The sequence below is a fragment of the Aethalodelphis obliquidens genome, unplaced genomic scaffold, assembly GCF_003676395.1.
Source record: "Aethalodelphis obliquidens isolate GAN/ISIS:26980383/991018 unplaced genomic scaffold, ASM367639v1 scaffold1, whole genome shotgun sequence".
Taxonomy (NCBI): Eukaryota; Metazoa; Chordata; class Mammalia; order Artiodactyla; family Delphinidae; genus Aethalodelphis; species Aethalodelphis obliquidens.
The window spans coordinates 73,635,199-73,777,988 of NW_020837945.1; the positions used below are offsets into that span (position 1 = coordinate 73,635,199).

General features: G+C 46.5%; 3 protein-coding genes and 1 long non-coding RNA gene across 8 annotated transcripts; 2 read left to right on the plus strand and 2 right to left on the minus strand.

Annotated features, from left to right (window-relative positions):
* Positions 1–15,541: 15,541 nt before the first annotated feature.
* On the minus strand, positions 15,542–22,196 carry FAM43A (family with sequence similarity 43 member A). The gene is made up of 3 exons (XM_027108423.1): positions 22,186–22,196; positions 21,169–21,170; positions 15,542–18,429 (listed from the first exon to the last, which is right to left on the minus strand). Exon 3 carries the CDS (start codon positions 17,739–17,741, stop codon positions 16,455–16,457), a length of 1,287 nt encoding a protein of 428 aa, XP_026964224.1. The 5' UTR covers positions 17,742–18,429; positions 21,169–21,170; positions 22,186–22,196; the 3' UTR covers positions 15,542–16,454.
* An 8,281-nt stretch (positions 22,197–30,477) lies between these two features.
* Positions 30,478–55,208, plus strand: LSG1 (large 60S subunit nuclear export GTPase 1). Its single transcript, XM_027108437.1, has 14 exons — positions 30,478–30,635; positions 32,308–32,434; positions 36,380–36,500; positions 36,680–36,766; positions 37,300–37,386; positions 42,344–42,404; positions 43,542–43,718; positions 47,023–47,418; positions 47,843–47,944; positions 48,094–48,237; positions 48,908–49,031; positions 51,421–51,500; positions 53,035–53,208; positions 54,730–55,208. The coding sequence occupies exons 1-14, from the start codon at positions 30,537–30,539 to the stop codon at positions 54,910–54,912; spliced, it is 1,962 nt and encodes a 653-aa protein (XP_026964238.1). The 5' UTR covers positions 30,478–30,536; the 3' UTR covers positions 54,913–55,208.
* Positions 55,209–67,120: 11,912 nt separating this feature from the next.
* TMEM44 (transmembrane protein 44) lies at positions 67,121–105,118 on the plus strand. 5 transcript variants are annotated; one of them, XM_027108462.1, is made up of 11 exons: positions 67,122–67,425; positions 70,279–70,405; positions 72,119–72,212; positions 73,311–73,477; positions 73,689–73,775; positions 78,501–78,671; positions 81,523–81,663; positions 83,262–83,366; positions 88,763–88,921; positions 99,212–99,241; positions 102,079–105,118. In XM_027108462.1, the coding sequence occupies exons 1-11, from the start codon at positions 67,289–67,291 to the stop codon at positions 102,187–102,189; spliced, it is 1,329 nt and encodes a 442-aa protein (XP_026964263.1). In that variant the 5' UTR covers positions 67,122–67,288; the 3' UTR covers positions 102,190–105,118. The 5 variants fall into 5 exon arrangements, with proteins under 5 accessions (XP_026964283.1, XP_026964263.1, XP_026964253.1 ...); XM_027108452.1 differs by having other exon boundaries at positions 99,209–99,241; positions 102,079–102,988; XM_027108482.1 differs by lacking the exons at positions 99,212–99,241; positions 102,079–105,118 and adding an exon at positions 91,545–96,111 and having other exon boundaries at positions 67,121–67,425.
* On the minus strand, positions 71,205–88,955 carry LOC113621558 (uncharacterized). Its single transcript, XR_003433224.1, has 4 exons — positions 88,844–88,955; positions 79,198–79,293; positions 75,524–75,669; positions 71,205–73,062 (listed from the first exon to the last, which is right to left on the minus strand). It is a non-coding gene; the product is annotated as an uncharacterized LOC113621558 (long non-coding RNA).
* Positions 105,119–142,790: the final 37,672 nt, after the last annotated feature.

Genomic DNA, 142,790 nt, shown 5'->3' on the forward strand with positions numbered 1-142,790 from the left:
GGATTTCAGGTGCTTTCCTTAAAATAATTGTGAGAAAACACCCTTGGCAAGTTATCTCTGCTCCAATTACTAAGAGACTCGGCAAGTCTCTTCCCTCCAGCTGGTTTTTCCATCTGAAAAAGAAAGTCAGTGACCAGCTGATCACTAATATCTCTGCTGCTACGATTCTAAGCCAGTTCCTGCTCGTCGTGCCTTAATCGCCTCATCTATAAAATGGTCATAATATCTACCCATCTCAGAGGGCTAGTGAAAATCAAAAGAGATAATGGACATAAAAATACTCTTGTATGCTATAACTATATTAGTTATTATTATTTTTGAAATTTAATGAGGGCACTAAAGTCTTCTATAAACATTCCTGGGTGATTTAAATAGATTTTAACATGATGGTAGTCATCATGGTGACTGTGAATTTAGGAGAAAAGTGAGAGTACATTAAAGGCAAGACTTCCTAAATGGGGACTCTTCACATAATTGGGCAAACTCATAGGTCAGACATCTCCCAGGTGAACTATGGACAGTTACAGGCCAGGCCTGTAACAGTAGTTTTCATTATGGCTTTTCTTATTCCACAGGATCTACACAAAGGACTGGCCATTACAGTCTGTGCATGCCAGGTTATACTAAGGCTTGACCTGAATGTTCAGTCAGCCTTTTAACAGATGAGCTGAAGAGAATTAAAGTAACTCCTGCCTGTTCGCCTTTCCCAGGTGGAGTGTAGCTAGGTCACTATAGTATTTCAAAACATCTTCATTCCATCTTTTTTATTATCATTATTATGATTCAGCCCTTCAAAACCAAGGTCAAGATTCAGAAGTAAGCCATGTCTTACTCTGATCTTCAAGATCATGGGCACACTCTGCTCAGCAGCCTACATACCCGTGTCTCCAAGCACAGTAAAAGCCTAATTAGGAAATCTTTATATAGTGTCCTTGAGAATTGGGACTCCAGAGGTGATTGAGGCCAGGGACAACAAGAGGAGTCCACGTCACTACACAGCTTTTGCTTGAAAATGATGGCTGACCGCTCTTCCAAGCCCCCAACCAAAGAATGACACTCTTCTTTTGCTCGGTAGATTAGTAGAGAAGTACTTGTTGGTAAACACCTGTGAGTGAATAGCCATTGACCCAGGCCTCCCTGCGGTCCTCCTGTTTGTGTCACCCTGGCCACCCTGGCCACCCAGGCCCTCCCTCTGTACCCCGTGCCACACACGTGATATTGGGAGTGTAGTTTCTGTTCAGTGGTTCCAACTGATGCTTAGAATAAAAGGTTGACTCCTAAGCAACCCACTTTTTCATCAATATACAGTTACCTGATCTACAAAGGTGGACAGATACAGGTGGCCTACCCACAGGTGACCATCTATCTTGCAACAATGTAAATGTATCTTACTGATGGAAGACACTGAGGAAGAAAGAAAAACTTACTCTCCCCACCACCCTAAAAGCAAGAGTTAACCAAGGCTCCCAGTCCACTGACCAGCCAATCAGAAACATCCTCTTGGGACTTCCCTCATGGTGCAGTGGATAAGAATCCATCTGCCAATGCAGGGGACACAGGTTCGAGCCCTGGTCCGGGAAGATCCCATGTGCCGCGGAGCAACTAAGCCCACGTGCCACAACTACTGAGCCTGTGCTCTAGAGCCCGCAAGCCACAACTACTGAGTCCACATGCCACAACTACTGAAGCCCCCGTGCCTAGAGCCCATGCTTCTCCACAAGTGAAGCCACCGCAATGAGAAACCCGCGCACCAAAACGAAAAGTAGACCCCGCTTATCGCAACTAGAGGAAGAGTGCACGCAGCAACAAAGACCCAACACAGCCAAAAATAAATAAATTAGTTAATTTCTTAAAAAAAGAAAGTGAAATTCAAACATAATTATGGTTCTTTATAAAAAAAAAAAAGAAAAGAAAAGAAACATCTTCTTGGTATCTGAAAGGCAGCCCATTAGAAAATAGGCATGAGAGCAAAGTCCAATAGTGCTATTATGAAGGGACTAAATGTCATTTTATTATTAATAAAATATTATTATTATTATAAAATATTTGATACTCATAAATTACTTTACAGATTAAAAAAGTACTTTTCTCATGATTGATATTCTGCTAGTACAGTCATATTGATTGGTAAAACACTGAATTATTTCCATATCTATTGGTAAATAGCCACTGACCCAAGCCTCCCTGCAGTAGTGCTTCTTGGGTCACCCTGACCACCGGGCCCTTCCTCTGGACCCCCTCCCCCACCCCAACACACACACGCACACACACGCACACACACACACCTGTCCAAGATCCAGCAATCAAAGAGTTAGCACCTGGCCAAACAGAGGTCCCTAAGACCCGTGCTAGGCCAGTGCTACAGCCAGTGTCCATTCAGTTGGGTAGGTGAACACGCCGCGCTGGTTGTTGCCTATTTTAATTCCTCCCTGCCTAGCTGCACTGAGGACTTTAGGGTGGAACAGCCTGCAGGGTTCCTGTACTCTGCACCCCACACTCTGCTCTCTGGCTCTGTGGCAGCCCCATTGTGGGAACACAAGTCAGGTGGCTTCAGAAAGCCACAGGGCAAACGCTGAGTGCCTAGGCAGACCCTTCCTTAACTGTGAGGGAGGAGAGAGAAACGTCCTCAGTGACTAGCACTTAAATGTGGCCTCCTTCCCTTTGGCAGTACCCCAGAGCCCCAGGTTAGGTGCCTCTTAAAAACCAGAAATAATAACACACAACAGTCACATGGGCAAGTCCGCAACCTGCCATCTGCATCAATTTCCCTCTGTTCAGTCCAATGGAGAGAGATAATAACCTATCTTAGGCTTAATTAACATCTGGGCTCTGCTGCTGTATCTGCATGTCTCCCTGTAATTGCAAACCTTTATTTATTTGGGCACTTTGATGACAGCCACATAATGGGAACTATGGCCCAGACCCCATCCATAGCCTCATACCTGGCAGCAGCTGCCAACCTCCCCTCCGCACCCCGACCTGCCCCTCTCTATTACTCTCCTGCCTGTCTACCCAGCCATCTCCCAGTATTCCTTGCTCATAATCCCCCTGCCTTGTGCCATTCTGTGCTTGTAGAGCACTTGGAATCTGGAAGCCTGGACCGCAGTACCAGATCTACCCGTTACTTACTCCACCACCATGAGATGCATGCACTTGAAGCGCCCAGCGCTTTGCCTTGCATACAGTAGGTGCTAAACACTTGCGGTGGCTTTCCTTTCTACTCCATTCCATTCTTTAAACCCCTAGGTCTCTCACCTGAAACCTGAGTTATTTATGCTGCCCAGAATGCCTCCCTTGAGTGGTTATGAGCATCAGAAGAGAAAATGGCTAAGAGCATCCTTTGTAAAGTATGCTACACAGAAGGGTGGTCTCCTCAGAAGGAGGCAGGGTTGGAGTGCCAGAGGGATCACTGACCAGAAGAACCTCCCAGTGGGGAGAGTCCCTTGGACAGACCCCAATCTAGGGTCTATCCTTTAGTAATGCAGGTCTCTAGGAAATAGGTATCCATCCTCAAGAAGTTTTCGGGGAAGTGGAACTCCCAGGAAGCAGCTAGAGAAGGATAGAGCAGGCTTGGCCACCACATGGCCAGAATCTCTCCAGGACATGCTTCCCGATCCGCCTGAGACCCAACTGTCAGCAAGGAAAATTCTCACATTTGTGTCATGCTTTTCCATAAGAGGTGGCTTATATATGTGATTTCCTTTGAATTGCACAATGCCATAAGGAAGCATAATGACCCTGTTTACAAATTTAGCAGACCTAGGAGAAATGCACCTCTTTCTGCAACATCACACAGGGAGCCTTGTAGAATGGGGTGCAAACCCAGGTCTCTGAGTTAGAATCCTGTGCTTCTCCCCCTGTGGTGGTTACCTCTGGAAGAGGCACAGCTTGTTGCCTTTGTTTTCTTTTTTTTCCCCTCCCTTCCTTCCTTTCTTCTTTTCTTTTTTCTCGATAATGATGCATTTATTTAAACTATTTGCTAGTTTATCTCTAAACTTATCAAAGAATAATAATGAATAAAGTAATGCCATATTCCATTAACACCCACACCAGTACATTTCCCAGTTAATCCTGTTAGGTACCCTAAGCCTTTTAAAAAATACTATTTTGAATTAAAATATTTCTAAAATGCACTATACAATGTTTTTTTAAAATTAGATTAGTTTATTATAAATGTAGCATGCTAATAAAATAAAAATTCAGCCAGTCTAGTATCATATAAAGTATAAAATCCCCCTCTCCTGCCCTCCCCCGGGTCAGTATGCAGATTGAGCATTTAGTAGAGGCATTTCTTTTTATATATATATAAATTTATTTATTTTATTTATTTATATTTGGCTGTGTTGGGTCTTCGTTGCTGTGCACGGGCTTTCTCTAGTTGCAGCGAGTGGGGGCTACTCTTCGTTGCGGTGCGCTGGCTTCTCACTGCAATGGCTTCTCTTGTTGCGGAGCACGGGCTCTAGGCGCGCAGGCTTCAGTAGTTGTGGCACGAGGGCTCAGTAGTTGTGGCTCATGGGCTTAGTCACTCCATGGCATGTGGGATCTTCCTGGACCAGCGCTCGAGCCCGTGTCCGCTGCATTGGCAGGCAGATTCTTAACCACTGCACCACCAGGGAAGCCCAGTAGAGGCATTTCTGACATGGGACAGTGGGACCTCTCTCAGACCTCTGGGGGACAGTGCAATTCACTTAGGGCCTTCCCAGAACTTTCAGTGACCACTCACGCATCTATCCAGGTCTCCCTTTCACTGGAAAAGCAGAGCCGTCCTCTCCCCAGGTGTCTGGGTCCCTGGTGGGAGAAGCTGAGGCCTTTCTAGGAGAGAAGAACCCAGGCATCTCCCTGCAGGCGGCTGGGTCTGACCAAGGAAGAAGTCGCTGACTTGTTCTCTGCAGCCTCACAGGGCAGTGTGACAAATCTTAGAAGAACTTTTCAAGAATCAGAACTGTCATCCAGGGGCTGGGTTGTCTCAGGAGAAAGAGAGATCTGCTCCCAAAGGCCGTAGGAATTCACAGAGCCCCCAGAGAGGGGACAGTTTCCCTCAAAAATCCTTCTAGTGTTGGGCTAATGTTTGCAGCAACTGTTTCTGAAAAGTTACTGGAACTCTGGGTCCTGAGCTCTTCAAAGCAGCCCTTAGGACCAAGTGCAGACTGAATGATGACTGTCTTCACAAACTTTTTTTTTTTTTTTTTTGCGGTACGCGGGCCTCTCACTGTTGTGGCCTCTCCTCATTGCGGAGCACAGGCTCCGGATGCGCAGGCTCAGCGGCCATGGCTCACAGGCCCAGCCGCTCTGCAGCATGTGGGATCTTCCCAGACCGGGGCACAAACCCGTGTCCCCTGCATCGGCAGGCGTACTCTCAACCACTGCGCCACCAGGGAAGCCCCCACAAACTTTTATAAATAACAGTTTTTCTCTGATCCTCCTAAAGTCTCAGCTCATCTAAACCTGGGCCTGTGGTCATAAGATGAAGAGTTTCTGTTGCAGAGACTATGTATCTCTTCCCCAAGTCCATTTCCATTTCCTTATGAGCATACTGTTGGACTACATTTCCCAGCTGGCCTTGCAGTTACATGTAACCACAAACTGAATTCTGGCCAATGGAACATGGTGAGAAGTTGTGTGTGTCACTTCTAGGCCTGCCCATTAAAACCTCCAAATGGTCATGCACACTTTTTCTCTGTCCACTGGAAGACATTCTCTGGCTGGAAGCAGGTGACCCAGAGAGAATTTTGAGGTACTAGGATAGAGGTCAGCAAATTTTTTCTCTAAAGGACCAGATGGCAAATATTTTAGGCTTGTGGGCTATACAGACTGTTGTAATTACTCAAGTCTGTTGCCATAGTGCAAAGCAGTCATAGACAATGTGTGAATGGATGAGCATGACTGTGTTCCAATTAAACTTCAAATACAAAAAACAGCCAGCAAGTCCAACTTGGCCCATGTCTCCTGCTCTAGAAGATGGTGGAGCCACAATGTAGAAGGAACCTGGGTCCCTAAATGACTGCTTGACAACCACAAGTATTCATACTGAATATTGCATAGGTGAGAAATAAGCTCTCCTTATGTTAATCCAGTAAGATTATGGGATTTGTTAAAGCAGTTAACATTCTTTACCCTATTTAATTATACCCAACATATTCTATTCCTTCTGGTTGCCAAGTTCATGGATCAGGAAATGGACCAATGAGGAAGAAAACCCAAATATTCTTCTAAAATGGCCTTTAGAAGTACAGGGCTGGAGAGAGGTTGCAGGTAGGAAATTTTCAAAAGCATCCTCCAATCTCACCCTTTAAAAAAAAAAAAAATGTTCTGGAGGATTATACTTCCCCCAGAACCTAGATGAGGCAAAGTTTTAACTCAGTCATAGTCTTTGAGAAGACCATCTTGATGGTTGAAAAGGATAACTATCTCTTTTGTGAAGCCCTCTATGATCATCCCTCCCTCACTTGGCTGGGTAGCGGTGGGTTGGCTGCTTGTCCTGTGTTCCCTCAATACTTTACACACTGACTGCCCATACTTCTTTTTAGGTTGTACAGGTATTACATGTTTTGGTCTCTTCCACTGGATTACAAGCTCCATTAGAGCAGGGATATCTTCTTGTTTCCCTAGGTGCACCCCATCCCCCACCTCAGACTAACCCACCTCACCCCACAGCCAGCACAGTGCTTGGCACACAGTAGGTGCATTATAAATGTTTCTCCAGTGAAGAAGAGAACTGGAATGCATGGATAAAGACATGCACAGATTAAGTCAAAATTATCTAGGTAATAGGTAGGGAAACATGTAATTTATCATCCAAACTAGGACCCTTTTGAGAGTGAAATGTGGCTCTACTATAATTATGTGAGGACATCAGGCATAAATGGGGACTGTCCTGAGCAAACCAGGATCTGTGGTCATCCTAGCAGAGGCCCCTGTGGATCGTGGTCTCCCATGATATAGAGCATTCCTCAAGCAAATTGGTAATTTCTATTAGTTTTAGGATCCTTTACGATTAAAAACAAGCCAAAAAGAAGACTCAGAGTACAATGGAAAGGAAAGGGTGACGTGATTTGAAGTTTTTCTTGGCCGAAATCTCGGAGGAACAGCATAGCTCTCTCATTGCGCTGTGAGTTTTCACTGATCATTTCACACTTATGCCAAGCACAACATCTTGAGTTTACAGTACAGCTCAGCTGCGTCCTAGAGCACAGTCCCAGGCACACCCACAGGAACTTGCACATGTGCGCGCGCACACACACACACAAGATCACAGTCCCAGGCACACCCACAGGAACTTGCACATGTGTGCGCACACACACACACACACACACAAGAGCACGGTCCCAGGCATACCCACAGGAACTTGCACATGTGCGCGCACACACACAAGAGCACAGTCCCAGGCACACCCACAGGAACTTGCACATGTGCACACACACACACAAGAGCACAGTCCCAGGCACACCCACAGGAACTTGCACATGTGCGCGCACACACACAAGAGCACAGTCCCAGGCACACCCACAGGAACTTGCACATGTGCGTGTGCACACACACACACACACACACCAGTTCCATCAGAACAAGAGGATCCTAATTATTCCTGTGTGTACTCTATCTACATAGCATGTCTCCAAGGAACACCTCAGAACTTCCACATTTCTAGAAAATAGTCTAAAGAATTACTCTAAGAGAACCGTGTCCATTTCAGGGACATCCATTTGAGAAGTAAATGAAATCATGATTGTGAATATTTGTGGAAAGTTTCGGGAAGTAGTGCGTGTGTGTGTCTGTCTGTCTGTCAGTCTGAGTGTAGAACAGTAATCACACTAGACATACTGATCTGGCTGATCATCAAATTACAGAGAACAAATAAAACTCTAGCCAGAGAACACAGGCAGTTGCTCTCCCGCCACAGCCGATGGAAGAGATTGGGCTGGAGGTGGAGCCGCATAGCTCAGGTGGCTATCTAGAGCTTCAGATGGAAAATTGGCCCATAATCTTTCCACATAAAGCATGCCATTTGAACGCCCACCTACTGTTTCCTATTCTTAATAGATTACTTCCTTGTGTTTGCCTGTTTTCCCTCCTTGGGTCCCTGGAATATGTTTCATGGAAAATGTCCCTGCCCAGCTATACATTCCCTCCGTGGAGGAGCCCCACTGTGGCTCACTCATGTCGACTGTGTTATTTCAATCTGAATATTCCAGCAGCCACCACTCCTTTCCTGGCCTGCTCTTTACCGAGAGCACTGACTTATCCAACGTTTAAATTTTGAGCCTCAAAGCAACCTGAGAGATCGTTTGGTTAGCTATTACTACCTCCATTTCACAAAAAGAAACTTGCCCAAGGTCAAAGAGCTGATATACGGGAAAACCAAGGCTAGAACCAGGTCTCAAGTCCAATTCTCTTTTGGCTCTACCCACAGTCTCATCCCCCACCCCACCCCAGCCCCCCAGTTATTTCAGTTGTCAGTTAATATTGGACATTTGCTAAGACCTGGGTCAAAGAAATGAAGTGGCAGAGATACTACGTAACTAAAACCTCTTTGGACTTCATCAACGTGAACACCTCCAGAAGGGTCTGACCAGCCATGGGCTCTGTGAGCTTCCTTCATCAGCAACAACTGCTACAGATATGAGAGGAAGGGTCCCACACACCTTGGTGTGGCTCTGCATCTCCTTCGGGTAAGTAGTGTGGTTTGGTGTGGGCACAAACAGGGCCACCTGATCTCATGGTGCTCCTTTAAAGAGATGAGCTCCTCTACTGGAAATCAGGTAGTGTGAGCATTTTCCCTGGGAATTGAGGACATAGAGGATGAGTTAGCCTGCAAAGGCTAAGACAGGTTTACCTGCAGAGGAAGCCTTGGTGGAGGACAGACAGCAGCTGTGGACAAGGAACTGCTGATGGTTTTGTAGATCTTTAGATGGTGCCTGGAAATCATTTGCAAGCCCTGATCTGGCACACAGAACTGATAGTAGGACCCAGTGGCCCTACCCACCCTCCCTCCTTGAACTCACGAGACCTTGGAAACATCACTTTCTCTGTGTATGAGTTCAGCTGCAAGAGTGTGACCTTTAGGAACGTGGCTTATGACGCTAGAACATCAGTAATGTTAGGAGAGGTATTCCCTGCACTAAAACATTTTTTCCTGCCTACTCTGGCCGCCTACATCATGGCGCCTGAAATTCTCTTATTATGGGGTTTTATATCTCAAAGGCTTTTAATATCCAAGAATACCCTATTAAAATGTCAGTTCCCTGAAAAGGCCACTTAGGTAAGAGTTTGGGACACACTGTAGGCTTTGGGAACAATAGCCTAAGGATGCAAAAGTGTGAACATTACCACTTAGGGAAGGGAGGGAGGCAGGCCCTGTGCTTCACACACACACACTTGGCCCATGTCACCAAGGCAGTGAGGGGAGAAATGAGAAGCCTGAGTTCTAATCGTGGCTCCACTGTCAGCTCCCTGCAACACCTGAACGAGTCCTTTCCCTTCTCTGAGCTTAGTGTCCTCATCTATAAAAGGAAGGGACTGGTCTGGAAGTGCGCTGAGGTTGTCTGGCTCTCAGGCTCTCAGGGAGAGTAGATGATCTTGGAGTGAGCTGGTGACCTCTTGAGCCATTCATTGTTGGCCAATCCTGGAACAGAGGGGAGGGAGAATCCCTGACAGGCAGCAAAGAATAAATTCCCCTAGGAGAGGGATCCAGGATTGGGATGGGTTCTGGAGTAGGGAGGAGCAAGAGGGTGGGGAAGATGCCCCGGGATGCCTACTCCCTCTTTTTTTTGCGGTACGCGGGCCTCTCGCCGTTGTGACCTCTCCCATTGCTGAGCACAGGCTCCAGACGCACAGGCTCAGCGGCCATGGCTCACGGGCCCAGCTGCTCCGCGGCATGTGGGATCTTCCCAGACCGGGGCACGAACCCGTGTCCCCTGCATCGGCAGGCGGACTCTCAATCACTGCCCCACCAGGGAAGCCCCCTACTCCCTCTTACCCCCAGACTTGTTGCCGGTGGGTCCTGGTCTCCCTTATTAGGAAAACAAAACACCGTGCTACCAGGTGCCCTTATGGTCTTTGATCAGATGCCTGGGCTCTGCCAAGTCTCCTTGGAGAGTGGCTGGGTTGCTTTCAAACTACCTTATCCCAACGAAAAAAATACAGAGAAAAAGAGGGTAGGACTTGGAGTTAGGAGACCTGACTTCTAGCCCCAACTTTCTGAGTGATCTTAGGGCAAGTTATTTTATGTTTCCTAACCTGGCCCTTAGATACAGTATCAGTCTGCATTTTAGGACACAGCATGGCCTCCAGGTTTTGAGGTAGTGAAAGGGATGTCTAGCAGGCAACTCCTGCTCTGGCTTGGCCAAGAGAATATCACCTCCAAATTAGACTCTGGTGAGGGTCCAGGCCACAGTGAGTCCTAAAGATGTCCCCAGAGCCCCAGACAGTTTCTAGCCACAGTCAGAGGTTTCTTCTGTTCTCATCCACTAGGGGATGGAGGAAGGCAGAAACACACTTGACCTTAACCTTTGCTCCTTCTTTGATTCAGAACACTAGTTTTGCTATTATCTAATGCAACCCATCCATTTTACCTATGAGGATCCCAAGGGTAGAGAGGGGAAGTGACTTGACTGGGTCAGTGCAGACAGAGTCCGGATCACTTCAAGGCCTGGATTCAAGGCTCTTCCTTCAGGCTTCTGCCATGCCACGTTTTGTGAGCCTTCATTTGGCTCAAATTACAGGGAGGGATATGGGCAATAACTTTGGTGACTACAATTCCATTAAAGCTAATTCCAAGTAAACCATCCTTCTCCGAACCAGAACCATCCCTTCCCTAAGAAGGTCGGGGAAGTTCCAAGGAAAATCTTGAGAACTGAATCTACCTGATGTGGAGTGGAGGAGTCAATTGAATCCCAGTCTTCCCTCCCTTCCAAACATAATATCCTTAAAAGCTTGGCTCCTCCATCTGGGTGATGACCTTGAACTTTATCAGCCCTATTCTCATAGCATGAAGTGGAATCACCCCCTTTACTTACTCCCTCCTTAGCATTTCCTGAGCACCTACTAGGTGTTGGGCTCTATGCTTAGTCTGGTGAATCAGAGATGCCTAAAGTCACATGCCTGTCCTGGGAGAACTCAGCCAACCAGCAGGGATACAGATGATTAATAAATATGGTGCAAGGGAAAGAGCTCCCCCACGCTCAAACTACACCTGCTCTTCTAGGGCAAGACCTTGCCAGACCAGACCTCAGGGGTGGAAATAAGAGGAGACCAAGTTTCTCTGGGGGTGGCCACCCCACCCACCAGCAGCATTCTTGCCAGGAAGACAGACACCTGGCCCCTCTACCTGCGGCATCATGCAGCTAGTAGACACTCATGTGCACTTGTTGGTGGGAGTGGCACGTTGAAGAATGGCACACAAGTTTATCATCCAGCATCTACCATGTGTAAAATGTAGGGGTACATAAGAAAGGGGGAAACAGGGCTTCCCTGGTGGCGCAGTGGTTGAGAGTCTGCCTGCCGATGCAGGGGACATGGGTTCGTGCCCCGGTCTGGGAGGATCCCACATGCGGCGGAGCGGCTGGGCCCGTGAGCCATAGCCGCTGAGCCTGCGCATCCGGAGCCTGTGCTCCGCAACAGGAGAGGCCACAACAGTGAGAGGCCCGCGTACCGGAAAAAAAAAAAAAAAAAAAAGGAGGGAAACAAAGAACAATTCAACTGCCAGTTTCTGCCATCCCAAAGCTAAACATCTAGTTATAAGCCATAAAAACTGGAGGAATATGAAAAGAGCATGGGTTTAGGAGTTTGAACCCCTGGGTCTTGGTGTTTCCTTGTATAACTTTGGGCAGGACATCACCCCTCTGTACCTCATTTGTTCATTTCTAAGTGGGGGGTGGGCAGGGCCAAAGCATGCCCTGGAGTTGCAGGATTGGTGCTGATGGATGACTGTGTGCTTGGTTTGTTTTTCCTTTAAAGTTTGGGCTTTCTTTTCTTCCATGTGATTAAAGTCTGAACTAGGTTTGTGGGAAGAAGAAAGAATGAAGCCAGGATCAGGTGGGAAGCTGGGTAATAGGAGAAGCCCAAGGGGAACGATGTGTTACAGGAGGAAGTGGGGTGGGAGATAGATGAAGAAGAGAACCAGGAAAGGAGGTGGTTGGAAGGGCTGCTCTCCCTCGGGGTTAGAAACAAGGGCCTTTGCTGGTGCCACTGAACAGCCCTAGAGCAGTGAAGGAATTAGTGCCAAGCTGCAGGGCCACCTAGCCATTCAAACCACCAAAATGATGGTTAGTCAAGGCTGTTCAGATTGGGTCACTCCAGAGCTGGCGGGGGGGCGAGGGCCGGAAGTGGGGCTGGTCCCAGGCACATTGTGAACATGGATGAGCTAGCAGGAGCAGGAAAGGCCCCAGCTAACCATAAAGCCAGATCCAGATGGGGCCGAGCACATGGAACATTCTCCAGGGTAGATCACATGCTGGGTCACAAAGCAAGCCTCAGTAGATTTCAGAAAACTGAAATCATAACAAGCATCTTTTGCAACTACAACACTATGAGGCTAGAAATCAACTATAAGAAAAAAACTGAAAGAAACACAAACATGTGGAAGCTAAACAATATGCTACTAAACAACCAATGGATCACTGAAGAAATCAAAGAGGAGATCAAAAAATACCTAGAGACAGATGTGGCCAAGTACAGAAAAACCTGGTGGCAAGAGTATAGAGCACCCTGGCCCTAGGGGCCTCCTGCCCGCCTGGAGCCCTGAGTAGTTTCCCACGTGTTAGGCGAGGCTCCTAGCACCAACAGTCTACGCACATTGCTAGCTCTGTCACGCAACACTTACCAGCAGATGCTAAGGCTACAGTTGCATACCACACAGAGGAAAGAGTTCTTCTTATTACATTACTAAACCCTTTAGAAATGAGGGCAACGAGCTCCTAATAGAATTGTTACGTTTCTCATGGTTCTTGGTGACTCCCATGCGGTTTTCTAATCTCCAGTGTGGTGCTAGGGGTGGACTTTACCAGCCATTTCTTTCTCCTTTCACAAGCAGAACCCTTAAAAGCAACGCTGTCCCTGGGAGGGCATTGTGCTTTCTCAGTATAACAGAGCCTTTCTAATTTGTTTAAAATCTACTCTTCTGCTGACTGCGGGGCAGTGAGGGGGAAGGTTTTCTTTAAGGGGGGAGCATGCGTGTGTGTAGAGTGGGTGTTGTCTGACGCTGTAATAGTTGAGAGGCTATGTAATACCATTGTTTATTTTACTCTGCCCTACTCCTCTCTCCTTCTGCCTCAACACACACAAAAATTGTACAAACAGGGGATGTTTGTGCCCAGAGAGGTGGAGAAACACCTCCTCCGTGGACGCATGCGGCCACCCCTGCAACCATCTCTCTTTCAGCCGTAAGTCACTCCGTGTTTCGTGCAGTCAAGGCTGCAGTGCTGGACACCGAGGATTACTTAGGCTGGGGAAGACCGTGGCAAGAGTCTCACTGCATTTAAAGTACCATCGGGTAGTAAAGGAGAAACGTGAGCCTCACCTTGCGAGACGGAAAAGCTAAATTTGATGAATAAACCAGACCTCAGGTGCTTTCTGGAACGTGTATTTCCACTACTTCGCTGTGCTTTTGTCACACCACGCTTTTCCTTCGGAGCGTCAAGAGTAAATCGGCTTTCCGGTTTTGTTTTGTTTTTTCATTTAAAACATCTCTCCTTACGCTAGTGATGTCATCCCTGGAAGACTGAGATGTAAGAAGAGGTGAATCATGTATCACCTTCGCATCTCTTCTAGAATTACATCAGCCAGAGCCCTGGGGTGCAGTGGGGATAAAAGCCAAAAAGTAGAGGGGAGGAAAGAGGGAAAGGGAGGGTGCCGGTGGGGGGAGGGAAAGAGAGAGCCGGTTCTTTTGCAGTCCGCTTATTTTCTTCTTTCTCCTTCCTCAACCCCTAAACACCCCTTCCCTATTTATAAATCAGATAACAGGAAAAATCAGACTTTAAAGAGACAGTTGCCTTATATTTATTGATGGTGTTGGTGTAAATGTCACTTGTCTGAACTTTCTGACCAATCACCATACCCCCATCAGTCACAGATGAAAGCCACCTTGGCATTCTCATTGGACACATCAATTGGATTAAGAAGGAAGACATGAAGACCCTGCCCCACCCCCAAGTATTCATCAAATGATCTTCACGGTGATGAATGTTCTCATCAGTTTCAAACAGCAAAGAAACTGGCAGTGCATGGAAATAACCTGAAATATGAAATTACTGAAATGTGAAATCGAACCATGCAAACTAGCGATGACCCCACAGCTGACCTTCCTGCCCTCTCTCTACCTGAGGGTTTGAAAACATCATCCAATAATGTGTAGCTGAGGTATTCAGCAAAAGGGATAGGGACTCTCAACCAAACCAAAATATAATAGAAGAGAAATATAAGCTAGGCCTTGTTCTAATGCCCTCAGAAAGTGACTCTGAATATTTTTCAATTTCCCACACACCCACCCAACCTTTGCTTTTCTAAAGATCATCTTATGCCTGAACCACTCCTGTTAATTAGGGAGAAAATCTACCACCCCGCTTCCTCTATGGCTCCAGTGAATTCCAGACTCCCTAGGATCACTGGGTCTAGCTGCTCGGAACACATTTACCATGAAAACAAAACCAAGGGCCTCAGGACGCTACAGGGAAGGCCAGGAGAGCGATCAATTTCTGCAACATAGGAAAAGGGGCCCATAGGGGCAAAGGAAAAAATAGTTTGCAGAATGCACAGTTTGGGCAGAATCTTATTACAGCTTCCAGCTGATCGGGTGTAGCCAAACTAGAGACATCTGTTTGGAGTTTACAACAGAAACAAACACACGGAAAGCATGAAAATGCTAAGACACACACACAGACCAAGCTCTAGCAGTTCTTCTCCGCCTTGACCTCCAAACCATTCTCCCACTGGGTCATGCTGGGTTGCAGAAGGAAAGGAAATAGGCTCTTCCACCTGCCCCTGCCCCGACCCCACCCCACGTGCACCATGACTCATTCAAGCCATGACTGGAACCTCTCCACTTTCCTCTCTCCTTGACTTTCCTCCCAGGAAAAACAGAGATGCTCCCACTCCTGAGAGCATCATGGGGACTTTCCTTAGTTCTCTGATTCACACCTTTAAAGCTCCTTGAGCTGTCTGGAAAGGAAAAGGTGAACCACAGAAGAAGGTGGTAAAACCTCAGAAGACCTTGAAAGTCACCCCTCCCTAAATAACCTCACAGGTCTGGCAATGAGGAACAGAACTCAACCGGCATCGCCAAGAACTGCCTCAAAGAAGTCAGAAAAATCCTACGCTCACACAGCTAATCATAAGTGAAGAACACGGCCCTAGCTGCAGCACACAGAGTTGCAGAGGACCAGAAAGGCCCCAGGCTACGCATAAAGTGGGTTCCCCTTCCCTAATTACCTCCAAGCCCCGCAAAGGACAATGACTGTCCTCCCACTCCATCCCAGCCATGGTCACACCCTCTGCCGCCCAGCCCCACGGCCAAGCATTTTCTGAAGCAGGTCTAGACACTCACCTGTTCTGTTAAATTTTCCTCTTTATTCTCTCCCCACTGGCGGGCAAACAGAACCAGAGCAGTGCTACTCTTTAAAAATAACAAAATGTTTTATACACATTTCTGTATATACAACTGAACAACATTTTACATGTCCCTTTTGCACAGCAAAAGATATAAACATTGGACTCTGACAACAGTTATGTACAAAAAAAAATGTCAAAAATACTTCACAACAGTGCAAAAATATTTTACACAGCATCATGGAGTGAGATCTTTTGAGCGGAAGCAAGGTGTGTGTGTTTCTAAAGGAAAACTCCTTTTTTAGATATTAGATGTCTTTAACTGTAAACAAAACGCAACTTTCTTTCTCCCCCCCTCCCTTCCCCACCAGTTATTTGAGGAATTTGGCAGAATTTCAAGGGTCTGAGTCTGAGGTAAACAACCCAAGCTCTCGCACCAAAAAGACTGGGGGCAAGGAGGTGGCACTAAAGCCTCAAACGTTGAGAGCAAATCCTTTTTTTTTTTTTTAATGACATGTCAGTGACAGCGCCAGGCCGCTCCCAGCTGGGGGCTGGTGGAGGAAGTTAACCCCTCCTCCTCAGGCCCCAGCTGCCCACAAACAGGAAACTGGCCAGCAGGCACCTCACGCCTGCGGGGCTTTGCTAACACCAGCTGCCCTTCCCCTCCCCAGACCCCAGAGGGCTGCCTCTCTCCCCTTCCTTGTAGGGTTTCCCTCCCCCATATCTCCACGTGCAATCTGAGCCCTGCTTCAAACAGAGCCAAACGTACGGGGGTGGGGGAGGGTCTGGGCTTCAAGTGTCCCCTTTCCCCTTTCTTGGGGGGGGGGGGTCGGGAAGGTAAGCAAGTGGTGGAGAGACGGGGGTGGGGTGTCACGATGCGGCAACAGGGGCGCGCACAGGACATTGCTGGGAGCTCAGCCCGAGTGGGGCTCGTCTGGTCTGGCGCAGTCGGCGGGGTCCGACTGGTCCCCGGCGGTGGTAGTGGTAGCTTCCGGGCCCCCTCCTTCGATGGAGCTCTCGCTACCCGTGCTCTCACCCGACAGCAGGCGCGTCACCCGCAAGTCGGCCTGCAGGCTGCGCACGTCGTTGCCGAAGCTGAGCTCTCCCAGATCATTAATAAGCTGGGACAGCTCGGCCTTCATGTCGGAGGTGCTGCCCAGCAGCAGAGACGGCGACCCAGCCTCAGGGCCCGGCGAGACCCCGCCGCCCCCCAGCACCTCTTCGCGGCCACTCTCCAGCGTGTCCAGCAAGTCCCCGCATTCGAAGTGCATGGCCACCACCAGCGCCCGCTGCGCCTCGGCCTCTTGCTCTGCCGGGTCTCCCTCCCCGGCTCGGTCCTCCTCCTCATCCCCCTCCTCCTCCTCCGGGCAGCCCTCCGTGTGCACCCCTCTCTCCTCCTCCTGCAGCTCCTGCTCCTGCTGTTCGCCGAGCAGATCCTCGGTGATGGGGCCGAGCTTGGGCGCGCTGCGGCTGCGCTCCACCGGCGGCTTGTAGCAGCAGGGTCCGTGCAGGAGCAGCTTGCGCAGGGGCACCAGCGGGATGGTGTGCGCGCCCACCAGCTCCTGCTGTTGGTGACGCGCGTCGTCCCGCCGCTTGAGCCGTTTAAATTCCGCCAGAGCGTTGGCTGACGTCTGGTAGAGCAGCAGGGCCATGGCCTGCGCCTTCTCGGGCTTGGACACCAGCACCGCGTGGCAGCGCAGCATTACCGCCTTGTGTTTGAGCTCGTGCCGGTACACCCAGGCGAAGACCTTGGGCAGTCGCGCGTCCGCCACGCAGTAGGTAACGCGGTGCAGCAGGTAGAGGTGGCCCGGGCGGCGCAGCGCACGCTCCTCGGCGTGCACCATGCGGATACCCTGCGCACTCACAGTCAGCTTCATCTTGGTGCCCTGACGGCCCGCCTCGCTCTTGCTCCAGATCTTGCCCACCGCTAGGTCGGTGCAGCCGTCGCCGCGCGCCTGGATGGTGGTGGCATTGCCCAAGTAGAGCACGGTGTAAGTTGGGTCCTCGCTGGTGATGTGCAGCTTCTTGCGCTTGGAGCGGAACATGCTGCCCACCCGGCTGAGCGCGCCTTCGGGGCACGCCCGTGCCAGAGAGCTGAGCGCCGAGTAGTGCAGGCTCACCGCGTAGCCCTTGGGTTTGGACGCCTGCCGTGGCGGCGCCTCGGCCAGCAGCTCGAACTTGTGCTTCTTCCACGGCAGCATCTCCGGAGGGCGCCCCAGCGCAGCTGGGCGGCGGCGGCGGAGCGCCGATTGAGAGCCCGGCTGAGCCACCCGCCCCGGCCGGGCCCGGCCGGGGCAAGACCGAAAAATAAAACTCTGCTGGGAGTGGCCCAGTCGGAGGGAGTGGGGGCGGGGGAGATGTTCGAGAACCCCGCCGAAAGAGGTAGGGGTAGAATTTTTTTAAAGAGGATTTAACTGCAAGGAGAGGGGGTGGGTAGGAGCACACAGATTTACCCCAGCCTGGGCAGGACCAGGGCAAAGAGTCTTGGGCAAGCAAAATGAGAGAAAGCACGAGAGTGGAGCAGAAAATGTCTTTAGGAAAAAGGGATGCGTGCGTGCAGCAAAAGCAGCCGGGATGGTGCGAGAATACGCAGGAACTCCTCGGCGAAGGTGAAAAGGGGCCCCCTCGGACACACACACAGTCCCCAGGGCTAGGGCCAGAAACCGCGGAAACTCAACCGCGAGTGTGCCCAGGGGTCGGTGCTCCCCACCCCCAAGGGGTGCTGTAGGCAGAGAGCCCCTCGGCTGAGCGGGTCCCAGAATCAGCTGCTTGCCCCGAGTGCGCTCAGATGGTGGGTCCAGCTGGCCGCGGCGGGCCCAGCGCAGCAGTCCCGCCGTGGCTCACTGCATTTTCTCTCCCGCAGGACGCCGGGGACTCTGGCTTCGCCGGCTCACTGTCCGGGCTGGCTCCGCCAGGGCAACGCCGGCCTCCGAGGGCGGGGCGTGCGCATGGTCGGCTCCGGGGATGGTCGCTACCTCATTTCTTCTCTCCGGAGGGTGTCCGACTGCGCTCCCGGGATCCCCTGGCTCGGCTGCCCGCCTTTGCAGCGCGCCCCCTCCGGTGTCGCGAGCGGTAGCTGCCTCGCCAGCCTCATATCCTTGCCGTCTGGGAGGAAGATCTCGGGTAAATATAGGCCGGCGCGAACCATTCGCCGCGCGGGGACAGGGGAGGAGCAGAGAAGAGGATCTGTTTCGGGCTTGGAAGGCCGGCGGGTTCCTGGTCTCTTAAAGGGACCTGGTTGCAGCCATTGGTTGAGGGAAAGGGGAGAACGGTCCAACCTGGCAATTAAATCCCAAGTTTACCAGCAGAAATTCTGTAGAATTTATCTACAAAAATCGCCAAGACCTTTGGTTACCCCGCAAGAAAAGCAACTTGAATTCTGACACTCCACCCCCAGCCTGAATTGCAACTCACTGATGTGTGTCTCCATCGGAACTTCTGGGGGAGGTGGTGGAGGGTGGGATTTACACTATAAAATACAAAAAGGTTGGGGAAATAGTGATTCTTTCCGTGTGTAATAGCTTTCTGAAATTGACTGGGTGCTGCTTAATTTTTTTTTTCCAAAATTTTATTCTATTAAAGAAAATAAAGAGGGGCAAAGAAAACGCTGAGACTTATCTTTCACTATCTTGGAGCCCTTTCTCCACAGGCAAAGAGCAGATAGTGAAAAGAGAGATGAGTGGTAATGGGATGATTAGCGTGAACACTATAGTATGTGTTTGCTAAATAAGGTGCTTCCAGCTTCTAACCCCCAGCAGTGCCCCCTCCTTCTGTCAGGCCTCAGAGTAGAGCAGTTTTCTGAGATATATTCAATTTCTAAGTGATGCTTGTGTGTGGTTAGAACTCAGTTTATAATTTGGCAGGCCAGTCATTCAGTTTTATTACATCATTGTCACATTATGGATGAGAATTCCTAGTAAAAATTCAAATGATGTTTTTTATTTGTGTCAAATAATGCCCGGCCACCCTCCACAGAGAATGATTAACATTAATCATTCTTTTCTCTTGTGCCAGCTGGATAATGTCACTTTAATCATCTGGCCGGCTTGACCCTTGGCTAGTAACTCATTTCTGGGCCCTCGAAACAACGGGCTTGCCTCTACGGTCTGCTCAATCAAAGCAAAACCACTTCTAGCTGGAATGTGCACGTGACCCTGCATCAAACTCCCAAGCTCATCCCAGAGGAGGAGAGTAGGCCCTCCCACTCCCCAGGCCCAGTCTACTGGGGATCTAGATGTCTCTGGCTTCCATACCAGGTTCTGATTTCAAAACAACTGTAACTTCTCATGGAAATTCTCTGGCCCTCTACCTTTACTAACTTTTAACCTTTCTTTGAACTCTAACCCAATTTTCTAGAGTCACTGGTGCTGCGTTTCAATTTAACTAACTTTCCTGAGTACCTTTTGGTACCAGGCCCTGAGCTGGGAACAGACCTAATTCCTGTCTCCAAGAAGCTCCCAGTCCAATGAAGGATGTAAACTTCACCCACCTCTGGGCTTCTTCCGGAATGTAAGTTCTGTGAGAGCACCCTATCTCCCTCCAGTGCCTGACACTACTTAATTGTTGAATGAATGAATGACGTATGCATGTAAACAAGAAGACAGAGGGAACTAAATGCCCTGAGACAAGACCCAAAGTACTCTGAGAAGCTGGAAGAAAAGGTTCTTTGTGACTAGGAAAATCAGAAAAGGTTCCATGGAGGTGGTGAAGTGTGAAATATGGACAGGATTTTGCCACGGAGGGAAGAATTAAAGGGCTTTCCAGATATAGAGAACAGCAAAATTATAGAACATAAAAATGCGTGCACATGTGTAGTTGAGGATGGCATTTGACAATTGTGACAATGAAAGAAGAAAATTTCCCGATCAAACAAGGATGTCTCCTGATCATGCCCTCCTAGTCTCTGAGGGAAGGAATGGCATTTTCATGGCTGGCTGGTCCCAGAATGTCATTAGACCAAAGCTCTAATGCCTTACTCCTCAGCTGCACTGATGGGTTAATGGAGGTACGGTGTTGGAATGAGCTGGTTAGGACTATAAGAAGCCATTTAAACCGAGGTTAATTCCTCTTCTGCTCACGTTTCTGGAATATCTTGCAGTGGCAATGGAGTAGATGGTATGTGCTCCCAACAAAAAATTCCGATAAAAAACCCACCAAATTAACCTGTGCTAAGTGACCTTTAGCTGGTCCATAATCTCGAAGTCTAGACTCTACAAAAGCAGGCATCATATTCAAGCAGTTAACATTTCCAAATTACTCAGAGGTCCAGGGACCAGAAGTGTTTGAGCAGGAAGAGAAGGGACCAGTGGTGGGAGCTAAGGCTGGTCTCAGCCTCCGCGAGAGGCACCTCTTTGGGCTTCATGCGGTGGCAGGGAAACCAGTGGACCACAGCAGCAGGGAGGACTCCACTGGCGGGCCAGGCTTTCCAGTGGAGCCAGAGTGTCAGACCCAGATGCACAGGCCCACAGAGCTGCTCCTGGGCTGTCTTCTTAATAAGCCTGTTTTCAACCTGGGGAGGACAGAGAAGTTCTAGGCAAATGTCAACACTCTGACATGTGAGTCCCGCTCTGTGCAGATTTGAGACACAGAGCAGTTCCAGAAGAGACCTCAGCAAAGTCAGCCGGAAACGGCTTAGAAACTGCATAGGACCGCAGACTGCACTTGTTTTTTATGACACTGCCCCATCTACTGGTGCCAGGCAGAAGTGACACTTGATGAGGTGGTTTCTCATAGAACTGGATAAGCCAGTGGTTGAATCAATACACAGCCAAGTCACAGCTGGAAAGAAACCCAGCCTCTAACGTAACATGTAAGAGTCAGCCTTTTAGCGCACAGGAAGCTTTCAGGCTGGTTTTCTCCCACCTTATTTCTTGCATAACGCTCCTGCCTCTTGGTCCCCCTCCCGCTACACCCCACTGAATGAACACCCCGCTTCAGAGACGATAAATGACGTACCTGGGATCTTCAAAGTCATTCAACAAATATTTGTGGATGTGATTTGTGGATATACTGTGGATGTGATGTTGTTGCTGGGGATACTGCCCCAAAGCAGACAGACGGGTCTCTGCCCTCATGGGATTTATGTCCTATGGGGAGGCAGATAATCAGCAAACAAATAACTAATAAAGTATCAGTTAGTGATAAGTTTCCGAGGAAAAGAAAACAGTGTTAGGAGTAGGAAGTAGCTGGCTTAGACAGCAGAGCCAGGGAAGGCATCTCTGGGCAGAGACCTGGATGGGATGGAGCCAGCCAGGCAAAGATATGGAGGGAGAACATTCCAACCCGTGTTGGCCAAAGTGGTAGTCACTGGCCACGTGTGGCTAATGAACACTTGACATGTACTTGGTCCAAATTGAGATGTGATGCCAACATGAAATACACTCTGGATTTTAAAGACTTAGTAAGATAAGAAGGATGTAAATTATCTCAATGATTTGATAGTAATTATATATCGAATGATAATATTTTGGCTATTTTGAGTTAATGGAATATACTATTCAAATTAATTTTGCCTGTTTCCTTTTACTTCTTTAATGTGGCTGCTAGAACATTTAAAACTATACATACGGACAGCTTTGTGCTAGGCAAAGGGCACACCCAGTACGAAGTCCCCAAGGTGGGAATGATTCCAGTGGGTTCAAGGACTCTCTGGCTTCAAAAGCCCACTGTGTGCTCACAGCCTCTTACCCTTCCAGCCCTCTTCATTCCTCACTCTATCACATCAGTTCTTTAACCTTCTCAAGACCTCCAGGATCTACATCAGGCCCACAGAGCTGCATCAGAATTCCCTGGGACAAGTCCTGGATCCCACCCTTAAATGGGAATTTCTGGAGTTAGGGGCCTGTATTAAACTCTTCCACGACAGAACAGTTACTCAAGTTTAGTGAGCCCTGTCCTAGCCCACTTCATTTTTCCCACTATCAACTCCTTCCTAACCTCTTATCCTTGCCTTCCTCCCCATCCAAGACCTTCCGGATGAGCATCGGGTCCACAGTTTCTGTGCACTGCATCCACCCCATCCCTGGACCACTGCCACAATCTCTATGCTCTGCTTCTGGAGCTATAATGCTGAGTAGAACCCCTCAGCTGTTTGGGCAGTGCCTCAAGCCATTCTGACCCCTCCTATGGTAGGCAGAATAATGACCCCCCCCCCAAAGATGTCTATGTCCTAATCTCCAGAACTTGTGAATATGTTACAGTACATGACAAAGGGGAAGGAAGATTCTACAATTAAGGTAGAATAGGTAGGTAGAAAGGTAGATAGAATTAAGGTTGCTAACTAGCTGACCTTAAAAAGGGAGAATAATCTGAATTATGCAGATGGGCTCAATGTAATCACCAGGGTCCTTAAAAGTGAAAGTGGAGACCTCAAAAACATTATGCTAAAGTGAAAGAAGACACAAAAGGTCACATACTGGGCTTCCCTGGTGGCGCAGTGGTTGAGAGTCCACCTGTCGATGCAGGGGATGCGGGTTCGTGCCCCGGTCCGGGAAGATCCCGCGTGCCGCAGAGCGGCTGGGCCCGTGAGCCATGGCCGCTGAGCCTGCGCGTCGGGAGCCTGTGCTCCGCAACGGGAGAGGCCACAACAGTGAGAGGCCCGCGTACTGGAAAAAAAAAAAAAAAGAGAGAGATAAGGACATACTGTATAGCACAGGGAATTACAACCATTATCTTGTAATAACCTAAAATGGAGTATAATCTACAAAAACACTGAATCACTAGGCTGTACACCTGAAATTAATATAATATTGTAAATCAACTATACTTGAATTAAAAAAAAAAGAAAAGAAACCTGCCAAAGATTTCCAAAGCCTATGCTCTTTTTATTTTAAAATTTATTTTATTCTAGTAGAGTTGATTTACAATGTTGTGTTAGTTTCTGCTGTACAGCAAAGTGATTCAGTTATACATATATATATATGCATTCTTCTTCATATTTTTTCCATTACGGTTTATCACAGGATATTGAATATAGTTCCCTGTGCCATATAGTAGGACTTTGTTGTTTATACATTCTATATATACTAGTTTGCATCTGCTAATCCCAAACTCCCAAGCCATCCCTCCTCCATCCCTCCTCCCCGTTGGCAACCACGTCTGTTCTCTATATCTTTGAGTCTGTTTCTGTTTCATAGATAAGTTTATTTGTGTCATATTTTAGATTCCACATACAAGGGATGTCATATGATATTTGTCTTTCTCTTTCTGACTTACTTCACTTAGTATGATAGTCTCTAGGTCCATCCATGTTGCTGCAAATGGCATTATTTCATTCTTTTTCATGACTGAGTAGTATTCCATTGTATATATGTACCACATCTTCTTTATCCATTCATCTGTTGATTGTTTCCATGTCTTGGCTATTGTGAATAGTGATGCTATGAACATAAGAGTACGTGTATCTTTCTGAATTATAGTTTTGTCTGGATATACGCACAGGAGTAGGATTGCTGGATCATATGGTAATTCTATTTTTAGTTTTTTGAGGCTCCTCCATACTGTTTTCCAGAGTGGCTGCACCAATTTACATTCCCACCAACAGTGTAGGAGGGTTCCCTTTTCTCCACACCCTCTCCAGCATTTGTTATTTGTAAACTTTTTAATGACGGACATTCTGACCAGTGTGAGGTGGTACCTCATTATAGTTTTTTTTTTTTTTTTTTTCGGTATGCAGGCCTCTCACTGTTGTGGCCTCTCCCGCTGCGGAGCACAGGCTCCGGACGCGCAGGCTCAGCGGCCATGGCTCACGGGCCCAGCCGCTCCGCAGCATGTGGGATCCTCCCAAACCGGGACACGAACCCGTGTCCCCCGCATTGGCAGGCAGACTCTCAACCACTGCGCCACCAGGGAAGCCCTCATTGTAGTTTTGATTTGCATTTCTCTAATAATTAGCTATGTTGAGCATCTTCTCATGTGCCTGTTGGCCATCTGTATGTCTTCTTTGGAGAAATGTCTATTTAGGTCTTCTGTCCATTTTTCAATTGGGTTGTTTGGTTTTTTGTTATTGAGTTTTATGAGCTGCTTGTATATTTTGGAAATTAAGCTCTTGTCAGTTACATCATTTGCAAGTCTTTTCTCCCAGTCCATACAAAGCCTATGCTCTTTGTGTTGAGTCAAGTCAGGCCTGACTCTGGAGGACCTTGAATAGCAGGTGGAGGTATCTCACAAACTGGGTGAGTCATTGGAGGCATTTGAGTAGGGACGTGCCTTGATCAGAGCCGGAGCTCAGACACCCACATCCCAGCTCCCACTCAGTGAGGGTTCCAGAGTAAGATGTTGCCCCTTTCTGGCCCTCACCTTCCTGCTTGTGAGCTGAGCGAACTCCCCTCTGGTTCTAAGATCATAGGAGGCTGTGTTGGTTTTCTAGGGCTGCCATAACAAATTACCATAAACAGGGTGGCTTCAGACAATAGACGTTTTTTCTCTCCCAGGTCCTGAGGCTGGAAGAGGAAAGCATCCTTCCTTGCCTCTTCCTGTTTCCACAATCCTTGGCGTTCCTTGGCTTGTAGACATATCGTTCCAATCTCTATCTCCATCCTCTGATGGTGTTCACCCCCTGTGTCTTTTCTGTGTGTGCCCAAATTTGTGTCTTCTTATAAGGACATCATTACAGTAGGGCCCACTCTAATCACATATGACCTCGTCTTCACTTGATTACATCTACAAAGATCTTATTTCCAAATAACATCACATCCAGGTTAAGAGTGGAAGCTCTCTTTTTTTTTTTTTTTTTTTGGAACCTCTGTTTTTGAGAGACACCATTCAACTCAAAGCAGAGGCCATGATAGGAAATTGAAGGGGTGAGAGAAGAAAATAGACAAGTTAGATGTCTATAAACTCTGAAGGTCACCCTGTGTCTGAAGCCCCCAGAGATGTTCTCACCATGACCTTGTTTGCCCTGAAGCCCCTCCTTTCATGCGCTGCTTGCTTGGAATATTTACCACCTGGACAAGGGCCAGGCAGAAATGCAAAGGCATAAGGAGGCAATCGAGAAGAACGATGAGCCTTGCAAGTGAGCCTTTCTCATCAGTGCCACCAGAGGCGAGGAAGGCCAAGTTTGTCCCCTCCAAAAGCAGAGGGCAGCGAAATTGCTATGCCTGCCTGGTTCCCTTTAAAACTGAAACCTTGTATCTTCACTTTTCCGTTTGTGCTAACCGTACTTTAACTAATGATGACCGCATTTGCTAGATGGTTGGTTCATGGTGCCCTCAACCCTCACATGACAAACAGGGTGCAATGTTGTCTTTTCCCTGGGTTATAGGGTGAAGGAACCGCCCTGCTATTGACAGCCTGGGCACCTTTTCTGAGACCGTCATTGTGCCCCTGTTATTTCAGGGACTGGGGTGAAACAAAGGGTAGCGTGAAGCAGAAGGGAACCCATTGAGGTAAGGAGTCTGTTAAGCACCTTAGTGATTATGTATTCCAACACCCACTTTGAAGTATGAACCTACTTGAGAACATCCTGATGCCTGGTTATTTAGCCTTTGCTTAAACACCTCCAGTGGCAGAGAGCTCACTCCCTTTCAAAGGTATCCATTCCATCTTTGAACCATTCCAATTGTAAGTAGGTGGAAACAGATGGCAGTGGCAACTCTGTAGCTTCTCCCTATTTGTTCTAGTTCTACTTGCCTCATGTCTACTCAGAACACTCTTCTCTCCTGTCCTAGGGTAGTCCTTCACATAAAGAGAAATGGCCCATTATACCTTCTCCTGAGACTAGCCATACATCCTCCACCTTTTCCTCATTCCTCACCATGCAAGTGTACCTGCTAACATTATCAATGTATCTATTAAACTATTAAAGTGACTTAGGGGAGGGCCCACAGTTAGACACAAAAAGTAAAATCCCAGTAGTCAGAAGACTTTCCCAGTGGATTAGGGTCTACCTGGTGGTATAGTTCGTGGCTCCACCAGCGACTTGAGCTATTTAACCTTGGATGAGTCCCTCTGTCAGGCTGATCACCACTAAAATACAAGCTCATAGGGGCAAGGAGTTTGTCCAATGCTGAATCCCCAGAGCCTAGAGATGAATGAATGAATGAATGAACGAACAAGAGAAACCTGGCACTTTCCATCCGCAGATTTTAGAGTTGGTGATTATTTTTCTTTTTTTTATTTTTCTTTTTTTTTTTTTTTTTTTGCGGTACGTGGGCCTCTCACTGTTGTGGCCTCTCCTGTTGCGGAGCACAGGCTCCAGACGCGCAGGCTCAGCGGCCATGGCTCACAGGCCCAGCCGCTCCGCGGCATGCAGGATCTTCCCTGACCGGGACACAAACCCGTGTCCCCTGCATCGGAAGGCGGGCTCTCAACCACTGCACCACCAGGGAAGCCCTAGAGTTGGTGATTATTCATTCTACTTGGAGCCTTCTTTACTTTGTATTACTTCACTGAACTTTACTGGGTCTCAATTTCTACAACTAAAAGTTCAGAAAAACAACAGTGCCCTTTCTCACCTGACTGTTGTGAGGGAAAAAAGAATGACAAAGTCATCTGTGAATAAAAGACCCCAGAAATTCCACATGTAACTACAAGAGTTGGGAAAAAAATCCACAGGTTCAAATACAGTACACGTAGGATCTTGTAGCCTGCACACCAAAACAAGAGGTCATTTACACGTTTTGTTGCACACACAATGACTTGCACAAGCAGGAAATCGATGTTTGAAGTGACTCAAATTAATCATTTATAATAACCACAAAGGGTTGCTGAACTACTGAAACTTGATAATGTGTAAGAATCCACTCATTTTCAACAGGGATAAATTGAGAATCGCGGATAACCGAAGGGAGTTTCCCTACTGATTCAGTGACTCTGCAGAGACTGCCAGACTTCTATTTTCACAACTCTCAGCCTTATGCAAACTGCTTTAATGTCCTTGTGGAAGTAGCTGGTGTAGAGAATGGGAGAGAGGGAGGGGCAGGGTTGCAAGCTTGCCTGGGAACAATTTTTCTACCAGTGACACATTGTTGGCCAAGGGGTGAAAAGAAAACCAAAACAGAAACCCACCTACTCACCCCTCTCCATTCCCAGAGAGAGGTGGAGCCCAGAGGCAGAACAGTGCAGAGTTGGAGAGCAGAAAGCTACTCCCAAGGTTTGTTCCTGGGTGTGGGTTTGCGGGGCTTGGAACTACATTTGTTGAACCACAGTAACTCAAGTAGTATGCAACATCATGAATGAGGAACACTCCGTATTGCTATTTGGAAAATGGATACGAGGCTTCCAGTCTCAAAATCAATGCAACTTTCTCCAAGGGTCAGCTATTCAGAAAGTCTTGGCTTCAACAGAAGGTCTAAGCTATATGGGCATTCAGGAGGATCTGACCAGTCTTCCAGACAGAAACATTTCCACTGTCGTGACAAAGGGATGAGGGCAGTTTGGCTGGGTTGTGTTGTTCCCTGAAGTGTGTGGGTGGAATGGCTTCTGTAGTTAGAGGGCAGGGACCGGGCTGATTCATCTTTGCAACCCCCACACTCGGAAGCAGCAGCCAACACCTTCCCCACCCTTCACCACCACCATCATCACTCTCTCCTCATCTCACTTGGTTTCTCTGAATCTGGATCCCATAATCATGTCTCATCAGCATCCTCAGGTCCCCTCCCTCCTTGCCCTTCTCACTGAACTAGCCTCATAATCCCACAACATGGACCAATTATACATCTGGATTCTCACCTGCATTGTCCACTTCTGGGGAAAAAGTTGTTCAGTTGTGAAAATGGGTACCCCACAAAATACCAGGCAATGAACCTGCAGCATTATCTCATTTGCTACCTCTGCCGGACAGGAATTATTATTATCCCCATGAACCACATAAGAAAACTGAGGCTCGGTTAGTTCTTTTTCAATGGTAGATTTGAGGAGCATCTTGGGGCGATAGAATTATTTTTATTTTTGACTTACTTATTGGTCAGCCAGGAATAGTTGCTGCTATTTTAATTTTATAATGTCAGTGTCTTTTTGATGCCCCACCCATCTTGATTAAATTATCACTTTATTTGGTCAAGATTTTTTGGAGCCCATAAGAGGAATGACAATAGAACCAAAAGTGTTTGTTTTCCTTAAATCTCTGAAGGTGACAAAATCTGGAAGAGGAAATGAGGGTGAAGTCCCAAGTTTCTGATTGAGCTCTAGGAATGAGGTGGCAGGTTTCTTTATATCGTCTATTATTATTTTTAATATATTAGAGTATAATTGCTTTACAATGGTGTGTCAGTTTCTGCTTTATAACAAAGTGAATCGGTTATACATATGTTCCCGTATCCCTTCCCTCTTGCGTCTCCCTCCCTCCCACCCTCCCTATCCCACCCCTCTAGGTGGTCACAAAGCACTGAGCTGATCTCCCTGCGCTATGTGGCTGCTTCCCACTAGCTATCTATTTTACGTTTGGTATGTATATATGTCATATATTATTATTATTGTCACTAGAACATAAAGTTCATTGAATCTTACTGTATGAGTTAGTTTTACCTTTAACCACTCAGCTCCAAGAGAATGCCAGAAACTGCTAATTCTCTTCCATGGGTCTTCTCCATATCTTACTTCTGGAAATGATGTTCAGGTTTTTAAAGATACACTGTTTCTAAGTTGAGAAATGGGAGAAACCATGTTCTAATGTATTCCTTTACTGATCTGTGAGCACTGCCTTCCCAAAGCCTTGCCAGCTACTACATGGCTTGTCAGCAGCCCTTTGGGTATTTCCCAAAGTTCACTCCAATTCAGTAAGAGTCAGCAGTGAGGTGTAGCACACAACAGTCAGGGTCCCAGCTTTTCCTGACCCAAACTTGCTGTGACTGACTTTTAGCCAGTCCACTTCAGTATCTTCACTAGCAGGGAGTGGACTTCTCTTGCTACTCAGAGTGGCCTGTGGCCCAGACCAGCATCATCAGCATCTCCTGGAAGTACAGAGTGCCGGCCCCTCCAGACCTTATCAATCAGAATCTGCACGTTAACAAGATTCCCAGGGGGTTCACATGCACATCAAAGTTTGAGAACTGGATTCTGAAAGATACACTAACAACCGTCATTCTCCCCTTGCCCCAGGAACGAATAAAATAGTGAGGAGACCTGGGTTTGATGCCTGACTCCGAATATAGTTCATCTCTGACTTGGGCAAGCTGCTTCCTCTCCGGAGCATCACAACATTGAGGTGTTTCTCCTGATTAAGGAGAATGGAGCTTAAACGCCCAACACCCACACAACTCTGACCCGACTTTTCTAACGATAAAGTGAGAAACAAAATCCAGGCTGAAAAGAGTGGAGCGGGGTCACTGTTTTTCACTTCATTTTAATTTATAGGAAAATTTAAATACAATTCTAGGTGGAACTTTTAAACGTTTTTTAAAAAATTATTTGAAAACAAAAGCATTTAAGTCAGATCCATTTGGCTTTCCTTGCAACCTTGCCAAGCTCTTTCCATTCCCAACTACCATCAAGGCTGGGACTCTTCTCACCAATTCACAGCTCCAGAAGAACAAGTATACGAAAAGCTGTTTAGTTGCCGGGCGTGACAGCAGCGAGGCCACACCTTAGAACACCGGCGAAAACTAGCGCCAGGAAGCAACGCCACCTAGCGCTGCAGGAACACCCTTCACCCGGGTCTCCGCCTCCTTCTGACGAACGTAGCCGGGAGGCGGGGCTAGTATCCCTAATATGAACGGCCACGTTTTCCACGTCTCCTAGTTCTACACCGGACGCTAAAGACCGACGCACAAGTTTGGAAGGTACCATTCTTTTAATTTAATCAACTTATCAAAATTTGAGATATTCATAGGAAATATATTGAAAATTAAGTCCTCAGACCACTTTACATTTATTTCCCATCATAGTGGCAAATATGAGATATATAAGTGGTGATTTGAAACAATTATTGTGTTTCCCTTCAACTTCGGGCCTTAACTACTTGGGCTAGCTCATACGTCACTTCCGGAGATCAATGGCCTAACTATCCAAAAAACAGGAGCGGGTACGGCAAGGAAGGTTCGTGTGCAGACGGGGCAGATATGGGTCGGAGGAGAGCGCCGGAGGCTGGGACCCTCGGTCGGGCTCTTATCCGCCAGCAAGTTCAGCGGAGCCGTAGCCATCGTCACACCGACTCCTGGGTAAGACCTTGTCATCTTTCCCAGTCTGTCTAGTTATGAGAGTCTGAAAGCTGCGAAGCTTGGGGTAAGAGGTCACAGGGAAATTTTCCAGAGGAAATGATGCCAAAATAGGGTTTCTAAGGATGAGTACAGTCGTCCCCCGTTAACCGCGGGGATCGGTTTGGGACCCCCCAACTCCCCGCGGATACCACAATGCGCAAATGTTCGAGTCCCTTAGAGCCTACCAGGCAGATAAACAGGCCCTCCTTCTAGCAAGGCACAGGGCCCAGAGGTGGAGGCTAATGTGGTGATGAGGTTGCAGTGAGATCTTGAATGCCAGGATAAAAGTTTGGTCTTTGCCCTGTAAGCTATGGAAGCGTTTGGAAGTTTCTGCACAGGAAAGGCATAAAAACGACTTTTCGTATTCATTTGTTCAAAGAATTGACCCTCCAAGAGCCGCTGGTTGGTTCCAGAAGTACAAAATAACTCAGATTCCTGCTTCACCCTTTTTATTCCCTAATGGTTTCACTCAAAGATGAACAACTCATCTCCAAAGTTTGGCGGGCCTAATAATTCCCTGGGCCTGGGAACGACCATAATTTTTAGGATCCTTGAAAAGCGGATGACGTAGTTTGACTTGTGTTTGTCATTTTGACATTCATTCCCACATGTATTTGAGAACTCACGAAGTTCTCTGTAAGAATCTGTGCAAAGTCAAAGGTGTCTCTAATTATCCATGTGCACTTCACACCATCTAACTTCCACCTGTGTAATCTGCAGAGTAAACAGCATACAGAGCTCATCAATATTCATCAGGTCAGAGTTACTCTGGACATTAGATTACCAGTAATTTTAATTGATTTTGAAGCAACCTGTTTTTAATGTACCCATTAGGAAGTAGTGGGAAGATTCGATTATGAATTCTAAAGAACTGGATTCTAATCCTTATGCTGATTTTTGCTGATTCTGTGGCCTTGGGCAAACCACCTAGCCTTTTAACCTTTAATTTTTTCATTTACTTGCACCTGTACAGAGTGTAGAGCTTAGGATGGTGTTTATCTTATCAAACTGTGGGTTGTGTCTGGAAATCAGTTCAGTAACTCTCAACTAGCCAGGTTTTCCACCCTACAGAATAGAATTCAAGAAAATACCAGTCTGTGTGGCATGTAATAAAGTAACTTTGTTTCAGGATTCTTTTGTTTCCATTTTACTATACTGAATGGTACACAGTTGTATCACTAAGTTTCTCACAGCATTTGGGTCACTATGTGAAGTGTATTTCTTACTGTGGGTCTCCGTCAAAAAAATTTGACTAACAGTGGCTGCCAGGACCAGAGTATATGGTATATGGGTTCAGGTTCTTACCTCTACCACATATTAGCTTGCCACTATAGGCAAGTTGTTTTATCTAATTTAATCCTGTTTCCTCATCAGTAAAATAGAGATACAATAAAATTTATCTTAAAAGATTTTGAAAATAAAATGAGAAAATAAATGGAGAGTAACTATCCATCTGTAAGATGGATGAGAAAGTGAGGTAGGAAAGTGCTCTTTTAAATGTTAACTGTTATTAATATTGACTCTAAAGGGGCTGATACCACTCTCAAGACCATAGAATAGTTACTTGGGAGTTAGTTTGGATGTTAAGAACAGAAGAGAGCAGCTGTATTACCACCTTGTGTTTTATTCATAGTTGCACACAAGTGAACTCAATGATGGCTATGATTGGGGTCGTCTTAATCTTCAGTCCGTGACTGAACAGAGCTCCCTGGATGACTTCCTTGCCACTGCAGAACTTGCAGGAACAGAGTTTGTAGCTGGTAAGTTGTTGCTGAGTGCCTACAGCACATTTGTGTCTTTGCTGACTATATACAAATAAGTCTGCTCGGAAATGTTTTGCCAATCCTACCAAACTCATAAAGGAGCTGTCTTTGATCCAAAGGCAGATATCCCAGAAGTAGTGTGGGGAGGTCGAGATGAACTCAACTGGGAGGTACAGAATGTGCCACAGGTTTCAAATTCAGCTCTAAAAAACACTTCAGGTTATCCATCATCATATCAAATTCAAGAACCTCAGTCTCTCATAAGGAAAGAGACCAGTCAACATTACAGTGGACAATACCAGCATTTTCCAGAAAATGTTTTCTGATACCATTGTTAGAAGCAAAATCCTGGGCCTGCTGCTGTAACATAGGCAATTTGAATTGTATTTTAAAGCACTTGTTAACACATTATAGTGAATTTTTCCATGCATGTAATTTGTTTTAGTCACTGCTTTCCCTTTTTTTGTTTTTGTTTTTTCTAAGCACTTAGAAAACTACCTGGCACAGAGACAGCATTATAAACTACCATTTCTATTGCTCTTCTCTTATTATAAGTGTTATTATGTGGTTTAGCAAATTCATTCATTTGTTCAAAATGCTTTTATTGAGCCCCAGCTACTCTCAGGTATTGTACTGGCTCCTGAAAGTATGGTGTTGACTAAGACAAATTTTGTTTCTGCAGAATTTTGTCTAAGGTGCTATAAAAGAATTCTGTAGCAGAGAATAGGGTCATAAAAGATGGAGTTGGTGTTCATTTCTATCTGAAGGAAAACTAGGGCCAGTCAGGGCAAGCTTTACCCTGGGGCTGAGTCTTGAAAGATGAGTAGATGTTAGCAGGACAGGTGAGATGACACAGGACGTTATACACAGGCAGGCAGAGCACTTCAAGCTAAGATCTGAGCAGCTGTCTACTTTGTTCAGAAAACGGACTGAGTGAACTGATGAGGATGATTATAATTTTTGTGACTTTCTGTTTGATTAAAAACAAAATCCCCCCCCAAAAAATAAAACAAAACAAAAATAATAATGTGCAAATAAAATAAAATAACGTGCAAAAAGAAAAAAGAAAATGGTTAGGAGCTTCGCCCTGTTGGTGCTTAAAGTACATGGGGACGGGATGTGATGCACAAACACTAGGGAGGAGGGCCAGGGCCAGGAGAGAATAAGGGCTTGAAAGGAGTCTTTAGAGGGATGTAAGCAAGTAGGAAACATTTTTTGAAAGATCACTGGTGGATTTTGAGGAAGAAAGAGTAGTTAGGAAACTATTGCTTTAGTACAGCAAAAGAATCAGACTAGAACTGAAATAGTAGTAGTAGAAGAATGGAGAAAAGAATAGGAACAAGATTTTTAGCGAGCTAGGATAAACCAGACTTTATGGAGGGGGTGGAGTAAGTGAAGAGTGAGGAGTGTCTTTTTGCATTTTAATGAGGACCCCTAAATAGCTTCAGGATGGGGGTTGGTCTTGTGAGCAATGTAAGGATAATTAGAAGGTTGGAATTTTTAGCCCCACTGGGGAGAGGAGAGGAGCTGGAGATTAATCACTAATGACCAATGACTTGAGCAGTCATACCTACATGATGAAGTTTCCATAAGCCTTTCAAAAATCGGTAAGAATTCCTCATTGAAATTAATTTCATGCCTTTTTCCCTTTTCCTTAATAATGTAGAAGTGATAGAATTTTATCTCAACTCTCTATGGCCTTCAGACAGCACTTGTCTCCTGGACACACAGGGACAGGGATTTAACCTGGAGGCTACAAGTTTCAGCTGTGAGCCCCTCAGATTGCAGGCAAAATTGTACGTCTGTGTGTGTGTACATAGTGCGTTTTGAATCAGATTAGGTCCATGGTTTTTAAGCCAGTTCTCACATGGATCCCTGACCTTGCAAAGGAGAGCAAAACAATGAGAAATGCTAAGTGTTCACTGGGAACTCTTTACCTTTAAAAGATGGAACAGGCCGTACTCACTTCTTATGTTCAGCAAGTAAGAGGAAGATGTGATATTGTGATATAATAAGAAATACATTTATATTTGGTCTTCATCTCTGGTTCCTTGATACAAGAGCTTCTAAAACCCTTGTAATTTCTTGAGTGGTAGGGGTGAGAGGAGTGTCTTTTGTTGTTCATAATAAGCCCCTTGCAACCTTACTAGAGTTTATGCTAATGAGGTGACCGGTGGGCCCCTAGGTAACTTCTTTGTGGGGGCTGATTGCCACAGAAACCAACCCTGGGATTTGAGGGTTGGGACTTTCAGAAACTCCTCCCTCAACCACTGGGGAGCGGAGTCGTCCTGGAGATTGAGTTAATCACCAGTGGCCAATGATTTAATCTATGAGGCCTCCATAAAAATACATTCAGAGATTTGGCACCTGAAGTGGGGAAGTCACTTGATAATTAGTGTCAGAATAGAATTGAATTGTAGGACACCCAGTTGGTGTCTGGAGAGTTGGAGAACTGGTTGTTGGTGTGGGAAAACCCACACATTCGGTGTCAGAAGTTTTGGTAGTAAAAACAGTTCAGAGACGGGTGGCTGCATTATTGTGTGATTACCTCCAGCAGAACTCAGCATCGTTACTGAAATGAGAACGAGAATGGATAGTTGGCTCGGTGCAGTGGGCTAAGGAATTTGATGTTTGGTCGGAGAGGGGTGGAGTGGATGGACCATATGGTTTTAGCCAAATAGGGAAAGAAGTGAAGCTACAAGCTGGGTGGTACACTGGGAGAAGAGGAAAGAATCAAGGGGCTGGAGACGTTCACAGAGTTTGGCCCAAGCAAAGTGGGAACACTGGGTGGGAGATCACCATTGGAAGGAGGAATTAATGTGAAAGAATTATCCAGTATGGGGCTAAAGGGATGTGTATTCTGACTGTTGGTTGAGGATGACATGAATGAGAATGGTGACTGAATTGGCTGTACTCTAGGTCAGGGGTCCCCAACCTAGGTACCAGTCCACGGCCTGTTAGGAACCGGGCCGCACAGCAGGAGGTGAACGGTGGGCCAGTGAGCTAAGCTTCATCTGCCGCTCCCCATGGCTCACATTACCGCCTGAAGCATCCCACCCCACCCCCACCCCCCGCCAGTCCGTGGAAGAATTGTCTTCCATGAAACTGGTCCCTGGTGCCAGAAAGGCTGGGGACTGCTGCTCTAGGTGACTGGACCGTGCAGTATTGGTGGTCCAATGAGGGTAGCAGATTGCGGTCTTTGCTTAAAGGTTAAGAGGCACATTGCTGAAGATGTCCTGTTATCCTTGGATAGGACCTCCCCTTGGCATTTTGGTAAGAAGCTTAGCTGGCTTCTCAGGTGCTTATCTCAGTGGAGTCACCTGCCCAGGAGACTAGGTGGCCACGTGTGGTACAGTAGAGGGGCCTGGAGCAACTTGAGGGGGATGGAGCCCTAGAGCAGAGGTCTCTGGTTCATACATAGACTGGGCGTTTTTTTATTCCTTTGAATTCTTATATAGCTTAATTGTGGATGTTCATAAATATTTCATATAAATTATAGTTGTGTAGTAATTTACCAGTTCTAACTGGAGTGAGTCTCCTTGCTGAATCTTTGCTTCCCCCCTCACTCCCATTGGCTTACAATTATTCTCCACTTGTAAAATGAAGAGATTGGTTGTAATGAATGTTTACAATCCGTTCCCACTCTTATTGCTTCTGTTTCCATGAAATGCATTTAGCATGTGGAGTTTTATAAAATCAGTACTTGAAAAAGTGGTTGACCTTTTGAAAGTTTTAGTAAAGATCTGTTCTTGTATTCTTTTTTGTGGGGTGGCTAGAAAACTTCCTTTAGAAATTATGATTAATTCAAGGCTAGGGGAATCTATCTAAATTGAGAAAGCTTAAATTCTGTTTTAGGTTCTCCTATTTTTAGTTTTCTAAGTAATGACCAACATTCACTCTCTATACTTCCTCTTAAATAACAGTACTTTTGTTTTCCTACAGAGAAGCTTAATATTAAATTTGTGCCTCCTGAGGCTAGAACTGGACTACTGTCTTTTGAGGAGAACCAGAGAATTAAGAAACTCCATGAAGAAAACAAACAGTTCTTGTGTATCCCAAGGAGGTGAGTTGAATAAAGATATAGGACATTAAAAGGCATAACAAGGCAACTAAATATAAAATTTTTTATTTGGTGTTCACGTTTTTCTGCTTTCTTTTCTCAGCTGCTATTATTAAATCCCAATCTCCTATATTATTTTGGTAACTCATGTGGAATTTTTTTTTCCTTTATGATTGTTGCAGACCAAAGTGGGACCAAAACACTAGTGCAGAAGAACTCAAACAGGCAGAGAAAGATAACTTTCTAGAATGGAGACGTCAGCTTGTCCGGTGAGTGTTAGTCTACAGGAAGATTTGCCTTGAAATTCTGAGTTAGGCATTTTAGTGTGCTTGCACTGCTATTTGCATTTTGAAGGCTTTGTTCTTTTAAAAGGGAAATGGTAGATTTCATCTTATAAGTGCAAATTGGTTTGTGTGTGCAAACCGCATTGCTTTGTGCACGTGTGTCCTTGCACAAAGATGGTGAGTTGATTGCTCCATTCCTGGCCTTTTCTCCTTTTCATACCCTTCTCTAGCCATTAGTAACCCTGGAGTTGATCCCTGCTCTCTGGAGCATTCTTCCAAGAAGAGATGTCTGGGGGAAATGTCACTTTGTGTGTTAAATAAACTTTCAGGGCTTAAAAAGCTTAAGTATAAAATTTGCATTTGATTTGCATATTGACTCAGCAGAAAGTATATAAAAATCATTTGGCAGTTAATCGTTGTGTACTTATTTTTTTAATGCAGTGAATTTGGGTGTTTATACTACTTGAACCCTACTATTATAATCTGACAGAGGTATAAACTTCTCATTCTAAAATCAGGTTGGAAGAGGAACAAAACCTGATATTGACTCCATTTGAAAGAAATTTGGATTTTTGGCGCCAGCTTTGGAGGGTGATTGAAAGAAGGTAGGTTACCGTTTTCTTTTTGTGTGAGGAGTATGTGGTGGTGGCGGTATATTAGATTGGGAAGTTATATACGTTTGTAGCCCAGGGAGGGGCTGAGGGGACAGGATCAAATTAGGCACAGGGCTACTGAGAATTATTATAAAAACTGAAAGTAGGATACTATATTTCTTTTTAAATATAAGGGGTTTTTGTTATTAGATAAACACATTGATAAACTTGGCAAGAGTGGTGACTATTTTCTGTAAGATGAGTTCTGAAGCACCTGTAATTACTTCAGCAAATGTATATGAGTTCCTACCGGTAATACGGAAAATATGGCTGGGAAAGGGGTAGGTGTCTGCTTGCAAAGAGCAAATATGTTATGGGGGAGGCCAAGCAAAGGGCCAAGCACCAGGGGCACACAGATGGATGAAACGCGATCGTTGCACTAAGGTATTAGTAAAATACAAACTGGAGTGTGATTCCTATTGTATTAGAGAGAGGGTAGTGGGCTGAGTCAGAGCAGAGGAAGGAGCAGTTAGTAGTATTGGGGGAAATTAAGGAGTGATTTGTTTTAATTGGACTTTGAAAAGAAGAGAATGCCTTTGATAAGTTGAGACTGGGAGATTTTTTAAGTCTTTTCCATATCCTGATAGCTAAAAGGTTTTTATTTTTGTCAAAGAGTGTATGAATTATTTATAAGGATTCCATAAATAAACCTTTTTTTTTAACATCTTTATTGGAGTATAATTGCTTTACAATGGTGTGTTAGTTTCTGCCTTATAACAAAGTGAATCAGTTATACATATACACATATCCCCATATCTCCTCCCTCTTACTTCTCCCTCCCACCCTCCCTATCACACCCCTCTAGGTGGTCACAAGGCACCAAGCTGATCTCCCTGTGCTATGTGGCTGCTTCCCACTAGCTATCTATTTTGCATTTGGTAGTGTATATATGTCCATGCCACTCTCTCACTTTGTCCCAGCTTACCCTTCCCCCTCCCTGTGTCCTCAAGTCCATTCTCTAGTAGGTCTGCGTCTTTATTCCCATCCTGCCCCTAGGTTCTTCATGACCTTTTTTTTAGATTCCATGTATATGTATTAGCATACGGTATCTGTCTTTCTCTTTCTGAATTCACTCTGTATGACAGACTCTAGGTCCATCCACCTCACTACAAATAACTCAATTTCGTTTCTTTTTATGGCTGAGTAATATTCCATTGTATATATGTGCCACATCTTCTTTATCCATTCGTCTGTTGATGGACACTTAGGTGGCTTCCATGTCCTGGCTATTGTAAATAGAGCTGCAATGAACATTGTGGTACATGACTCTTTTTGAATTATGGTTTTCTCAGGGTATATGCCCAGTAGTGGGATTGCTGGGTCATATGGTAGTTCTATATTTAGCTTTTTAAGGACCCTCCATACTGTTCTCCATAGTGGCTGTATCAATTTACATTCCCACCAACAGTGCAAGAGGGTTCCCTTTTCTCCACACCCTCGCCGGCATTTATTGTTTGTAGATTTTTTGATGATGGCCATTCTGACCAGTGTGAGATGATATCTCATTGTAGTTTTGATTTGCATTTCTCTAATGGTTAATGATGTTGAGCATTCTTTCATGTGTTTGTTGGTAATCTGTATATCTTCTTTGGAGAAATGTCTTTTTAGGTCGTCTGCCCATTTTTGGATTGGGTTGTTTGTTTTTTTGATATTGAGCTGCATGAGCAGCTTGTAAATTTTGGAGATCATAAATGAACCTTATATTTGAAATGATGCTTTTAACAAGGAGCCCTTAGGATGTGGGTTTGTTTGTTTAGTCCATAGAATATACCCAATAAGAACATTAGGAAACAGGGTGCTTTAACTGGGATTCTCAGGAAAGAATATTAGCGCGTTTAGCACCGTTACTAAGAAAAAGGACTTGGATTAAATTTGTAGAAGTTATTTACATTTCTTTTTAGAGTGATGAAAATGATCTGGAATTAGATAGTGGTGATGGTTGCACCACTTTGTGAATATACGAAAAACCACTGAACTGTACATTTTTTAAAAGATGGAACTTAATGATATGTGAATTATCTCTCTCTCTCTTTTTTTTAAGTCACTTATATACTCCCCCCCCACCCCCGCTTCTTGCTCCCTCAGGGGCAGAGAGGGCTGTTGGCCTGGGATGTGAAGAGGCCAGAGTAGCAAGGCAAATCTCTAAGCCTGAAGAAAGGGGAAGCTTGCTCCTGATCGCGGGCTCCATGCAGGCTTGAATGGGGCTTGGGAAGACCCAGTATGGTTCTCCCAGGGAACAGAGTGAGCTAATTTCTCCATCAGGGCCTCATTAGCATTTGGGATGTATACTGCTGAAAATGTCTGTTTTCTTATTTCCAAAGATAAATGGTAACAATGTGAAATATTGAAACCTCACCCTTGAGGGAATGCCCCCATTTGCACGCTTATAGTTTACTATTTAATTCTAGATTTTCTCCTACTTCCTTTATTGTCTGTCTTCCCTCTGCATTCTTTTTTTTTTTCCTACTTATTCTGGTTTCTGACTTTTATGTAAGAGGCCTTCCTCCAATGTCAAATGATGTTTGTTGTCTGTTCATATTTAAGAACAAAGCATTACAAAGCTGATTGACAGGATTTTGTTTGGGTGGAGTTTGCCCACTGGTGAACTTCACTGTACAGTAACTGAGCAGGGATCGATTTTATTTTACAGTATCTGTGGGTGTTTTCCCTGTGATCGGTCAGTTTCTTAAAGAGGAGGACTATCTCCTGCCAGGAGCAGGGCTAAAGGTGGTGGTGTAATACAAGGGAGCTGGGCATTTCCATCGTTTGGGGTGTAGACTTATGTTTAATCCTCCTTTCTTCAGTATAGCACCTCTTTCCCGCCTTCTCCTGTGCTTGAGGTCCCAGTTCAGGAGCCTCTCAGGTTCATTTTCTCCACAGGGGCTGTGGGGTGACGTGTGGCTGCCTGGCTGAATGGAACAGGGGCGTGGACCTAATTGCTCTCTGCTGAGAATGATTTTAGTCCTATACCTCACTCTTGCCATGAGAGCTAGACGTGATGCTTCTAATCCTGAGCTTTCTCGGAGCTCTGGGGCATGAACAGGCTCACTTCTCATTGGGCTGACATTTCTTAGTTGCTGTTCTTTCTTTCTCTTTGTTCTGATGAGTTCCAGTCTTTGCTTTCATGTTTTGCAGGCTTTGAGAGGGAACAGAGGTAGCCATATGTGTTCTTCCAGGTTCAGCAACAGCAAGGCCCTTCCCTTGCTTTTCATGCCCCTAAATAAGCAATTTGTTTCCCCAGAGTGAGCCTGTACTATTGAAACTTCTAGCTTCTATTGCATTACAGCATTACTTGCTCTTTTACTTTTCTGTGATATTTCTCTGTGTTTTTACAAGAGAGAACATGTTCCTGACTCAGGGAATATAGTTTATATCGCACAGAAGTGGATCTGAGTCACATAGAAACATCAATAAAGTGACTACTGCTGTGTCTTTTAATAGGAAATATTTATTGATATGTTCTGTACAGCAGATGTCTCCTGTTTGGTAACAGGCTAGCTACGCCATCTGCCTCTTTAATTTCAAGAGTAGTTATCAGAAAAGATTTGATGTATAATATGTCATTGAAATGGCGGAAACTGCCGAGGCACGGAGGGCAGAACGCCGTATTCCAGGAAGACAAGGCGCTTCCATTGTGTTGCATCAGCCTTCCCAGTACATAGCTGGCACTTTTCTAGGCATCCTAATTCAGCACACGAAGCAAGCTGCCTTAAACTTTTCTTCTTTTCTTACTGGTGTGTCTAAGCTGGTTATTCTTTCTACCTGTTTGGTAGGTAGACATAATGTGTGTGGACCTTGTAATTTTAGTTCATTAGGCTTTGTCCATTTTTTGCAGTCATTTTTGCATTTACTGTTAAATCCTCACAGTTGGAAAGTGGTAGATATTACCTTAAAGAAGGAAATACTAGGACCCACTTAACTAGAGAACTTAAAAGCAATTTGTCATAAATTAGCAGGTCTGTGAGTTTCTTTGACTCAAAAGATCATGCTGGAAATTTAACTCTTCTGAAGGAAAATGCACTTTGTCAAAAGCTCTGCCCTAAATGGTAACCTTGATCTAATACATTTCCTTCAGTCGCATAGGAGTTACCTGAGGAAAAGCTGACCAGATACGGATTTGTTTCCCTCCAGTGGCAGTCACAGCTGGCCCTTAAAGCAGCTTTCCTAGCCACAGGGTCTGAAGGGAGGGAGGATTCTGCCGGAGAAGTGCAGTATTTATTCTTACAGTGCTCAGCTGCTGTCGTCCCCACTACATTTGTGAGGGATTCGAGGGGCTTGCTGTCAGCCGCGGAAAGTTTTCATATTGCTACATCATCTTTCATGTGATGGAAGGCGTTGGACTCATCATTCCTGCTTCATTATGGCGACTTAAGTTGATATTTTGCTGTTTTGTATTTTTGCCATTTAAACACATTCTTGGAACTGGTGGGTGATGATTTGCTACATGTACACATGTCAGCCCTAGGTTTAAATAAGATATAGCCTTTGACAGTGGCAGCTGTGAGCAGGTGATATATTAGGGGGGTTTTGAGGCCTTACTTAACACAAGTGTAAACTAGGCACTGAGTATACAGTAGACCTCACCTTGGATTGAAGTCTTCGGAATACTCTTTGATCTCTCCAGGAGAGTTTACTAGAAGATACAGGTAAAAGTTTTAACAATGAAACATCATCAGAGACTACAAGCTCTGATCCAGAGTGCTTGCGTTCTCATTCCAGCTCCCTCACTTAGTAGCTGGTGACCTTGAACAAGCCACTTAGCTGTTCTAAACTTCAGTCTCTTCGTATATAAACTGGGGATAATTGCACCTTAAAAAGTTAAATATACCAGTGCTTAACATGTCGAAAGTGTTTGCTGCTATTTCCTTTCACTTCACAGTGATTGGTGTGTCTCACATTTGTTTTTCAGTGATATCGTGGTCCAGATAGTAGATGCTCGAAATCCACTCCTATTTAGGTGTGAGGATTTGGTAAGTAAAATGTGACATAATTCGAACTTTAAGTCCTTGGGCAGCAGTGGGAGGACAGCATCACCGATAGCAGTGAGCCTAGGCAGGCCTTTGCACCCTCCTCTAGCTTTGTTTAATCTGGCCTCCTGCTCCTCCCAAGGTCAGGAGTTTGCGTTTTGGGACTATTTAGATAGGTGTTTTCTTCAAACAGTTGTTTCCATCTGCAGGAAGGCACTTCCTACTTTTAGTTTCGAAGCTACTTTGTTAATAGGCATTTGCCAGTGTTTCTCATTTTTTAAGAGACTCTAGTTGAAATAGCATTTTGCTTACTTCAGCATATGCCTAGTCCCTTCACTTACCCATCCCACTAAGCTTTCTCTTCTCACACCGTACTTATTACCTCCTGTGGTATTTTACAAATGAACTAAGTTTGTAAAACACCACAGGGGGTAATCATTAAGGTGTGAGGATCACAAGAAATAATGTGATACAGGCTTTCAATTAATAAGACACTGAACACACATGAAGTATTCCTATTTTTGTTTGAGGACCAGAGTAGGAATAGTACTGATTATTTTAAAAGCCACTGGTGAATAACAGTCTTAATGGGGAAACTCTTATTAATTCAGCTTTCATACTTCTGGTCTGTTTCCTAATGGAGAGCTATGCTTGGGAATTAATTTAATCACTGGGTCTTGTTTTCCTTTTAGCCTTCAAAAATATTTTTTTATATTAATAGGTAAGATTATTATTAGCTGTCGTCACTTGGCTTGAAGATAGTCCCTGCTGGCCGACAAATCTAGTTATACAGTTCTTTAACTTTGCTTAAAAGAAAGAATTCAAGATTATTAAAGAGAGGAACTGTATAATTTAAAGAAATAAGAACCTGTTTTACTTAAACTGGGCAGGAAAGCATTTCTTTTTACCCTTTCCAGTTTCTCATGTGAAGAGTATTTTTTCTAAGTATAGATGACCTAACTTCTTTTCAGAGCTTGCTGAAAGGATCCATAGAATGTATCACGATTAAAAATCTTTAAATTAGGAATGATTTAAAACTGGAGGCGGTAAAAACTTTTAGTCATAGCTGGGGATCTTCAGTATAATTAGCCTAATTTTCCCCCTTTTGGAGAAATACCTAAATATCTTTATCTTGCATAGGAATGTTATGTGAAAACAGTTGATGACAACAAGGAGAATGTTATTCTGATAAATAAGGCTGACTTGATGACTGCCGAGCAGCGGAGTGCCTGGGCCGAGTTCTTCGAAAAGGAAAATGTGAAGGTCATTTTCTGGTCGGCTTTGTCTGAAGCCATTCAACTGATTGATGACTCTAAGGTAACCTGGGGGACTTTTTCAGGTTGGGTTTCAAGGAGAAGGATTTTGGCTTCTGTTAAGTGTGCTTTGTTTTTTTTTGTTTGTTTGTTTGTTTATTGTTGATGTGTGGGGTTTTATTTGTTTCTTTTTTCCCTAAGTGCTGAGATAGTCGGGTGATCTGTAGAAAAGTAAGCCACAAGGTTGCTTTCTCTGGTTTTTAAATCGTCTGCTATCCCAGGGGTCTATGATGCACACTGATAGTAGCTATAATTTTTAATTTTTAAAAATTTCAGGCAGAAAATTGTATAGGAAGTTTCATACTGCCCTTGTATGTAATTGCTTTTAAGAGAAGTCGGAACAAAAATCAGATACAACTGAATGTAGTAACTTCTCTGGACTTGATTAGATTCTCTTTTGACTTTGTTTTGAAAACAAAGAAATGAAGTAGTCCTAAATTAAGATATACCGTGTTACTTTCTGTATCTTTTAATCCACTTTTTACAGAAACAGTTTAGGAGTTATTTTCTAGTAAAAATTAATGGTAACCAACTATGAAAAGAAATTAGTAATAGAATCTTATTGCTGGAAGAGACTTAAGTCATATCTTTTCCTATCCACCTCCTTTCCTCTCGCCTCTATTTATCAACTATTTGCTGACTGGTTAGGGTGCTGTGAATACAACACCCTCCCTTGGTGAGCTCACAAGTTAGTGAGCTCTAACTCTGTGAAGGAGTTCTTCCCTTCACCTCCCTGGCAGTCACATGCTGTCTCTGTGACTCCTTTAAATGGCAGACACCAGGTGTCTCATTCCTTTTTATCTCCAAGGTTAGAAAGTTGTTTAGTCCAGTGAAGCTAAGTCAGCTTCCCTACCTTTGATCTGAGGCCTCTTCCTCTCTCCCCGTGTTCCCTCTTCTGCAGAAGAGACGTTGTCTGCTTTCCTGCTCCTTATATTGACATGACCTCCAGAGCACTCCTCACCCTGAGCGCCTGTCTGCCTGTGTCAGACGCCTAAAGTGGGTGGCAGCTGGTTGAGTACAGTATTCCAGGTGTACTCTTGCCCAGGACATGTACTCTTGTTTCTTGTGCTCAGGATACTCCCAGTAATTCAGAGTTTTTGTTAATTCACCCCCTTTCAAAGGAGCTTATGCTCTTGGCTCATTGAACCTGTGAACAGCCACATCCCTCACATGTTTAAAAGACAAGACTTACTAAGCAGATCTCATCCTGTCTTTACACGTGGGAAAAGGTTTTCATTTTGGTTTTAGCTCAGCTTAGGATCATGCTGTTCCTCTTAAATATTAGTGATTTGGTAACAAGGTAGAATTCATTTTGCATGTGTCATTTGCTTTTCTCTTCTTCCAGCTTTGAGTCATCTGCAGCTTTTGTATTGGCCCGTCTATATATTCTTTCTGGTCATTGATAACGCTGTTGAGTAGACCGGAGCCAAGGATAGAGCTCTGTGAACTTTTGTGGACTTAATAAGCGCTCAGTACCAAGCATTTTAGTGTGATGCATACAGATGTATTTGAAAGGCTATAACAATAGTTATTCTGTTATTACTGTTAATAAAAACTAACCCATAGAAAACTTATTCTTAGCCAGGCACTGCTATTCTGAGTACTTTATGTGTTTCATTTCATCTTTTGCATCTGTGGTATTCCCTGACCTATCAACCAAGGAGTAGATTGCAAAGGGAAGTGGGATTTGTTTGCACCATCTGTTCTCAGGGAACCGTTGTTGCCTCCCATTACTGTCAGGGGAGGAATTGTTTGGAGGAATTTCCTAACTTGAGGAATTGCTTCCCTGTCAGACTCTGGATTAACAGTGCATGATTTATGGAAGATATTCTTTCTTCCCTTTTAAAAGTTGAACCCTATTTATTCCTTCCAGGTCTTCTGAAATCTGTTATTCATGATTTTCCAAGTCAAGTAGCCAGCTACCATTGTGATATATCTAATCACATCTGTCATTTGAGTGTCAAACATGAACTTACTAAAAATAGATATTCACTGTTTTCTCACCTATCTGAAGTTTGGTTCTTTCTCTATGGTTGCTTAACCTTTCTTATTTTAAAAAAATAGGACATTTTTTTTAATTGAGTACTTTGGTTTTCTCTTGGCCATCTCTTAAATTGCACTGTGTTCCCCCAAAAGACTGACTTTTCCCTTCTTTCTCTCTATTTTTGATGTAACTACTGCAAAGTCCTTTTGTTGCCTTTATCATTTTTCCTGAACCAAAACTGCTCCTAGCCTTAGTTTTCCTAATGCACATTCATGCTCAGTTTACATTCTTGTGTCTGCAGAAGAGCACACAGTGACTTCTTTACATTTATTGCTCATTTATCATAGAAATTGCTTCCAATTCCATATTTCTTTTTGAGTTGCCAGGAATGACAATGAAATCATACCTTTTTTCCCTGACATTTTTTTTTAATATCTCTTTCCTAAAATATAGGATGCCTGTTTAACTGAGTTCATCATGCCCTCTCCTGCGGTGGCTACTCATTGTAATGCTAGACTGTTTGGAAATGATAGGTTTCCATCACTTCTGAATCTGAATCAATTCTCCCTTGTTGATACTGCTTGGTAATACTATAAATCTGCCATATTTCTGCTTTGCTACCCATAGGAATTCAGAAGGGTTAACACACCTGTGAATCGTAGATGACTTTTACCTTTCTCTTTCCAGAGGAAATCGTTGGTTGGTGAATAATTTCCATGTGCAGCGTTGAGTTTTGTTGCTCTCATACTTCACACACAGGGACCTATGCTCCATGGTGCTATGATTTATTAAAGGCAGTTATAAAAGAATAGCAGTTTCCTTAACTATGCAAACCAGTCTTTGAAAATGCAAATATACAGTGAAGCTCAGATTACAAATTATATACCCTTCTTGCTTTGTGCAGAGAAGAGAATGTTAAATGTTTTATCGTTCATGAGAAATGCTTTGTTTTATTCTACAGACCATTGCCAAAAAAAGTGTATTGCCAAGGAGTTCAGCTTGATACAGGTTTTTCTAAACCCTTGCTTTCTTTTAATAGGTAAAAGAGTTGTCTACTAGAAAAGTAATACATGTTATTTGTAAAGAGTTCAAATAATACAAAACTGTGTAAAGTGAAGGTCCACCACTCCAGAGGACACCACTGTTGATAGTTTGGTTATATCCTCATGCTGTCTTCTCCCTCTGTTCACCTTTCTCTTTCTCCTTCGTAACTTTCCTTGTCCTGTGTTCATCTTAGGTAACCAACTCTGAATGTTGTTCACCAGAGTGAAGAGTGCAGTTGTTACACACTTCTGAACTTTGGTGGTTTCTGTTATTTCATCAGGAAGAAGTAAATGGAGACAGTGCAGAAGCCATCACAGCTGAGTTTGAAAACTCCAGTTGTGACGAAGCTGAAACTCTACACAAAGAGACTGAACATCTTTCAGTTAATGAAGTTGCCAGGAGTGATGAAGATGACAGTGAGTATGAGGACTGCTGGCAGGAGGAGGAGGACTGGCAGACGTGTTCGGAAGAGGGCAGCGGCCCCGACGAGCAGGCCTGCGGCCAGGATTGGAAGGAGCGCTGTACTGTGCGTTCTGAGGCGCAAGGAAGGAAGACCCCCCAGCAGAGGCAGATACACAATTTTAGCCACCTGGTATCAAAGCAGGAATTACTGGAGATCTTTAAACAGCTACACTCTGGAAAGAAGGTGAAGAATGGACAACTTACTGTTGGACTGGTAAGATGAAATATATCATAAAATTGTTCTGTGAGGGTCTGTATTCCCCATCCTTTGGTAGCTACACTGGTACTCTAGAGCTCAGGCCCTGGCGTCATAGGGAACATTGATGCCCTCTTGTTGCCCACGGGCATCCTGGGAGCAGACTGGGTGACAGGCAAAGCCCAACTCAAAGAATGAACTTTCTCAAGGCTTATATTGGTTACACCACTGTTCATATTAATTATCTTCTACAGTCTCCCAGTTCATCCCTACCTGTCACGTCACTTACAAGAGATACTAGAATGAGAGCTTTCAGGGTTGTCTTCAGACTTCCAGTCCAACGTTCTTAGCTTTAGATAGGCTTTTTACATAGGGTAGGCTTTCGGCATCCTGTGATCCTTGCCAACTTATACTGTAAACATTCCTTCTGACACCCTTCTAGGTGGGCTACCCAAACGTTGGTAAGAGTTCAACAATCAACACCATCATGGGCAACAAGAAGGTGTCTGTGTCTGCCACGCCCGGTCACACCAAGCATTTTCAGGTATTTCTACAGCATCGGCCTCTGTATTTCCTTCTCTGCCAGTTCCTCCCTCTGGGTGTTTTCTGAAGTTCTTTGCCACTCGTGTGCTGCTGCCCTCCTTTCCCTTCCTTTGCTGTATGCCCAGCATAAACCTCTTACGTGTCTTTCAGACTCTCTATGTGGAACCTGGCCTCTGCTTATGTGACTGCCCAGGCCTGGTGATGCCGTCCTTTGTCTCTACCAAAGCTGAGATGATTTGCAGTGGAATCCTCCCGATTGACCAGATGAGAGATCACCTCCCACCTATATCACTAATATCCTCTATGCTGTGCCAAAATTTTGGTTGTTATGTGTATATTAGGGCTTAAGAAAAATCTGGGCAATAGACAGGGGAGGAAAAAATAATCACTCCTTACATAGTTGTAAGGATTAGAAACAAAGACTCGGTGCTTTATGTCTGAATTAGGGTCATCTCACAAATCTATAGTGTATTTACATAAAAATGTGTCATCTTTAAGGTCTGTTTTCAGAGATAATATTTTTAAAGGATACATTTGGAAGTGATCATTGTGCATAAGGCTTTGTTTAAAAGAGGGGAGAGGGGATTCCCTGGTGGCGCAGTGGTTGAGTCCGCCTGCTGATGCAGGGGACACGGGTTCGTGCTCCGGTCCGGGAAGATCCCACATGCCGCGGAGCAGCTGGGCCCGTGAGCCATGGCCGCTGAACCTGCGCGTCCGGAGCCTGTGCTCCGCAACAAGAAAGGCCACAACAGTGAGAGGCCCATGTACCGCAAAAAAAAAATAATAATAACACAAAATAAAAGAGGGAAGAAAAGTCTTTTAAATTAACGAATAATCGTACTTCTTCTTTGGAGAGGTGAAAAGTTTTTTTGTCACAGAGGTGCTGAAATACCATGTTCTTAGAAGACACCATGGGGAGGAGGAAGGGGTCAGTTCAAAGAAACGGATTCCTTGACAATCTTACATTTGCCAGAATATTCCAAGACATGTTTTAGAAGCTACGTATGGCATTGACATCATAAAACCTAGAGAAGATGAAGATCCCCAGCGACCTCCAACGTCAGAAGAGCTGTTGACGGCTTATGGATGTGAGTTGTGATTTATTTTAAAACATGAAAAAAAAATAATAGTATAGCTACTAAGAGGAATACTCTGCAAAGGTACAAGTTCAGAAGTTTTCCTTAGCATTTGTCATGTCACCTTTCAGGCTTGATATTTTTGTTGTCCTGTTGGTCTTGCCCACTAGGTGGCCTCCAGGTAGCTGACTTGGTCCAGCAGTAAAGGAGGGAGAGCCGGCCACTGCCTGAGTGGTATTTTACTTCAGTGTTAAGTGCTTTTTAGAGTTAGAGAAGGAGCTGCTCTGTATCCTTTGCCTCTTCCCCAGATCTTCATCATAGAAATCAAGTGCCTGGGAGACACATCTTCCCAGGCTCTCTCAGGCCCTTTCCTATGGGAGGCCTAGGACCCAAGTGTAGACACAGGGCTTCTGATCTAAGGCTATGTTGGCTTTTTCCTTTTCTGCATGGGAATTATCTTTGTCTGTCATTTCTCCAATTCATTGTGATTTATTTACCTTAAACACAAGCTTTAAAGGCAATCTGGAAAGACGCGTATCTACCTAAAGAAAAAGCGGTGTTAAAAAAATTTCCATGCATGTGTGGCTTGCCTTGTAAGGAATTGCCCCCAGCCGGGAAGGAGTTCAGGTTATTTGAGTATTTACTGGCAGAGAAAGGTGATTTGATATAAACCACACTTATATGGTTAAAATCAGACCTTGAATTTACTTTAGTTGAGCGACTTTAAAGAGGATGAATACTAAGCACTTGTTGCAAGACTGCCATAGTCACAACATCATAGGACAAGAAGGGGCCTTAAAGATTCCCCCACCTCTCATCCCCCTTTTCTTAAGTAATCTGAAATCAGATTTTCCTAAGTAATCTGAAATCAGAGCATGAAATGACTTGCCCAAGGTGGTGTCTGGTCAGTGGCATAGCCTCAGTGAGAACCCAGATTTCCTAATCTAGACCTCTCCAGTGTGCTAACCTGAAAGATGGGGAAAGGTAGACTTTGCACTAAACTTTGCATCTGGTTTGATTTCCAGATAAAACTGAAAGAAATGTGAGTCTTTTAAGATTTTTCATCTGATTCTCTCTGATGAAATCAAAGAGAGTGAGGACAAAACCAGTTTGTAAAAACAGATGACTGAACATTCTTAAAATATTAGTGAAATTCAACATCTGTCCATATATTTGTTAGCCATTTTGTCTTCTGAGAATCACTTTTTTCTATGCATCATTTGTTTTTGTCGTAATGATTTGTAGGAGTTCTTTGCTACCTGTGCTGCAAATGTTTTTCCCAGTGTCTATTTATGGTTTTTTTAGCCCTGTAGAAGTTAACGGCTTTAATAAACAATGTGGGGTTTTTTTGTTTTTTGGGGGCGTGTTTTTGGCTGCATTGGGTCTTTGCTGCTGCGCGCAGGCTTTTCTGTGGTTGAGGCGAGCGGGGGCTACTCTTCTTTGCAGTGCGCGGGCTTCTCGTTGCGGTGGCTTCTCTTGTGGAACACGGGCTCTAGGTGCATGGTCTTCAGTAGTTGCAGTGCGCGGGCTCAGTAGTTGTGGCTCGTGGGCTCTAGAGCGCAGGCTCAGTAGTTGTGGCGCACAGGCATAGTTGCTCTGCGGCATGTGGGATCTTCTGGGACCAGGGCTCAAACCCATGTACCCTGCATTGGCAGGTGGATTCTTAACCACTGTGCCACCAGGGAAGCCCAACAATGTTTTTCCTTCTTAGTTTTGTTGGGTTCGGTGTTTTACTTGGGAAAAACTATTTTACTGTAATCCTTTTTTTTTTTTTAATCTTTAGATTTTTTTTTCCTTTTCCTAAATGTTTTTTTGTGTACGGTTCTAAGTATTGATACTTTCTTCTAAACTGAAGGAGCCAACATACAGCTAGTATGGGAGGGAACTGAGTTTTGAACCTGTCAGCCAAAGCTGTGTTCTCACCTGCTGTGCTCTGCTACTCCCTTCTAATTGAATTAGTATTAAAGGGATCTTCGTTGCATGTTTGGGAAACTGAAAAAGGTGTAGACATATCATTAAATAAGAAAACTTGCTCTGTTGCTTTGGGGTTTGCTAATAATATTGACAACATAGCATTGTACAAGTAGCCTCCTTGAATCAATAATTAAAATCAGAGAGATAGAAATGACTGGAGTAGAGAGAGGTTGAATGTGTCACAGCATGTTGCTAGGTGGTTGTCAGAAGATCAGATGTAACAATATAGTCTGTTCTCCTGGATTATCAGATGTTTTTGTAATGCTTACCAAAATATCTTCTACATTATTAATTGATTTGGTTTTTTTTTAAGGTTAAGTAAGAATGCACAGTGTAATAACAGAAAAGGCTAGATTTCCATCACCTCAGTTGTCTTTGTTGTGATGTTTTCTAACTTAGGTTTTGCAAAATTCATTTCTCCTCACAGGTATGCGAGGATTCATGACAGCACATGGACAGCCAGACCAACCTCGATCTGCACGCTACATCCTGAAGGATTATGTCAATGTAAGTGAACCCTGCTTCTCGTTCCTCTGGAATAAGTAGGTCTTCTTTCTCCACAGCGTATGTTTAGGGTAATGGCAACCAGCTGGGTTATAAAGGAGATATCTTCTCATTGATATTGTGCCATAACTGGAATTATATTCTTGATCCAGGAGAGCTAGCATCATGTAAATCATAGAAGTGACTGACATAATATGAAAGAGACGAAGATCTCGGAATACCTGTTTGCAGTGAAGGTGATAAATTTATGTCCCCAGTTTTTCCATCTCCTCCAGCCCTTGGGTGTTTCTACTGCAGCTATATCACGGTATTCCTTGTAGTGTAGCTGTTTATATACCTGTCTTCCAACACTTGTCCAGGAAAAATAATAATCATAGCTAACATTTATTCAAAGCTAGCCCTGCTAGGAATAGTTCTAAATGTTTTACGTTTGTCATCTCATTAAAAATATGTAAGGGGCTTCCCTGGTGGCGCAGTGGTTGAGAGTCCGCCTGCCGATGCAGGGGACACGGGTTCGTGCCCCGGTCCGGGAAGATCCCACATGCCGCAGAGTGGCTGGGCCCGTGAGCCCAGAGCCTGTGCTGTGCAACGGGAGAGGCCACAACAGTGAGAGGCCCGCGTACTGAAAAAAAAAAAAAAAATGTAAGTCTGTGAGGTATTATTCTCCAATTACAAGTGAAGACATGCTAAGTTTTGGGTTTTCTTCATCAGTAAAATAGGAATTAATAGTACCTATCCCATGAGATTATTATGGGAAATAAATGAGAACAGTGTATGTATGTGGAGACATACACACACACACACACACGCACATCACTAAGCTCAGTGCCTGGCACTTAATTAGCCCCAATAGTTTTTATTTATTAAGCTACTTCTTTCCACAAAAAAGCATTCCAGGGGCTTAATTGGTTGTGAGGATTTCACTTTATTCCCTCCTCTTCTCAATACACCATCAGCGGAGCTTGGAGCATAGAAATAAAAGAGGGCAGCCATATTCTCTTTTTTTTTAATTCGGTAGGAAAACAGTTAATAGAATATTTGTATAGATGAATTATTCATTCATTTACCATTTGTAAAACTATGGAGGGTGGGGGAGATGAGTTAAAAACAACCACAGTTTTTAGAGTGTTTATGGTGGAAAGAGGAAACTTGGCACCCAGTGGACAACAGCAGCAGGCCCAGTGTCCCCATCAGTACAGCCACACTGTCCAACTACATCCTGGCTTTTGTTTTGGAAAATATTCTCTTAAGTATAATCATATACATGTACTGAAGAGTACGTTAAACAAGGTGAACGGGGGCACAGGGAAGATTTCGTTCTTGTGTGGGAGCTGTGGGAAGAGGTAGGCCTCTAGAACACTAAGGATCATCATCAGGGTGTAAGTTGGGACTCTCCAGTTGCAGTGACCAAAACTCAGCTCAGCTGTCAAATGGCCGAAAGTTCCATCAGAGTGTGCACCGTGGAGAGGCCTCCTCTGTGGACTCTCACACAGATGGCCTTGAGGATGTGCTGTTACCATGCATGTTGTCTTTGCAGGGTAAACTCCTGTACTGTCATCCTCCTCCTGGAAGAGATCCTCTGACCTTTCAGTATCAACACCAGCGACTCCTAGAGAAAAAAGCGAATGGTGGGGAAATAAAAATGCAGCCATGCAGAAATAAAAAAGCAAATCAGATTGAAAATGTAGTGGACAAAACTTTTTTCCATCAGGTAAGTTTTAAAGTTTTTTTTAACTTCTGATCCAGTACATTTTGTATAACAGCTTTATTGAAATAATATTCACATACCATAAAATTCACACTTCTAAAATATACGGTTCAGTAGGTTATAGGATATTTGCAGAGTTATGTAACCATCACCACTCACTCCGAAAAGAAACCCTGTACCCATTAGCATTCACTCTCCACTCCCCTCTTCCCCCCAGCCCCTGCCAACCGCTAAGCTACTTTCTCTATATAAAGATTTGTCTATTCTGGACGTTTCATGTAAATGGAATCATATGCTCTGTGGTCCTTTGTGACTGGCTTCTTTAGCCTAATGGCTGCAAGGTTCACCCATGTATCAGTACTGTATTCCTTTTTACTGCCAAATAATATTCCATTGAATGGATAGACCACATTTTGTTTATGCATTTATCAGTTGTTGGACATTTGGGTTGTTTCCACTTTTTGTCTATTATGAATAATGCTGCTGTGAACATTCATGTGCAAGTGTTTGTGTGGACATATATTTCATTTCTCTTGGGTATATACATTAGGAGTGGGATTGCTGGGTCATGTGGAAACTCTAAGTTTAACAGCTGAGGTACTGCCAAACTTCCCAAAAGTGGCTGCACCATCTTACATCCCCAGCAGCAATGTATGAGGTTTCTAATTTCTCCACATCCTTGCTAAACTACAGAAAAGAAGTGATATTTAAGCTGGACTTTGAGGAACAAATAAAAATGTGTCAGTTGGAAGAAGCGGTGAGGGCCAGATTTCCAGGAGTAGCATGGGCCAGATAGAAGGAGTAGCATGAACAAAGGCAAAAAGATGTGAGAGTGTGGATTTTTTCAGTAAAGAGCCCATGTTGTAGGTGGCCTTGTGTACCATGTGAGGGAATATGAACCTGATTCCCCAGACCACAGGCGGCCATCAGAGATCTGTGAGGACAGGACTAGAGAGATACAGAATAGAGCACTCTGATAGAAATGTGCACACTGGATTTGAGGAGTCTTGCAGTGAAAGTGAAAGTTCAGTGAAAGCTGATGAACACCTGGGTTAGAGCAGTGGGGATGGAGAAGAGGGGGAAAGATGAACAGAGTTCTTGAGAGTGGAATCCACAGAGCTTAGTGCCTGGCTGTGTGTGATAGATAAGGAAGACAGAGTGCGCCATCTTCAGGGCTGGGCAGATTCTTATACCACTGGCCGAAATGAAGAATGGAGAGTCAGCTTCTAACTAACTCTGGGTTGCGGCCGGTTGAAGTTTGGTATCAAGATAGAGATTTCCAGAAAATAGCTGGTATTGAGCCTAGTTATAGATGTTGTTTGAAGCCGTGGACTAAACAAAGTTGAAGACAAAGAGAATGGAGTGAAGACAAAACACTGAGAAACTTATTTAAGGAATGGGGAGAGAAAGAGGACCAGTGAGAGATGGAAGTCCACTCTCTTGGAGTTCTCCATAAGCAATCCTGTGCATATCCTGTAAAGGAGACTGCTGACATCGCCAATAATATTTTCTCTTATTTCCTAGGAAAATTTGAGAGCTTTGACCAAAGGAGTCCAGGCTGTGATGGGCTACAAGCCTGGGAGTGGCCTGGTGACGGCAGCTACTGTGAGCAGCTCTGAGAAGGGGGCTGGGAAGCCCTGGAAAAAACATGGCAACAGAAATAAAAAAGAGAAAAGTCGTAGACTCTATAAGCACCTGGATACGTGAACTTGGGCTGCAACAGAAGTAGCATCTGCACTGTGCATCTGTGGTGCTATAGGGTGGACCCTGCCCTTGTGATTCACACCCAACAGCTGATATCAAGACCGAGGGGCTCCTCAGAGCACCAACTCCAATTAACAGGGTCATCTTGGAGCCCCAGAAACCTGTTCCTGTAGGAGGCTGAATCTGAGATGGGGGAATGAACGATGTATGTTTATTTGTGTAAACATATATACAGATGCATAGTAATTTGTAATCTGGGAATTTTTTGAAGAGATATTAAAATTAAATTACCACATGGATTTTTTATTTGTTCGTGTAGCTACACTGCAATTTGGACATTTCACATTATTTAAACAATTTTAATCTGCTAAAACATGCTGGGATTTTAGATGGATTTTTGAGTACATTATGAGATTTGTGATTCTCCGTCTCACACACATACCCAACACACACCCCTAATATGGCAGAAGGCATATCACGTCTTGGAATAGGGGCTAGCACAGGTGATTTTTAAAAGCCCTTGAAGAGCATAATCCTCTGTTGAAAGTCGCCGTGAGTCTCTTCCCCAGAGGGGAGCATGGGTTTTTCTATAGCCAAACCCACAGCGAGTGAGGAAAGTGGCAGCTAAGCAGCTGGTTCTTGTTTTAGGTGTAGGGATCCTTGACGTCCTGAGCACTTAGGACCATCAGGAGTAGTTGACCAACAAGGGCAGTTGACCTTTTACAATCACCTTTGTAATACACTATGGCTGCTTCAGCCTCTCACTTCTTTACTTTTGTCTCTCTTTTTCTCTGAGCCTCATTAGTCCCTTAATTCAGATCCTTACCTTGTTCTGTGTCATAGATATTTTTGGAAATCTAATGGAAGTTATAAATGCTTTCTCCAGAAAAATGCACATTCCCACCTACACAATTTTGAAAAATGTATCAGAACATTCACAGGTCCCCAAAGTTCATGAATTCACTGTTAAGAAGCCTTGCCTTGGGGATTCCCTGGTGGTCCAGTGGTTAGGACTCTGCTTTCACTGCCAAGGGCCTGGGTTCTATTCCTGGTGGGGGAACTAAGATCCCGCAAGCCATGAGGTGTGGCCAAAAAAAACAGTGTTAAAAAACTTTTTTTTTTTTTTAAAAAGAAACCTTGCCTTTAACTGACCATAATGTATTTGGTATATTTAAAAATTGTTATATGTGGGAAATTAAAAATTTTTGTTCATTAATAAGTATTCATTGACCAAATTTTAATTTTGATGAAGTCCAAATTTATCTTTTTTTGCTGTGGTTGCTTGTGCTTTTGGTATTATAATTAAGAAAGGATTGGCAAATAAAAGTTTACTAAGATTTACTCCTGTGTTTTTTCCCAAGAGTTTTAGGGTTTTAGGTCTTAAATTTAGGTCTTTGGGCCAGAGTTGATTTTTGTATATGGTGTGAGGTAGGGGACAAGCCAACTTCATTCTTTTGCATGTGGATATCCAGTAGTCCCAACACCATTTGTTGAAAAGACTAGCCTTTCCCCATTGAATTATTTTGATACCCCTGTCAAAAGTCGAACGTAAATGTGAGGGCTTATTTCTTGATGTATGCCTTTGATATTTAATATTCATGGGTGTGTAACAATTGTGAAGAGTATCTGACTCAATTTCCTAGCATGTACTGCTGGTAAGAGATGATGTCTGTGCAGGTGCTCCACCCACTCCACATCCCTTAGCCTAATTGGAGTTCGCCTGCAGCCCCAATACACGGTTCCTGTGCAGGCTCACAGCTTTCCACAAGCCCTGTGTTTTCTGCTTTCCCACCTGAGGACTTTTCCTGCACCCCAGGAGCTTGCTCAGCCTGCACACAGGGCAGTCTAGAAGGGCTGGGGGCTCAACACTCCCTGGGGTAACCCCCAACCAGTAAGGAATGGGGGCCAGTTGGTAAGCACCCCAGCTTCCCTTTCACCCAGTGTGTACATTCTACATGTTCTTCCTCAGTGGAACTGAGCCCCACTTGCCCACGGCTAAAACCGTCTCATGAACTCACCTTTCCTTTTCTCCCTTCCTGGTCTCACTCTTCTCTTCCTCGTTTCTGCTTCACGGAAGTACCACCCAAATAAACTAACTGAACCTAAGTCTTTGCTTACGGTCTGAGGAACCCAAACTAGGACACCACGAAGAGGGAATTTCTACTTTCACCTTTGCTTCTGCCCAGAACATGTCTCGTTAAGCATCCTCACAATTTTTATTTTTAAGTATTCTCACCCTTGTTTTACAGGTTAGTACTTAAATTTATGAAGTGCAGTCATTATCACACTATCAAATTTTTTGTTTCGAAATTTTTTTCCAATATTTAATTACAAGGACTATGCCACCCTTTTCAAGTAGAACCTGCTATACATCTGCCATCTTTTACTTTTCAGGACATTAGTAGGAAGTGTGGTTTCTCTCAAGAAGCCAATAGCAGCATATGTTTTCTTGGTGGGGAACCAGGAAAAATTTGGCAGCAAGCCAGAAATCTACTTAACTCACACCTTGTTTTACCAGCCTTTTCCCATCTTCGGTCTTTGTGGAGAAGTGAGGAAAATCGTTTTAAATTTCCACGCCTAACAACCATTTGTCGTCTGTTGTGTTCAACGTACTGTATACCAGGTGAAGGCGAGAGGCCCTACAGAAAGGAAAAATGGTGCTTTCAAAAGTTTCCAGTATAGGGACTTCCCTGGTGGTCCAGTGGTTAAGAATCCGCCTTCCAATGCAGGGGACGCAGGTTTGATCCCTGTTCGGGGAACGAAGATCCCACATGCATGCCGCAGCTAAGCTTGCGTGCTCTAGAGCCCATGCGCTGCAACGATGCGGCCAAATAAATATAGTTTTTAAAAAGTCTCCAGTATAAAGAGGAAACAACCATTCTGAGCAATTTAAAAACAAAAGGCATTATGTTAGCAAAAAGTAGACCCTCAATAAAATTTTTAAATGTTTTATTGAAGTGCAATAGGTATACAGAAAGTGCACAATCATAAGTGTACAGATAGCTGGATTTCCACAAGCAACACACTGATGCAGCCAGCACCCTGATGCAGGCACAGAGCATGACCAGCACCCACCTAACCGCTGTTCTAACCTTTTCGCCTCACTTTATATTATATAGAAACAGAATCAACAGTGTGTACCCTTACGTATCTCACTTTTTTAATCAGGGTTTGTGAGATTCGTCCATATTCTCACGTGTAATCGTAAATCGTTCATTCTCATTGCCAAATAGTATTCTATGGTGTGAATATATCACAATTTATCAGTTTTATTATTGGTGGGCTTGTAGAGGTTTCTCAGGTTTGGGTTTTTTTTAATTTTTCAATTAATAAACTTTATTATTTAGACCAGTTTTAGGCTCACAGCAAAATTATGCAGAAAGTACAGAGAGTTCCCATTTATCCCCAGTCCCCCCACACACAGAGCCTCCCCTACTGTCAACACCCCATACCACAGTGGCTCGTTCGTTACAATGGATGAAGCTACAGTAACACATCCTTATCACCCAATGGGTTTTGGTTTTTTAAAATAGTGCTGCCATGGATGTGGTAATACAGTGCTCTTCAACAGAACTTTCTGCTATAATGGAAATGTTCTGTAATCGGTGCTCTCCAGTACGTAACTACAGCCATATGTGACTATTAAGCCCTTAAAATGTGGCTAGTGACATCTTCAGAAGTTAACTGCTAAAGGTAATGACTGTTAACTCCTGCCTGACCCAACAATCAAAGGTCAGTATGATGAGATTTTTTTCAGAGTTGGGGGAGAATAGGGGTAAATTTCACATTTATAATTTATACATCTTGTCTACTTCTAAAGTAGGCAACACACAGTATTAAAACACTTATAATCTTTTGGATTATAAACCATTGAGTTTTTCTAAAAAGGATTTTTGAATCCATAGTAATATTCAAAAAAGGGAGAGGAAGGGAACCTTTTTTACAAAAGAACCCCAGGGAGAAAACGTAGAAGGAATGATAGGATCATCATTTTGTAACCATCAACGAAATCAAGGATTCAGGCAAGATCACCAACGGATGCTGAAAGCACTGAGTGAAAGGTCGTCGTGGAACTGGATAGTCACACCCCTCTAAGTATCACCCACCCTTACTTATTAAATTCAAAGGGAAAGTGCTTTCTACAATGGAGCAACCTGGCAGCCACTACGTTAAACAAGTGATCAAACTCAGCATCACCCGTGGAACGCCACCCTGGCATTCTGCACCCCCGATGCAGTGTATTAGGGAGTACACGACATCACCTTGTACTGCTTTTGCAAAAGCACTTAACCTCAATATAATCACGAGGAAACAACTAGATGAATCCCACATTTGGGACAATCTATAAAACAAGGGACCTGGGCTAAAGAGACACACAGCTAAATGAGTCAATCCTAAATTGAAAAAAAAAAAAATCAACTACATTACTGGACATTATTGGAACAACTGAGCAAATTTTAATAAGGATTACATTTTTTTCTTCCAGTTTTATTGAGATATAATTGACATACAGCACTATGTAAGTTTAAGGTATACAGCATAATGATCTGATTTACATGCATCATGAAGTGGTTCTCACAGTAAGTTTAGTGAACATCCATCACCTCATATAGGTATAAAATTAAAGAAATAGAAAAAATTGTTTTCCTTGTGATGAGAATTCTTATGATTTACTCTTAACAATTTTCATATATAACATAGAGCAGTGTTCATTATATTCATCATGTTGTACGTCACACCCCTAGTACTTATGTATCTTATAACAGGAAGTTGGTACTTTGCGACCACCTTCATCCACTTCCCCTCCCCCACCCCATCCCCGGATTGCATATTAGATAAGATTATTGTATCAGTGCAATAGAAGTGTGGTTCTGAGGAGACTATCCTTGGAGAAACATGCTGATGCATATTAAGGGTAAAATGTCATGATACCTGCAATTTCAAATGGTTCCGAGTGGAGACAGAGAGACAAAACAAATGTGGCAAAATGTTAACAGTTGGTGAATCTAGGTAGGTATTCTTTCACCTTTCTGTAGTCTTGAAATTTTTCAAAATAAAAAATCGGGGAGTGAGGTGTTGTAAGAGTTGACAGTTAAATACCATAAGGGCTCAGGAGCCATTCAGAAGCACAGACAAAATTGTACCAGAAGACTACAGAATCAAACAGTTACCACGATTAGCAGGTACACACAGAGCGTCTGTCTTTACTCTTTGCCTTTGCTGGCTTTTAGGCAGGGTGGTTATCCAGCTCCCATACTGGCAGGTAGGAACTTAGCAGGATGCTGGTTGCTTTCTGAATTGCAAACGGCAGTGAGAACTTACATTTCTTTTAAATAATTATCTCAATGCAAATATTCAAGTGCTCAATTCGCTTTAAGAGGTGAGTTGCCGGACTTCCCTTGTGGCGCAGTGGTTAAGAAGCCACCTGCCAGTGCAGGGGACACGGGTTCGAGCCCTGGCCCGGGAAGATCCCACATGCCGCTGAGCAGCTAAGCCTGTGCGCCACAACTACTGAGCCCGCGCCCCTAGAGCCCACATTCTGCAGAAAGAGAAGCCACTGCAGTGAGAAGCCAGCACACCGCAACAAAGTGTAGGCCCTGCTCGCTGCAACTAGAGAAAGCCCTTGCAGCAACGAAGACCCAACGCAGCCAAAAATAAATACATTAATTAATTAATTTTTTTTAAAAAGGTGAGTTGCCTTGCTATAAAGTCCCTTTAAAAAAGGACTTTCCTTGATGTAACATCTCAACATCTGTCCATTCCATTAGCCCTTGCCTAGCTTCTGAGTGACATGCAGGAAGTGACTTTCAGCAATCAGATGTTACAAGGAGCTTGAGGGGAAAAAGGTAAAGAAACCCTCACAAGATCCTACAGTGTGTTGATGACAGAGTTTTAAATAGAACCCAGGACCCCAACAGTCCTACCACCTGCTTCAGTCACAACACTCCAACTTGTCCACAACGGGACTGATTAAGATTTGGAAAGGCCAGGATAAACAACAAGGTCCTACTGGCTAGCACAGGGAACTAGATTCAATATCCTGTGAAACCACAATGGAAAAGAATATGAAAAAGAATATATATGTATAACTGAATCACTTTGCTGTACAGCAGAAATTAACACAACGTTGTAAATCAACTCTATTTCAATAAAAATTTTTTAAAAGATTTGGAAGGGTCAGTATTGCATTCTCTTAGAATTAACTTCTCTGTATTTATACCAGGTAAAACACACCGATGCAGAACTTTTTTTAAATGTTGTTTGAGGAGTAGCCCCAAGCCCTTCCTCTCAATAATGCATTTTAAAGAACACTGGCAGGAGGCAGTGTGTCCTCAGAAGAGAAAAGCTGTTGAGCGGCTAGCCTGTCCCACCCACCACCACAAGTGGCTGGGATTTACGGCCTGATTGGCCCCCCATTCCTCAGAAATGCTCAGCCCACTGCAGCCCTTCCTGCATCAGGATAATGCCGAGGGGCGCAGTGCCTCTACCAACAGGACAAGTTTACGAGCTGTGAGGGAGGACGTGTGCTATGGTCCTCTTGTTAGTTTTTCTTTCTGACAAACTCTGGACCATGGCCAAAAAAAACATTCGCTTCTGGGCCTTGGAGGAGCCTGGTAAAGGAACTGAGACACTTCCTGAGGGCGGATCAAGTGGAGAGCCCTATGGAAGGTACTGGAAGAATTTGGGCGGGGTCCTAATGGCAGGGAGGGAGTTGGTTAGAATGCATCATCCTAAGTGTTCCCTACAAGATGAAGTCCTGGCTCCTTCAGGACCGGACCATCTGCCCCTCTCGCCCATCTCCCCTCGCTGCAGAACCTCTGCTGTTTCCTGTGCCCATGGACAAGCTCTTACCACCTCCAGGAGCACATTTGCAGGACTGGTGCTATGGCCTTGCCACCAAAAGCAAACATTCTCCAGAGCCCAGCTCATGCGTTTCTTGAAAGCCTTCCCCAATGTACCCACACATGCAATGTTAGGTATCACCTAAGCATTTTCTTTCTTTTTTTTTTTTAACATCTTTATTGGAGTATAATTGCTTTACAATGGTGTGTTAGTTTCTGCTTTATAACAAAATGAATCAGTTATATATATATACATATGTTCCCATTATCTCATCCCTCTTGCGTCTCCCTCCCTCCCACCCTCCCACCCTCCCTATTCCACGCCTCTAGGTGGTCACAAAGCACCGAGCTGATCTCCCTGTGCTATGCGGCTGCTTCCCACTAGCTATCTATTTTACATTTGGTAGAGTATATATGTCCATGCCACTCTCTCACTTCAGCCCAGCTTACCCTTCTCTCTCCCCGTGTCCTCAAGTCCATTCTCTACATCTGTGTCTTTATTCCTGTCCTGCCCCTAGGTTCATTAGAACCATTTTGGATTGGAAGAATCAACATTGTGAAAGTGACTATACTACCCAAAGCATTTTCAATATGTTCTTAAGTACATATCACATTTCTCTGGCCTGTTTAAAAATCAATATTTTCATTCCGTAAATATTTTTCTAACTATATTCCAGGCACTGAGCTGGGGAGACAGGTAGGAACTAACCAACCCCAGCTGCAAGGTGCTCACAGCCTGGTAGAAGGACAACACTCATCGTGCTTGAGAGGCACCCTAACAGAGGAGGAGAGCAGGCACCTCCCCCCTCAGGACCAGGACGCCCAATCACCTTTGTAGGGAAGACCACCGGTGGAGCAGCTTTGGGAAGGAAAACCACCCAGTTTGGTTTTAGATGCGCTCAATTAAGACATGCAAGACATGTCACGCATAGGCAGTTGCATATGTGAGTCTAAAGTTTGGGAGTTCTGAGCTGCAGATAACTCACTTGGGATGCACAAGCGCAGAAGACAGATGCTCCTGGAACGTGGTGGGGAAGGGAAGAGAGCTAAGAACTGAGCTCTGTGTCTCCCTCCATTGTTGATCTTCCTTTTCACATATTCTTTATACCTCTTTTTTTTTTTTTTTTTTGGCAGTACGCGGGCCTCTCACTGTTGTGGCCTCTCCCGTTGCAGAGCACAGGCTCCAGACGCGCAGGCTCAGCAGCCATGGCTCACGGGTCCAGCCGCTCCGCAGCATGTGGGATCTTCCTGGACCGGGGCACGAACCCGTGTCCCCTGCATTGGCAGGCGGACTCTCAACCACTGAGCCACAAGGGAAGCCCTATACCTCTTTTTTTTAGTGGATCTGAGGTTCTTCCTAGGAAGGACAATAACAATAATAATTGCCACTGTTGACATGTGCCAGATGCTTTATCTGCAGAATGTCTAATAATCACAGTAACTCTATGATAGGTACTCCTATTCTCAGTTTACAGGTAAAAATACTCCTGTGCAGAGAGAATCAGTGCTTCACCCCAATCACACCTGCAAGGACGCAGAGTGAGAATTCCAGTCAAGATTCTCCAAAGCCCACGTCTTCCCACTGCATCATCCAATGAGCCAAGATATCCAGAGACTGGGAACAGCTCCCCGCAGCTTCTCCAGCTCCACTGAGGGCCATCTCATAACCTAGTGTGTCTCATAAGAATCTCCTAAGAAGAGACTTCCGTGGTGGCACAGTGGTTAAGAATCTGCCTGCTAATGTAGGGGACATGGGTTCGAGCCCTGGTCCGGGAAGATCCCACATGCCGTGGAGCAACTAAGCCCGTGCACCACAACCACTGAGCCTACGCCCTAGAGCCCGCGAGCCACAACTCCTGAGCCTGCATGCCACAACTACTGAAGCCCGTGCACCTAGAGCCTGTGCTCCGCAACAAGAGAAGCCACCGCAATAAGAAGCCCGCACGCTGCAACGAAGAGTAGCCGCCGCTCGCCACAACTAGAGAAAGCCTGCATGCAGCAATGAAGACCCAATGCAGCCAAAAATAAATAAATTTAAAAAAAAAAAAGAATCTCCTAAGAAGCTTGTGCAAAGCAGTGTAGTTGACTAAATAATGGTCCCCAAAGATTTCAAGTCCTAATCCTTGGAACCTGTAAATGTTACCTTATGTGGAAAATGGGTCTTTGCAGACGTGATTAAGTTAAAGAACTTGAGACAAGAAGATTATCGTGGATTACCTGAGTAGGCCACAAATGCAATCACAGTGTCTTTATAAGAGAAAGGCAGAGGGAGATTTAACACACAGAAGAGGAGAAGGCAATATAGCCATGGAGGCAGGAGGCAGAGACTGATCAGAGGAATGCAACCATAAGGCAAGGAACACTGGCAACCACCAGAAGCTGGAAGAGGCAGGACAAGAAACAGCTTCTCCCCCAGAGCTGCCATGGAGAGGCAGCCCAGCCAACACCTTGATTTTGGTCCAGTGAAAACTGATTTCAGACTTTTGGCCTCCAGAACTGAGAGAATACATTTTTGTTTCTTTAAACCACTGCATTTGTGGTGATTTGTTTCAGCAACTCCAGGAAACTAATCCATGCAGATTCCAAGGACACATGCCCAGGGAGTTGCAGTTAGTAGGTCTGCTTTTTGACAGGCAGCCAGAGTGATTCTGATACCGACAGTCTGTGGGCCACACTGCCTCAACTGCTCAGGCAGGGTACCTGTAGGACTTAAACCCTTAAACTAGGGATTTTTAGTCTGGGTCTATTCTGCTATGGAATCCATAGTGAATTTCAGGCGTTCCATAAATTCCTTAAGATTATACGAGAAACTGTGTGTGGGTGTGCACACAAGTTCGTATTTTTCAGGGATGAGGTTTTCTTCAGATTCTCAGAGGAGTCACAGAAAAGGTGGAGAATTAACTACTAATTTAAGAAAAAGATGTTAATGTGTGTAAACCTGGTCCAAGGTGGGTGAGGAGGATTGGCCAAGCAGGGTTCTTAGTTCCCCGACCAGGGATCGAACCGGGGCCACGGCAGTGAAGGCGCCGAGTTCTAACCACTGGACCACCAGGGAATTCCCTGAAGCAACTTTTATTTTTTATTTTTATTTTTTGGCCGCACCATGCAGCTTGTGGGATCTCAGTTCCCCGACCAGGGATTGAACCCGTGCCCCCAGCATTGGAAGCACGGGGCCTTAACCACTGGACAGCCAGGGAAGTCCCCGCAACTTTTAAATTAGGCCCACCTCCCCAGGGTCTATGCTGAGCCTGAGAGAGAAGGAAACCGTAACAAAGATTGAATCAAATTAAATAGTGGTATCTTCAAATCAAAACAAAACTGAGCATAAGGCAACCTTAGGGCCTGGTGAGAGAGTGACACAAAACTGTGGGCTGTGTCCTCACTTCAGTGAGATAATTAGTGGAATAGATTATCTTTGGATAGATCTGCCTTTGGGAGCAGTAAGTAGACAGCATCACTAGAGGAACCCAGGATCTAGACAGTCACTGGTCAGCACCCACAGGAGAGCAAGGTAGAGATGACCATTTGTAAGCACAGAGAACAAACACCGGAAGAGCCCAAAAAGAACAAGAAGGCAAAAACAAAGAAGAAAAAAAAAGATGAAGAAGAAAAAAAAAAAGAATCAGAAGGCAGAGGTTTCAGACTAGGAGCATTTTTTGTTTATACACTATGAGAAACTTGGGTTACATATATTTTTAATTTAACCCTTTAATCTTGTCTTAGTTGGCATGAATTTTATATCAATTCATCTTAATCATGTTACTATTTGAATTTTGGCCCCTTTTGCTTAATAACATATTTTAATTTTATCTTTATTTGCTCGATTGCCTGTTTAATATCTCTCTCTTTTCTACTGGACTGTAAATTCCACTGAGGTAGAAAAACATCTGTTTTTCTCAACAATGTGTCCCCCACTCCTAGCACAATGCCTGACAGATAGTGTTTTATTTCTCCCGTGTGTGGTCTTAACTTTTTTAAAATGAATGAACCAATAAAATAGTGTAGCCACTTTGGAAAACAGTCCAGTAGTTCCTTGAAACTTGAAACACAGAGTTACCATGGGACCCAGCAATTCTACTCCTAGGTATGTGACCAAGAGGACTGAAAACCTATGTCCACAAAAAAACTTGTAGACAAATGTTCACAGCGCATTATTCATAACAGCCAAAAAGTGGAAACAACCCAAATGTCCATCAACTGATGAAAAGATAAATAAATCTGGTACAACCATACGATGGATTATTTTTCAGCCATAAAAAGAAATAACATACGGATACATGCTACAACATGGATGATGCTTAAAAACATTATGCTAAGTCAGTCACAAAAAGGTCACTATTGGATGATTCCATTTATAAGGAATGTCAAGCATAGGCAGCTCCATAGAGACAGAGGTAGATGTGTGGTTGCCTAGGGCTGGGAGTGCTTGAGAGGGGTGGAGAGTAACTGCTAGTAGGCACTAGGTTTTTTGGCAGGTAATGAAAATGTTCTAAAATTAGATAACGGTGGTGGTTGCACAGCTCTGTGGATATATTAAAAACCACTGAATTGTACACTTTAAATGGGTGAATTTTATGATATATGAATGGGATCTCAGTAAAGCTATTTTTAAAAATAAAAAAAAGAAATGATATAGTCATGTCCTTTAAGAAAAGTTATTAAAATCAACAATGAAAATTTTAAATCATAATAATAGTTTGTTTTCAAGAACAATAGCCCTGTGTACTTGAACTGACGGCAGTGTGGCTGGATGGGAGGGGACAGATTGCAAAAATCACGGGGCTCCCTGGCTGCGGGGGTCGCGGGGTAAGAGGACTTCGCCTCCAGAGCCCCGCTTGGGCAACGGAACAGGGACACAGGGTGCAGCTCCAGCCTCAGAAAAGAGTGAGGGAGGATGCAGAGGGGCGCGTTTGATCCCTCCTTCTTGGCCTCCCACAGCACCCTTTGTATTGTGCCATTTTAACGATCTGGACCAAGCCCCACTCATCGCGGGATCCCCAGCGCCCAAGCAAGCTCCCCAGGCGCCAAGTATGTATTGTTTGACTCAGGAAACATGGTGGGTTAATGAACGGACGAGGTGCCTCACAGTGCGCCGGCAGGTCACTGTATTCTGCTCTGGCCGCCGGGTTTGGGGGTGCGTGGCAGCAAAGGGGTCCGCGGGAGCCGTGCTGCCGCTGTCTGGGGGGCGTGGGGCGCAGCCTTTGTGCAGAGGCTGCTCCCGGCTTCCGCCACTGGGGGGCGGCCTCCCGCCCGCCGACCCCCGACAATAGCGCGAGGGGTGGGGAGGCGCGCGTTCCCGGAAACTTTTCCCTCGAGTCTTGACCGCCGCCGCCCGCCCCCTGAAGCGCGGATCTGGGCGCGCCCATCTCCGGCCTGCGGTCGGCGCGCTCGGCTGGGGCCGCCGCGAAGGAACAGAACCGGAGAAGGAGACGCGCGGGGAGGCAGCGCCCGGTGCGGCGGGCAGCGGGGGGAGGCTGCGCGCGGGTCCCCGGCCAGGCGGAGGCGCGGGCACCGGGCCAGGCGGAGCCGAGACAGCCATGGGGGAGGCGCCCAGCCCCGCGCCCGCGCTCTGGGACTGGGACTACCTGGACCACTGCTTCGCCCGCCACCGTGTCTGCATCTCCTTCGGCCTGTGGATCTGCGCCTTCTCCTGCTGGATCGCCGTCCACGCGCTGTAATGGGGACTGGGGCCGGGCGGCGCCAGGGCGGGGACCGGGGCGGCAGCGGGGGGAAATGGGGCGCTGCCCCCTGCCAACTCGCGCTTGGAAACCTAGAGGGAAGGGGGCAGAAAGGGAGGATGCAGGAGGCAGCACAATTGCAGGATCGAGAGGAACATTTTGCTGTAGACTGAAATCAGATACTTCTTTCCGGATTCCACGCACAGGAGACTGGGCTGGGAGCCAGCAGGAGGAGGCTGAGTGGTGCAGTGGACGGGGCCGTGGACTGGAAGCAGCCAGTCCTGGGTTCTAGTGTCAGCCTTTCCCCGTTTACTGGCCGTGTGAGCTGGGCGAGCTATAAGATCCCTGGGGCCCGTTTTACTCACGTAAATGGGGATGATAGCACATAGGACGGCTGGGAGGATCAAATAGTACTGGTAAAGCTCTTACTAAATGCTCATTAAACAGCATTATTATTGCTCCAACACTGCCATCAACCCTTGGCGGAGGGCAAGGGCCTTGGACAAGTCCCTCAATGTTTCTGGCCTCAATTTACTGGCCCTCTTAGCTGAGAAGAGGGGAGGCTAGTATCCGACTCTGGCCACAGACTTTGCCCTGGTCTGTCCGACACCTGGAGTGTTTTGGCCAAGTGGTCCCCATAACCTGGGTTCTAAGGGTGAAGTCTGGCTAAAGATGGTCTCCAGATCTTCTGCCACCCTGTCCCAAGCTCTGGAGGATGGTGCCACCCACGTATTCCCTGGCAGGGGAGAAGGACCACCCCTGAGGGAGGCTGACACCGGCTCTCCTTTGACAGGCAATCCCGTTCCCCTCAGGCATTTGACGCTGGTGGAGAGATTCTGCAGCTCCACTGCCCAGTCCCTGGAATATGAATAAGAAGACACTTAGAACAGTTACTGAGGGCCTAGTGCTGCGTTAACTCACTGATCCCTGCCACAGCCCCATGGGGTAGGGACTGTCATTGACCCCGCTTAGATGAGAAGCCTGAGCTGCTGAGAGGTTAACTAACTTGCCTGAGTAAATGGGGAGAACCGAAATCCCAGAACCTGCTAGAAAGGGGCAGGCTTGTGAGGTAAACTACCCAGATCAGAGGATGGGAACTAACAAGGCACTTTATGTGCATTATCTCGCTTGTCCCTCACCGCCACACTCTAAAGCCAGTATTATTAGACGTCTTACCCTCCAGGAACTGAGGCTTGGAGAGGTTAAGGAGCTCCCTCGAGAATGCCCAGTGGCCAGGCTGAGAGCACAGCCGCTGCCTTTTCGCCTTGCCTCAGCTGTGTGGGGACTGGGTCAGAGTCAGCCCGGGATCCCTGACCCCTAAGGGCTGGGGAAGTGGCCGGAGAGCCGCAGGGCACACGCAGAGCCGCCACACGTGAAGCAGAGGCCTGCCGTGAACTCACCTTTCACCACAGGCCTCAGTGTTCTCCTTTCTCAAATGGGAGGGTTGAAATGAATTATTTCTTTTTTTAAATCTATTTATTTATTTTATTTTCTTGGCTGTGTTGGGTCTTGGTTGCCACGCACGGGCTTTCTCTGGTTGTGGCGAGCGGGGGCTACTCTTCGTTGTTGTGGTGCGCGGGCTTCTCATGGCGGTGGCTTCTCTTGTTGCAGAGTACGGACTCCAGGCGCGCAGGCCTCAGTAGTTGTGGCACACGGGCTCAGGAGTTGTGACTCGCGGGCTCTAGAGCGCTGGCTCAGTAGTTGTGGCGCACGGGCTTAGTGGCTCCGCGGCATGTGGGAACTTCCCGGACCAGGGCTCGAGCCCGTGTCCCCTGCATTGGCAGGCGGATTCTTAACCACTGCGCCACCAGGGAAGCCCTAAATGAATTATTTCTAATTTGGGTCCAACTCAGAGAGCCTCTAATGTAGGAATTTTCACTCCTGGGCCTTGAAACAGTTTCAGGACCCAAATTAACAGTTGGTATTCCTACTGTGAGCTTTGGGCTTCGGCTGGCTGGTCGGAGAATGTTTGGGAGCCCAATGGCCTTCTGTCCTCATTCATTAGTCCCAAGGGCTGAGCCCAGAACCAGCCATATGGTCCTAATGATGTAGAGTGAGTACCACCCTGTGGTTAAATGAAGTGAAACCAGAGCTGCAATCGTGCCTCAGTTTCTCCATAGAAATGGAGCAGGGAAACATCTAGGATAAAGTATTTCCAAGCTCCGATCAATGATGCTGACAGAGAGACATCTGGCCCCTTCCAGTCTGTCCTGCCTTCCTGCGCTTGTTCCTGGGGGTGGAAAGCGGGCAGTAAGGGAGAGAAGCCAGCAGTGGGGCCCCTAGGGGGAGGTCAGCCCAGAGTGCCATCACAGCTTAGCGGAGTCTCCCCCGGTGTGTGAGGAACATGCGCCCAAAATGAAATCAGTTTGGATGCAGCTGGCAGAAGCCAGGCCATTTCACTGCACAGATGGATTAGAAGGATTGCATTTTAATTTCAAAGAAGCGAGTTGCCTTTTTAATCCAGGCAATTAACTCTGCTCTGCAGTTAAACTGCGATGATTGGGTTACTTTTATAACCCTCCTGTTGCCTTTCAAAACATAACAGCTGACAGCTCATTTGTCAGCACTGAGTGGTGGGTCACGAACTTGAGGCAGCCAGATTTGTAGGAGGAATTTCTTTCATCCTTTCACGAGGTCTGCCTCCGGCCATGGGCTTGTTGGTCAGAGGCTCGGAGGTTTTCCATCCTTTCTTTAACCACCTGTAAACTAAGGTCAAAACCACCTGCTGAATATCGGGAAGAAAGTGATTCTGAGGGACCTAAAGTCACAATTGCCCTTTTCAGACACCTGCTTTTGGAACCCAAACTCACGTCTCTGTGTTCTGCCCACACGCCTGTCTGTCCCCGCAGGCTTCTCTATCTGAGATGTGGGAAGAAATCCGGACGGGACCAGTCGGCGCTGTGTGCTGCCTGCTGCCTCCTGACCAGCCTGTGTGACACCATCGGGGCGATTCTGGCCAAACAGCTCACCATCCAGGTGTGTTGGGCCTACAGGTGACAGTGGTTTCTGTCTCGTTCCTTCCCCATGCGAGGCAGTTTCACCTCAGGGCTTGTGCCCCTGCTGGCCTTCCTGCTCCTCCAATACCCACGTGGCTCACTGCTCACCTCCTTTAAGTCTTTGCTCAGATATCTCCTTCTCAATAAGGCCTCCCTGATCACCCGTTTAAAAGTGTGCCCTGCCTCTACCACAGGTGCTCCAGACAACCTCATCTTGCTCTAGTTTTCCCTAATATACCATCGACTTCACTTATTCATTATGTTTATGGCTTATTGTATGTTAACCCCTACTAGAATGTCAGCTCCATAAGGGCAAAAATTTTTATTCGCTACCATATCCCCATCACTTAAAACACCAGCTGACGCATAGTAGATATCCAGTAAAAAGGGATTGTTGCTGTTACTGGTTTTAGAGCCCAGGGCCCAGCCGCAGCTCAGGCAGGGGTGTCTGAATCCTTTCCCAGGTGGTGATGTGGGCTTTGGAGCAACTGAGAAGCAGTTTCAAGTTTTTCCAAAGTCTAGACCCTCAAACAAATCTGTGTAGAAGAGGCTTATCCCAAAACACATATCCCAAGGAGGACCTATGGGTCCCACTTCAGGGGACTGGTCCTGGCCTTTTGCCATCCAGGTAGATGTGAAGGAGGGGAGCCTAGTGGTTGGACACAGATTTGGAGAGTTCTAGACCCTGCTGTGAGCAGCGTTCTATCAGAAACAAATCACCTTTCCTTCTGGGAGCCCGTTGTCATTAGCTGATAGACTATAATGAGGCCTAGCTCAAGTCCAATAATAATAGCTGATATTTATTAAATACTTAACTATGTACTTGACATGAAGGGCTTTTCATGTATTAACTCATTTAATCCTCAAATCGACCTATGACGTGGGTGCTCTCATTATCCCTGTTTTATACATGTGGAAACTGAGGCATAGCGAGGTTAAATAACCTTGCTAAAGTCACCCTCTCGTAAGTACAGAGTCAGGATTCAAACCCCAGATCGCATGCTCTTGAGCACTAAGTACAGTGGCCCCTTGAACAACATGGCTTTGAACTGTGTGTGTCCACATATACATGGATTTTTTTTCAATAAATACACACTACGGCACTACAGGATCCACAGTTGGTTGAACCATGGATGCAGAAGCTCGGATACAAAGGGCTGACTGTAAAGTTATACTTGGAATTTCCACTGCAGAGGAGTCGGTGCCCCAACCCCTGAGTTGTTCAAGTGCCAACTGTACTGTCAGTAGCTAGAGCATGTATGGGTGGGTGCATTTTACTTTCGTCAGTCGCTGGCCTAAGCAACTTCCCATGTATCGGCCCATACAATCTCCTTAACAAGGAGGGAGGCACTGTTATTATCCCTGCTTTCTAGATGAGGAAACCGAGGCCCAGGGAAGTTCAGTGGCTGGACCAAAGTTGCACAGCAGAGACCATGCTGTCCAGTGGAAAGTGGGGCGGGCTGAGTTCTTATCCCATCTCTCTGATGGGCATCTGCATAATGGGATTGGTTACTTAAGCACCCCATCTCCTCGTTAGTCAAATGGAGGTGATAACCAACCTTTCCTGGGGTTGGAGGTGTCCCTGGAAGCCCTACATCAGTGGAACACACGTGGTAGAGGAGAGCCAGAATGAGCGGTGCTACAGTTGCTGAAAGGTGTTTGAACACCAAGACCCTCTTTCCTTTGCTCCCAGGTCTTCACTGGTGTCTACCTAGCAGCTGTTGACCTGGTGAGCTTTGTGTCCATTCTCTTCCCAGTCTGCAGCTCCAAAGTCAAGTCCAGTTCAGGTAAGTGTGCTGCCATCTGTTCCTGTCTTCACCCATCCACTCATTTCATCCATCAGTGTGCTGAGTGCCTCTCCCTGTCACACCCGAGCCTGGACCCTGCCAAGCACAGATGAATGGGCGAGCTCCCTGGTTTCACCCAGAGCGGGGAGTCAGGGGCCTAAAAGTTAGTTAGCGCTGCTAGTAAGGGGGTGTGGGCTCACAATGGGCAACCAGAGGAGGGGAGGGGCTGCAGGTGTCAGAGAAGGATGTGACGTCGGAACTGGGACCGCAAGGAAGGGCATTCCAGGTGAAAGGGCAGCATGGGCAGAGGTCAGGAAGGGGAGGGGGCGGGGCTTTGGGGATGGACAGTGATACTCAGTGTGCAAGTCCAGGGGCTCCAAGCGAACCACCTGGGCTGCCTCAGGCCGAGCGGGCGCTGGAAGTGACTGAGATGGGATGAGTAGCCTTAAGTATGTGGGACTGGGACTTTCCTGAGAAGGGGCAGCAGTGTACTCGGACCCTTGTCCCAAAGGGAAATGTTTGCATCAGGGGTGATGTAAGGTGCTCTCAGCTGCTCGAGGCTGCCCAGAGGAGGAATGTTCTTTTTGGAATTGTTCAGAGGCGGATCTGTCTTCTATTTCAAGGAGACTTTCAAAGACGATGCTTATTCTACTCACAGCTTTGGTGCCTTGGCACCAGTGTGCCCACTTATAATACATTCACCAAGCTTGTGCCGGTTCCACTCTGTGCCGGGCTCTGTGCAGATTCTAGAACTGACCGGGCACAGTGCCTGCCTTCAGTGGTCTCCAGTCGAGGACGGGCGACTCTGTGTGCGTGCAGATGCATATGAAAAAGGATCACGTTGCCCTGCCTTGAAACATAAAACACTATGAGAGGCTGAGGAAGGGGAAGAGTGCCAGTCATGGGAGGGTGGGGGGATAAGGGGAAGGGGGGAAGACCCAACCACAGGCCCTTGAAGGGGGGTGAGGGGCTGACCTGTGGAACAGTGAGGGAGCCCATCCTGGCCTCGGGTCTGGGGTCGACACCAGTTCTTCCCACGCAGCTGTCTGTCGAGTTCCAGATCCTGGGAGCCCTGTGGGACCTTGGTGTCTGTTGCAGGTCGGGGCTCCCGGGAGAGAAAGAGGAGGCGGCAACTCAGGGCCAGCATATTTGCCCTGGTCCTGCCGCTGAGCCTGGGCCCAGGCTGGGCTCTGTGGGCCGCTGTCCCGAAGGCTTCAGGCCCCATCCGAGGGCCGCAGCGGAGGCTGCTGGGAAGCCTAGTACAGGTGAGGTCGAGCCTGCTCAGGGGGACCTGACGGCGGGGGGCGAGGGGGGGGGCAATGCGGGCCCCTCCCCTTCTCCTAGTTCCAACAAATGCCCTGGGGGTGGGCGGCAGGGTTAGGCCTTGTTGGGAAGAACCTCCTAAAAGCAGAAAAGGACGGGCCTGGGGTGCATGGGCATATCCTCAGGGTGCTGAGTGTATCACTGTTCCCGCAGGACAATACTGAAATCCTTGGCTACCTGCTGGGTGGCATCGCAACCTTGGGCGCCTGGGCTTCCCGGATCCCCCCACTCTCCAGAATCGTGAGTCTGGGGCCGGGACTGTGGGTCACCCTGGCAGGTCTTAGGGCATCTGGGAGCATCCTCCCAGCTCCAGGTCACCGGGGTGGAGAGGTGGTGTCTCCGTTCACATGTGCGCGTGTGGGTGTGTACGTGGGTGTGTGTGCGTGTATACACATGTGTGTGGGCAGCGAACAGCCGCCCCCAGGCCTTGGAGGGTCCTGAGACTCACAGGGAGAGGGCACTGTGTTCTCTCCATTTCTCGTAGCAAATGAAAATCAGGCTCTGCAGAAGGAGCCCCTGAGTTTGGATGGATAAGCACCCCATTAAGGAGCAAGAAGATCTGAGCTTTTAGAGAACAGGGTCATGCAGCTCCTGGGGTCTGTGTATTCGAGAGTGTCTTGTTGGCAGTATTTTTCAGGCATCTGGGATTAGGGAAGTCATGTGATGGCCAGTCCCTTGGGGGAACAGACGTGCCTTGAGATGCCCTGCTTGCCCTTGGGGAGCTCACAGTCTCCCCAAGGAAGACACAGAAATGGAAAGCAGGATGTTTGAATGCTCTAAGAAAGAATCAAATGTTTGGGGTTCTGGAAGAAAGAGAGAAGCCTCCTGCATTATTCAAATGAGCGAGGGTGAAAACTGTTCACACTGCCAGGCACTGGGTGCTGGCGTGGCCCCAGGTTGGCAGCGAAGGCCAGGTGGGGGTCTAAGGAGGCAGAGGCGAAGGGAAGGCACTCAGGGCAGAGCAGAGTGTGCGGGAAAGGCCACCGAGGCAGGAGAGCGCCTGCGGGAAAGGCCACCGAGGCAGGAGAGCGCCTGCGGGAAAGGCCACCGAGGCAGGAGAGCGCCTGCCGAAGAGCCCCATATTATGGACGCGTGAAACTGGCGGGGCCTGACGCCAGAAATGTGACGGCCCATCATTTAGTCTTGCCCAAGAGCACTGTGGTTTAACAGCAATCCCAGGAGAACAGGATTTGAGGAGGCGGTGCTTAGTTGACCGCTCGTGGGAGCTGCAGCCTGAAACCTCCCGGGGCACAGGGCCTCATCAGCAAAGATGCTGTCTCCAGGGCAAGGGAGAGGAGCGTGGGGAACACTGTGCGCAGTTCAACCACTGCTGGGATGGGCCTCCAGGGTGTGGTCAGGGCTGGGAAGCCGTGTCACATGCGGGCCTTTGAAGGAACAGTTGCAGTGCCCTGACCACCTGTATTAGTTTCCTGCTGCTGCCATGACAAAGTATCCCAGACTCTGAACAACAGAAACATACTGTCTTTAAGTCCTGGAGGCCAGAGATCCGACACCAAAGTGTCAGCAGGGCCACACTCTTTCTGAAGGCCCTAGAGAGGGATCCGTTCCAGGCCTTTCTCTAAGCTTCTGGTAGTCCCTTGGCTGGTGGCAGCACAACCCCAGGATTTGTGTGGAGTTCTCCCTGTGTGTGTGTGTGTGTGTGTGTGTGTGGTCGCATGGCTTCCCTCCGTACGTTTCTGTGTCTGACTTTCCTCTTTTCACAAGGACACAGTCCTCTTGGATTCGAGCCCACCGTAATGACCTCAGCTTACCTTGATCATCTGCAAAAACTCTCTTTCCAGATGAGGCCACATTCACTACCTCTGCCGGCTGGGACTCCAACATCTTTTTGGGGGGGACACCATTCAACCCATAACACCATCCCACCTAAAATAGCCCCAGGCCAGCCCCACCGCTGTGTCCCTCCCTCTGCTTAATTTTCTTCCTCGCATTTATCACAGCCTGAATGAGCTCCTTTAGTTACTTACCAGGTTGCTGCCTGGTCCCCCAGCAGAGCATCAGCAGTGTGAGGGCAGTGCCCTTGTCTGTTTCATTTCTCACTGTGTTCCAGGTGCTTGGGGTCTGCCCAGGGTAGCTTCCAACAGACACTTCTTAATGAGTCACTGCATTTGGCCTAGAGAAAAGGAAGCTCACGGATACAGGAAACAGAGGGCTATCCTGGGGCAGAAAGAGCAGCCTTGTTCTTTGCAGTCTTGGAGAACAGGACCAAGACCAGAATCAATAACCAAGAGGTTACTGGGAGGGCCGCTTCCCATTCGGTTAAAGGAAGAATTCCATGGGTTAGACACTTTCCCCAGTGCCTGGCATGTTGAGAACAGCTGGTGTTGTTATTCCTGCTTTAGGAGGTAGTGGGCTTCTCATCACTAGAGGCATTCAAACCTGATGGTCCCTTGGCAAGAAGATGGAGATTGCAAGGGGACTGAGCTGGGCAATCTCGGAGGGGCTGCCAGCCCTGAGTGTCTCTGGTCCCATGAATAACCCAGAGCTAGGGTTCCCTTGTTAGGGAGAAAGCCAGCAGGGTTGCAGTGCTATGGGAAGCCAAGCCAGCCCGGACTTGGACCCTGGATCCCCCAGAAGCTGCTTCTAATTTACCCCTGCAGGGGGCGCTGAGGAGCAGCCTGGCTGGGTGGCTTTGGTGGGAAAAGTTCCCATTTTTCCAGGAGCAAGTCCTTGAGGACAAAGGGTGCGAAACACGCACTGATCAGTAAAGCATTGTGCTGACAACACCGGGAATCATTGCTGCTGTAAGAGTGTCTGAGGCACAGCCCACTTCCAGTCCCCAGCGCGGATTTGCCGGGAAGCCACCAGGCAGGTCGTCCTCCCAGCCGTCTGTCCTGACCTGCTAGACAGGCCTGTGTGTGCTGGAGAAATTCATACCACATCTCGAGTCACCAAGCCAGTTCCAGTCTTCAAGCAGTGATGCTTGAAGCACAGCTGTGTGTTCAGCGCCGCAGGCGGAGCCCTCTAGACCCTAGTACCGACCCTGAGAAGAGCTTGAGTTCTGAGTCAGTGGGCGCTGGGCGTGGGTTGGCACGGGAGTGAGAGCAGAGGGCTCCCCCAGCTTGGCCTCATCCAGCTCAGGGCCTAGCCCGGCTCTGCAAGTCACCTTCCCCTTTGCCCATCAATGTCCTCTGTAAAATGGGGGTGGGTGGGCTGGAGGACCCCAAAGTCTTCCCGCCATAGCAGTGCTGCTGGGCCGTGTGAGGTGGGACGGGCTGATGGGAAGGGGTGACACTCCACCCGCAACCTCTGGGGCCAGTGGGCCAGGGGCCACCATCCCCGGCTGTGTGCCGTCTGCTCAGGGGGTGACAGGCCAGAAACAGGGAGGCCTGGGAACAAAACCGGAAGAGATGCAGAGGTAGATGTAACACTTCTGAGGAATCTATTTCTTTTTCTTCCCCTTTCCTTGGCCGTGCTGTGTGGCTTGTGGGATCCTAGTTCCCCAACCAGGGATTGAACCCAAGCCCTTGGCAGTGAAAGCGTGGAGACCCAACCACTGGACCGCCGGGGAATTCCCAGGAATCTTTTTTTATTTTATTTTATTTTATTTATTTATTTTTGGCTGTGTTGGGTCTTTGTTGCTGCGCGCGGACTTTCTCTAGTTGCGTCGAGCAGGGGCTACTCTTCGTTGCAGTGCGCGGGCTTCTCATTGTGGTGGCGGAGCACGGGCTCTAGGTGCGTGGGCTTCAGTAGTTGTGGCACGTGGGCTCAGTAGTTGTGGCTCGTGGGCTCTAGAGTGCAGGCTCAGTAGCTGTGGCACACGGGCTTAGTTGCTCCGTGGCATGTGGGATCTTCCCAGACCAGGGCTCAAACCCATGTCCCCTGCACTGGCAGGCAGATTCTTATCCACTGCGCCACCAGGCAAGTCCCAGGAATCTTTTTGAGGGTTAAATTAAAATGGAGAAAATCGGCTAAAACATGCTTTTTCTCTTGAATATTTTCCGTTCCTTAACCAAGGTCTGTATGTCTCTAAGTACAGTCATCTAATGAGCAAACTAAGTTATATATATATACATATATATATAATATAATTTATATTTATGTATTAATTTAAATACCTATGTAATTGTATATAATTGGAAATACATAATATTTGTATATATACTTAATGTGTATATAAAGTGACGTTATACCTGTAAAGGATACTTACATATAAATATTGCATGTTTCCTTTTTTAAAAACCAGTATTTCCATTGCTCATTCTCCAGAAATATCCCCTTGGCTTCAAAATTTCCAGAATGTTATCTCTAATTTTCCTGACTTTCCCGTCCCGCCTGGTTCAGAGTTGGTGGCCCCGAGACGAGAAGAGTGGGCCCTTGGTTCTCCATAATTCAGTCTCCGTCCTGCTCTCCCCACTGACATTCACGAGCCCCTGCCCAGTGCTGGGTTCCAGGGCACCGAGATGGTGAGGACCTCAGCCCTGCTCTCAGGAGCCCTCTGTCTGTTGGACAGACAGATGTGTAAGGAGCTAAGTCATGATCAGGGTGAAAGGCACTCCAATAGAGGGATATGTCAGAGGTGTGAGGGACCCTGAAGAGGAAATAACTTGCTCCCCTTAGGGTGGAGGTGTTAAGGGATGGTTTCCCAGAGTTGGGTTTAAGCCAGGTTCTGAGGGATGAATAGGAGTTCACCAGACAAAGAAAACAGCTTTGTTTTTTTTTGGCCACGCCGCGCGGCTTGCAGGATCTTAGTTCGCCAACCAGGGATCGAACCCATGCCCTCTGCAGTGGAAGCGAGGAGCCCTAACCACTGGACTGCCAGGGAATTCCTGGAAGCAGCTTGAAGCCCAACAGAAGTGGCACCTCTGGGGACTGGCCATGGGCAGAGGGCTTGCCCTCCAACCTCTTATATCACCAGGGGCCTGGGTCTTAGAATCAGCTTTAAGGGAGCTGAGGGAGGTGGCAGTGTTCCTCCCAGCCCAGCCCCCTTCTCTCTCTGCCCAGTGCTGGGGTAGGACATTTCCCTCCATCTACCTGTGGACCCGGCTCCTGTCGGCCCTGGCTGGCCTCCTCTACGCCTCGGCCATCGTGGCCCATGACCGGCGGCCTGAATACCTGCTACGGGCCACACCCTGGTTCCTGACCTCCCTCGGCCGTGCAGCGCTGGACCTCGCCGTATCCACTCCAGGCCCGGGGGCTTGGCTGCTGTGCCTCATCTGCCCTCCTACCCTCTTGCTAGAAAGAATTCTTTCCCAGTAGCCAGGGTGGTGGTTTGAATCCTGGGGGAGGCAGACACAATTGCAATGTGCAGTTTTGTGCTTTGTGTCCTTTTAAAATGTTATTTATTTATTCATTTATTTGGTTGCACCGGGTCTTAGTTGTGGCAGGCTGGCTCCTTAGTTGCAGCTCGCTGGCTTCTTAGTTGCGGCATGCGTGTGGGATCTAGTTCCCTGACAAGGGATCGAACCTGGGCGCCCTGCATTGGGAGTGCAAAGTCTTACCCACTGCGCCACCAGGGAAGTCCCTCCTCCTTTTTATTTTTTTTTAATAAGAAGAAATATCTCTTGACTGGAGCTTTGTGAAACAGCAGAGGGGAGTATGAAGCTTCCTGGCCTTGGGATCACAGAAGAGCCAGGCTCCTGTCTCGGTGCTGCTCCCCACCTGGATTGGTCCCTGTCCTCTGTGAACCTGTTTTCCTCACCTTTGCCTTGTCTTCTCACAGGCTGCGAAGGGCTTTGCAAGCTGACCTGCCCTACACGGGTGATCATCTGCTTTCTGTCCTCTTCGGTGCTGGAGCCTGGGGTGGGGAAGCAGAGAGAAAAGCTGTCAGTGATCGCTGAGCCCGTTTCTGATCCCCAAGCAGGTGTTGCCTGATGTGCTGACACCCCAGTGACCTTGGTGTGAGGGCCTCAAGGGCAAGCTAAGCTCAGACAGTGGCGAGTGGAGATGCTGGGTGGGGTTGGGGGAGGGGTGGAAAACCTGCGGATTTAGCATAAATAGTTTAGAAATGGATTTTCTCACATACTATTTGAGTCTGCGAGGGCTGCCGTAACACATAACCACAAACGTGATGGCTTAAACCACAGGAATTTATTTTCTCAGCTTTAGGAGCCAGAAGTCCGAAATCCAGGTGGAGTCACTCTCTCTCCAGAGGTTGTAGGGGAGAGTCTTTCCCTGACTGTTCCAGCTTCTGGTGGCTCCTGGGGTTCCCTGGCTTCTGGCAGCATAATATTTTTTTTATTTTTTAACATCTTTATTAGAGTATAATTGCTTTACAATGGTGTGTTAGTTTCTGCCTTATAAAAAAGTGAATCAGCTATACATATACATATATCCCCATACCCCTTCCCTCTTGCGTCTCCCTCCCACCCTCCCTATCCCACCCCTCTAGGTGGTCACAAAGCACGAGCTGATCTCCCTGTGCTATGTGGCTGCTTCCCACTAGCTATCTATTTTACATTTGGTAGTGTATATATGTCCATGCCACTCTCTCACTTCATCCCAGCTTACCCTTCCCCCTCCCCGTGTCCTCAAGTCCATTCTCTACATCTGCGTCTTTATTCCTGTCCTGCCCCTAGGTTCGTCAGAACAATTTTTTTTTTTAGATTCCATATATATGTGTTAGCATATGGTATTTGCTTTTCTCTTTCTGACTTACTTCACTCTGTATGACAGTCTCTAGGTCTATCCACCTCACTACAAATAACTCAATTTTGTTTCTTTTTATGGCTGAGTAATATTCCATTGTATATATGTGCCACATCTTTATCCATTCATCTGTCGATGGACGTTTAGGTTGCTTCCATGTCCTGGCTATTGTAAATAGAGCTGCAATGAACATTGTGGTACATGACTCTTTTTTTTTTTTTTATTAGATTGGAGTCACCTTTATTATTTTTCTTTACATCTTTATTGGAGTATAATTGCTTTACAATGGTGTGTTAGTTTCTGCTTTATAACAAAGTGAATCAGTTATACATATACATATGTTCCCATATCTCTTCCCTCTTGCATCTCCCTCCCTCCTACCCTCCCTATCCCACCCCTCCAGGTGGTCACAAAGCACCGAGCTGATCTCCCTGTGCTATGCGGCTGCTTCCCACTAGCTATCTACCTTACGTTTGGTAGTGTATATATGTCCATGCCTCTCTCTCGCTTTGTCACAGCTCACCCTTCCCACTCCCCGTATCCTCAAGTCCATACTCTAGTAGATCTGTGTCTTTATTCCTGTCTTACCCCTAGGTTCTTCGTGACATTTTTTTTCTTAAATTCCATATATATGTGTTAGCATACAGTATTTGTCTTTCTCTTTCTGACTTACTTCACTCTGTATGACAGACTCTAGGTCTATCCATCTCATTACAAATAGCTCAATTTCGTTTCTTTTTATGGCTGAGTAATATTCCATTGTATATATGTGCCACATCTTCTTTATCCATTCATCCGATGATGGACACTTAAGTTGTTTCCATCTCTGGGCAAGCTGGCAGCATAATTTTAATTTCTGCCTCCATCTTCACCTGGCCTTTTTCCCTTTGTGTATCTCTGCATTACTCCTCTTCTTCCTGTGAGGTTCCTGCCACAGGACTTACCTTATCCACCCTAATCCACTACCACCTCATCTTAACTAATTATATCAGCAAAGACCCTGTTTCCAAATAAGATCACATTGTGAGGTTCCGAGTGGATATGAATTTTGGGAGGACACTCTTCAACCCACTACGTGTACTGTCCTTGTAAGCCAGGGAAAATAGTTTTCAAAATCTTTTTGTGTAACAAGTATCTATTAAGTGCTTGTTAGAGGCAGCATCTGGCTGGGTACTGGGCCCTCAGGGGGACAGCAGCTAGGGAGTGTTGGACCTGGCTCTGTCCTCAGATGAGCTGTGTCTGTTCTGGGGCCAACCCGACAGGATGATCCCGGGGAGGTAAGGAACCAGCCCAGGATGGAGCCCTCAGGGTGCAGAGGTGAAGGCAGCACTGGTGGCTGAAGTTCTCCGCCTCCGTGGACCTTAACTTCACTTCTCAGATCATTTTCCTTTCCTGGGTGATGAAGAGCAAGCTGAGACATGCTTTGGGATTTGCCTCTGAAGCCAGAGAGAATGCCGACACCCAAGCCCTTTTGACCTGTGCAGAGAAGGAGGAAGAAAACCAGGAGGCAAGGACCGAGGCAAGGTCTCACAGCTGGACGGGGCCCCCCGGTGTTTGTGCACAGCATGGGCAGAGGCAGCGAGCCTCACCGGGGCCGGGCCTGGGAATCCTGGGGGTCCCCACAAGCTTGGCCAGTTGGTCACTTTAAAAAACTACTGTTACGCGCAATGCTGAGTGCCCTGAATAAGTAGGATCCTCTGTTTTCCCAAGTACAAAATATTTTTTAAGTTTGCTATTATGCTATTTGGTAATTTACATATATATATTTAAGTTCACATACTATATAAATTAATACGTTAGTTTAGAAGTAATGTGCTTTTTGCCCTCATTTCGTAAAAACTTAAGTTCCCACTTGTGCATGCATCTGACATCCACATACTAACACGGCTTTTGTTTTAAGTTGGTATCACTAAAAAGCTGATTTTTAAAAGTGCTGCTTACAAATAACTTCCACCCTTTACAATGATGTCATACCAGTGAATGTGTCTGTCTCTGCCTTTTGCTGATTTAATCAGGTGACCCCTCTAAGTAAGCAGAACTACGCTAACTGAGGCAATTTTTCTTTGTCAAAAGTCCTTGTTGCAAATAGTTGAGAAAGTGCCTCATAATAATAAGAGAGCTGGTAAAGAGTTGAACATACAGCAGCTCCCCCTTTTCTAAGATCATTTTTTGAGGAAAAAAAGTCTCGCCTACTACCTGGACTCCTCACTACCTTCATTTCTTTCGGAGTAGAAATGAGGCTCCGTGTGAGTGAACCGGGTCCCCTCCTCCGAATTTTCTAGATTTAACAGTGTAATCTGACTGAGTTAATGAAGTAGAAGATAGTGTGGGGATGACCAAGGTAAAAGGGGAGATACAGGTGCTTAGACCAAAGATCCAAGTTCCCAAGAAGGCTCTAGTGGGAAGTTATTTTCATTCCATTCTAGAAACTGTTACAAAATTATATCCCAATGGGGAGCTAAGGTATTTCAAGAGAGCCCTGTGTGTTTAGTATTTTGAAGACAGGAAGTGGAGCCTCTGTAATCTCTTCAGCAGTCTTTCCATCAGTGGTTCTCAAAGTGTGGTCCCTGGACCAGCACTGCCTGGAAACTTGTTAGAAGTGCAGATCTTAGGGCTCCACCCAGCTCTACCAAATCCAAAACTCGGGGTGTTTTTATAAGTCCTCTGGGTGCTTCTGGTACGCAGTAAAGTTCAAGAACCACACTGCTTTACAAAAACACTTATTTAGCACCCATTTCAGTGGGTACTTTGCCAAACTTTGCCGTACTTTAGAATTATCTGGGGGGCTTTTAAACTCTGCAAGTCACATCCACACCAATTAAATCAGAATGTCTGGTGTGGGGCGGGGTGGGGGGTGAGAGCTAAACTTCAGTTGTTTGGTTTTTTAAGAAGCCCAGGTGATTCCACGATGCAGCCAAGTTTGGGACCCACCCACCTACTGTGACCTCAAAGAGGCAGATAAGATACATCTCACAGGAAGCAGAAAGTGAGATGTGCCATAAAAGAACAGAAAAAAATACTGTAGGGGTTCTTTTGAAGAAACTGGGATGCTGTTTTGAGAAAAGGTCTCCTGACTTTAAGAATCCCCCTTTCTGTCTCCCCATCCCCTCTTGAAAGAATTCGGACTGGGTGCCTCTCACCACGCTTCCTTACTGCAAGCCCCTCAAGAGGATGGCAGCTGTCAGCCGCTACCTGGAGCTGACCATCGAGCCTGTGCAGCAGGTAAGTGGCTGTGGGCCACAGAAGGGTGGGAGGTAGTCCTGGAAGGCTTCCTGGAGGAAGTGACACTTTAGCTGCAGGAGGGGCGGAATGAGGCAGGAAAGCCTGTAAAAAGAGGAAGGAACTCTCAGAGGCCTTGGTGGGGGGCGGGCGGTGGTGGTCAGATGAAGGGGAGCTCGGAGATGAAAGGGTGGAGGCGGGGTAAGTGTGAGATCGCAGAGGGTGATGGGAGTTCAGGAGGCTTCAGGACTAGAGACTCAGGGTCAGACGTGCATTTTAGAGCCGTCACTCAGGCATTGTTGGGGGGCAGACTAGGGAGTGGAGACTAGAAGCAAGGGGGTCAGTGAGGGACAGTTGTAAGTCCAGGAAAGACATGGTGTGGCCTGAACCAAGGCTGCAGCCGATGGAGAAGCAGAGCTGCAGTGGAGTCGGCAGGTAGAGCAGTGGGGGCAGTGAGGATGTGGTGGTGAAGAGGACCGCATGCTCCAGATGACTCCCAGGGTTCTGCACGGGGGGCCTTCAGGAGGAAGAGGGTTGGAGGGAAAGGGGCAACAAGAAGCCCACTCCATGTCCCACACCCCACTAAGTCGTTCCTGTCGAGGCTACAGCGACCTCCCAGTTGCTAAATCCCGGGGTCATTTCTGTCCAGTTGAGGTTCAACTCGTTTGGCCGCCTGCTTCTTCTGATTTCTGGGCCCCTCCCTGTCCTGTTTTTTCTGCCACCCTCACCTCTGCGGGCTCCTCCTGGTGAGCGGACTTCAAGGTTGCAGTACCGCAGCTCCGCCTCAGGAGGGCTCCCTTCTCTGGGTTCACTCTTCCAGTCCCATAGCCCTACCTGCCAGCTCTGGCTGATTTCCCTGGCCTGTGTCTCCATCCTTTTCCTCTCCTTCAGTTCCAGTCTTGGCTGCCCCACTACCTCTTCATCCTCCCTCTTCATCGTCCCCATGTGGCATCTCACACGTGCCGTGTCCAATACAGAATTCTGGATTTCCATGTCCAGACCAGCTCCTCTCCCCATCTTCCTCATGTCAGTAAGCGACACCACTGTCCGTGCAGTGGGTCAAACTCAGATTCCTCTCTTTCCCTCACTATACGCCCGTGCCCATATCACCCGTCTGTGAGTCTCGCAAATACTTCTTTTAAAGTAGATCCAACCTAGAGATTATCATACTGAGGGAAGTAAGTGAGACAAAGACAAATATCATATGATATCACTTATATGTGGAATCTAAAAAATATTACCCCCCCAAATTACAAATGAACTTATTTACAAAACAGAAACAGACTCACAGACGTAGAAGACAAACTTACGGTTACCAAAGTGGAAGGGTAGGGGGAGGGATAAATTGGAACTATGGGATTAACAGATGCACACAACCATATATAAAATAGGTAAGCGACAAGGTTTTACTGTATAGCACAGGGAACTATATTCAGTATCTTGTAATAAGCTGTAATAGAAAAGAATTGGAAAAAAAGAATCTAGGTATATTCATATAAATATGTAGAAATGAATCACTTTTCTGTACACCTGAAACTAACACAATATTGTAAATCAACTATACTTCAGTAAAGAAAGAAAAAAACAAGTAGATCCAGGAGCCTCCTAACTGGTTTTCCTCTCACTGCTATTCTTGTCCCACCCCCTCCATTTACAACCAGTAACCAGAAGGGTCTCTTACAAATGTAAATGACATCTTGTTCCTCTTTGGTTTAAAACACTCCTCTGGCTTCCCATTTCACGCAGAATAAAATCTAATCTCCTGACACAGCCCCGCGCTTTCCCCCTCCCTCACTGCCTCCTATTCTCCCCTCTTCACTTCTCTCTGCACAGAATTTCTCTCCGTTCCTCTGCCTACATGCTCTTCCTCCTGATTTTTTGCATGGATGCTTCTTTCTCGTCTTTCCGATTTCAGTAAAAATGTCACCTTCTCCTTCCCCCACCACTCATTCTGTGGAAAAGTTGCTTCCACCCCTCTGCTGTTTGTTTTATTACCTTTTAAAATGCTCTGCAAAGCACTTATCGTGATCTTTTACTTTTGTTTGTTTTCTGTTTCCTGCTGGGATATAAACTTTGTCTCCTTCTGTCTTGTTTGCCAAAACCCTTCTGTCTTGTTTGCGTCAGGTCACGGGCTCTCCGTACAGGTGCGTTTGGAACCCAGAGTGCAGTGATAGCCGCCCCGCTGGGCTGCCCCTGGGACGTACTGACGCTCAGACTTTGTGCCTGGGAGAACGGTTTTACTCTTTGCTGTTGTTCCTTGGAAAGTGGGTGTAAATAACCTGTATGTGATGTAAGTGAAGTTCTGGGAGGTTTGGAGCAAGCTTTCACGATTAAGAGTCCACTTCGGCCATTAAGCTGTTCTTCTGTCCAGAGGGTGGGTGGGTGGCTGGGTGATGGGAAGCCCTGGGGAAAGCACAGGGAGCCCTGGCAGCATCTGGCCAACGCTTTGCACTAGAAATTTTTAAATCGTGGAACTTGTGAAAAATAATAGTGCAAAAGTTGCATTCACTTGAACCCTTCCAGTACCTGAATCTTGAGTGGATGCCCACTGGAGAGCAGACTCCTTGAGAGAAGACTGTGTTCCTCTTCCGTTCTCCTCCACTGAGGCCGGCCAACACATTTTTGAGCAAATACTTCCATTCGGCCTCTTCCTTCTGTGTCCACCAGAGGGCGAGAGTTGCCGCCAAGACAGCTCCCAGCAGGGAGCCTGGGCAGAAGCCGCCTCCCTGGGCTCTAGGGTCATCATTTGCATGGTGATCTGTTTATTGAGGGCTAACTACTTGCCAGGCTCTGAGTAAATAATAGCAGCCAACCCTTCCATGATGCTTATTGTACTTACTGGTCACAGTGCTTGGAGTACTGGTCTAAGTGCTTTACATAGATCAACTCAGGTAATCCAACAGCCAACCCTTGAGGTATTATGCTCATTTTACAGAGAAGGAAAATGGGGCCCAGAGAGGTTAAGCAACTTGCTCAAGGTCACACGGTTTGTTGGTGGTAGAACCAGGGTTCAGACCTGTCTCTGCCGAGTCTGTGCCTTTGACCAAAATGCTATGCTGCTTCTTACTCGGCATGATGGCTGACACCGAGTAAGCGCTTGATAAATGTTTCTTAAAATTATTAGCAACGCAGAGTCTTACAACAACCTGAGGTAGATACTAGTATTATTTCTATTGTCATTTATTAATACTTAATCATTTTATTATTTTTTTTTTTTTTTTTTTGCGGTATGCGGGCCTCTCAGTGTTGTGACCTCTCCCGTTGCGGAGCACAGGCTCCGGACGCGCAGGCTCAGCGGCCATGGCTCACGGGCCCAGCCGCTCCGCGGCATGTGGGATCTTCCCGGACCGGGGCACGAACCCGTGTCCCCTGCATCGGCAGGCGGACTGTCAACCACTGTACCACCAGGGAAGCCCTTCTTCTTCTTCTTCTTCTTTTTTTTTTAATATTTATTTATTTATTTTTGGCTGTGTTGGGTCTTCGTTGCTGCCCACGGGCTTTCTTTACTTGAGGTGCACAGGATTCTCATTGCGGTGGCTTCTCTGTTGCGGAGCACGGGCTCTAGGCGTGCAGGCTTCAGTAGTTGTGGCACTCAGGCTCAGTAGCTGTGGCTCGCGGGCTTTAGAGCGCAGGCTCAGTAGTTGTGGCGCATGGGCTTAGTTGCTCCGCGGCATGTGGGATCTTCCCGGACCAGGGCTTGAACCCATGTCCCTTGCATTGGCAGGCGGATTCTTAACCACTGCTCCACCAGAAAAGCCCCCCTTATTATTCTTTTAAAATGAGGCACAGGGAGGATTAACTCACTTGCCCAAGATCCCATAGTTAGAAAATCACAGGAATAGGTTTCAGACTAATCCTGTCTGACTCTGGCACCTGAGCTTTTATACAGAGGACATGCTTTTTATGCCGCCGTTTCATGCCACCATTTCATGCCTGCTGCATTAGCAAATTATTTTCTTTTTTTCATGAGACTGTCCCGATGGGCATGTTGTGGTGATATCGGTACCCTGTTGCCATGTGCCTTGATACACGTCCTGTTTGAACTACCATCAGGAAGTGTGCAAAAGAGCCAGAGTGGTGCTCACTCTTGCCAGCATCACCTCCCGAGCGCTGGTCAAGGAGAGATTTTCCAAGAGATGCAGCTGGGGTCAGGCTGAGCCTAGGAGGCCGAGGGTGTGGGGTCCTAGGAGTCAACAGCTGGCAGCATTTGAAAACTCCATTTTCTCTGTTGACTCAGGTGTGGTCAGACCTGAGGAATTTATAGATTATTTCCTTTGTTGTGGCCTGGGAGGCCTCTGCTGCCCCGCCTCCCCCCCCTCCCCCCCAGAAAGCTGTCTTTGTCTCCTTTGTGGACTTTCCTCCCTTCCAGCCGACTCTCACAGGGAACTGTGCCCTTGACCCATCCAGGGCTGGAGCCCTGCGTGATTTGGGGACCCGTATGAGCAGCTGTTCTTCTCGTGTGTCCAGGACGTTTACTAAACCTGAGCCCGTGACACCAGTTCAGAGGAAGCAAGGCAGGGGTTACCAGCCCCTTCTACAGATTAGGAAACTGAGACTCCGGAGGATAAGTTTTTTGCCGAGGTCATATGGTTAGTTGGTGGAAGATACGGTCCAGAAGGTGGGTTATTCCCCCTGTGCTGTGTCAGTGGGATGACTGCCCGGCTCCGAGCCCAGCCCGGGAGCTTTGAGGATCTCTGGGGAAACCCCTGTGAGGCCTGTGGGAGGAAGCTGTCTTCCGAGATAGATGGACAGACAGACAGACAGGTAATCTCACAAGTTTCTTCCTCCCTTCACCCTTCCCAGCTCACTCTCTTAGGCTGCTGGCGGGTGCGTTGGTTAAGCCTCTATGGAGCACACTTTTGGCAAGAGCTATCCAAATTACAAGCGCTCATACCCTCTGATCCAGCAATTCCACTTCTAAGAATTCATCCTTTATATCCTGAAATTTTTAACGTACGGTATAATTTACTGCAGCCAGGGTTGATTGTAAAAGCAAGAGACTGGGGATATCCTAAACATCCATTAGCAGGGGACTGGTTTAAATAGCTTGTGAACATCTGTACAATGCTACCAAAAAAAACTGCTATGAAACTACTTCTAAGGCATGTTGTTAAGTGAAATAAAGCAAGATGCATAAGAGAGTATGGAGTGTACTACCGTTAGTGGAAATGGGGGAAACGTGTACATGCATTTGCTCGCGTGTGCACAGACTATTAGGAAGGACACACAAAGGAGGGCCGGCTGCCTCTGAGGAGGAGCTGAGTGGCCGCAGGAGGAGGGTGGAGGCGGCTGCGTCCTTTCGTGCCTTTTGAATGCTGAAGCACGTGGATGCTCTGACAGTGCGAGAAACAAAGATGCCAACCAAGTCTCCTGCCTGCCCTTCCCCGCACACCTTGCAGGCGAGCTGCAGTGCCACCAGGCTGCCTGGAGATGGACAGACAAGCACGGGAGCCACGTCCCTGCAGGAGCCCCCCTCGTACCCTCCGGTTCAGGTCATCCGGGCGTGCGTGTCCTCCAGTAGCTCCTCCCAGGTCTCCTCCATCAACTCCGACCTCGAGGTAGGTGCTGTGTCCGCCGGCAGGTGCACGGGGCCTCCTTCACGCGTGCTTGCTGGTGCCTCTGAGGTGCCTGCACTGCTCTGTTCTCCTCGGCCCACGCCAGCCTCATGCCCACTCAGTAGTGAATAAGCATCTGCGCGAGAACTTTCCCACGCTGTCCGCGCTGAGGAGGACTTTCCGCAGTCAAGTGAGTCATGGAAACACTGCACGCTGAATCATGGGGCACATTCAAGTCTTGCAGAAATAAATGCTGACTAACAAACTTTTTTTTTTTTTTGTGGTACGCGGGCCTCTCACTGTTGTGGCCTCTCCCGTTGCGGAGCACAGGCTCCGGACGCGCAGGCTCAGCGGCCATGGCTCACGGCCCAGCCGCTCCGTGGCATGTGGGATCTTCCCGGACCGGGGCACGAACCCGCGTCCCCTGCATCGGCAGGCGGACCCTCAACCACTGCGCCACCAGGGAAGCCCCTAACAAACTTTTTAAAGAGTCTTGGTGTTTCCCAAACCCATTTGACCATGGAAGGCTTTCTTCCCCCGCAAGGAGCGCCAGGCTGTTCCCTGTGGTGCTGTCAGGGTCACACACAGGGGCCCTCAATGGGCATTGTGCCTGGCACTTTCATAAGCTTTGCCTCATTTTGAATTTTTGGATCTTTGAACAAAACACATCACATTTTGGATACCGGAAATGGGTCTCTCAGGTCTACGGTCCTGTCACTCTCAGCCCCACAGCTGTGGCTCCCAGCCCTGGTCAGGAGGAAGTTTCCCTTTGTCTGTGGCAAGTGAGAACAAGGACAGCATAGTGGACAGGAGGTACCAGCAGGGGGAGGGACCGTCCTTCATTCTGGGTTTGCTGGGGTCTCCCACTCTTTTGATATTTAAATGCCCTTTTATGAATTGACGATAACAGGAAGTGCTAAGTTGGTGTTGAGGGTGTGGTGTTGGTCTTAATGGCCTTATTTGGCAAAGTAATCAATCATGTGTCCTGAGTCAGTCCCCCAGATTCGTTCAACTCGTAGTGGACCCTGAAATCCGAAAGACTTAGAGCCCCTGATCTGCGGGGTAGAGTCCAGATCCCTTAGTGTGGGGTTCAGGCCTTGCACACCTGCCCCAGCCTCGTGCCCCTCCCCTGCCCTCACCTACATGTCCTCCTTGGCCGTGGACTCTTCCCTCATCCCCAGGGCTCTGGGCCTTTCTTCCTGGGATTTCCTCTGGCCCAACTGCCGTGTGTCAGAATCCTACCCAGATGCCACCTGCTGTGTGAACTCCCCTCCCCTCCACGTACACTCCAGAGATTAAAGCCTCCTTCCCTTGGGTGCTCAGAGCATACACCTCTCTTGCATCCCTGGTGTTGTTTGCCGTGTAGCCTGAGGGCTGCAGGGACCTGTCTCCCCGGCCAGGCTGTGCACAGGCTTTTAGGTCTAGGGGCCTGGGCTGCCCTCATCTTTATCTCTTGATCCTGGAACACACACAGCTGGTCATTGAGAGGTGGGTTTTGAGGGAGAAATTCTGCTCCAGACCAAGGACCATTTGGGCTCCGTGTATCCCCGAGTCCTTCATTTGGTGCCGTTTATTTCTTGGATCTGGTCTCAGAATGTGTCGGACAACCCAAGGCGCATGTCTTGGCAGCCCGGAGCCAGCAGTCCGGGCAGAGTCTAAGGCTAAGGGGAGAGAGGGAGAGTGTGTTCAGTGAGGGGAAGGGACAGTTGAGTTGGTGAGATGGGGGGAGGGGGCTTGGGGAGGGTGGGAAGCAAGCTCACTCTGTGGGAACCCTCAACTGAGCTAAGGATTGGACAGTGACCTTGAACAATTCAGAAATTTGTCTCTGTGGCTGTTTTGGGCAGTTTCTGTGTTTTGCAGTCCTTTTTCTCCCTCTCCTCTATTCGCTCTTTCCTTTTAAATTCCAAGGGCACAGGGTCGCGCTCATACATGAGGCAAATGGAGATGAATGCTTTTGCCCTTGCTAAACAAGGGGTATATTTTTAGAAGCCCAGGTGCCCCCATCTACCCCACCCACCCCCTCCAGAACCCCCAGCACAGCCTCCTACTTCATTCCCCAAAACACCCACACGCTACACATGACAAAGCGCCGAGTCCCTATCGGAAGTTACTTAGAATCTCACTAAACACGGGCACTGAGGAAATGTGAACAGGGGACAGTGTAGCTTGTCAGGCTAGTGGCCCATCCGGCCTTCTGGTAATCTATATATTCTCTCTCTATATTCTCTCTATAATCTATATATTCTCTCTTAAAAGTAATACATCTTTATTGTAGAAATGTTGGAAGATGTAAAGAAGAAAATGAAAGTTAAGCCACAAGCCCATCAACCAGCAGCTGCTTCAGGGCGGTGGGATTGATTGGGTGGGCTCCCCAGTTTTTCAGAGCAATATTCCTTAAAAGTTCTGGCTCCCTGATGGCTGAAGGGGAGGAAGAGGGTGTCTTTTAGCCGATGAGTGTGACACTGCTTGGGTCACACCTGTTTGGGTCACTCACTTAGCAAACATGTTCTTGGGGGGCATTTGAAAGAAAAATGCATGAGGGCAGGGGGGCTGGCCTGACCCACCACACGCGGTGGGAGGTACTTGGTAGGTTGGTCACAGTCTGCTCATGACTTTGCTCCTCCAGACCACACCCCCAAGGGACTGAAGCCGGGCCCCAGGTCATCACCTCTTCTGGTTTGCGACTTCTCTTGCTCCCGAGATGGATTGCACAGTTCAGATATTTCCTAACACTGGGCTGAGACACCCAGGGCATCTGTTTGTACTCTCTGGCTACAGTCGTCTGTGTCTTTTGCCAGCCAGCTGGGCTCCTGCTTGACCCGCGGGTCCATAGGTGAACGCTTGTGCCCCCCACTCTGGAGGCCTGGGGGCACTCTTTGTCGCTAAGGTGTTGTGTTTGTCACTCTGTGGTCCTTTCTGACTTTGTGACTTAACCCTCAGAGGGTGCTTTTGTGTCCATGTCCTTGGGGCACATGCCCACAGGTTTGAAGACCTACCTCCTGCCGTGCTGGGGGAGGTGGAGAGAAGAGAGGTCCCTCCACACGACATACACTGTATTCACGGCATGCAGCTCACTACGCGTTTTTAAATTCATTGCTCACAGTGACTGCGTGTGTGTCATGAGGCAGGCGTGGTATGTTCTATACTTTACAAGCACTGTTTGATATAGTCCTCCTAACAGCCCTGAGGCAAGTACCTTTAAATATTCTTGTTTCCCAGAAGAGGAGGCTGGGATTCATTGAGTTTTAGTAACCTGCCCAAGAAAACATCATCATCGTCATCATCGTCATCGTTATAATTGGCAGACCTGGGGTTTTGAACACAGCTCTGTGTGGCTCTGAAACCCTGTTGTTACCCACTACACCCCACTGCCTCAGCAGTAACTACCCAGGGCCGAGTTTCTTATCTATCATTCCCATTTTACAGATGAGAAAACTCTCTCCACAGGACTGTCTCCACTTACCTATGCGCTACCTGTGTTCTCAGGCAGGGTCCTGTCTAATAGGCAAGATAAAACATTGGGATTTACAAGGAATTCCAGTGATGCAGAACACCCATGAAAAGAGGTGAAGTAGAGACAGATAAGGCATGGGAGCTTGCGTGGAGGGAGAACTGGGTCATTTTCACCTTTTCTCAAGTGTCCGCTGGATGGGCTGGTCAGGGCACCAGACTAATGGCAGTGGAGCCTGAATGTGACTCATAACCCTGTAGACAGGCCATTTGTGCGGGCTGTGCGGATTTCTGGACGTCTCCACAAGACAGGGCACACTCCACGGAGACTGTGCACCTACTCACTCAGCTACTCGACACCAGGCAGCCTGTCTCCTGACACAGCCGTCGGAGGGCGTTCTGAACACATGTGGAGGAAGGGTCACTGGCTCATGGTCTGTGGGTGAGGGACCAGGGCCCAGAGGGAGCAGGGCTTTCCGGAGTGGCCCGCTCACTTGCCGGGGCAGCCAGCACCTGTTTTATGAGTGCAGGGTCGACATTCCCTCAGTGTTGAGACTGCTCCTGTGCCTTTTAAAGGTTTTTTTCCTCCTAGCCTCTGGGATGCAAGAAAAGATTGAGTCCAGCTTTGTGTTTAGTCATTTTTTTCCTTCTGTGCTTCCTAGCAATGCCATTGAAGCTTTGTAGGAATTCTGCAAGGAGGCTGTTTCTGTCAACAGAAGAAAGTCTGCATGTTGAGAATGACTGTACCTGGAGCTGGCTCAGCGTGTGTGTGCGTGTGTGTGTGTGTGTGTGTGTGTGTGTGTGTGTTTGCGCGCGCGCGCGCATAGAGCCAAACACCACACACCAGATTGCTGTCTGAAGAGGCTCGCGTCCCAGGCCCCTGTGTCCTGCTAATTCTGTGCCTAAGGCTCTTGACAGCCAGGACTGCTTGTTCCCTCTCCAGACCCTGCTTCCAGCACCAGCAGACCAGGACACAGTCCCTTGGATGCTTGTCATTCTTGAAGCCAAATCATTCTTTCAAGGAAAAAACAATTAATTAGTTAATAAAAGGAATACACACCCACACACTGACTCTAAAAGTGCTAATTTTAGAAGTAAATACATATAAGTATGAAGAAAGACGCCAGAAATTTCTAATAGGTCCCAAAGACCAGAAATTAAGTTCAGGGCATGGTATCTGCCCTGCACAGATCTGTGTGCCCCTATGTGCTCGGCAGCAGTGAGAGATGGTGCGTCCGGAAATGTGTGGACAGTCAGCTAGTTCCCCTGGGGGTAAGGAAAGACTGTACTGGGCCCCCCCAGGGCAACGGGGCTGAGCAGGAGAGAGAGGGCTGACCAGGGGTCGGGTGGACACTGGCTTGTCCAGGCTCTCGCTGACCTGCCAGGCGGCCTTCGTTCTGCCCTGGACTTCTTGGGTTTTAGTTTCTCCCTCTGTAAGTGGGAATCAGGAGACCTGCCCTACTTACATTACGGAGTGATTCTGAGGATCAAATGGGGGTGCTGCTGGGGCCCTGCAAGCCTGCCGATGGTGCTAGATGCAGTGCAGTGGACAACGGGCTGCAAGCGGGCTCAGACACCTATGCTGGCCCTGAGAGCCTTTGAACCAGGTGACGCCGTTCATTTCTCTGGACTTGCTCAGTGAGTGGAGATAATGAACTCAGGGAGCTGGTGAGGCTCTGACAGAGCACTGTTCCCGCGGATGATGAGCTTTGAACTGGGCCATCTTTCAGGTCCCATTTAGCAAGTGACCTTAAGTGGGCAAGTGTACTGGGGGAGTTAGGCAGAGGTTAATTACACTGAGTCAGTTCTTAGAAGTGGAAAGGCTTCCATCAGGAAAACAGCGGGGCCAACCACCAGCAAAATGGGCTGCTGTGTCTGCCTGGGTGCCACTCAGAAAACCTCTTCTGGCCTCCGCAGTCTCTAGAAGCATTTCCATCACGCTGCCTGAAATCCAGGGAAGAGCTCCTGACTGAGCTCCTGCCTCCGTCCCTCCTCCTTTCAGTGCTGTCCTACCCAAGTTCTTCCCAACACTCCATCAGCCCCATGGCCTTGCTGCTCTAAGGCCCTCTGTGGCTCCTTACTGCTTACAGTTTATGTCCAGACCCCTTAGCCTGACCTCTAAGACATTTCGCTGTCTGGTTCAGGGCTAACTCTCCAGGTTTTCCTCTGCACATCCAGCCAGCTTTCCCTTCTCTGGGTTCCTTTGCTCATCTGTCTTCTGCCCTTCAAGGCCCTGGCTAAATCCTGCTTCCTCTGGGAAGCCTTCCCTGTGTTCCTGAGTAGGGTTGCTAGATTTAACAGGCAAAAAATACAAGAGGCCAGTGAATTTGAATTTCAGATAAACACACCTATACTAAAACATTATTTGTTATCTGAAATTCACATTTCACGGTGTATCCTGTGTTTTATCTGCAGCAGCCCTGCTCCTGAATCCAACTTGATCATGGCCATTTCCCGCCCTTCCCTGGGCCACTTCTTAGGTTCTGAGCAGCATATGAATAGCAAAACTTCTTCCAAAAAAATCAGGAACATACAATGTTTTATGTCAATTATATCTCCTGTTTTAATGGGGAAAAAAAAATTTTAAAAAAATCAGGAACAGGAGCCAGGGTTGCCAAGGCCTTTCCCACTGGTGGTCTTGGAGTTTGGCCTAAATACAGTATTTGCATCTCCTTGTCAGTGGAGTTCAGAGGTGCTCGCTCCCAACCCTTGCTGCCCACCGTTGTAATACATAGGCCTTCATCTCGGCTTCCCCTTCATCCCAACCTTGGGATGTCCCTGCAGTGAAACTGTCATCTTTATAAGGGAAAACGGCCCAGTGTGGGTCAGAACTTCTCTCTTACTGATCCAGTTCACCATGGGCTTTGCATACAGCACTCCACGGCCTGTGATCCATTTTTCCTCACATCCCATTTTCCTCACGACAGCCCAGGAAGGAAGAGCTGAGTGGGGAGTTTGGGCTGGTAGAGAGGAGGAAAGAAAGTATGGGAGGTGAGACAGTGCTTGATCCGGAGTAAGTGCTATAGAACTGCTTAATTAACTAACTAAAGAAATTGAAAGAATGAGATTTTTGAAGCGTATGGTGTTAAGGTTTAAAAGCCTATAAGGTACTAGGAAAATCAAAAAGGAAATCTACTTGATGAAATCTAAGACGGAACCGTAGCTGGCGTGTATCTGGCCAGTCTCAAAACTTTATGATCAGAAAAAACAAAAAACCTTTATAATGGGTCCTGAGTCCAACACCATTTCACCTCCCCCATCTTGGGGAAGTCACTTCTCCCCAGATGTAAGAGGAGGGAGTTGAACAAATGGTCTCTGAGGGCCCATCCAGCTCCCAGTCCTAGAAAGTGACCTTGTTTCTTCAGTGGCTGAGACACACCTCAGAGTCTTCAGGAACAGAGGAGAGCTTACCACATGCCCTGTGGACAGCGCCTATAGGTTGCTTCTTGGTTTCAGAAGCACGAAAAAGTGTTCTTTTAGAAATGAGGTGAATTGAAACCCTACATGCTGTGGTTCACGGAGATGATGGAATTGTGATCCTAAAGACAATTCAAGGATATGTGGAAATGCTCACTATATTTTAAGAGAGAAAAGCCATTTGCATAATTTGGGGTGTGTGTGTGTGTGTGTGTGTGTGTGTTTGTATTTCAGAGGGCTATTCAATAACTGTTCATAGAGGCCCTCTTTTAGGGATAGAATTCTGGGCAATCTTTTTTTTTTTTTTTTTTTTTTTTTGCGATACGCGGGCCTCTCACTGTTGTGGCCTCTCCCGTTGCGGAGCACAGGCTCCGGACGCGCAGGCTCAGTGGCCATGGCTCACGGGCCCAGCCGCTCCGCGGCATGTGGGATCTTCCCGGACTGGGGCACGAACCCGCGTCCCCTGCATTGACAGGCGGACTCTCAACCACTGCACCACCAGGGAAGCCCTGGGCAATCTTTATTTTGGGTTTTGAAAAAATTTCTATACAAAAATGAACAAATTTTGCTCTTGAAACAGGGAAGACTACACAAATGTTTATTTATTTTTACTTCTTTGTGGGGGGTGGAGAGAGACCTCAGTTACAAAGATTTGAGTTAATTGTATTCCCTAGGCACATTATCATTAGTTTAGAAAGTGACTTAAAAAAGAAATCCTGGCTACTACTTCCACTAGAGGGTACTCTTCTGAAGTTTTAGATTGCTTGTGATGCTGAAGATTTTGAAAAGGAGGTTTCAAGGTTTCATTTCAAATTCAGTTGGAGGACTCTTAAACTTTTTTATTTGTTTGCTTGTCTTTAAATACACTTTTTCTTTTGGAGTAATTTTAGATTTACAGAAAAGTTGCAAAGGTAGGACAGAGAGTTCCTGTATACCTTCACCCAATTCCCTCTAATGTTAACATCTTGCACCACCATGCTGCATTTGTCAACACAGAGAAATTTACATTAGTACATTACTATTAACTAAAGTACAGACTTTATTTGGGTTTCACCAGTTTTTCTATTAATGTTCTTATTCTTAGCATATTTTCTTTCATCTCTCTTTTTATTTCTATTACATTTGCAGAAGTTATGTAACTTTTTCCACCTGTGTTGTCATCAACATTTCTGTCTTTTGCAGTGTGTGTGGAAACATCATTTTTCGTAATTTTGTGTGTTCTCCATTTAATCTTTTTTTTTTTTAGTTTATGTTTTCCCCAGCAGGATGTCATTAAAAGATGAATGCGGGCTTCCCTGGTGGCGCAGTGGTTGAGAGTCCACCTGCCGATGCAGGGGACACAGGTTCGTGCCCCGGTCCGGGAAGATCCCACATGCCGCAGAGCGGCTAGGCCCATAAGCCATGGCCGCTGAGCCAGCACATCCGGAGCCTCTGCTCCGCAACGAGAGAGGCCACGACAGTGAGAGGCCCACATAAATCAAAAAAAAAAAAAAAAAAAAAAAAAGATGAATGCTGTGGAATTATCACCGTTTTGTTAGGTATTAATGGCATTGTGCTTAGGAGCTTTTTTTTTTTGCGGGCCTCTCACCGTTGTGGCCCCACCTCACCCCCGCCGCGGAGCACAGGCTCCGGACGCGCAGAGCTTAGTGGCCATGGCTCACGGGCCCAGCCGCTCCACGGCATGTGGAATCTTCGCGGATCGGGGCACGAACCCACGTCCCCTGCATCGGCAGGCGGACTCTCAACCACTGCACCACCAGGGAAGTCCTGTGCTTAGGAGTTTTTAAGTCCTTATCTATGAGATACATACTGAAATATTTACAGATGAAATTATTTACTTTAAAATACTTCAGCAAATAAAAAATTGGGGGAGCTAGAGCAAATGAAAGAGGATATGTCCACAGGTGTTCATTAGATTTAGCTTTTGTGTATGACTGAAAATCTTATAATTAAAAAGTTGTTCAAAAGAAAAAGGCGTGGTACAGCTGAAGTCAGTGGTGACTCAAGTTTTCTAGGTCCATTCTGCCCTCCCATGGAACGGGGGGAAGTAGTTCATAGGTACCAGGCTGGAAGCATGTGACCTGGAAGGGGTGGGTGGGAGAGGGAGGGAAGAGGGAGAAACTGGGGAGACGACTCTCAAGCTTCATTTCTGCCACCCACATCCCCATATCCTGCCCTCCTTCCTGCAGTGGCCACCTCATCCTACCCAGCAGGGGGCAGGGCATTCTTGTGGGGGGCACTGACCAAGGACCCAGCTTTGGTGCCCCTTCCCTGCCCTCCTCAGTTTCAAGGTGGAACCTCTGCCCTTCGCCTCCAGTCTGCCAGGTGCCCTGCCACTGAGCTTGGGGCAGAGCTCTGCCAGCACAGCCTGGGTCAGACCTCTCTGCCTGACTCCACCCCTACCTCCAGCTCTGACCCAGAATGGGACTTGTGCAGGCCCCAGAGCAGAGCCCCATCTCTGGGCTAGCAGTTATCAGTGGACAAATAGAGGTGTTGAATAAAGTTTTTATAATCCTAACAGATACACAGCTGCACACACGCACGCACGTACAGATTCACGTAACAGACTTGACTGAGTGCATTCCACCAGCCCTGCCAGTCCTGAAGACTCAAAGTTGAGTCAAACTGCAGCCCTCAAGGAGCTCAGAGAAACCAAACAAAAGCAAACAAACAGAAGTTGTTCAAAATGGAAATTTTAAAAGAATTGAACAGTAGGGGCTTTGTTTCAATGTGACAATAAAGCCAAATCCTGTGTACTGGGCAGATTGGCAGCAGATCAGTATAACAGACATTTGCAGATTCATAGCTTATGAATACACACACACACACACACACACACACACACACACACACACACACACACACTCGTGTCCTGGGCACTACAGGAGGTGCTGGACGAATGAGAGCAGACAGCGACACTACCCTTCAAGAAGCTGAGCCAGACATATTTGAGGCTTGGGGTGGAACCAACCGTGCGGTAAAGGCTGATTAAATATGAATCTTGGCTGGTAGCAAATACCCCATAGTTTCAAGATGAGGGTTTTATTTGCATCTCTCTTTCTTAGTTTCATGGGTTTGTGTTGACTCATCTCAGCCATGTGGTTAATAAATGGAATCTTTATGATTATGCCTAATAATAATTTCTAATAGTAATTTTTAAATCTGCATAGATGATAATTTTTTCAAGGACCTGTAGCCCTTCATAATTATCACAATTATCCTACTGACCATTTAACTAAGTTGTAGCCACTCGTAGCTGCTGCCTTTTTGCTTGCTGAAGTCAGTTGTTCCTTTGCCTCCGGACCAGCGGAGGGCCTTTCTCCTGGCTCACTGAGCAGACAGGGGCTGGCGCTGATCTCTGCTCTGTGATGGTGGCAAAACCCAGTCAACACTTTTTTTTTAATCTCTCTTTTTATTCTGCAGCAGAACTATTGGGAAGCCCTAAACTCGGAGCAGGTATGGACAATCGTGCTCTCTCTTTATTCTGCAAGGGACTTCCTGTGGCTTGATTTCAGTTCCTGCTTTTGTGAGCCCCCCTTGGATGGCTGGGCCTGTGCCAAATTCCTCTAGGAAAAAAAAGAATTTGAAAATGAGTGGAGAGTCTGAAAGTCGAGGGTTTTTTCCAGGCTCTCCATTTCAGAGTTCTTTCTGCTTTGTGCAAACCATCTAGTAGGGGCTCAGAGAAGATGCATAACCCAAGGAAGAAACTTGATTGGAACAAAAGTTTTTGAACAAGAGGAAGCCCAGCAGGTCACTAATGGTAGCGGTGCCGGGAGTGGCTGCAGGAGTTGAGATCAACGTTCCCCTATGTTGTCATCGTGAGACGTTGGGCAGCTGGCTGCTGTCTCTATGCCCTCCTCGCCTCCAAGTGACAAATAAGCACATGATTCATGACAGCCACCTGTGCCTGTCACCTCCCAGGATTTTTTTTCTGATAAGAGAGTAGATTATCTTTTGCTCAAATTCTCTGAATGCCTGGATTCCAGTGATGTTTTTATTACTTAAAATGACATTTTAAAACACAATATTCCGGGAATTCAGAAGGAAGAGATTTAAATTGTTTTCGAAGGCTTAATCCACTTTAAAGAGTGCACCTGACCAGAGTGGTGGGCTGTTTCTGTTTGCCGGCAGTGGAATTGGTCAGGAGTAGCAAGGATAACTCTTAAGAAGGCATTTTAGGAACTGGAGCTGTGGTTTTGACACAACAGGGCGGCTAAGAACCACCCTAAGAGCTTGTTCAAATGCCAAGCCTTAGGTCCCAACCCACAGATAGGGTCTAGGGTGGGTCCCCAGCATCAGTCTTTTTTTTTTTTTTTTTTTGCTGTACGAGGGCCTCTCACTGTTGTGGCCTCTCCCGTTGTGGAGCACAGGCTCCAGACGCACAGGATCAGCGGCCATGGCTCATGGGCCCAGCCGCTCCGTGGCATGTGGGATCCTCCCAGACTGGGGCATGAACCCGTGTCCCCTGCATCAGCAGGCGGACTCTCAACCACTGCGCCACCAGGGAAGCCCAGCATCACTCTTTTTAATGAGCACCCTGGGCGCTCCTGGTGAGACTGGTCCAGAACTGAGATCTAGAACGTGGGTCTCCACTTGAAAACAGAATTCATCAAAAAGCACACTGTCCATTCTCAGAGAATGGAACAGGCCCCCACTTCCACTGCTAGGCAACTGGGTCTCAGAGGCTGAGGGGCCAGGGAGCTCTTTTACTTGGGATCTCTGATAACGTCTGGAAAGAATTTGCTTAGAGGTGTCCGCCCAAGTCTGCATCCACAGGTAGATGAGAAATTAGCATACGTGTGCCTGACACAGCCCCAGACACGTACAAGGGGCTGAGCTGCACCAACGAAATCAGCTCAGTCCCTGGCCTGCAAGGTTACTGGGGATGAGGTGGTCTTTTTAACATGATACTGTTTTTCATGACCAAGTAGTAGAACTCAGTTCAGTTATGAGCAGTAAATCAGTAATTGAACGGGACTCTCTTTCTGTTGGAAACAAAGCTACAATTTGTGTTTTATAACTAATGGGGTGTGGGCATTATCTTTCAGTGACTCAGGGAGCCTTGAGGACCTTGTCCTGACCCTCTGAGGACTGGACTGTTTGATTCTGCTCAGGTTTGAGTAGCTGGTGGAACACTTTTTTTGGAGTGCATGTCCGTGCCTGGCTCTATTTTCTTGCCCAAATAAGATTGTCTGGCCCGGGCTGACACATCCTATGTGGCCTTTGCTTGTTGTTTCCTGGGTCTTTTGCTACTGTCAAATGCAACCTTATGACTCAGAATCACCAGTCATAGAAACTCAGAAATGAGAGATCGTATTATCTAGCTGCTGATTCAGCCTCCCAGTTTACACATGGAGAAATCAAGATCCAGAGAAGAGAAAGCAAGTTAGTGGCAGAAAGAGGACCCGAGCCCGACCCCTACTTGCCTCTGTGGCTGGAATCACTAAAGATGATGCCCTTGCTCTTGGCCCACATGAAAAGCTCTCTCTTTTATCTGTTGTTTTAGAACAATAGGAGGATTTTGCAAACAGCTTCATCAGTTCTTGTGTGCTCACCTATTTTTTTTTTTCCTTTTAACCTTTTTTTTTTAACCCCTACACATTTCAATTTCCCATACTTGTCTGAGTCAGAGTGATGAAATACTCACAGGCAGTGACCACCACTCTGGATTAGGTTTTAAATGTTTGTTTTTGACAAGTCTGCTGACCTCAAGTTTAGAGGAAACACCATGTGGGGGGGCAAGGGCAGACCAGTACCCTGCTCCTAAGAAGCTCTGTCATCTACCTGAGAGGACAAGGTGGACACCCAGGGCAGGGCTGCCCATGCTCAGCTGCAAACCAGTGGTACAGGCAGTATAGAGAAGCTGGGGAGAGCTCAATGGGTGTCAGGATAGGCTTCTAAGAAGAGGAGGAACTTACCTGGGCCATAAAGAATGGGTTGAGTTTGCCTGGTCTTTTCCAGGAATGAGTTAGGCAGGGAGGTGGGAATTATCAGGATAAAGGGAGCATGACTGAGTCTCACTAGAGAAGGACTTGGTGAAGAGGGGGGAACAGAGAGTAGGAGGGGGAAGTAGGGTTGGTCTGTTCAGGGTGGCTGTCCATTAATTCCTTGATTTAAAGTTATACTTGCCCTGTTAGGTTCTAGAAACACAGACCTGGTTAACTTGTCCTTACCTGTTTGTTCTTGTCTGTGCCTGGGCCATGAGGACCAAGATTGGAGCTGTCGTTGGGGAAATTGTAAGAGATGGGAAGGGCCTATTCCACCAAGGTACCTCTTGTGTCTTTTCTCCACAGTGGGATCCTGAAGACGTAAACCTTGGAGGGAACAAAGACAACATGGAGATATTCAGACCCCGGGTGCACAGGTGGTCTATGAAGCCAGTGGACTTGACCTCTGATAAGTAACACTTTCTGGAGCCAGCTCAGCAGCTCAGAACCCAAGGTCAAGGTTTGGTCAGGAACTGAGCAGGGATCAACCTGCAGAGACAGCCATGGCAGGAATTTAAGCTTCTGCCAAGGCCACCCATGAAAGTGAGGAACCAGGAGCTGTCACGGAGCTTGGCTGGTCTGCACCATGGCTCAGAATGGAGCTAAGACCTTGGGCCCTGTGGACAGACCTGGACACACCCAGAGTTTGTTCTGAAAATTCAAAGTTCACAAACCAATCTCGCTTTGAAATATAATCTAAAATAGTTTGGTCTCTCTTTTCCCTTTCCCTTTGGATTCAACCCTACTCTGAATATCTGCTACAAATGAGCTCATCTAACAAACAGCTAATATGTTTGGATCTTAGTAAAGCCCCACTCTGTAAGACCTGGCTAAGCCTAGAGAGGGGTGGGCCCGCGTTTGGGGGCTTTGGGACACAGTCACAGGTTCTGATGGGACCTGGCTCCTGCCCTCCGGTCACCCACTTGAGTTTTCTGCTGGAAGTTGAGAGAGGACTGTTTGATCAACCAAGTGTTTGCAAGGTCACTGGTATTGCAAGGGTGAGCAAAGCAAAGTGCTCTAGGTACCAGGACTTGCTGCAGCCTGGCCCAGTGTGTGCTGGGCTAGGGTCTGCAGGTGCAGGGAACTGTCTGCTTCAGGAGGTAACGGAAAGCATGCAAAGGGTAAGAGGCATGGTGGGAGGGGCTCGAAATCCCCTCTCAGGATTATTTTGGAGCTACGGTGGGAGGAACGCTAGAATGAATAAATCCTGATCGAGTGCACTGAAGCATCTCACCATGGAGCACAGAGATACGTCTGAATCCCAGCACAGCCACAGAAGTTGGCCACCAGGGGACCTGGGAGAAATGCCAAGAAACACAGCTCTGCTTCTGGCTGGCCCCTGGCAGCCTGTGTGACTCAGCTGCAGCTGTCCAGTTGCTCCTGAGGGGTAGTGCAAGTCCCAGCAGCATGAAAGAGGGGGTGCCTCAGGGAAGCAGGTTGTTCCACAGGTCTCTGCACAGATTCCAATCCCCTGCATGATCTCTGAACTAGAAGTGAACCTAAAGCCACCCTATTTATCCAACTGCTTTGGACCCTGGTTGTCTTTTAATGGAGTTTGCTAAAGTCAATTTTGCTTTGTGATCTTAATCACTGAAGCTATACTTTGAGGGAAGATGAAACTTTTAACTGGGGACAAGGGGAGGTTGGGAGAACAATCCAGCAGATGAAACCACACAGAGGATTGGAAGCAGGGAAGGGGGGAATCTAGCTAAGGAAAGAGGACTCTGATGTGGCCAGAATGGATGTAGGGGGTGGGTGAAGAGGCTGGAAAGGAACCTGGGAGTTGGTGCTTAATTCTGTGGCTGGCTGGTAGCTATTGCAAGATACAGAGAGGAAGCTGACTGACATGCCTCAGGTGGGCCACAGCTGATTGGTGAGTTTTACATCCCTGCAGCCACAACTTTTCAAGAAGCAGAAATGTACAGTCATGGTTACAGCACCAACTTGGGAAACGTGTTTAATTTGATTAGTAACAGCAGGGCAGGAGGAGGGCTCATCTTTGGAAAGGCAGAAGGCCTGGGGACAGGATGACATCCCTGGAGTTTGTCTTTAACACATCGCCCCTCCCAACGGGAGGCTGGCTCATGTCCCTGGGGCACCAGAAATTGGTTGGATCCTAATGGAAATGGCCATTCACTCAAGAATATCAAATGATCTTGCTGCCTTTGCACAGCACAAACTACTTGAGCTCCAGATGTTAACCATCTCCCTAGATCCCATCGTCCCTGCCTCTTCCTTCACAAACCAGTTATCGTTGTCCAAGCTGGTCTCAAAATGGAATCCCAGAGCGAACCTTTACACTGACAATTTTGGCAGCAGAGTTTGGCCTCATTGTTCAATGAGAATCTGCCTGTTATGCAACGCTCTGGAGCCTTTGGGAAGAGATGCCAACCCAAATGCCTTCCTCCTAGCAGGAGTGTTCCCACCCTGGGCCTCCGCTGCAGCTTCATGCCCTAGCCGTTAGTCAGACCAGGAGGATAACGGGAGTTACTTGCCCTGAAGACCCACTGAGCAGTGCAAGGGGGTTACCTACACTAGGGAGAAGCTAGGGAACCAACTGTGTAATCATCCTCTCCTGCCCACTCATCTGGAGGTGAGAGATGGTATAATAGTTGTAGTTGTATTGCCTATTATCTGCGTGGCTTGGAGCTTGTTACCTAACCTTTGTGAACTCCTGGGGTAGACTGAGAATAATACCTATCTAGAAAGCTTGTTGTGAAGATTAAATAACGTATATGAAATGCATAACACTACGTGACTCAAAGTAGACATTGAAGAGGGATTAGTTTCCTTCCTCCCTATAATTCCTGGCCACATATGACCTGCAAGCCAGTTGGTAACCAAAGAATCAGACCCACAGATGGAAGGGACTTCAGAGGATTGAATTGCCTTGACAACAACCCCAATAAGTGATTAAAGTGATTACCCACCCCCTTCATAAGCTACTCAAAAAAAAAAAAAAAAAAAAAGGATTTCACCCATTTTAATCTCCCAAGGAAATAAGTCTGTGTGATTTAGGGAGAGCTCTATCCCTAAGGTTTTCTTAAAACCCTTTCTAGATCCTGAAGAACCAATCCCCTTATGTCCCCCAGTACTTCAGTATGATGAAGAGATTTATGAGCAGTCATCTGATGCCACACTCACATCTGATTGTTACAACTGGGTATGAGCTCCTCCAGAGCAAGGAGAGGCACTGGGCCAAGGAGCCTGGCTGGGCTCCAGTTCCTATGTCTGATTCAGCGTGATCCTTGTTAAGTCATTTCCCTTTCTGATCACAGTTTCATCATCTGTAAAATGAAAGGACAGATTTCTTTCCTTTTTTTTTTTTTTTAACCTTTTATGAATATGCCAGTGAATTTTTTTTTTTTTTTTTTTTGCGGTACGAGGGCCTCTCACTGCCGTAGCCTCTCCTGCTGCAGAGCACAGGCTCCGGACGCGCAGGCTCAGCGGCCATGGCTTACGGGCCCAGCCACTCCGTGGTATGTGGGATCTTCCCGGACTGGGGCACGAACCCGTGTCCCCTGCATCGGCAGGCGGACTCCCAACCACTGTGCCACCAGGGACGCCCGCCAGTGAATTTTTTTTTTCCTACAGAAGACTGACATCTTCATAAACTCAAGAAAGAGACAATATCAAGAGAAATTTCAGATGTATTTAAAAAATAGGTTTCATTATATAATATACACTTCTCTCTGTTTGGATTTTACTAACCATTTAAGATAAAATTCCCCTTTTATGAAGAACCGAGGCTTTGCTGAAACAAGAAGAGATCACAGCATTTGATGTTTAAAATTTTTGCAGTTTCCTTCCAGTACTGAAAATTTTTAAATATGATATATGAATATTTTCCAGTGACAGAAAAAGAATTCTGTATCGATCATTAAGAAAAAGAAGAGGGCTTCCCTGGTGGCGCAGTGGTTGAGAGTCCGCCTGCCGATGCAGGGGACACGGGTTCGTGCCCCGGTCCGGAAGCTCCCACATGCCGCGGAGTGGCTGGGCCCATGAGCTGTAGCCGCTGAGCCTGCACATCCGGAGCCTGTGCTCCGCAACAGGAGAGGCCACAACAGTGAGAGGCCTGCGTACCGCAAAAAAAAAGAGCAGTGTCTTAGTGTTTCAAGGCTAATTTTGCAACATTTCCAAGATTCTCTCCACTTCTTTTGCTGTCCTTTCTTGATCATCCCCCTCCACAGTTTCCAACTATGAGGGCATTGCTCTACTCTCTTCCACTTTTCATTGTTTTTTTCTGACATTCAAGTCGATGTTTTGACAGAGGAGGCTCTACTTTGAATGAAACCAAGATTTGGTGTAATGGTGACTAACATCTCTTCAAGAAGTTTACACGTGCCTGTCTAGTATTATTCTAAAGGTCATCATCGCGTGAGAGAGACAGTCTTAGATGGGGGAATGCTGCTACATCAAGTGACTCAGAGCACATCTGATTTGTTGTTTCCTTACCCAACTCTGAAAGCCAAACAAGGTACCAGGCACCCAGCACCGCTGCTTCTGGACTGGACACTTCATCGACAGTGTTAACTTCCAGTGTCTCAGTTCATCTGTCGCCTAGAGAACTCAGCATACCCTCCCAATTCCATTGGAAATTTTCCACGGGCAGTCGATATTGGCGGCAGAGGGCCAGGCTCTTCTCTTCCTGGTCCTCGGGGTCTTGCAGCTGTGATTGCAAGAGGGCTTAGTCCCTGTCGTAGGTCAGGAGCGCTCGCCCCCTCTTCACCGTCCACTGGGCTCCTCCACGACCGTCCTGGCGGGGCAGTAAGTGGTCTCCTCAAACTGCGACGGCGAAGGAGGCCACTGTTGGCACCGTCAGAAGTGAATCCTGACCTCCTACTGGCTACTTCTCCCTCAGAGAAGCGGCCTAACCCCGGCAGCCTGCTTCCCGTTCAAACCTCTGTCCTGGGTCTTCCGGGAAGAGAAGAAATGCCCGGCCCCGCGAGTGAGTGCGCACTAAGCAGCTGCCGCCTCACGCGAGTCCGGCGCATCCCACGCCGCCTCCGGGGCCCCAGAACGGCACGGGGTCGTGTTTCGCCGCCTCCGGGGAGCTGCTGAGGGCGGCTCCTGGGGTGCATTTCACACCGTTGGTTTTGTAAGGGGATGATAACAAGGTTACTGTTCCGAAATTATTGACAGCATTCAGCATCCTTTATGGTGTACTGGAAAACATCCTATTTGTTTTTAAATACATTTAAAATGTTTTTTGAAATATAGTGCAGGTACAGAGTTTTTAAAAAGAGAATCAGATTGTAACAAAAGGCTTATGAAGGAAAACAGCAGTGCCCTGCTCCTCCGACCCCAAAGGTCTTGCTTCTCGCCCGTCCACTTTTTTTTTAACTTCTTTATTGGAGTATAATTGCTTTACAGTGGTGTGTTACTTTCTGCTGTATAACAAAGTGAATCAGCTATACGTATACTTATATCCCCATATCTCCTTCTTCTTGGTCTCCCTCCCACCCTCCCTATCCCACTCCTCTAAGTGGTCACAAAGCACCGAGCTGATCTCCCTGTGCTATGCGGCTGCTTCCCACTAGCTATCTATTTTACATCTGGTAGTGTATATATGTCCATGCCACTCTCTCACTTCATCCCAGCTTACCCTTCCCCCTCCCCGTGTCCTCAAGTCCATTCTCTACATCGGCGTCTTTATTCCTATCATGCCCCTAGGTTCATCAGAACCTTTTATTTATTTTTTTAGATTCCATATATATGTGTTAGCATATGGTATTTGTTTTTCTCTTTCTGACTTACTTCACTCTGTATGACAGTCTCTAGGTCTATCCACCTCACTACAAATAACTCAATTTTGTTTCTTTTTATGGCTGAGTGATATTCCATTGTATATATGTGCCACATCTTCTTTATCCATTCATCTGTCGATGGACACTTAGGTTGCTTCCATGTCCTGGGTATTGTAAATAAGGTTGCAATGGACATTGTGGTACATGACTCTTTTTGAATTATGGTTTTCTCAGTGTATATGCCCCGTAGTGGGATTGCTGGGTGGTATGGTAGTTCTATTTTTAGTGTTTTAAGGAACCTCCATACTGTTCTCCATAGTGGCTGTATCAATTTACATTTATTTCATACATCTGCCTTCTGCCTCTGGCCTCTCGTTGCTGCTTGTCTTGTCATTGGCTGAACTCAAGTGAAAGCCAGAGGGCAAAGCAATCCATTGATTTTGTTTACAGAGGCACCTCCTGTAAGCTGGGGTTTTTATGAATGTGACGTGGCTCCTCCACTGTCTCTTTCCCTTTCTGCCAACTGAAGCAGAGGACTCTGAGGCTAGAACAGGGCAGTGCTCCTCAGCATTGTCGAGGTCATCAAAAATGAGGAAAGTATGAGAAATTGTCACAGCCAAGAGGAGCCTATGGAGACATGAAGACTAAATGTAACGCTGTATCAAGTCAGCAATGTTGAGGAAATTTTCTGAACTTTCCCAGAATGCTAGTCCACATCACAGAGAGTTATTTAATAAGGCTAATTATTGGCGATGTTCTGAAAAGGTAACAACACCAATAAACTTTTCTGGGTTTGCAAAGAAAAAGGAAAAAACAGCTGGTTCTGCTGGCTGTCCAGTCTCCAGGGCTAATTGACGTGCCATCTGCTTGCAGCATAGAGTGGGAACCATGGTTCACGTGTCACACCCTAGGCCACCAGTTTTTTAATTGTTTTGTTTGTTCTAACAGTTTTCTCCTTTAGGTTTGATATCGAACATGCTTTCCAGCTGTAAGGTTCTAAGATTATACTGTATTTGTTTGTTTGTTTGTTTTCAGGAGATTACCTTCAACTTCCATTAAGTTCAGGCTAATGAGACACTGCAGCTAGGACAGGACCACCAGTGTATTGGGAACGTTTGCCAAAGCTGTCTTCACATCCTGCAGGTTGCTGTGGAATCCTTCGTGCGAGGGCCCCTTCCCCACGCCGTTATTCCTGAGCTAGTTTCCAGCTTCTGAGTCCAGACTGCACCAACTCAAATGTGCTTTCAGAGCAACCTGTCAAGTCCCATGCCTCTGCTCTGAACTTGACCTTGACCTTCATCCTTTTGTCTTTCCTGCAGGTGTCCTAGTATTTGGGGCGTCTCCAGTGCAAGTGTGAGAAATTTTCTAAACCCACAGCTGGAACAAGGGCTCTCGTACTCTCCAGCCGCCACAGTCTTTCCCAAGGGCAGCCTGACCACGTGTGAGAAGAGCTATCCCATAGGCCTTTCCTCGGACCAGCAATTGCACTTTGGAATATGTAGGTCTTAAAGCTCTGATGTGTGTGATATCTGTTGAAATATAGGCTCTTAGTCTCCACCCCAGGGATTTCCTAGATCTGGGCAGGGTCTGGGAATCTTTAACAAGCTCCTCAGGTGATTCTTTGAGAACACTGCCCTCAGGAAGTTACTTTTAAAGTGATCTATTTGTATGAGATGTTCTCATAAAACTATTTAGAATAGGGGGGAAAAAAACTGATAAAGCCCCAAAACTCCACTTGTTCGGAAAGATTAAACATTACAGTTTCATGAAGAAATGCTATTTTGGCACTAAACCTAAAAGATTACAGACCCGTAGACTGAGGAACAGACTTGAATTACCTTGAAATCATCTAGTTCAGTGCCTGAGCGGCCTGCTCATTCTCACAACATGAATTCCCAGTTCTAACATGGTAAGAAAAATCTGCAGAAGACAATGTCAGGTAATAAAGTAGAATCCAAGAGAGTGTGTGCCACTATCAGCAATTATTTTCAAAACACTGTGTACTGACGATATCAGATGAGTCTTATTATGAGACTTTCCATAAGGGACTATGTGGATTCTTGTACTAGTGGTTTCTGACTGTGGAAGCAGTTGAATACATCCCCCAATTAAAAACTAGTTCCCCCTAAATTCCCTTTCCTTTCAAGTTTGCAGCATAAAACTTTGTTTCCAAAGGAAACCACTTGGCTCAAGAAGCTGTTGCAGTTCCAGTTCATTGCCAATCACATCCCCCAAGACCAAAGAATGGTAAAGGGAGACCAGATAGCATCGACTCCCAAACCAGGGAAAACAGGCAGGAGAGAGCCCCTGAGAAAATGTAACAACCTAGTTACTATTTAAAAGCAAGGCAGGACTTCCCTGGTGGTGCAGTTGTTAAGAGTCTGCCTGCCAATGTGGGGGACACGGGTTCGATCCCTGGTCCGGGAAGATCCCACATGCCACAGAGCAGCTAGGCCCATGCATCACAACTGCTGAACCTGCAGTCTAGAGCCCGCAAGCTACAACTACTGAGCGTGAGTGCCACAACTACTGAAGCCGGTGTGCCTAGAGCCCGTGCTCTGCAACAAGAGAAGCCACTGATCACTGCAACTAGAGGAAGCCCACAAGCAGCAATGAAGACCCAATGTAGCCAAAAAAATAAATAAAATTAAAACAAAATACAGTACTTATACTATTTCATTAAAAAAAATAAAAGCAAGACAGGAAAATTAGAAGGACAGAACTTTTTTGAGTTCTTAGTGTGAATAAGAAAAGAGGCATATGACAAAGTATGTATTATATAAGTAACTTTGTCATGGATACATTTATGAATGTTAGGCTTTTTAATACTTTTTGGTGCTTCATAAACTTTATAAAAACTTTTTATTGGAGTATAGTTGATTTACAATGCTGTGTTCATTTCAGATGTATAGCAAAGTGAATCAGATATATATATGTACATTTATATATATATCTCCATCCATTCCTTTTCAGATTCTTTTCCCATGTAGGTTGTTACAGAATATTATAAACTTTTTCAATTAGTATATGTCTATTATATAATCAGACAAAATAAACTGAAGAAAGTTATAAATACATATGTGGTCCCCCAAATAACATTCACAGAAACATTAGAAGAGGGGAAGTTTATAAGTAACTATACTGTGTATTGTGCATGTATTTTTATCTTGCTCTCTGTGTGTATGTAGAAATTATATTTCCATTATACTTTTCATTCTATACCTTTTCCATAATGAGTATTTCTTTTCTAGGTTAAAAACAATGTGATCCACCATAATAATATTTGACAGACAAGGACCTCAATAATTGCTAAAAACACGTGAAAGGTTATTGGGAGTAGGATACTCACAGGGTCTCAACGTACCGCCTGTTGATGAAAATTCAATTAACAATCAAGCTAAGAAGAAAAAAAAGGGAATTTTATTTGAGCCATACTGAGGATTATAACCCAGGAAACAGACTCTGAGAAAGCTCTGAGAACTGTTCCGCCTGTTAGAAGTCAAAGGCACAGTCATATCATTCTCAAAACAAAGGATCATACATCAAATGATGTTTTACATAAGGTTCACCAAGGTTACTTAGTCCAGGGAAGCACGTACAAAGTGGGCTGCAAGTCAGCACAGCCCCCTACAGAGTTTGGAAAGAATGCTGTTCTTCAAAGAAGTTACATTACTAGTGTCAGAAGAAAGGGGGAAAAAGTTATCTTTTTTTTTTTTTAAACAGGATTTATGTATTTATTTGTTAAATCTTATTATTTATTTATATTTGGGCTGCATTGGGTCTTTGTTGCTGTGCGCGGGCTTTCTCTAGTTGTGGCGAGCGGGGTCTACTCTTCATTGCGGTGCGCGGGCTTCTCATTGCGGTGGCTTCTCTTGTTACAAAGCACGGGCTCTAGGCACACCGGCTTCAGTAGTTGCGGCACGTGGGCTCAGTAGTTGTCGCTCGCGGGCTCTAGAGCGCAGGCTCAGTAGTTGTGGCGCACGGGCTTAGTTGCTCCGTGGCACGTGGGATCTTCCCGGACCAGGGCTCGAACCTGTGTCCCCTGCCTTGGCAGGCGGCTTCTTAACCACTGTGCCACCAGGGAAGTCCTGAAAAAACGTTATCTTTATGGTGAAGGCACTGCCGTCTTTGAGAAGTTCTGGTTAACGTGTAATGCAGATGCACGCTGCACATTAGGGAGAGAAGGAGGAGGCACAAACGGACGCAGAGAGAGGATTTTATGTTTAAATTTTCTTGATCTGCCTTAAAAGATAAATTTGGTTTCATCACACCCTGCAGAGTAGTTTATGAATTACAAATGGAAATGGGTTTGTTTACAATGGAGAAATCTGGATATCACCATGGGGGTGATATGAGGATATCACCTTAACCAAGTCATCAAGTTCACATTACCAAGACGGGACAAATTGACACCATGTGCCTCCTGTTGTAATATCCTGATCAGGACATAGCGTCACCTGTGAAATATTCTTGCCAAATATTTTCATCGGAAATCCATTTTTGAGGAAATAATCCGACAAATCCAAATTGTGGGCCATTCTGTAAAGCAACTACCTTGGATTTTTTTTTAATGTCAATGTCCTAAAAAACAAAGAAAAAGACTAGAGAACTGTTCTAGTTTAAAGGAGCCTAAAGGCGGGGGATGGGAAGCTACATGGGATTATTGGGACAATTGAGGACCTTGGACTATGTACAGTATATTAGCTCACATTATTATTTCATTTTCTTGAGAATGATAATAGTATTATGTTTGTATAGGAGAACGCCCTGTTCTTCGGATAGACATGCCAACTGTTTAGGAGAGAAGCATGATGATTTGGCATGTTTCAAATGTTCAGACCAAAAAAGTATACGTGTTTCAGGTATTTATGTATATGGAGAGAAAGAGGTAAACGAGACAAAATGGGATCAACCGATGAATCCAGGTGAATAATATAAGCACGTTCATTGTATTCTTGTTGCGACTTTTCTGTAGGTTTGAAGTTTTTCAGAGTAAAATTTGAGGGAGGAATTACAGGAGTGAAGACTCTCACAGTCAGCTTCACCACGAGGTCGCTCTCCATCACCCTTGCCGGTAGAGGACCCTGAAATCCTAGGGCTTTGTGGAGGAAGCAGCTGGATTACTGGTGACTGCAGCTTCTCCACGCAGCTGGCTTCTGAGCCCGCTAATTGTGGCATGATGTCAGGCCACAAAGGGTAGACAGATTCCAGTTTGTCTGGTACTGAGAAAAAAATAGTCCCTGTATCTTAGACAGCCCTGATAAGGCGCCTCCGTGGATATGAGTAATGGTCAGACCCAGGGGATGAACCAGGGCTGAGAAAGCTGGACAATGGAAAGCCGGGAGCACCATGACAAGGAAATTCTTCCCTTGAATTGCCTTTTCCTATTGAGATAAGATAGTACGTAATAAAGCACCAGACTCAGAAGTGCTGTCACCAGCGGTAGCAGCTGGTGTGGGGCCTGAGTTGCAGCACGTGAGTGCCTAGCGTTGTCAAGCATCTAGGGGGTCTCTCAAGGGCTCGCTCTGGCCTGCCTCACAAGGGGCAAAGTCAGTGACCTCAAACCCAGAAGGCCTGGGGGCAAGTCCTGATCCCACTACTCACCAGCTCGGAGACTGATTCTTTTTTCTTGTTCACAAAATAAATGTCTACTTCTCTCCTACCTGCCTCACTGATGGGTTGCAAAAACTGAAAACAAACAATGAAAGTGTTTTTCAACCCAAAGGCCATCGAGATGTCAGTATTATCATGACTTCCTAGGCATGAAGCAATTCATTTTGTAGCTTCCCCCTCCTCGGGCCCAACTCACCTGAAGTCTTTTAGGCTATGAGTACGTTTTTAATATGAGGTTGTATGAGTAAAACCTTTCCAACTTCCGAGGAAGCAGGATGGAGATGCTTTGAGATGCTCTAGTTTCTCCTGAATAGGCAGAGTGTGGCAGCGAATGTTACCCCTTTGTTACACCTTAACTGGGAAGTAGATCCCCATAGACAAGCAGTGACTCACCCACACTGTCCCGAGTGAATCAGTGTCCCGGCTGAGCGAGCATGGGTGGCCCTGGGCCAGAGTACCACAAGGGAGGGGAATCTGGGACTCAACTCAGTCCAGGATGTGGGCCTTGGCATCTCAGGGGCAGTAGAGTGGAGCCGACAGAGTGAAAAGGGAGCAAGCCATAGGCTGGTCTTCAGGAGAGGACTGAGCTAGTGGGTATATGCTACAGAGAAGGAGTTTAACTCAGTGCAAGGGAGAACTTCCCTTTGGCCCTGTCCCAACTGCAGTGGTGGCCAGGAGCTCCCCTCCTCTAAGATGTTTTGGGAAGGTGCACCACTGACCAGAGATGGATCAGATGGTATTCCAGGGCTCTTCCAACCCTAAGAATCTGAGCCACTTGTGTCCAGCAGTGAATTTGCATTAACCCATCCTCTGCTTACTAGTCATGTGACCTTGGACATGTTTACTAGTTTTCTGATCCCTAGTTTTCTCAGATGTAAAATGAGATTATTAACATCTACCCTACTTATTGGGTTGTTAGAAACATCAACACAGATGAGAAGTGATTTCTGGTGAAATCATAAACGTTCTCCCCACTCCCCCAGGCCTCTGCCCACAGTTTCTGGGTGACCAGGAGAGTGCCTGGACTGGCATGTCCCATGGGTCAGAGCACAGGTCACAAATGCTCAAGGGATCGGCACTAAATCCGATTTCACTAGCCATCCTCCGTCCCTGCTTCGCACTTTGCCCTGTCTGGCTTCCCCATCCCTCTATTTTCACCCTTCCCATCTTCCTTCCCCTCATGCTCAGTCAGCTAGCACTTTCTGAGGGGGTACTATGTCTCAGACACCCTCCTGGGCTGGGGAGCATGTAAAAAGTACCAGTCCTGCGAGGGCGTCTTGCCTAGTTGTGGGGAGAACACAGAGAACAGATGAGATGGGCAGTGCTCTGAGGGAGGGCTGTGCTGGGGCTCACAGGGGCAAGCCTTTGTAGGGGCGAGGCCGGTGCGCAGGCTGGACGGGAGAAGTATCCACCCAGAATAAGACGTCTGAGCCTGTCTTTCAACAGATCTCTTTCCAAGTAGAGAAGGCAAGCGGAGGGCATGAACGAAGAGCATGTGGACGCGAGTCTTGGGCCCCGCGGGCTTGGCTTCTCTGCTGGCCCTTAGCCAGCTCCTTCCCACTGGTCAGCTTCCACAGGGAGCTTCCTTCTGTGCAGGAGGATTTGGAAACTCGAAACGGTTCCTGGAAACACTGCTGCCTGGTCACTGGGGGCTGTGAAATGTTACTATGAAATAAAGGCAGTAATTCTCAACGTTGGCTGGACACCGGCATCACCTGTGGTTTGTTCTCGGTTTGTTTTAAATTCACATTTACTGGCCCCACCCTTCATGTACCCTCATTCAGTAACTCTGGGGCGGGACCTCTGAGACTGGTGTGATCCGCTTTCATAAAATCGGAGGTAGAAATATTGCCCCACTTTTGTTTTTCCAGTTCCTCACTAAGGACTGTACAGGTTTTATTGCGGGAAGTCCAGTATCCCCTAGTCAAGATTCCCAACTAGCTTCGGTTTTCTGAGAATCCTAAAGGCTTCGAAGTTCCAAAAAGCGGTGGAACTGTGGTGGGATTAGATGGGATTAGTCTGACCTCCATTCCCGGAGGGGAGAGAACGATAGCGAGCAGTCCACTACTTATATCTTCTCTGAGCCTCACTTTCCTCATCTGTGAAATGGGAATATGAACAGTCCCCACCTCATAGGATAGTGGTGAAGACTAAAAGAGCACAGAGAACACAATATATAGCACGTAGTAAGCGCTCAGTCAACAATGGTTAATGTTATGGAGGCAACAAGACCTGCCTGGCAGTTAGAGGGGTGGGCTCTGGAGCCAGACCGCCTGGTTCACAGTCTGCCAGCTACTCACCCTATAACCTCCATGCCTCAATTTCCTTTTCTGTACAAAAGGGGTGATAATACCTCCCTCACAGAACTGTTATTAAATGAATGAATAAGTGCCAAGCACTTAAATCAGTGCTGGCAAACCACACCAAAGAAACCTCAGCAGGGAATCATGATTTCTGCTGTGACCTCTAGCTGCCTCGTGGTGTCACTGTTGGACACTGGTCCTACCCCCTCCTCAGCTGGTGTCCGCTGATGCTCCCAGCAGCCTTTCAGGCGCAGCTGTGGCCCTGCGAGAAGGAACCACTGCCTCCCCCTTTACTAACCGTGGCCAGGGGAGACATGATCTCCTAATACAGCAGTTCACCTACACAGCCTCCTCCCAGGACACCAGCCGGCCTCGCAACGCTGAGTCAGGCCCAGTTTCAGCCCCACCAGCTGGCAGAGCCAGAATTTCCTCTCCCACCTTCTTCCCCACAAAGATCTACCCCAGGGTCCAAGGTCTCTTCGACCGTCTTGGAGCATAAAGCATCTGAGTACATCCCTTTCCCCAGGGAGGTTACTCTTTTAAAGGAAGTTATTAGGGTAAGTCTTGGGTCCCCAAGCCCCTCTTTGTTCAGAAGGCTGTCTGTCCTCCTTGGCGCCAAGCAATTGGCCCTCGTTAGGGAGATTCCCCAAGAGATTAGCAGGTGCTAACACATACCCTTCTGGTGGAAACTCTGCCAGGGATTCTAAAGTGCTTTTGTGGCATGTTAGAGAAGAGAGGAGAAACCCCACCTCTGTTTGGAAATCATATTATATGTAATTTTTAAAAAAACACCATGCATGATTCTATTGATAACATGCCGCCAGGGTAAGAATCACTAAAGTAAGAAGACGAGACCTAATGGTTATTAAAACTCACCTGTACCCATGGGAGGCTGTGGGCTTACACCCTGGAGGCTGCCGTCCTCAGAACATTTTGATCCGAGAATACAGGAGCTAAATCTGTCCCTAGAGGGCGGCTGGCTCAATGATTCCCAAATTCAGTGCAGCAGAATCACGGGGTCTGCCTATCGCACAGATTCTCAAGTCTTGCTGATTCAGGAGGTCTGGGGGTGGAGGAGTGGGGAGGAGTCCCAAATCCCAGTGAGGTGCTACAGAAGAGCCCCGTGGGGGGGGGGAGGCAAAGCGGGTGGAGGGCTGCCCACAGAGTGCCGCCTAAGCAGAGGCTCAGGAGAGGCAAGGGGGCTTCTGAGGGAGGCTCAGACGGGAGGGAGTTGTCATCTGTGCAGTTCTCAAAGTTAAAGCTCAAATCTCTTGCTAAGTAATATATCTCCTCTCTGGCTATCGGGACATATTTTCAGATGGAAGAAAGTATATGTGCAAAGCAGGAATCCCAGTATCAGAACCCTCCGTGGGAGCGGAGGTGAACCCCTGGGAATGCAAGCCAGGAAGACAATAGCTGCCCCTGGCCAGTGAGGAAAGCCTTGGGCTCCGATGACCTCATGGCTCGTTTCTGTCGCTGGTGACGGGACACACCCTTCCCCTCTGCCCACCTCCACCCACAGGCATATCAGACAGATGACCGCATGAGCACAGGGGAAAAGTGTTCCCCATCGATAACACACATTCTCACGTGCTGCTGCCGCCACTGGCCTCATCTTCCAAATGTCCCATGATGTCAGGCTGAGCAAGCCTGGCTGAGGTCAGTGGGAGCTCTCTCCCCCTGGAGACGCAGGAATTTTTGAAAAGTTGTCTAAGGGCAAACGTCCGATTGTGCCTTGAATTTTTGTGTGTGAAAACTTTAGCTCTGACAGCTCAAGTCACATTTGCCTCCTGGCTCACTGTGCCTGATTTTGTTTTTCTGAGCAGTGCTCATTGTGAGACGTAAAAGAATATTTCCCTATCTCTCCAGAGGAGTCGGCAAGGCAGCCTGTCCAGCCATGAGGTAGGTGATTGCTGAATCAAACTGGGCTCAAGGGCTTAGAGCCTCCAGAATCCATCCCTCAGAAGGAGTCTCTCCCCTTCTCCCTGCATTCCGGCAGAGACCCAGAGGTGTCCCCTTACCCCCAAAGAGCTCAATTAGTGATAAAGAAGGGGCCAGAGCCTCCTGGGTATCACCATTTCCATCAAAATGCCAGAGGATCACCAAAAAAAGTCCTTTCCCCACATGATCAAGCTCTCAAACCTCTGACAGCTCCCCAACGATCATCCCCGGCCTCCTGCTTGGCTAAATATTTGGGAGCTGAAACAATAGCCTTACTGAAGCAGTGATGGGCAATTACTGGAAAGTCATGTGATTGTCCGAATTCAACCAATTTGTCAGACCATTTTCCTTTCACTCATCACCTCCCCCACGATAAGATAGGGTCACCAGAGCACAATAATCCTTTCCTGAGATACAATGTAGAGGCTCCTGAGAAAAGAAACAAAAGTGGGGCTAATTTTGGCTTTTCTGGGACTAAAGAAAAGCAGGCAGGCAGGCAGGCTCCATCCAACTCAAGGAAGCCAGGGTGGGCCTTGTTGCATTGCTCCAGGGTGTCTGCTTAGATCACCAGGGGATTTGGAGAACAATGCAAGGGGGGAGGGGGATGGGAACAGAGTTCTGGCTCTGGCCACGGTGACCAAGCTTTGTCCAGGCTCTGGAGAGGTCTCTGAAACGGCAGCCCGTGGCTTCAGACTTGAATTTTTTTTTCAACTATAAACGTCTTGCCACTCCTCCCCAACTTAATGAATTAAGATTTGGGAATTCCTTCCAGAGCCAGCAGTGGTCTTTGTGCTCTTTAGGGCTCTGTGAAGGCCCTGAAGTTGTAGGTGAATGTTGGTAATCATGGGCACTTTTTTCTGGGGCAAGGGTCCGTGGCTTTCCTCTGATTCTCAGAGGGATCTGCCATCCAAAAAAGACATGCCCCTCGAGGCAAAGTGTCCCCCCACCTATCGCCCCAGCCCCAGGGAGAACTCCTGTTCTTTGTGGCAATGCTGGTCAAATTTCCATGTGCATTAGAATCAGCTGGGTATCAAGTTAAAATGTAAATTCTAATTCCTTCGGTCTTGAAGGCAAGCAGTGAATCTCCCTCCCCAGGCCTGGATCATGGTCACAGCCTCCTACCTGATCTCTAGTCCACCCTCCCTCTGGCCACAGGAGTGACCTTGATGCACATTTAAAAAAAAAAAATTTATTGGAGTAGAGTTGATTTATAACGTTATGTTAGTTTCAGGGTTACAGCAAAGTGAATAAGTTATACGTATACATATATCTACTCTTTCGATGCACATTTCTTTTTTTTTCTATTTTTTTAAAATTTTATTTAATTATTTTTGGCTGTGTTGGGTCTTTGTTGCTGCACGCGGGCTTTTCTCTAGTTGTGTCGAGTGGGGGCTACTCTTCGTTGTGGTGCTCGGGCTTCTCATTGCAGTGGCTTCTCTTGTTGCGGAGCACGGGCTCTAGGCGTGCGGGCTTCAGTAGTTGTGGCTCACAGGCTCAGTAGTTGTGGTGCATGGGCTTAGCTGCTCCGTGGCGTGTGGGATCTTCCTGGACCAGGGCTCGAACCTGTGTCCCCTGCGTTGGCAGGCGGATTCTTAACCACTGCGCCACCAGGGAAGTCCCTTGATGCATGTTTCTAGTTTGTTCCTCCCCTTCCTTAAAACCTGTGTGCCCTTCCATCTCTATGTTAAATAAAGCACCTCAGAATCCACAAACAAGATGTTCCATGATTTGTCTTCATCCTATCTTTTCTCCCATTGTATCTCTCCATGAGCAGCTAATTCCATCCATGCTGGACTACATAAGAGCAAGGACTTGGGAGGTGAGGGGGTCAGACCAATGTCTGAATACTATTCCTGCCATTGACCATCTGGACTCGTTTCTTCATGTGTAGAATGGGAATAAAAATACCTACCTTGGGCTTCCTTGGTGGTGCGGTGGTTAAAAATCCGCCTGCCAATGCAGCAGACATGGGTTCGAGCCCTGGTCCGGGAAGATCCCACACGCCGCGGAGCAGCTAAGCCCATGCACCACAATTACTGAGCCTGCGCCCTAGAGCCCGTGAGCCACAACTCCTGAGCCCGCGTGCTGCAACTACTGAAGCCCGTGCGCCTAGAGCCTGTGCTCCGCAACAAGAGGAGCCACCGCCATGAGAAGCCCGCGCGCTGCAACGAAGAGTAGCCCCTGCTCGCTGCAACTAGATAAAGCCCGGGTGCAGAAAAAAGACCCAACGCAGCCAAAAGTAAATAAATAATAATTTAAAAAAATACCTACCTCGTAGAGTTATCATGAGGAACAAATAAGATAGTCTATATAAAACACTTAGCACAGTGCCCACACAGCAAATGCAGTAGGTTTTGTGACTTAATCATAATATGCCCAGAGTTTCATTTGTCACATGATGCCCTGCTTGGATTATTCTCCCAGTCCCCCTTCTTTGCCCACATCAAAAGCCACCTCTTCCTTAAATCCTTCCTGACACCCCTCAATCACCATTCAATCCTTCACCTCAGTTATAACACTATGGGTGATTTCTTTCTGCCTATAGCAATGCCCAGCCCAGTTTGGGGCCCATATTAATAACAGTCACTAGTAAAGTTTTATGAAACTGAATTGTGTTCTTATTTCTTTTTGTTGTTATGTATAATACATACCTGTAATACTTCCTCCTTAGCTATGATAAATATATGCAGTATGTATTATCCTATAATTGGAGAGTTTGTTTGGTTATTTCTTTTCTTCCCCCAATTAATTTAATCATCAGTAATATCTGTTACTTTTGCCCTGACAAGTTGCAGATCTCAGAAGAGTATGGGATTAGCATGGGCATTACCTTATATTGGAATCAATTCACTCAACCAATATTTACTGACATCTGCCAGGTACCAGCACAGTAAATGATTGTAGTGACGATCATTGCAACAACACAGGTGCATGTAGCCTTCCTTATAGAGGTGTTGGCTCTGGGACAGCTTCTGCCATCCAGGAGAGGGTCTACGTTGACACTTCCCTCTGTAAGCCCCATCATATGCCCTCAGGGAGCCCATAAATGCCAGGGACACTCCTCTGTAGACACCTTAACAAGGATCCCTCAAAAAAAAAAAAAAAAAAAAAAGGATCCCTTGAAGCTATTTCCCAACTCCAAAGATTTGGGCTAATTCTCTGAAAAATCAATCCTTTTGAGTACTTGTATGCCCATCCAAGCCTCAATTCTCTAATTATAAAGGTCCTCATTCAAACAGTCTTTACAGTTTGCAAAGGTCTTTCACATAACACTAATGAGATTGATTTTTTGTCGCAACTCTGAGAGGTAAGCAGGGCGGGTTTCTAGATTTTCGTTCTGAAGTTGAGGTGCTGAAAGCTCAGAGGAATTAAGGGATTGACCCAAGGTCTTGTAGCAAGTAAATGAAACGCTCAATACCCACATCCACACCTGCTGACTAAAGGTCCAGAAATTCCTTCTATTGTGACAGGATCCTGGGTCTCGTAGCTGGGAAAAGATGAAGCAGGATAGCAAAACAACCTCTCTGCTACTTACTCTCAGTGCATTTCCTGAAAGGGAGGAGGGGACCAGATGAGGTCTTACGGCTGTGGGAGTATGAGACGTGGGGCTAGAGGGAGCGTAGCCCTTCCTAGTGTCAGGGAAGTGGTATTTTTTACAAGTTCCCCCAGGTGACCTATTACATAGTGACAGTGAAGAAACAGGATGGGTTAATTTCTGACCTGCTGGGAAGAGCTGGGCAAGAACCCGAGATCTTGTGTCCATCTGGTCGACATTCCACAATGTACCATGTGGCCACTCCAGCCTTTAGACTCAAGGATATGAAAGACCAGAGCAGACAGTATATACAGAGACCCCCTGGGGGGCCATGCGTTCCAGGTACACAGCAAGGCAGAGCCATCAGGTGTTCAGGCAGCCAGCCCTCAATCCAGTGGCCTTGTCTTACTGCCACACAGTGCTGGAAGAATCCAGGGGAATTAATGGAGAGAAAGGCTTCTGCCCCCCAGAAGCCTCTCCCCTAATGGTGTTTTGGAGTTCGGTGAATATTTCCTCATTCCTTCTGCACTTGATAACTAAGTGGCCCAAGCCCCAGAGAAGCAGGTTGTTATTATCCACAGAGGACAAAATTACAGGTGGAAAGGTTGAGACTTGCCCTGGTCACACAGCACACTAACAGCAGAGGCCGTGTATTGGAAACAGAAGTCTTTGTTGTCCTGGAGGAAACACCGTGACTTAGCTGTTCAGAAGCAGCCGGTCTTGGCTGGGTAGCTCCATGGAGAACAGGGACGTACCTGCCGGAGGTGCCCCCGCCCTCTCGAGTCCCAGCAGGAAGTGACAGCACACCCCAGGCAACACTTCTCCAGCAGGACAGCTCTGCGGCTGTGTTCTGGCACCTCAATATCTCTCACATGCTTATCAAGCCCTTTCACATCTTGTCCACCGGTTTTCCCCGCCCTTGTGTTCAGGCACGAGCTCTCTCGGCTGTCCCCAGAGGTCTCCTCTGCCTCATTCCATCCGGAAAGGCAAAATGACAGGAAAGCTCCCACCAGGGGCTGGAGAGGTGATAAGAAGGAAAAACCTTAGGCTTTCAATTGTCCTGTGGTCAGTAGAACAGCCGCTGAGGTGCTCTTGTGTGAAACCACACTGTGCCAAAGTGGAAACTCCACCGGCTCCTACAGAGTGCCGCCCATCACCACACATACAGATTTTGGGTATTCTGCTGACCAAGAGTGAGAAGTGAGAAGTCAAAACCCAGTATGCCATGTAGATTTCTTCTTAGCTTTGCTCGGTGGAGAATCATTTCTGAAGACCTGCTGTTGTGTCCCTAGCCCTTCCCACTCGGCTTTAAATTCATTAGCAGCCATAGAAAATGTGCATCAGGAAACTGGGCAACCCAGACACACAGCCAACAGAGGGTTTGTGCAGTCAAGCAAAGCGCCTTTGTGTGCCTTGGCTTCGATGGTCCCAGCTGATGCTTCCCTTTCGGGAAACTAGTAACTCTTCACCTTTGGGAGGTTATTCGGGCTGATGGGAAATCTGATAGACCAAGAACACCATCCACAGACCCTTGGGCTAGAATAGCCAAGACAGTGAAGCACCTCTCTCAGTCACCTGGCCTTTAGCTTTCTGTCAGCACTGCTCCCATCTGGCTTTACCTGACCTCTGCCATGCCAGGTGTGGCAGCCAGCCACCCATGTGACTCCTCATTTCTCGGTATTCACAGCTGTGTTGTCCCCTCGCACGATGAAGAGGGCTGATCCATGTGACCAATAGAATATTGCAGGCCTGATGGTGTGGGGCTTCCTGATGGTGTGGGGCTTCCCATTAACAAAAATTTCAGCTTCCACGGTGGGCCCTTGACCTGCTCCCTTGGGGAAGCCAACCACCATGTTGTGAGGACATTCAAGCAACTGCGGAGAGACCATGTTGGAAGGAACCAGCCTCCAGCATAAACTTGCCAGGCACTTGAATGAGCTACATCTGGAAGCAGATTCTCTAGTCCCAGTTAAGCCTTCAGATGATTCTAGTTCCTCAGCATTTGAATCTTCAGCAAAGACCCAATACATCAGGGAGCAGAGATAAGATGTCCCTGCTGTGTCTGGTCTGAATTCCTGACTTACAAAAATAATGGAATAATAAGTCATTGTTGTTGTTGTTTTGCCAGTAAGGTGTGCGAGTGATTTGTAATGCAGCCGTAGATGCCTCCAGCCTAGCTGTATACGGATAGGAGCCGTCATAAAATTCTCTCTGCAAAGCTCATCCTACTTTATAAAGCAATCACTAAAAGCTGAATTCTTCTACCCCTGCCTTCTAAATTGCATTCATGTGGTCTTGAGTATTCATAATTGAGGTGGGTCCTCCACCTACCAGTACCAAGGAAGGTGCAAATGCACCTTGTGGATGGAGGGGACCATACAAAGTCCACTAAAGGAGCCATGGCTTGAATAAGCAGTTAACTTTCCACACCTCCCACCAAACCTCTCTTAAGAGAGGGAATCTGACTTTGGTCTCTACCACTCCTTGGGAATCATCTTCTCCTCTATCATCAGGGGCCACCCCATCTCTAACTCCAGGAGCCTAAATTCTAATTCCCCTGTACCTTCTTGGTCTGCCCCTCCTTTGATTTCCTTGATACCTACCTCCCTTTGTTCCTCTTTGGTCCACCTACTGCTTCCCCTATTTTAATGGCAAATCTTCTTCCCAATCCTTTTTCATCCTGGACTTCTGATGAACTCTTAATGACCCGGACTAAAGGGAAATGGGCTGCCTTGGGAGGCAGTGAGCTTCCTGGTGTTGGTAGATGCAGGGTGACCTTCTAGCAGGGGTGGCGTAACAGGGGTTCCAACAGTGGTCTCTGAGACACTAATCAACAACATAAGTCTGTAAGTATTGAGAGACTTGAATATCAAGATAACTTAAAGAATATTCAGAACTGGGACTGTTGTTATTTCAGAATTCAGCCTCATCATAGAGAGTCAAAGCTGGACCCGATCTTTGAAATCGTCTATATGGTCTTATCCACTCTAAAATTTGAACTCTCCCTGTAGAGATGACTTCCATTGTTTTCTCATGACTAGCCCTATTTTTCAAGAGCTAGTCCCAAGTTCCTATACATCCAAGATCCTATACATCTGCCCTGGATGTATCGTGTGCCACCCAGACTCAGGCCAGCTAAATCAGGTGCACCTTCTTCTTCTCCAAACCTACTCATCCTCCTGACTTCCTTATCTCAGTTAAGCACACTCTCCTCTGGTTGGGTCTCCAAGGTAAAATCTTGGAATCATTCTTGTGTTTTTCCCCGTCCTTCAAATCTCTGTTTTATCGGTTACCAAGACATCCATCTTTCTCCTTCATGTCTCTCTCATCCTTCTCTGTATTAGTCAGGGTTCTCCAGAGAAACAGAACCAATAAGAGATAGATGGGTAGGGACTTCCCTGGTGGCGCAGTGGTTAAGAACCCACCTGCCAATGCAGGGGACACGGGTTCGAGCCCTGGTCCGGGAAGATCCCACATGCCGCGGAGCAACTAAGCCCGTGCACCACAACAACTGAGCCTGCACTCTAGAGCCCACGAGCCACAACTACTGAAGCCCGTGTGCCTAGAGCCCATGCTCCGGAACAGGAGAAGCTACTGCAATGAGAAGCCTGTGCACCTCAACGAAGAGTAGCCCCTGTTTGCCACAACTAGAGAAAGCCATGTGCAGCAACAAAGACCCAACACAGCCAAAAATAAATAAATAAAATTAATTAATTTTAAAAAAATTTTAATAAAAAATAAATTAATTTAAAAAAGAGATAGATAGATAGATTTATATAAGCCAAATCCTCATTATATATAACACTATTACTGAGCTGAGGCTGGCAGTTCCTACAATCTGTGAGCTGGAGACCCAATGGTTTAGTTCCAGTCAGACCCAGGAGAGCCAGTGGTAAAGTTTTCTTTCGAAGGCTGGCAGGCTCAGTGCCCAGGAAGAGCCAGTGTTTCAGTGTGAGTCTAAGGGCAGGAAAAAAGCTAATGCCTCAGTCTGAAGGCAGCCAGGTAGGTAGAATTATTTCTTACTTGGGGGAGGGTCAGCATCTTGTTCTATTCAGGTCTTCAACTGATTGGATGAGACCCTCCCACATTAGAGAGGACAATCTGCTTAGCTCAGTCTACGGATTTAAATGTTAATCTCAGCCAAAACTGTCCTCACAGAAACACCCAGAATCATGTGCACCCCATGGCTCAGTCAAGTTGACACATAAAGTTTTTTTTTTTGGCTGCGTTGGGTCTTGATGGCTGTGCACCAGCTTTCTCTAGTTGTGGTGAGCAGGGGCTACTCTTCATTGTGGTGCGTGGGCTTCTCACTGCGGTGGCTTCTCTTGTTGTGGAGCATGGGCTCTAGGCATGTGGGCTTCAGTAGTTGCGGCACGTGGGTTCAGTAGTTGTGGCTTACGGGCTCTAGAGCACAGACTCAGGTGTTGTGGTGCATGGGCTTAGTTGCTCTGCGGCATGTGGGATCTTCCCGGATCAGGGATTGAACCCGTGTCCCCTGCATTAACCACTGCACCACCAGGGAAGTCCCGACACATAACATTAACCATCATATCTTCCTACCCATCCCCACCACCTATGCCTTAGTTTGGGCCTGTATTAATTTGCTTTCCCTGCCAACACTCTAAACCTCTCGGCCTATAACTAGACTCAAGTCCCAGCAGGCCCCAAGTGAGGTACCAAGTGTGACCCATGAGGAGATCTACTACACTCAAAAACAAAACAAAAACAAAAACTGCATGGGGAACTCCCTGGCGGTCCAGTGGTTAGGACTTGGCGCTTTCACTGCCGGGGCCCGGATTTGATCCCCTGTTTGAGGAACTTAGATCCTGTAAGCCACGCGGTGCAGAAAAAAAAAAAAAACTGCATGAGTTTTCCAATTTATGCATATAGAAATCTGGGGAACACAGTGTAGAATAGATCTTAAAGGTATAGGATCATGGTGGAAAGACTATAAAGTTGGATCAGACAGAATTTATTGATATGAGCCCACTCAGCAGAGATTCTGAATTCAATGCTTTAGATTGAGGGGAACCTCAGCATCCTTGAAGAGTTCTGTGGCCACTTTTCTCAACATTACAGTAGGAACTACAACCACCACACCGGGATCCCCAATGCAATGAGGATGAGATCCCCAGGGAGGCCCATACCAAGTGACAGCACTTAATCACAAAAGATTGGTGTGGTTACCATAATGGACAACAGAGCCAAAGCAGTCGTCACAATAGACTGACTCACAGAGACCTATGGCATTTGGTTAGCAGATCATGGTCCCTTTGGGGAAGACTTAGAGAAAGATTAACAGTACTATATAAAAATTTGGCAGTGTTGGCAGAGCCTTTCCTCAAGGGACCCAGCCTCCACTTCATTCAAGAGCTTCTTGGTCTATAAATTGACTCAAGTCTGGGAATTGACTGAAGGACCATCATGACTCTGTTTTGGTGATCTAAGATATACTACTGTTCACTCAACCTAGAATTCTTACGCTTATACAGATGCAAGAGTCTATGCTGATTCATGGGCTGTGGGCAATGGTTTGGTTGAGTGGGCAGGGACTTGAAAGGAACATTATTGGAAAGGTAGTGACACGGAGGTCCCAGGAAGAGGTCAGTGTATAGACCATCTCTGAATGGGCGAAAGCTGTGAAGATATTTGTATTCCATGTGAATGTTCACCGAAGGTAACCTCAGCAGAGGGGGCAGTTTAATAATCAAGTGGATGGGATGACCCATTCTTTGGATATCAGTCAACTTCTTTCTTCAATCAGACCTGTCATTGCCCATTGGGTTCATGAACAAAGTGAGAATGGTAGCAGGGATGGAGGTTATGCATGGGCTCAACTTCTACTCACCAGTGCTAACCTGGCTATGACCACTGCTGAGTGCCCTAATTGCCACAGCAGAGACCAACACTGAGATCCCTTTATGACTCTGGGGTGATCAGCAAGCTACTTGTTGGCAAATTGATTACATTGGACCGTTTCCATCATGGATGGGCCAGGACTTTGTTCTTATTGAAATATCCACTTATCTAGATATGGATTTGCCTTCCCTGCACACAATGATTCTGTCAAAACTACCATACGAGGATGTACAGAATACTTTATCCACCACCACACTATCCCCCATAGCACTGCTTCTGATCAGGAAGCTCGCTTTATAGCCATGAAGTACAGCAATGGGCCTATGCTCATGGAATTCACTAGCCTTACCACGTTCCCCATGATCCTGCATCAGTTGGCTTGAGAGAACGTGGAATGGCCTTTTGAAGACTCATTCATAGCACCAGCTATGTGGCAATATCTCATGAGCCTGGGACAATGTCCTCTAGGATGCTGTGTATTCTCTAAATCGATAGCCAATATATGGTGCTATTTCTCCCATAGCCAAGATTCCTGGGTTCAGGAATCAAGGGGTGGAAATGCGAGTGGCTCCAGTCAATGTGAATTCTCGTGATCCACTAGCAAAATTTCTGTTGTCTTTCCCTGTGACCTTAGGTTCTGCTGGTCTAGGGGTTCTAGTTCCAAAGGAAGGAATGCTTCAACCAGGAAACACAACAATGATTCCACTGAACTGGAAGTTAAGGCTGCCACCCAGCCTTAACTCTGTATACCTCTTTATTAACAGGCAAAAGAGGGGTTAGTCTCCTGAGCAAAGGATTTGAACATTTCTAAGGAAACGTTACCTAAAGGCATGTTTTCTATCAGTTCTTCTTATAAGAAATAGAAAAAAGAAATAAGCATATTTCATTTTTCTTGGAACTTCCAAAGTTCCAAATAGGTATTTGAGGGACATGATGGTCTTCTTTATGTGTCAACTTGGCTAGACCACAGTCCTCAATTAGTCAGTCAAACATTGATCTAGATGTTGCTGTGAAGGTATTTTGTAGATATGATTAAAGTCCTTAATCAGTTGACTTTAAGTAAGGGAGATTAACCTAGATAATCAATTGGTTCAATCAGTTGAAAGGTCATAAGAACTTCTTCCTTGGAGAATCCACCTGAGAGTTCTAGCTTACCTTTCTGGATGGTCTGCCATATGGAGTTCAGGCTTGCCTAGCCAGCCCCTACAATTACATAAGCCAATTCCTTACAATGAATCTCTTAATATATTAATATGTATTTCCTTCTTGTCCTTCTCTAGTTGAATCCTGATAGAGACATTAAAAACCCTCTCTCCAACGGACTTGAGGGTATGGGGAGGGGGAAGGGTGAGCTGTGACAAAGCGAGAGAGAGGCATGGACATATATACACTACCAAACGTAAGGTAGATAGCTAGTGGGAAGCAGCCGCATAGCACAGGGAGATCAGCTCGGTGCTTTGTGACCGCCTGGAGGGGTGGGATAGGGAAGGTGGGAAGGAGGGAGATGCAAGAGAGAAGAGATATGGGAACATATATATATGTATAACTGATTCACTTTGTTATAGAGCAGAAATTAATACACCATTGTAAAGCAATTATATCCCAATAAAGATGTTAAAAAAAAAAAACCCTCTCTCCAAAGCCCCTCCCATTTCCCACCTTCCCATTCAATGGAGAACCTAAGAATTAGGCAGGATCATGTGGGCTCATTTTCTCAAGTTAAAGGAGAAGCACATTATAATGAAAACATAAATTTACGTTAACAAAAGGAATGTGAATTACTTATGTAGACCCACTGAAGCTTAACTAATCCTTTTGTTTCTGTTTTTTTTAATTGAGACATAATTGACATATAACATTGTATAAGTTTAAGTTGTACAGGTGTTGATTTCATGCATTTATATATTGCAGTATTATGACTACCACCATAGTGTTAGCTAACACTTCTATAAGGTCACATAATTATTATTTCATTTTTGTAGTGAGAACAATGAAGATCTAATCTCTCAGAAACTCTGAAGTTTATAATACAGTATTGTTGACTATAATCACTATGCTATGCATTAGCTCTCCAGGACATATTTATCTACTAGTTGCAAGTTTGTAATCCTTGAGGTGCAAGGTGCATCTGATTTTTCTAACATATTTGGAGGAAAGCAAACTTCACTCTGAAATGGGAGTCACCTCTGTTCTGGACGTCCTTTGTTTCCATTGTTGGGTCTCAGAACCACCTCTTCTCCATACCTGGCAGCAGAAAGTGGAGAGAAGAGAGAGAGATGCTAGAGGCTGTGGAATTTATTTATTTATTTTTTTTCTGCACCAAGCGTGGCATGAGGGATCTTAGTTCCCTAACAAGGGACTGAACCCGTGCCCTCTGCAGTGGAAACTCGGAGTCTTAACCACTGCACTGCCAGGGAAGTCCTGGAGGCTGTACAACTTAGATACAAGAAGGGACATGGATGCAGAGATTTCTGATTAAGAGTGTTGGTAATTCAAGAAAATGCGGTAGGAGATGCAGGGACTCCATGGGGTTTAAAAAAGAAAGAGGGAATAATGAGAAGGGAGAGAAGGGCTGATGTTAGGAAAGGAGGTTATCCATGTGACTATAGGTCAGGGCAGTGAGGCTCCAGTCTTTTGTTCAGGGCAAAAGGACAAAGTTTGAGAAAAGAACCTCAGTGCCTGACTTTCCACACTCCCAACTCTATATGGTTCACATCCATCACTGGAGCTTTTAGTAAAGAACTGCTTACCCTTGTTCGGACCTTGAGGTCTAAAATAAGGGAGAGAGCCCCTTCCTCCAAGATCAGTGTCCGGAATTAGAAACACCTTCGTTGAAGCTGACAACAGGGCGGTGGAGGGGACAAAAGTGTAGTGCCTTTTGCATTGCCTTTTACAAAGTAACCCAGAGCACAGAACGTTGGGTGGAAGATACAGGGTGACAGATTTCAGTCCTGCCAAGAAATACCTTTGAAGTGCTCTTCCTGACTAAAGGGAAATGAGCTGCCTTGAGAGGCAGTGGGCTTCTTGCCCTATAGGTGTGAGTAGATACAGGGGACCACCTAACAGGGGTGGTGTGGGAGAGGACTCTGTTGAATTGTATTCAACAACATAATTCTACAGTTATTGAAAGATGTAGATACTGAGATAACTTTCAGAATATTTGGGACCAAGACCATGAGATATTCTTTTATAATCTCAGAGTTAAACCTCATCACAGAGAGTCAGAGGCAGACAGGATCTTTAAAATCATCTTGTCTAACCTCCCTCCTCTCCCCCTTTTATATAAATGAAAAAACATAAGGCCCAGAGAGAAGTGACTAACTCAAGGTCACACAGCTAAAAAGTGGAAGATCTGGGCTAGAACTTGTAGGCATGTTTCGTCTCTCAACATCTTTGCTGGTCTCATTATCAAATCTGCCCAGCAATATCTGGAAACTTACCAGGAAAGAAAATAATGGAAACAATTAAACCTAGACAAATGACAGCTTCTTCAGATATCATTTAAACACAAAGAAATATAAGGAACTCAACTGCTGAAACTCCTTGATAACATCAAGGAAAAGGAGGCATTTCACATAAATCTCAGCGATGATGTCATCTAAACACACAAGCCGTTAGTGGAAGTTCCAACTCATCATGAAGGAAATGATTCTTATAAATAGTTTTGATCTGGAGATACCGTTTGGCGTCTTCAAATCATAGATTCTTGAAGTAGGAAGACCAATCATAGAGGTCATCTGATCCAGGGCACGCTGACCCTGCAAATATTGGGCCAGGGTTCACGCCACTCTCAACTCTGTGTCTCATGCTACCTTGTACCAGCCACTACTCCAGCATTTTGCATATTAAAGTACACCAAACTGAATGGAAATTTTTTCTCCCAATCTGAAAATAGATTTTTCCCCTAATAAAATAAACATACTCATTGCAAAATGTCAAATAATACAGAGAAGTATAAAAAAATAAAAAGGCTTACCAGAAACCTCACCACTCAGAGATAACCATTGTTAGCATTTTGATATCGTTTAAGTATTTCTCCATGCACATATGCTTCCACTTGCACATCCATATTTTTGTAAAATTGGGACCAAGCATAAGTGCAGTATTGTCACATTCTGCTTTTCACTCATCTGTCTGTATAGATCTACATCTTCATTTTAATGGCTGCATGATAAACCTTAACATGGTGAGCCAGACCCTGACTGATGGATTAGTTGTTCCCAGTTTTTTTTTTTTTTTTTTTTACTAACATGGGGTGTTATTTCCTGCTTCAGCGAGAGAGGTCACCTTGGTCACTCGCGGGAGGGTGTATCATCTCTGGAAACTAAAAGTAGCTTGCTCCTTCAAAGGGGTGATGGGGTGATTGTAGAGCTAAGGCTCCCTGGAAAGTGAGTGGGTGGGTAAGAGGCAGTATTGTCTCCTCTGGGAGTTTAAAGGAGCCTTTGGTTTGCCGGAGAAGCTGCCGTAATCCATGGGGAGACCCCAAGGTATGGTCAGTGACTGGAACCCATCTGACCTTGGCTGACTTCCAGATCAGCTTGGAAACCTGCCCCTGTAGTACTCACAGCAACAGCCAGAATTGAGGACTGAACAAACCTCTGGTCCAGAGCTCAGCTCACGCAGGCCAGCTGCTGCTCTGTGACCAGGACTGCACTCCGGGAGCAAGAGACATGGCTGCCTAATTCCTTGGTCGCTAGGTGAGGCCAAAGCTTCATTCACTTCCGGGCTTTGGGTATAGATCACTTAACCAGCTGCTGCTCCTCTGTCACCAGCCCTTCCCCTCACAATTACAATAAGAGACACCACTATCAGTTAGTTCCCATGGGTGCTATATGAAGTGGGGAATGGGGGGGGGGGGGTCTAGGACCCATCCACACTCTGGGGGACAGCATGGGGTACAAAGTACCGCCATCACCACCTCCAGCTGAGGGAGAGAGAAGATGACAATGCAATAATAAGCATTTTTCTACATACATTTCTCATATTTATCCAATTAACTCCTTAATATAAACTCCTCTAAGTGGAGTTACTGGGTTTGTGGGAAAATGCTAAACAAATCTTACAGTGATGCTGGGAGGTACCTGGGAAGGACCAGCTGGCCAGCTGCTGAGAACCTTCACAAGGTAGCAATATATTATAGAAATAGCCGCTATCCAGGGTCTGGCCTTGAAGGTTCAGAAACTTGATCCCATCAGGGTCCCAAAGTTAATTGGTCGGAGGAGACTGGAGGGGATGAAGCAGAATCCCGAGTGATTAATTTATAATGAGATATCTAAATGCCAGATGAAGTGGCCTTTTGGGTCAACCTGACCGGCCTGTTCCTTCTCACTGTGGGCAGCCAGTGTGGGAAGCCAAATCACAATCAAAGGCTAGCGGTGGCCCTAGAATAGAGGAAGGAGAGTTAGTAATGATGTCATCTGAATGGTGGCCTGATTCAGCCACTTCTCCACCAGAGCAAGGATAATATACACCCGTGAGGTGACAGTGGCTCCAAAGGGAAGTCAGGTGAGTTCTAAGTACTGAAACTGCTCTGTGGCTAAGGTGGACCCCAAGCCACTCTCCTTACAGACCCCCTTCTGTCCAGCAGTCTCTAGGGACCTCGAGACTCACAGCTTTTCTTGTAGACAGAGAGGGTGCAGGTGGTCAAATGATGCCATAAGACCTGCTTTTTTTAATAGCCTATAGCCATATCTCACTTTTCTATTTATCTCTTCCTTTATTCGCACATTCAACAAATGATGGTTGGGCACCAGTCAGGTCCTGCAGAGACAGCAGTGGGTAAAATAGACCAAATTCCTGCTCTTGTGGAGCTCACATGCTAGGGGAGGAGAAAGACAACAGACAGATAATCAAATCAATAGACAATAATTATTTTTAAAAAAAAATCACCAAAAAAAAATCACCAAATAGGGCTTCCCTGGTGGCGCAGTGGTTGAGAGTCCGCCTGCCGGTGTGGGGGACATGGGTTCGTGCCCCGGTCCGGGAGGGTTCCGCGTGCCGCAGGGCGGCTGGGCCCGTGAGCCATGGCCACTGAGGCTGCGCATCCGGAGCCTGTGCTCCGCGGCAGGAGAGGCCACGGCAGTGAGAGGCCCGCGTACAGCAAAAAAAAAAAAAAAAAAAATCACCAAATAAATAAGAAAGTTGCTAACTGCAAAAACCTATATGCAAGATATTAGATGGCAATATTTGCCATGAACAAAAATTAAGCAGGGTAAGGGGTTAAAGAGTAACAGAGGAAAGTGGGGAACATTTTTAGAGGGTGATCAGGGGAGGTCTTTCTGATAACGTGACATCTGAACAAAGACCAAACTGTACAGATATCTGGAGGGCGAGTATTCCAGGTGGAGGGAACAGCACATGCAAAGGCTTTGAGGCTAGAGGATGGCTGGAATAGCAAAGAGATCCATGTGGCTGGAATATATATAAGCAAGGGGAAGAAGGGGTAGGGGAGGGATCAGATCATGTAGGGCTTTGTAGTGCCACACTGTAAAAACTGGATTTTATTCTGAATGATATGGGAAGTCACCAAAAAGTCAAACTCACCTTTTATAAGGAGTCTGGCTGTTGTGTAGTGAATAAACTGATTATTCTAATGTGTCAAAAATGGAGCCGTTGAATATTAAGAAAGGGACTTTTGGAGATCAAGACTCCTGCTACAGGGCTTCCCTGGTGGCGCAGTGGTTGAGAATCTGCCTGCCAAAGCAGAGGACACGAGTTCGAGCCCTGCTCTGGGAAGATCCCACATGCCGCGGAGCAACTAGGTCCGTGAGCCACAATTACTGAGCCTGCGCATCTGGAGCCTGTGCTCCGCAACAAGAGAGGCCGCGATACTGAGAGGCCCGCGCACCGCGATGAAGAGTGGCCCCCGCTTGCCGCAACTAGAGAAAGCCCTCGCACAGAAACGAAGACCCAACACCGCCATAAATAAATAATAATAAAAAAGACTCCTGCTACACAAAGTGTGGCCTATGGACCAGAAGAATTGGCATCACCTGGAGTTTGTTAGACATGAAGAAATCTTAGACCCCCACCCCAGACCTCCTGAATCAGAATCTGCATTTAACAAGGTCCCCTGATGATCTATGTTTACATAGAGGTGTGGGAGGCCCTGGTCTAGTCTAAGCCCCTCATTTTACAGGTGATGAAACCAAGTGTCAGTCTGCAGAAGTGACTTGCTTACAATCACATGGTTGGGTTCATAAGCGGTCCAGGGCTAGTGCCCAGGTCTCCTGACTCTGGCGAGCCCACTTTCCATGGCCTCACGTGGTCATGAAATTATAAAATGCACTCATTCAGTCAATAATTCACTTACTCACTCAATCGTCACTAAGGCATCATCCCATAATCATACACAATCATCTCACTAAAGATTTTTACCTTTTAAGAACTCACGAGTAAGTCAAGAGAAACTGATAACAGACTAGGCTAATCTAACTCAACTGACCACCTACACTGATTTTAAAACAGAACAAAACCTAACCGTGAGTGCTAGCAGCCTTAGCTGCAATACTTTTCCCAACCCATCTCATCAACTGCTGAGATTTGCTGGAAATGCCCAGCATGTTTAGGTGTGGTGTCCCCTGAAATGTTTCTTCCTCCAGGACGGTGGGAAAAAGCACAGATTTCATTGTCTTCTCAGCAGAAAAATCCCCTATGGCCTGAAACAATTTTTTAAAAAAAGCTCAATGTGGGTACCACCCCAGGATCTTGGAGATTAGACATAGAAACCCAGGTCATGTCCCAAAAGGGAAGAGTCAAGATAGGAAGGACTCTATTTTAAGGGATTGATAGGGTGAATGGCTGGAAGTTTCTACAATGGGAAAAAAAGGCGAGTTATCATCTCTGTCATTGCTATTATTGTTGTTATTATCAAAAACTTGTAAATAGTGTTCTTAAATTATTGTCCCTTTAAAACAATAAAGGAGATAATGGAGATTTCTATGGGCATTTGCTATTCACCAGCAGCTTTGCTTTCAGAAAAGTGGCCCAGTAATGACTGTTGGGATCTAGACAGTTCCAGGAGCAAGCCTGGGTCTGTTGTATGAGGACTGAAGAGGGTCAGAGCCCTTAGAGAAATGGTTCTGGCAGACTGCAAAGGGCATTTCCAAGGGGAGAAGACCCACTCTCTAGGAGGCTATTGAAGCCAATCAGGGGATAGATGGCAGGAGAGAGGGTGAAGGAAGGAGGGGAGGGGTAAATGGGAGACGCTGCGGAATTAGATGCCTGGGACAGGGCAGAAAGGAGGGCTCCAAGATGTCTCTGAAAGGTCAAGCCCGAAAGATTGGAGGGATTGGTGGTTTCCCCGGAAAGTTCCTCAGTTTCTATATTAACCAGGGTGGTTAGCACTAGCTGCTGCCCACCCTCCTCCACCCCTCATCCCTGTGACGACAAAGGCTCATTTATGTCTAACTCCTACAGTCTGTCGTGAGGGGCTGGGAGGGCGGCACTCCCACACAGCTGTCTTCCAGGGACTGAGGCATCCTGGCTGGGCCCATCCTGGAACCCTTTGCTTTCAGCCAGATGGGCAGAAGAGAAAGTAAAGCTTTTTCTTCACCACCATGAATGGGAGGTGACCCATAACTTTCACTTGCTTCTGTTGGTGAAGATTAGTCATGGGACCCCACCTTACTTCCAGGAGCCAGGAAACCTATTTTAGCCATGGGCCCAGGAAGTGAGCCTGGCTGGGGAACACAGCCAACTCTCTGCAGTGGGACTGACACGCCCACACCCTGTGTGGCTCTCAGGAGGCTGGCGCACGGGCAGGGGGCTGCCCTGTCCGGAGTGATGAGCTGTTGGTAACCGTAGTAGAAGGGAGCTTCCTTTGGCGCCTCCTCACTCCAAATCTCATCCTGCTGCCCTGTCTGGACGGTTCCTGGTTTGGGTAAGGTTTGGAGGCCACCAAGGCAATCCCACCTTGTAAATGGCAAAGCCCTTTATTCTGTTTTTTATTGTGGCTGTACAACCTTTAATGCTCCTCCCAACACTGGGATCTGATGAATATTCGGAAGCTTTGGAGTCTCACCCTGCCTCTCCAGTACCTTATCCTGCGATCTCAGGGGAGTCCCTTTCTCCTGCAGTTAGAGCCTTAGCTTCCCTAACTGCAGAGGGAGTGGGTTGGCCCAGAGGACCGTTCATTTTCTTTCTAGGCCTCAGAGTCTTACTTCCCTTGAGGACTAGCTTGAACTAGCTCACTTCCACCTCTCCTGAGTCCTTGGAAAGGAATGAGGCCTGAAAAACCTGGAGTTACTGCTGTGACCTTTGGCTCTATTTGATCCTGCCCAAAATTGCATAACAAACTCAGTGACTACTTCAGCTGAGCAGCTGCTGGCATTCAGCAGCTGGCAACTATCCCAAAAAAGCAGGACCTGAATGGGTAGAGGGAGAGATCGAAGGGCATGTGCCAGGGCCAGAGGCCAGATTTCAAGGCAGCAAAGAGTTCTGCCTGCCGGGACCTCTGTGAGATCCAGGGCATGAGCAAAGCCTAGAGCATCCGTAGATGTGAGACCAAGTACATGAGTCAGGGTCCCAGCAGGCAACAGGTGCATGCTCCAAAGTGCTTAGTGGCCGAAGGGGAGAGAAGAAGACCTTAATGAAGGGACTGTTTACAAACGTGTGGCCAGAGTTAAGGGACCACACAGAACAGTGAAGCATCCTGGGACTAAGCATCCCGGCACTAGGACCAGGCCTGAAGGGCAAGGGGAGGGGAGGTTGCGGCTGGAGGCCGCAAGAGCTAGAGCCCTGGGTGAGGGGCCTCCCCACAGGAGCCAGAGCTGCAGACGTACGTGACCGCTGCCAGAAGTGCAGTAAAGCAGGGAGGAGGGCGGTGGCATGGAGTGGGGGACAAATATGTCAACCTGGAATCTCCTGCTAGTGCTTCCCATTGGCCCAACATAACAAGAAGCCAAAGGAACTGGGAGCCTGGTGATGCAGTTGCAGAGAATCCAGAGGGGCCAGAGCAGGGCCAGCCGGGAATGGATGGCGGAGGCACGAGGAAAGCGACCAGGACATGAGTCTCGGGTCTTCTCTGGTCTTCCTCCCATCCTCTGTGAGATTGTGAATATTCTGGACCTGGTGGTACACTCTCAACAAAGTGCCCAGCCACGTGCGTGACAACAGCAGTAATAATGAAGATGATGACATTATCTTGTTTATATTACATACTTTCCTGCAATAATATCTGGTTACCTGGAGCAAGTTTCACCGCATCTGAAGGAGCCAGGTTGAATTTTTGGCATCTTACCTTGAGATTGCTTTGAGATACAGATTTGGACCCTGTTCCACCTTTCATCTGTGGTGGTAACACTAGCTGCTCTGTCAGTCCTGTGAGAGCTGGAAGACTGGGGTAAATTTAGACCAGAGAGTTATTGTGCCAGAGCCAGTATTTTAAATACTTGATTTTTAACATGACCTTGACCTCTGTGCCTTGCATAACCACATATTTCTTGTTCTGGGCTTGGCCAGCTTTTCAGTCTCTCACCCCCATGCTCACATGTATCTCCCCGCCCCCGGCAGCTCTGAAAGGTCGGTGCGTACAATGAGCCAGGGTGCTGGGCTGTACTCAGTTCCCCCTCCATCAGATACCATCACTGTCAAAACAAAGTCAGCGATGTGAAAACCCTCACCATTCCCCCTGCCTCCTTTCGGAATGCACTGTTCCAACTGCAAGTACAAAGCAGCAATTTATAAGCGTGAATTGGTACAGAAAACAAGACACAAAACCAAGAAAATGAATATGACATGGCATAGCATGAAACCCAGAGCTGTAAACAGGGAGATAGGGATGGAAACAGGAACTAGATGACATTTGGACATCAATATACATGACATAAGAGAGCCAAGAAACCAGACCTCAGGTATTTCTTTTATTGCTTTGTGTATGCACACTCACTATGGAATGACCATTAATGGATGATTTTCTTCTGGTACTTTTAAAACTCTTTAAACAATTGTGGCCATACCTTTTATTACTATTTAAAAAGGAAAAAGATAAAGATATGTGTGTATTTTTTACCCTATAGTATAGTGTACTGTTTTCAAACTGTGGGTCACAGCCTTTTAATAGGTCGTGAAATTAATTTAACAGGTATGGCCAGCATTTTTCAAAAAAATGAAATAGGGTGAGAATCATCATAAGCATCAGAGTGCATTACACAGAGCAAAGTTAAGTGTTGGGTGATACACAGAGACACGTGTGTTGGGTGTGAACGTAGGCTGCACTCTTTGCCGTGGACCGCGGTGTGTACAGTTGGCTGGGTATGGGGCACTTGGGCACTTGTTTCAGCACAGCTTTTAATCTTCCAAGTGGCCTCCTCTAGGCAGTTGTCCTCTCTGGTGTTGGTATCCTTATGTGTAAAGTGATACATTTGGACAGAATGAACCCTAAGGGCCTTTCCATCCCCCAGTTTAACACGTATCTATTGAATACCTACTAAGTGCCAAGCACTGGGTATTTAGCAGCAAAAACCTTGCGCTCACTGAGTTTATATTTTGGTGGGGGGTTGCCCAGTAATAAACAAACAAATGAACAGATAAAACACTAGTGAGTGGTGATAAGTGCAATAAAGAAAAACAAAGCAAGATAAGGGAGCTTATAGAACAATGAAGGGAGGGGATGCCATGTGGGCAGGTGAGGCCTCTCTGATAAGGTGATATTTCAGTTGAGACATTAAGAAAGAAAGTGAAAGAATCAAGTCACACAGATATATGGGAGAAAAGTAGATCCTGCCAAGACTGAAAAGTGCTTTTGCCTTGTTGGAGGAAGAGGCCAGAGTGGCTGGAGCAGAGCGAGCCAGGGATCGGGGCAGCAGAGCATCACAGGGAGGGGGACCGGACCAGTGGAAATGAAGCCTGGAGAGGGTTGACCTGATCGGACTCATATTGTAAAAGGTTCCCTGTAAGTTGTAAGAGGCTTCTAGAATACTCCAGAAGCAAGATAATAATGTTTTGCTCTAGGGTGGTAGACAGAAGAGGTGAGAGGGATTCTGAATATATTTTGGAGGTAAAGTGAGTAAGATTTGCTGATGGTTTACATATGATGTGAGGGATAAGGAGGAATACAGGATGAATTCAAGGTTTGAGGCCTGAGCAGCTGGAGTTTTGATTTACAGAGCTAAGGACGAGCATGAGAGAAGAGGCTTTGGGGAAGGGAGGGTGAGGCGGGAGATGCTTATGGGATGTTGGAAATCTAAATCTGGAGAGAGGCATTCATCAGCACATGGTGATACAGAAAGCCATAGGTGACCCCTGGGAGGACGGACACAGAGATTAGAAGAGGGCCAATCCCTGGCCCCTCCCACATAGAGACCCAGTGGATGAGAAAGAACCAGCAAACATGATTTGACTCTGTGACTCTTTCCAGAAGAGGCTGCTGAATGAGAAAAGGAAAACTTGGAAAATGTAGGTTTTGTTTTGAAATCATGAGCATGACTTTCCTATCAATCATTGCTAAACCCATCATTCCTGACCGCAAGGATCACATCTTGCACCAAACTAAGTAGAGGTTTGCTGGCAGGGTAAATGGAAAAACATATATTGATTGACTCAGGGTTTCCTCCGGCTTGTTGGTGTTGTGAAAAAATGGGGTGAATTAGAGCTTATTTACTTTCAGCAGATGATTCCAACTGAAAGAAATTGATTTCCAGGGTTTCCCCAGAAGCCCCTGAGCTTCAAAGGGAGGCTGCAGAGTGGATCTCTCCAAATTTGCCCCCGTCAACGCCATCTCCATGTCAAAATATAATTGCAGTGCCAAGTCCTGAGCTCTCCGGGGAATTTCTCTCTCTCAGCAAAGGCAAGAGAGACCGGCCTTGTGAGGAAGTCCTCAGCACATGCTTTTCTGGTGCTTTCTCAGGCTTCAGGACTAACTCTCCCACAGGAGCAGAAAAAATTTGAAGTTGCGGGGAATTCAATGCACGCTTCACCTCATTAAGACATGTCCTCTTGAAAAAGGATTCCAAACTGCCGTGTTCATCAAACTGTGTGGAGCTGCCGGGTGTGTCTTTCTGTTAGTGCTGGATTTCCACGGCCATTTGGATGCAGCCACAGTTGGAAGGTCGTGGTGGCCACACTGAGATTAGAGGGGAGAGCAGAGGACTGCTATATTAGGAGCAGCCGCAAAAGGAACTAGCAATTTTTGCCCCCCAGGAAAACTTCCGAAACTGCCCCTCCTACCCACCCCACCATTGTCCTCTGCCTCTTGGTCCTCCTTCCCTCCCCTAGCAACAAATTCTCTGATTCTATTGTGACTTCTCTGGACACCCAAGCCGTGCATCCCAGAAACTGTACCCTGGGCCTTCGCCCTCCCTCTCTTCACCCTCTTTGCCCTTAGAGCCCTGAACTCCTAAAATAACTATGTCTGGCCTGCGAGACAGGTTGATGGATTTGGAGGCTCAGCATGGTTAAATACTGCCTGAATCAAAAGTGAAGGCCCGCTGAACGTTCTCCAACCTTCTGGGAGTGTACTTGTCAGGCTGAGGGAATGGACCGGCAGCTCTGCCCCCTGATCAGCAGCAGGGACAGAAAACAATGTTGGGACCAATCTATAGCCCAACAGAGAGTCTGTTTTTGGTCTTGGCTGTCCTTCTCTGCCCAGGCTGCGCATTATTTTTTAAAGCCCTTCCCTAGTTTCCTGTTGCCTGTTGTACAGAGGCTAACCTTAGTGGACTCTCATTCAAAAGCTCACACCATTTAGGCTTCCCACAATAGTAAACCATATCCTCTCAAATACCCTCCCCAAGCACACGCGCGCGCGCACACACACACTCACACACACTCTCTAACATTCTATTCGTGACAGACACAAGGTCTTTACCCACAATGTCTTCCCACATTTCTGGGCCTTGGTCCAAGTCTTTTCCTCGTGCCTTGGCTCTCAAATCCACCTTCTCAGATCCTAAATTACCCCGTTCGTGGTTAGGGCACTTTATACTATGGCTTGCGGCAGTCTGCATGACACTCAAGCTAGCTGTGTGGGCTCCCGCCCACACTTGCCCCCTCCCCAATGTCCAAGCACACAGGAGACTCTGAGCTCTAATTGAGGGCAAATTAGCAGTGGCGACAGTCACATGTCAGGGGCTATAGCACTTTCACAGAGTCAAAGTAAAGAAGACTTTGCTAATTCAAAATGGTACCAGGCGAACAGCTCCCATTTAATTTCTGTTAATTTCCTGTTTAAAGACTCCAAAAAAAAGAAACTTGACATCTTCAAAAACAAAGAAAACCTGGCACATGCCTTGGGACTTGGGCACGTTAAACGCCCTCCAACTGTGGTTCCAAATAGATTGTGGTCAGACACTTGATCAAGGCAGCTACCTGAGCACAGGCTTAGAAAGGTAGCCGCTCCTCCCCCCTTTGACTCAGCAGTTCTCTTGCTAGGAATTTATCCTAAGGAATAATTATGTATGTTGATAAAGACTTAACTACAAGGGAAAATCGAAACAAATTGCATGCCTAACAGAAAGGATAGGCTCAAAAATCGGGGTATATCTGTGTGAAAGTGTACTGTACATCCAATAAAAATTATGTTCTAAAGATATGTTTACTGACATGGAAAATTGTCCATGATTTATTGTTGGTGAAAAAAATGCAGGTTACAAAACAGAATATATTATTCAATTTTTATAATAAAAACCTACCATAGGTATATGCAGAGGATAAAGCCTGGAAGAATATACTTCAGAATGTGGACAGTTGTAATCTCTGGATAATGGAATTATGGCTAATGTTTACTTGCTTCTTTTATATAGCCTGTTTATTTTGGCAATGGATAAGTGTTTCTCCATTAATATATAGAGAGTATTCAGACAAAACCATAATTCAAAAAGACACATGCACCCCAATGTTCACTGCAGCACTATTTACAATAGCAAGGTCATGGAAGCAACCTAAATGCCCATCGACAGATGAATGGATAAAGAAGATGTGGTACATATGCTCAGTGGAATATTACTCAGCCATAAAAAAGGAACGAATTTGGGTCATTTATAGAGACGTGGATGGACCTACAGACTGTCACACAGAGTGAAGTAAGCCAGAAAGAGAAAAACAAATATCATATATTAATGCATATATGTGGAATCTAGAAAAATGGTACAGATGAACTGTTTTGCAAGGCAGAAATAGAGACACAGGCATAGAGAACAAATGTATGGACACCAAGGAGGGAAAGTGGGTGGGATGAATTGGGAGATGGGATTGACATATATACACTAATATGTATAAAATAGATAACTAATTAGAACTTGCTGTATAGCACAGGGAACTCTACTTCACTTTGCTGTACAGTAGAAACTAACGCAACATTGTAAAACAAGTATACCCCGATTAAAAAATATATATATTTAGAGAGAGGGTATTAATAATAAATAGAGAAGCAACAGAGAGACATGGATCAGAGCATAAGTTCATCAGCAGGCAACCTGAGTTGGATTTCATCTGCCAATAACTTGCTGTTGGATCCTGGAGAAAGTTCCTTAACTTTTCTTCTTCTATAAAGTGTGCATAAAAATAATGCGTAAGGTGATTCTATGGAGAAAAGAGAGACTTTTAAACACAGGGCGTTGGAACCACTGGACACCCACAAACAAAAATATGAACCTAGACAGAGACCTTACAACCTTCACAAAAATTAACTCAAAATGGATCACAGACCTAAATGTAAAATACAAAACTATAACTCGTAGAAGATAACATAAGAGAAAATCTAGATAAGCTTGGGTGTGGCCATAACTTTTCAGATACAACACCAAAGGCCCAATCCATGACAGAAAGAATTGATAAGCTATATTTCATTAAAATTAAAAACTCCTGCTCTGTGAAAGACACTGTCAACAGAATAAGACAAGCCACAGAGTAGAAGAAAATATTTGCAAAAGACACATCTGATAAAGGACTATTAACCAAAATAAATAAAGAACTCCCAAAACTCAACAATAAGAAAACAACCTGATTAAGAAATAAACACCTCACTGAATAAGATGTGCAGATGGCAAATAGGCACATATGGAGGAGGCTGCGAGCGTGTGG

Bases quoted from the DNA above. Each gene is read 5' to 3' on its own strand.
- LSG1 (XM_027108437.1), top strand. From the start codon at position 30,537: ATGGGTCGGAGGAGAGCGCCGGAGGCTGGGACCCTCGGTCGGGCTCTT. The intron at 30,636-32,307 runs GTAAGACCTTGT...TTTTATTCATAG, and splicing joins ATCGTCACACCGACTCCTGG to TTGCACACAAGTGAACTCAA. The intron at 49,032-51,420 runs GTGAGTTGTGAT...TTCTCCTCACAG, and splicing joins GCTGTTGACGGCTTATGGAT to GTATGCGAGGATTCATGACA.
- TMEM44 (XM_027108452.1), top strand. From the start codon at position 67,289: ATGGGGGAGGCGCCCAGCCCCGCGCCCGCGCTCTGGGACTGGGACTAC. The intron at 67,426-70,278 runs GTAATGGGGACT...CTGTCCCCGCAG, and splicing joins TGGATCGCCGTCCACGCGCT to GCTTCTCTATCTGAGATGTG. The intron at 78,672-81,522 runs GTATCCACTCCA...TTCACTTCTCAG, and splicing joins GTGCAGCGCTGGACCTCGCC to ATCATTTTCCTTTCCTGGGT.
- FAM43A (XM_027108423.1), bottom strand. From the start codon at position 17,741: ATGCTGCCGTGGAAGAAGCACAAGTTCGAGCTGCTGGCCGAGGCGCCG.